Genomic DNA, 138286 nt, shown 5'->3' with positions numbered 1-138286 from the left:
TGTGTCTCAGACATGGGTGTAGGAAGCATCCTCAATGTGGGTGGGACAATTTAACGGGGGGGTGTGGGCGGGTGAGGGACCTAACCTCCTCTAGGGGCATCAATCTGGTGCACTTTGAGAGCAACATTAGGGACTAAATCTATGGATACATCTCAACAACACCCATGTGAAACAGAACTGCAAATTAAAACATGACTGTCCTGCTTGGAGCATCAAGCTAACTGAAGGTGGACTCAGACGTGCAACAGCGAAATACACCCGCGGGTACAAAATAAGGAACCAATTTACATATGAAAAGAAATATAATTTTGGTGAAGCTCACAATAACAGAAAATATAGATTTTAAAGTATACAAATAACCAAAATAAAGAAGTCATAGAATAGCAATTTTATTTAAATAAAAAAATAAAAACTTTTTTTTTTTACTATTTATTGGGGAGGACATTTTGAGTGTATCTGAATGGATTGGGGGGGGTGTCCCCCAATCAGGGCCGTATTCACCATATACATTGGGGGGTCCCCCCCCCCCCCAATGTATATGGTGAATACGGCCCTGATTGGGTCCCCTATTAACATTTGCTCCCGTTTAGCATTATGGGCGTCATAGCCATAGACTATAAAAGTCTTACCCAAGGCTGAATCATAAACTAAAATGTATATGTATGCATAAAGGGTTATGTCCTTAGCTGGCTAATAAGTAACAAGCTAAGCTACCAAGCACACAAACACCTGCGAACGGGGTTAACATGTATAATATTATCATTTTAGACTTCTTGGAGTTAGTACATTCAAGCGCACAGCACGACATTTTAATTGTCTGGTATTTGTAACAATATTCCGTAAAAGGCACAATCACCACGAACACGGCTAAAGCTAAAGGGTCAAGTACAGTACTATGACTAACTAACGTTGTAGCCTCTATGGTTGTAGCCTAGCAGAGTGGACAAGTTGCTGTTAGCTGACAGTGAGGCATGTAGTGTCCATCAACGTGACCACGCCCTAATTTATGCAAACACTTTAAGACCTAATATAAATAAAAGGGTTGTGTTAGAAAACAATTCACTCATAGATTCATAATAATGAAGGTGGAATCTAACTATATCGATAATAATATTTATTGCATCCATGGGTAGAAACATGTTTTTTTCTGCTGTAAAGTTGGGCATTTTAACATGGGGGTCTATGGAAATTGCTCCTTTCTGCAGCCAGTCCCTAGCGGCCCATGTATGAACTGCAGTGTGTGGCACTTCCGTATTGGCTTCCCGGCTGTTCCCCAGAGTTTGCCGCTTGGTTCCTCCCCAGGTTAACACTGTTAGCACTGATACCTTTTGAATTTGTCATTCAAACCCTACACTTAACTAATCACTTGACTATAGCCAACTCAAGTGATAGAGACATTTACTAGCACAATTAAACAAACAAAAACAATTGAATATATTTGTTAAAACAAATGCATAATGGTAAAAATAAAACTTGGTCATGTTTTACCAGGCATACAAAAGAGAAAAAATAAATAAGTGGATTAAATACATGTGTAGAATCTGTAATAATGTTACATTTAGACCAGTGAACTCATATACAATAAACATGAATGGAAAATTCTTTACATTATACAATCCATTAGATACACTAAATGTGGTAAATGGTTAAAATGACTATTTAGAACCACCTCACTGGCACACATTTCACAACCTTCACATTAATATTTGTATTGGGTTGTTTGTATTGTACTGCAATAACCAAATATACATAAATATATAATACTCATACTTTTCAACGATTAATAAGAGCACAACTTCTAATAAATAACCAATTTTTTTCTTCTAAAATGAACATTTATAAAAACTATTATTAGTATACTAAAGATGCACTTGAAAATACTAGTCCTGTATTAAATACCAATGATCATCCACTTTGGGGTGATGAATATTTAGGGAAGTAATTGTTTACAACGCTCAAGCATTGAGCTGATCTGGTAATCAGGCTATGAAATACAATATTTATTCATTAGAGCAGATTTAATGAGGCCTTGCGGCGCTAATTATGAAACCCAGTGTAGCAGTAAATGAGTAGCGCACGGTGGTGGGCGGCGGGGTACCTGTGAGGAGGGACTGGGGGCTAAAGGGCTCTGAGAGCCATGGCACACCGAGCAGCAACACACAGCCCTGACTGTCCGATCCACAGCTATACATCACCGGACATGCAGACAGGTCGCAGATGGGCCCCGCATCCCAGCATGCCCTGCTCCCCTCCTACCTCCAGGAATAAAGCCTGGATTTCCCCCAAAGCATCGTAATGTCCATTTAATCTGTTTTATTGCAGGACAACAAAGTAAATGTCAGTACAGTAGAGCTTCAGGTTGACGTGTTCACAGCAGCACAGATTTTAAATACCGTGCCACTCGTTCTGCAGTTTTCTATTTGTATGCAGGTCTGGAGATTTGGGGTAGGGGTTCACAGTATAATATGGAGTTTGATTGACTGATATTTTCATTATGGCTGCAGGGTAGCGTGAAGACTGTTAATTTGCCAGGGAGTCCTGCAGGTCTGCGGTGATTGTAGCAGAGCCAGAAGAAAAGCTGAATAAATGAAACTCAGGGCACAATCACAATCTGTGGGTCAAAATCAACTGATTAATTATAATTTAGACTCAATCTGTCAGGCCTCTGTAATAAACACCATTTCAGGCTTGCTGCTTAATAATCAGCTTTACACGGTACAAATTGAACAGTGTACACCATGTAAAGCGGAGTTATTGCAGGGAACACATACAAGATAATTGGATAAATGCTGATCCTGATGGTAAAATGGTATCTCGACTGTTCCTATACTTTCTTGTTGCAGCTCAGCAAGACAACTTTCCGAACAAGAATGTCTCTTGTGGCTCTGACCTCTACATCCTGGAGAGTGTAGTAAGGAGAGTGCTGTTAAATGCACAGTGAGTGACTCTGGGTGGCAGGAGGCTTATGACATGTTCCTTTCCTCCTGTTCCTGCCTGCAAAGTGATGGAAACAGCAGTTTGGTCCAGGTGTCAGGGACATTATCAAAGAAAAGGGCTGCCTGCAGTTGCTCCATCTCACAGGAAATTGCCAACTCACCCTAACAAAGAAAGGCATAAGTGCACTTGATGCTGCCTTCAAGGGGAGCGTGATAAGATGACATTATAAATACAGAATTGTTCATGGAGGTGGAGGGGTAGACACATCAGGTAGCTGAACTTGACAATTCTGTTTTGTATGTGCATGCCTAAAGCCTGTGTTGGTTTATCTAAAAACAAAATCTGATTCTTATTTACTTGGGATTCCTACATTTTGTGTAAATGTTAAGCTGGTATTGTGGATGTCTGCATTTGAAGATGCTAGAAAATCAAATAGTTTATCACTTCAGCTTCAAGAGAAGTAAGACAAGTCACTGAAAACACGATATGAATTACACAAAGCATATGGGAATTGTGCAAAAATCTCATGTACACCTAACATACAGTGATTGTGTACGGTAAGTTAACGGTAAGCAGTAAATCATTTGGAGGGTTTTCATGATTTTGCACATTTTGTACGATATACATCACAGTAAGAATAATAAGTATGGGATTTACTCATGGATTTTATCTGCACATTTCATTAGAAGAGGTTTGTCTTTTCAAAACAACTGAGGAATCTTTGTCGAAAATATATAAATACACACTTTCATAGAAATGAAGCCTGCAAAATACACACTCATGATCTCTCAGTGCAGACGCTAAATGGACACCCTGTAACGCTGCTGCCTCTCATCGTTCAGTCTCATTATACCTCCTGGTTCCTGAGGGGGGAGCTCTAATACAGGCAACTTGCTGCACTTTATCTCCCTACAACTTTCAACAAGTCTTCAGGAAGTACTGAAGGAGAAAGTAAAAGGGCTATCAGCAATTCTTTACCTCACACATCTCATACATTTGATCCAATAAAAAGGACCCTCTGCAAACTAGTAAACGCTCAAAGAGTCTTGTAACATGTGGCAGAGATTCAGTGCAGCTCGGTACAGCTAGTGTCTTAAAGAAGAGCTTGGGATGGACCTGGAGCATCGGAGCTGAACAGTCAGTGATGTGACAGGAGGACAATGACATTGTCTGTGCACAGTGTTGTGAAACTTCACATTAAATCCTCTTAAGGAGTCCAGCAGCACACTTTGACTGTAGCAGGGGGAGGTGGGTGTAATTATGACCAGGGGAACACAGGGCTGTAATCTGTAAATCTATTCTTACCCTAAGTGAGAACTGGTACATTGGATTGATTTTATTGAGATCATACATTATAAATGGGGCATGGAGGAGCTTACAGCCTTGAGATGGTGGTGCTCACGTGCTTCATTAATTTTTACTTCATTAACTCTCTCCTTCAGACCCTTCAACACACAATTCATTGCCGGCCATGAATCCAAGCTACAGGCAAATGGACAAGCCCGGGACGACTTTCAGTGGAGTGGATACACCGAAGTAACGCTGTCAAAACAAATCAGTAACACATGAAATATACATAACCCCGGATCAATCCCTATTCATGCGAGAGGTCACATCTCTTTGGAACTTGTGGCTTTTACATAGAATAAAATAAAAGGTTCATAAAGAATAAAAGTATTCAATCCAATCACAATAAGATGACATGCCGTATCAATTTAGCTGTCAAAAAAGTCATTACAGCCAGAGAAACAAAAAGCCTGCGAACAAGAGAAAGAGAACACCATACATGCAGCGATTCTTATTAATTCTGCTATTGACAACTGGGCATTTTGGAACAATTATGAGTGTCACTATTGTTGATTAGAAAATGCATCAGTGACCGGTTTAGAATCCAGCATGATAATTACAGACCCTTATCATTACATAGCTACTGTATTCCTGCAGCGTGCTCACTTCGCTCTGTGTATACCACTTTACAAACAAACAGGTGCAGCAGTGGTCCTACTTTGTTTCACAGCAAGGTATTTCTAATGTTTCCAGCAGGCCCTTTAGAATGGATCATTTGTTTAATATTATAGCCTTAAACCCAACAATATCAATCAGTCATGAAAGCACCTGTGCATGCTGCTCTGCCCAGCGTCACCATTACCTCCAGACAAGTGATGGCCTTCGCTGGTTTGCAAGGCGAGAGAAGGGAGGTAAAGGGGGATTAATGGATGGTGTTGGTTTGCTTTTGACTTTTTTTTTCTCCAAGTGATTGACCTTTTCAACTACAATGTGTGTGTGTGTGTGTGTGTGTGTGTGTGTGTGTGTGTGTGTGTGTGTGTGTGTGTGTGTGTGTGTGTGTGTGTGTGTGTGTGTGTGTGTGTGTGTGTTGTGAGGAATAAACAGTGGGTGCAGAACTCTTGAGAAGTTGGAAACCTGGTGAGCGTGGATTTGGTTTAACTCATGATAGCTGCAGGAATGATACAGCTGGATAGTTTCAGTCTGAAATGAAATGTGCATCATTTGAACTACTATACTATAAATACCCCGAACTGATATATGTTTTAAGAAATAAAAACCATCTTATTGGAATATATATTCTTATGTCTGACAACAAAAGTAAAATGGCTTTCTTGACACTCTTTGAAAAATCACGAATATTTGTAAAATGTGGACACAAAATGCATCCCACTGAATACATTTTTTGTGTATGTGTGCTGTAGGGCTTTTAGTTTTGAACCATGATTACTTGCCTAACTCAAGGTTCAAGGTGCAAGGCTTTTATTTGTCATACGTACATAGCTACAGTGTACCTATGTCGATGAAAATCTTAGGTCACAGGCTCCACCAACAGTGCAACACAGTAAAACAGAAAAAATAGTGCAAGTAGTAGTGATGTCTCAACATCCTGGTCATACAATCAAGTGCTAAACTTGTTCCTTTAGCAGATTAATGTAAAAGCAGCATTCTTGTGTCAAACTCTGCACAGGGAAGTTTGAACAAATCAGCAAACATTTCTCAGTGGAAGGGGAGTTTAGATACATATTAAAGATTCAATGCCCATACATGCTGAATCTGAGGCTACATGCATGCAGCATCCATAGCTGGAGAGCATCTGTGTTGAGTCTCACACTGAAGCTGTGAAGTCGCTCATGCTTCAGACCTGTTGTCAGAGCCTCCCCTCACTGAGCATGAGAACAACACACATCAGTGAGTAGGCGCTAAGTGCTTTTCCTCTGAAGCAGCAGAAACTTCTGAACATTTCAAATCTGTTACGACAGCTGTCCCGCAGAACATTTGTGAGATCTGTTTCACCACACATGTTGAAATGACGAATCCCTCATTACAGTTGCCATCAAACATAGCTCCAAAGCTAATAGTTGACCAAATCCAGTTAAAAAAATGGAGGCGAAAGCTCTTAAAGGAAGAATGACTGGGAGCAAAAGAAAACAGCTCTTAGACAATTAGCACCAGAGACCACTCTATAATCTTAAGATTATTTTCACCACTTAAAAGCAGCACACATGGTTTTTATTGTGGCGGGGCAGAATGAACCACACTTGAGTGGATTTGATTTGGTCTCTCTAATCTGCATTTCCTTTAACATGCCTTTCCTCTCTTCCAAAATGTCAGAGTTGATCAGATCCAGCTGGAATAAGCCATGTATGTGTCATCCCAGTTTTAAAATCTTTCACAACATTTTTCCCATGACAGAGAATTAAGCGTCTGGTCGGAGGCGTGTTTCTGTTGCCTGTGACTCAATGTTTACTTTCTTTTCTTTTGTGTGTTTTTGTGCGTAAATCCTGAAGGAATGAAGATGCATTTTATTGGAATAAAGTATGTATGTGTAGTAAAGCCCATAATGAAAACATTATTATTCAGATTACATATCGTTAAAGTAATATGGATTCTCTTTTAATTTCCCCAAAAATGTAAATATATTTAAACCTCCAAGATACATAGAGACGTCTCGTTGATGACCCAAAAACAGACGATCTACTCTCCTTGTTTGAAATGATGAGTTAGAAAATAGAGTGAAATTAATCTACAATTCATTTTTCTGGAGAACCCCCTGAGGCACTCCAAAGGGCCCTCGGGGGTCCCCAGGCCTCACTTTGAGAACCACTTTATTGGATCTGGTTAACAGAAACATCCCAAAGCTATGTTCATTTAAATAACACATTGTATCTTTGTGGGTAAAAAAAAACTGTAATTGCAAAAATCTGAAATTTAACCCTGGGGCTGGTTGCTTAACCAAACATGCTTTGGCTGGTTAGGCTTAGTCACAGAGGAAATGTCTGGCACACAGATTGAATTTGTTCTCTCTGAAGTCAAAGGCAGGAAAACAATTAAGTGTCTGCCGCACATTTCACTGTGTACCACTTGACACAGTTTTTCACATCACTGGGGCAATTGTCTGCAGAGAGCGACGAGACAAAGCCATTACTTCCAATGTCTCAAAAAGATGGCATTGTTATTCTCTGATTCTGAAACATTTCAATTAAGCCACTGATGGAGATAATAAACATAATGGTAGGAGACTTGCAGTGCTTTTTTCTTTTTTTGTGCTGTCATGTCCATTTTCAGGATGTTAGACGTGGTGCATCAGAGGGAGCTTTGGTCCCAGAGGTACATAGGTGTGTGTGTGTGTGTGTGTCGCTATCCTCCAGAGCCCCTTCCCCTTCTCAACCTTCGTCTTTCATTCAGCGACGAGTCCTTTCAAAACAAGGTGAAGTTCAGCAAAGTTTCTCTGCAGAGATGATCAAACAGTCACATCACTAATGGCGATGGGTGACAGGGCCAGTGAATACAGATCAGCTTTAATTGTGGTGGGTCTTACTGCCACTGTCTGTCAATCTGAGCCTTTGAATTGGTGAACATTTGCTCTGTTCATTCTGTTAAATGACGTATCCAATTAAATGCTTTAGAATTCATGATCTTCAGTCAAGGTTAAATGAAAGCAGTTACTCCTGTCAGTAAGGTGATTAAAAGCTGACTACATCAGGCACATTTTGAGCTAAAATTTAAATTTGGAACTAAAGCATGAATCTTTATTCATTATGTGCAATCCTGCTACATAAATGTCCACCACAGACGCTCTTAATCACCTTGTTCATTTTAAATCTCACTTTAGTCCTTTTAATGAAAAGGCATCCTGGTATTTAAATGACAGTGTTTTACATATTTAAGATGAAACTGTGGACAATTCAAAGAAGTTTCTCAAAAGCCAACATGCCTTTTAAGTGCACGTTTGTTATGTTATATGCCGCAAATCCATATGTTTGCAGCAAAACCTCGATAGCCAGCCAGTTTAATATAATGCAAAATATAGTTTGTCCCATTACCCTTTTTAACTATGATTGAAGGGATGGAGCAACTCCTGCTCGGCAAAACAAAGAAAAAAGGTTTTTGACAATTGGTTCAAATGAACAAGTGCACCACAGCAAGGAAATTAATTCCCTTCCAACAAGATGAATGTCGTACCAGGTTATTAATGAGCATATAATGTGCTTTTGCCGGTAAGTTTTCAGTGTCGTGATGAATGTGACGATGGAGAAGAAGAGCACGTTGACTAATGAGTGTTGTCCAGGGATCTGATCCTGGAGCCCACCGGGGAGAAAACCAGCGTCTGGATTTCACACTCCACATGATGCTCACACCCAGAGGTCCGCCAGTCAAGCTCCTTTTTAAAGAATCACCGCTGTCATTTCTGTAATCCCTCGACCCATCCGGATCCAGGTTTCATTTATTCTGTATGCAATTGTATTTTACAGCTTCTGATAGGATCTTATGTGCTTTGAAGCCGCATCAACTGATTATATAAAGTCAAAATATAGGTCCTCATTACCGCCATATGAGAATGTAACCTTCTACTGAGATATCTCTTTAAAAATATTTCAAATAAAATTGTATTGTGTGTGAATTTGTCAGCACCATACGGTCTTAACATGTCAGTGAGCTGTTAGTCTTTACAGATGTCTAAAGAAACAGGCAAATTAAAAGGAGTTTTAAACAAAGGACTCCAATGTATTATATACTTTTAAAGAAGAAGAGCTTGGTTACAAATGTAATTTCAACCTATAGATTGCTCTCTTCACATAACAAGCACATGTTGTTGAGATATAGAAAAATAGTAACAAGAGGCACAAAAACTCTTCTAAAAAAGTCTGAGAATGAGCGAAGATTGGGAAATATCTACATATGTATAAAGTTTGATTGTGCACGAGACATCGACATCAAAACTGATCATAAGAATCATGTCAACTTGTGTTATCAAATAGTGTTCTTCTGTACGGAAAGTGACAAAGGAGAAGGATTGCAGCAGCAGACACACATTACAGGGGACACAATGGAACTCCATAGGTTCCTCTGCATTGACTTTAGATACATAATGGGATACAGGCCTGGGGGCCAAGATGCACATTTGAATGCCTGCCAAAAACATAAACTACACTCACTCAGGGGCTCATGGTGAATAAATAAGGCTGTGGATTACATCAAATCTCTTCTCAAACCACTACTCCTGCACACCACTCCCAGTGTAGAGACCATTTCAACTCTAGAAGGGGCCAAACATCAGCAGTCAGTCTCCTTTAAACAAGTCTGACTAAAGTAGAAAAATAAATAAAGCCTCCGGCGCTCTACTTTAATGTATTCAATTAACTGGGGCCCCTCTAGAGAACTCCAGCGCACACTTGGATAAAGAGAGAGCATATCGCCTGGAGATGAATACGCTGAATGCACTCATTCTGAAGACCATGATTGGAAATCTTCCTCAACAGGTTCTTACTTAATTAAACTTCCCTTCATCTGACTTTCTGTCGCTTTCGAGTGAAAATTGGGAGAGGCATATTGAAAGCCAGAGAAACTTTCTACACTATTGCATGTTGTTTACAGGCCAATTGGGGGGACTTGTAGGGCCCGTGATAACCTCCATCGCCACTGCGGAAAGTCAACTCAGCCTGAAAGAACAGAGAAGTATATAAAATCTCCAATTCAATCATAGACAATTATGTGGTGAAATGAGAGAAATTCAGCAGCCGTCTCAGTGGGAGGGATAATTATCTTGCAGTCATTACGGCTCCCATAATAGCATTTAAAGACATTCATATACTGTATGAACATATTGCGCTTGCTGGAAACATGTAAGTTGAAAATAATCAGACCAAGCTTGGAAATATATGAAGTCGTCTGTATGCTGGGAAATGTAACATGTTCATGATGTCCTTGAGTGAATGATGTGTGTTAGTGTGACATTTTATCTAATTATCTCAAATATGTCTCGTGAGAATCCTTTCAGCATCCCTTTGTACCTTATTTTCCCTCTGCAGCCCCATTGTGCCGCCAAGCCCCAACAGAGTTTCCTATTAAAATCCACCCTTCATCACATCGCCTACATCCACCATTTGCTGCACTTTTTCCCTAACAAATCAACTTAATCAAGCTCATTAAGTGTCATTATTAGCTATTTATTGTTATCTCCCTCAGTGTAGCCCTGACAGGTCCCCCCCCCCCGCCCACGCATGTCCCCCCTGATACCGGGACCTTTGCCTGTCACAACGGCTCCGCACTCAGTTCTAATTGGCCTTTATTGTGTTGTTCTCGCAGGGAAAGAGGAGAGATGTGGCATCATCTGCATCGCACAGCGCACCAGAGAAGTTGCTTGAAAACAAATCCTGTGAGGGAATAATGCACTTAAATAAAGTGGAGCAAGGGCGTGAAAAATAGGCATGAAGTAGGTTCCTTTTGTGTTTGAGTGTGGTGTTAAGCACGGCGGACGCGCCTTAATGCAGCATGGCGAATGTATTTCCACAGCTGTCGGGATGATGGACAGAGGGGCGGGTCTCTCCTCTGCAGCAGCATGCTTCTACCTGCACACAATAGACCTGCAGGATGGCAGCGTGATGACAGAGTGGAGGGGGGGGGTATATGTGTTTCTGTGGAGGAGAGGGGGGTTGAAGGGTGCAGGGAAGTTTGTCCCATGGCAGGAGTTATTAAGTTTGTCTCTGGGACACACTTGGTTTCACCAGAGTGCACGTCCCTCATTCAGAGGAGATGCTAATCTGTTCAGGGCTGACTGATGACAGAGCTTCCTGCCCTTCATAGAATTAGTCCTCGGCTTTATCAAAGGACCCAAACTGCCTGCTAATTAGACTCATTTCCTCCAGCATGAATTATTTATTTCCATTGTAACTGATCAGAGGCGATTGTGACGCATCATGCTGCTGCCAGTTTTCACACAGATGCGCATGCCGCCACCACAAGTTCTCCAACGCTCAGGAATACAATTAGAGCAGAGACTGATTCAGCTTCTTCCTCAATTGATGACTTTTAAGAAATGACTCAATACCAATGAGCAGTTTTATGATACACACTTATATTTCAGATATTATATATTCCTCACTTTATTGTCAAAACCATTTCATACAACGTGTTGCACTTCAAGGTTACCTTCTCAATTGTTGTTATTTTTACTCCAGTATATTTATCCAATGAGTAAAGTTTGATAACAACATCAGGAAGATACGTCCCCAGCTGACCCAGAAAGCGACGCAGCTTCTGGTCCAGACTCTCGTCACCTCACGCCTAGACTACTGCAACTCCCTCCTGGCTGGTCTACCTGCATGTGCCATCCGACCTCTGCAGCTCATCCAGAATGCAGCGGCTCGTCTGGTCTTCAACCTTCCTACATTTTCCCACACCACGCCGCTCCTCCGCTCCCTTCATTGGCTTCTGGTAAGAAGAATTCACTTCAAGACACTGGTACTTGCGTACCATGCTGCGAATGGATCTGGCCCTTCCTACATCCAGGACATGGTTAAACCGTACACCCCAGCGCGTGCACTCCGCTCTACATCAACCAAACGGCTCGCTGCACCCTCGCTGCGAGGGGGACCCAAGTTCCCATCAGCAAAAACACGTGGGTTTGCTATCCTGGCTCCAAAATGGTGGAATGAGCTCCCCATTGACATCAGGACGGCAGAAAGCTTACACACCTTCCGGCGCAGACTGAAAACTCATCTCTTTCGACTCCACCTCGAGCGATAGAATTACTAACAAAGAACTGCTAACAGAGCACTTATATACTAATAAAGGACTGGCTTATCTATAGCCAGTTGAGTAGCACTTGAAATACTTGGCTCTATGAAACCTGATGTACTTTATGATTCTGTTTTCTTCAAGGTTGTGTCTTCCTGGTCGAATGTACTTATTGTAAGTCGCTTTGGAGAAAAGCGTCAGCTAAATGCAATGTAATGTAATGTAATTACTCAAAATGTAATCAACATATAATTGTGAGAAGTTATTTTAGATTAAGAAACAAATAAGATAATACTTTGATGCGTTGGGGGAAATGTACAAGCTAGCAGAGTATATATAAGCTGGTAAGTACCTTTACCTTTGGTACGTATCTACACAAAGGTGGTATGGCTTTTTCCTCTAGATTAAAATATAATGTCGTCTGTTGCACTTTTTCCATCACTTTATATGCCAATAGTAATGGTAAAACATTTGTGCTCAGATCAGAGATTACCTCCCAATGTTGTTTGAATGTAACAGATGAGGAACAAAAGTGCAAAAATGCACCTCAAAGTATATCCAAAGTATGAGGCTTCAGCAGTTACATGTTGTGAAATCACAAGGACCTTTTGGAAGACAATATTAAACAGAAAGAGAAATGGCCAAAACGCAGTGATTTACGGCTTTATAGTATTCATTTTTTTATTACAGAGAATAAGGACTCTGTAACTTACATTTTAATGTGGGGGAACAACTACATAGTGCTTTAAATCCTTATAAGAGGAAGTGAGTATTGTATACAAATAATATTTAAAAATATAAGCCAATCCTTTAAATGAGACACATTATTAAAGTTACACTCTTCCTATAGCCGCTGTGTGTCGTTGCAGAGAAACTCTATGGATATATTCAATAAGTTCTGTTTGCCTCATCAAAACATTCACTCCCTAATTACATCTACTTAAGCAATTTTGTCGAGGAAAAAAAAAAATGTTGTGCTTAATTGCATTACTATCTGGAAGGCAGAAATATGCAGAGCGAAAAAACGTATAGCAACGTGAGGGAACTGCTAATAAGCCCGATATTTGGTTTTGCATTACCAAATAGCACGGCGCAGATAGGAGGCTAAGAGAGTGAGGCTTCTGTTCTTCAAACTGTAATCAAACAAAGACAGATGTACGGATAAACACTAGAGGGAAAGTTTGGAATAATTGTTCATCTGCTCGCTCTGTTCACACGATTCTCCTTCTTCTTCTGGAGGAAATCAGCGCTGTATACGTCTCCCTCTCTGTGATTTCACATCTATAGGTGCCAGGTAGCAGATAAAGAGCGTCCATATCTCCAATACAATACCTTCTGATAAGGTTAATAACAACAGTTCAAGTATTACAATAGCACGAAATGTGCAACAGCTGAAATATTCATGATGGAGTATTGTGCTGAATTACAAAAGCTTATATTTACAAATCAGGCCAATACAAAGAGCTCCAGACGCCCTCAGAGGGCTGTGTACAATAAGGCTCACTTTCATCTCACAATTTGAAAGTTTATTCAGACTTTCAAGCGGTCTTTAGAAAAAAAGAGATGCCCTCTCCACAATAATGCCTGCCATTTTCACACGGACAATAGGAAATTATGTCGAGGCAATTTTTCTTCCTTTAAATAATGAATAGCACATTTAGTGATTGCAAATAATTGCGGTAAGTGGCTTATTTGCCTAAGGTCGGGGAGGGTGACTCCTGTATAACTAACATAAGGATCTGAACCCTCACCCTCACTGATGAGGCCTATTCACTGCTCGGCTGCCACTGTGCCCCCTCCCTGCTCCTTATGCTCCCACCTGATGAGGAGTGTGTTGTTAAAGTTTTAAAGCAATGATTTCACACAACGATATTCACCTCTCTGTTATGGAAGAAACGGACCGATGCTGCTTCTGTTTCAGCCCGGAGGAGGACAGTGGGAGCGACAGAGACACAGAAGCTGTAGGACAACATGTGATCTGTGATTAAAATATATTACTGGCTAGAAAAAGAAAATGTGGACTCAAAATGTGTCTCAAAAACACACTTACCCCTTGTGTCTAATTGTGGAAAAGTACATTTTTCAAACAGTTGTGTGCCTTATTTTTGAATTACACAATGTTTAGTAGATATTACTGAATTAGATTTTTGCCAACACTGAGTACGCTTGTATTTTACTTAAGGATTTTTCATTTCATGTTACTACATTTTAAACTCCAAATGTACTACATTTTAGGGGGAAATATCATAATTTTGACTTGCAGACATTTATTTCTCATCTGTAGTTACATTGCAGATTATGATTTGATATACCTAACACATGACCAGCCTCTAAAATATGATTATTTGTTAATCTGTAGATTGGGTAACCTTACAGTTTGTAAAGGAGTTAAATGATTGGATTGAGCAGCTCCATCATTAAGACACGTGAATGCATCTGCAGTTTTATTGCAGTAAGAAATGTTGCATTGTATTTATAATAATGCAATACCTTTCATTCTGCATCAAGAAGCTTTTTCTATCGTCACTTTACTGCTAATTAAACTGTAACTTAAGTAACATTCTGGTCTCAGAGCAGGAGTTTTACTGGAAAGAAAAGTATTGCTCCATTCTTTGTAGAACAAACTTAAAAAGAACGTAAAAACCGAATAACATCCCAAACTTACGGGAAAAACGTTCCTGTTTTTTCCTGCAATTCATTTATTCTACCTAATAAATCCCTGTTTTCCAGTTTGTTGTACCCTTTATATATACAGTCTATGGTTGTACCTCACACTGAGCTGTGCACATCTTTTTGGGAGTGAAACAAAAACGGTGTAACATAAACTTCATTATAAAAAACAAGGGTTTCCACGTGAACTCGACATCTGTTTATCTCCATTGAACACTTTGGCATGGTCTTGAAGCAATCTTTGGAATGAAATAGTGCTGTCTGTTGTTCATGGACAGACGCCATGCAACATAAGCCTACAATAAACACAGTTTAAAAACAAAAAAACTTGATCTGCTTTGTTTTCGAGCTGACCCTTTCCATTTGGCTGTGCTCGGTTACAGTTTACCTTCCAGAGAAAAAGGTCTTCACGGATTATTAGCAGTATTCTGTCTGAATGTGGAAAACAAAAATATAGAAATGATTGTGCACATTGTCCTCCATTTGAAAAGAGATACCCAGGGAAATCATCAACAGAACAAAAAAACACAAAAATGGAAGACGCTGCAATAATTACTTTAGGGTATCCAGTACTCTCTCATGGAATATATCAGTGGGCACCATGTCTGGGCTTTGACCCTCAGTCGCTGCAGACATCTCCAACAGACAAGGGACAACATAGAACCTCCCACTATGGACAGCTAACACTGTCAATGGAGGAAAAGAAAACTGCACAAACTGACCACCTGGACAATGACGAGACTGTCAACAAAACTCATAGTTTACTGTATTCAGGAAATAATACAATTATTTAGAGCTGCTTGTAATGTATATAGAAAGTAACTAACTCAAAAGCAAACACCAAATGTTTGCAGGTTTAAATGTTGCAGCATTAAGGAGGACCGATTTGCAGATTCTACAGGGCCAATGTCTTTGAACAATAGATGTTATGGTTATGGTATATGTTATATGTTGTTCACAAAGCTGTACTATATATATATATATATATAGAGTAAAACCATATGAACCTGGAACATTTACAATTGTATCACATTTACGTTAGATTTGACATAAACTCAATGTTTATCATGTCTATTATCTTTAATTTAAAATGTATTCTGTAAATAATTTTTTTTTTGTGTATGTGTGTTTTTTAAATGTTCCTATTTTGCCTCCCAACAACTGTACACAATTGTGTCTTTTAATGAGCAATGCTCTGCAGTCGAGACTAATACATAGCATAATTAAAGCAATTAAAAAAGGTGTTTTAGGCTTATTTACACGCCACCAGTTGTTCTGTTTGATTTTAGGCCAACATGCAGGGGGTTGCTGCTAAAAGATTGGAAACCTACCAGTTTTTTCCCAATTAGCAAAAGTGCTAATTGAAACCAACAATATTTTGTCATTTTAACAATGTTTTCATTACACATTTTTGATTATGTAAGCATAATGAAAACAAATCAAGACCTCTATATCTCAGTTGGCGAGTGTACAACAGGCTGTTGATTGTTTGCTAACGAACTACTGAGCTGCTTTACTAACCCGCTAACCCGACTAAAGTCGACACGCTGCATGCAGGGATACTTAGTCCTTGTGTGGCTCTCTGTTGACTGTGTTGGATTTCCTGATGTTAACATTCAATCCTAATCCAAAACTCAACCCATTACCAAACATTTGAACACAAAAGCCCTCTGAAGCAACAAGGGCTCTCATTTGAGCAATGCTTCGTTATACTGAGCTCGATCGTAGTATACAGCAGACTAGTATCTCCTGGCAGTCCTGACATTAGAGCTCATTTCCCAAACGATTATAACTCTCAGTAATTTTACTTTTGCACAAAGATTCTTCAATTTCAGATTTAACTGAGATTAAATAGTAGATATTTTTTGATATTCAACAACTCCTAAAATGGAAATATTAGTGAAGTGATATTAGTGGCTTTTATTTGTAATTTATGCAAAAAATCTAACAGATGAAAAGTGTGATTTCTAAGATGATTAAAATAATGTGCGGTATGGGGGGTGCAGTAAGGAGGAAAGTTTTGCAGTTCATGCAGTCGCTGTAGGAGCCCGCACTTAGCCTATTAGGACTAGTGCCACAGAAACACGCAATTAAATGTCTCCATGCAAAATGAGCACTCAGGTCATGCTTAATGGGCAGAGAGCTAATAAATGTTGGGCTGAGCGGGAGGAGAGGTGACTCACCCTACAGTCGCTGCCCAAAGGTGTCGCAAACACAAGAGCTGATCGCCGTGCCGACTCCGACAGGCACCCTATCATCTTCCTGCAGAGAGACACTTCACATCAGCAGACACACACACACACACACACATTAATATCTCATCACTGGGCAGAAATCACATAACCAAGTTGAGAGGTCATATCCACACATGTAAATATCATCTCTATAAGCGCACTCACATGATGGTTTCCTTTGATTTCAAGCTGTTCTGATGTTATGAATGTGATATTTGCTCTCGCTGACACACACAGTATTTCTGTTGGTGTTGAGCCTCATGTTGGACGTTCATCCGCTGCACCCTTATGGATGTGTAGCTGCGTGTCTCATAGGTTCCCATAATCGTGTAGACAAAGAGACAACATGACACATAACATAAACCTTTGAGTCGATACTCTGCTTTTAATGGAGAAAGATGAACATATCAATACCAGCTCATTTACAAATGCGTTTTGTGGCCCAGTTACTTATAGTTAATTGATTTTAACAACCACATGGGAGACGTAGCGAGAAATCAATTGAAGGGCCACGTTAAGTGACTGCATGACAGCTCATATTGTGGCCAATTCCAAATAGTCTAATCTGAAAAGACAATAATCCAAAGAGGACAGGCAGGAAGAGTGAAAGCTACAGCTGAGTTTGACACCCCCCCCTCGCTACGCAACCGCACCACTGAGCTGTCTGGAGAGAAAACATGAGACGAAGTGGAATAAATTCTTCTGGTAAATGTTATTACAAACAATATGCCTTCATGAAACAGAAAGAGGGGAGAGCAATCTGCGCGGACTGACCATTCTGCGGACCGTTTATCAGCTTGAAATGCTATTTCATGCATTAATACTCCACAAACTGCATCCCCCCCAACACCCTCAGTACGAGAGCCCTCCGATTTATGATTACCAGTCGACTGAGCAATAGCCTGTGGCCCCCGCCGACACACCACTTCCTCTCACTTCCCTCCACGGCAGCTCATCTCAGGGCCCCTGCAGGTTCAGAGACAAGGCTGTCAGGGTAATGTGATCAAGGTGGAGGCCGGCGGAGAAAAGCTAAATCGTGGCTGGGGGATGACATTCTTTGATTTTTAACCATTACAGAGTTTTCATAGAGCTGCAGTCAATTTATTTTATTTATTCTAATGAAGAGCATTAGGAGTGCCATACTGTGCTGCACTGCACATTGATCGCCTCGTTAATCACACTTTGCAGACACTCGCAAATCAAGTTCTAACAGCAAGTACTGAATCAAGTGCAATGAAGCATAAGCTCCTTCACAATTTATGATCTTTCAAATTGCATCTTTTCAACCATTAAATTGCAAGATACCATAAATTTTTATCCTCTCTTCGTCAGTCCTGGTATTGATTCTGTCGTGTGAAAAATAGAAGAGTAGTAAATTCAGGCAGTTAGACAGAATGTAAGCCTTGTCTTCGGAAGGGAAACTGAACGGCACAAGGAAGGCTGTTAATTTGCCATCGAGAACAAATATCAGGTGTGATAAAAATGTAAAAGTCCAACGGGGGCTTCAAAGACGTGGCTCAGATGGGTTTCAGTCCTCGACAACCTTGAGTTCTTTCACTACCTCTGAAATGCCAGTGCACCTTCAGGGTCTTTTACCTACCATTTTTTAAGATTAGGTACCTGATGTGCTGCAGAATTAGAATTAAGTCCTCACCATGTATGAAAATGACAATCAGGCAGTCACAGATCCAGCAGCTGGTCTGTTTTATCGGATGATAATTTTTAAAAAATGAGTGTCATGAGCATACCATTCCTTTAAAGAAAGACAAACTGCAGAAGGTCTTGAAGACAAAAGGCAGTAGTTCATATATAATGCTATATCTGAAAATGCATTTATAAAACACCAAAAGTTCACTTTTCTTTCTTCTTGTTAAAGCATTGAGTTTAAAATATACAAAAGTACACACACTCAGTGGCCGTTGCGTTCAACCTGTGAAAATCTAAAATGGTTCTTACCTGCCCCATACTGTTCCCACAAAATGGCATAATTGTTCTCAGATTGCATTTCACTCAGACCGAGCTGTAAGGAACACTTGTCAAACAATACAGTCAAATTAGTTCTCTGTGATTGAGCATGTTGAGGATCTATCCAGTACATTATATATCTAGGAAAAGCAACAGAAGTGCCGTGAAAGAGTTTCAATTACTGTGTTAAAGTAAAGGAGAGGAAAGAAAAGCAGTCAATGGCGTCTAAAAGTGGGTTAACCTCTTCACATCAAGTTATGATTGGAAAGAGGGCCTGCTGTTTCATGGGGCATGAGAATAACAATGCCTGCGATATATAAGACCCTCAGAGGTGAGACACGTCTGCATGTGTTTTATAAAAAATATGATTCAAGTTAAAGGAGTACAGCGGCTTGATGATTCAGGTACATGGATATCTTTAGTGAGAAAAAAGCTTGTTCCCTGCAAGATTTTAAAGTGCCAAGAGAAAATGGTCTAGCAGATGCAACATGACATTTCCAAATGTCTAAATTAATTTTTGTGCCTTAGAAAAGAAAGCCTTCACTAACCTCTTCTCGGAGGAAAAGAGGGCAGCTTTAATCATATAGCGCTGTGCCAGACAACTGCTCTGAAAAGGTGAACAGTAAAACTGCAGCGGCATGGCCGACAGGCGGGGAGATAATGCTGCTCCACTCACTTTCATGGGAGGTGCTGCCCAACTCAGACAGCACACAATGTGACTCCACATCTGAGAGAAGTAACGCTGGTGAGGCAGCAAGAGTGTTTTTGACACAGACCCTCCCCAAGGGAAGGCAAATCAGCAGAGGAAATAGCACGTAAGGAAAACAAGCCATAATAAAAGGCATAAAAGCTCACAAACATTGGATTGATCAGACAATTACAACCCATCTGGCTTGTTAAACTCAATCTGCTATCACACACAAGCTGGCGCCTGCTTTCTGCAGTTGGACTGTTCCCAGATCTGCTAGCAGCTGAAACTTAAAGGACAAGTCTGCTGATAATCTATGTCTGTCTTATTCCGCACAAAGAGACCAAAACAAATAATGGGTATCTTCTACTAACCAAGAAAGGGAAACAAAGACTGTGTTTTCTGAGACGTGATGTTATTTTACAGAGCTGGCAGTAACCCTGTTGTTAATGTTTTTATTTGCTTTGATCCAATTAAGCTTTTACCATATTCTATAATGCACAAAGAGCTTTCACTTGCATTGTAGGAATTCTCTTATTGTGTTCCTATTCTGTTTATGTTATTGTGCTGCCTTACTGCAAACAGATTTCCTCCTGTAGGAAATAAAGATCTAAATTGAGTTGAACTGAAGTACCATGAAGTCGTGTCTGATATATGCATCTTCCTATTCTATACCATAGATTGAATTGATATACAAAACATTTAATCAGTGAGTGACACAGGGGGAACGTGGGCAATGTAGTTCACTTTGAGTTGATTTAACATGCTCTGTGATTCGTGATCCGTGTAAATACTCACTAAAGCACAAATTCTATTAATCCAAAACTGTTTCCTGCAAATGTGATGTTTGAATAACATTTGCTATCAATTATGTTATACGGAAATATTTAGCCTCATTTAAAAGGTTAGACTTAGGGGTGTAACGGTTCACATAAGTCACGGTTCGGTTCGTACCTCGGTTTGGGGGTCACGGTTCGGTACGGGTTCGGTACAACAACAAACAGCAAAAAAAAGTCCCAAATGCATAATTCCAGGTTTGTTGTTATTTATTTTTTAACAGTAGTGCAAGTTTCAGTTTAAAAATAAGGAACTCTGACATTTTGAATAATTAACTGTATTAAACAGTTAAAAACAAACAGTACCACACACTCAGATGGCCATATTAATGGCTGATGTCAAACAAAAAGGTTTCATCAAGCTGTAAAACTAAAAAGAATGTCTTGAAAATATTACATCATAAATAATAAGAAAGTGTTTCAAGAGCGCATAGCCGTTGAAAAACATAGGCCAAAAGCTTCCGTTATTTATTTTGGTCTCACTGCTTTCATGTCTATTGGCTTCATAAAAACAGCGGGGATCAGCTGTTGAACTGCTGTTGTCTTTTGCCGGGCTCCGGTGAGTGGCAAATCTGGGTGATGCCTTCTGATATGATTTAGCATGTTTGGCGTGTGTTCCCATTAGTTCCGCACCGCTATCGAAAAAACGCCAACATACCGTCTTCGTCCGATCCACCACTCGCACACTTCATCGTTATTATAGTCCACAGGGAACCCGAAATGTTCCCACACAGCTGATTTAAAAGAAGCAGGTGGGTTCTAGCTCCTGTGTGTTATTTGAAATCGCCATACTAACTTTTCTTCTTCTTGTATTTTGTTCGTTTTGTCCAGAGCCTTATTAGTATCTCTAGGACTCAGGTTTTGTTGTTGTGTTTCTTCTTGTTCTTCATTTGTTGTTTAAGGGCGGCTGGCAAACAGCTTTTAGGCGCAATACCGCCCCCTGGATTATAAATAGTGTAATGGATACTGCACTGAATGACAGACTTTTTTCCCACTCATAAAAAAATGCGTATTCGTCGTGTGACTGCATGTGCCGAACCGTGACGTCCGAACCGTGACGTCCGAACCGTGACGGTACGGGACGAATACGGATACCGTTATACCTCTAGTTAGACTTGTGATGTATTAATTTATATCTACGCCGTCTCCAGTACTGGAAAATTAGCTTTGGTTAGTCACACAGTCTCCAGAAATAATGAAGAAGGATTCTTATTAGGTCTAAAGAATTGTTGGTTTGAGTATTTGCATTCGATTTGTTGACAATAACTACAATATAGAAGTTCTCCAGCTGTATTTCTTAAGATGTAAGAATCCAGAGTGAAGGTGTACATCTTAGCAGGAGAGCAATGCGTGCTTAACATGGCAGCTAAAACACCAAAAACAATCACCACCTTTGGATCTTCATTTTACGATCCCTGACTAAGCGATCTTCTGACGCCGTGCGCTGATCTATAGTCGCAGATGAACTCTACACAATATACCCCGTTCCTCTTGTGATGACTCCAATAGATAACTGGACCAAAACAGTCTGACTCTATAGGCAAGCACACATCAACAAGCACACAATAGTGCACTCAAAAAGACACTTTCACCAGGCCAACAAAGGGAGATGCTTCGGGGTATGACAACTTCTTGTGAACGACAAAATGCCGCCTGACAAGCTTTCAAGGGATGGTTGAGCTCTGGCAGATTACAGAGATCTTTATCTTTTCATAAAACGAGTGCAGCATTTAAGTGCCAATGACTGAGAATACAATCTGAATTGTAAAGTGTGTCACAGCCATTACATGGAGATGTAGGACCAGTAATGGTGAGAGTAATTGTGTGATGACAGTTTCACTGCACAGTGACATTCTCCAGGGCATTGTCATCATCCCTGACAGGTAATACGGGTCCACTGGGAATTGGGTATGTCTTACAGTTGGAGTTTCTTCTTCATAAACACACACCAACCCCCCAACCCATCTTTACTTACAGCTTTGTCAAACCCCAGAACTCACGGCGGCTTTTCAATATAGCTGCAGGTCTGAGTGAGGTAATTAGATGTTAATGTGAAATAATGGAATCATGGCGGGTTGTTATATAGGGAGAAATGCAGACCTTGGCGTGATCTCCGAGTGAAAAGCACAATTGCTTAAAAATCAAAACATGCTGTCAGCCGCTCACCTAAGCAGCAGAAAATGCCCTGACTTTGGAATACATTACAATGGTAATTGCTCTGACAAAATTACCTTGTCTAAGATGAGCTCGACCAGACATCTGAGACATGCATGTCGATTGGCTCAATTTCATGATCATTGGGAGGCAGAAATCAAGGCCTTTATGTGAGAGAAAATCAACAGGGAAATTGACATAAACATCTCATCGGGGACATTACGCTGAATGAAGAAGGGAGCTTCAGTTTAACACTGCATTGTTGCGAATCAATTGAAACCGAAGCAATACTTTGAGAGAAATCATTCTTTCGATTGAAACTGTGAGTGTTTGAAACCGCAGTATGTGGTAAGTAGAAATGAAATACTGTTCATAAGTTATTATTCTCATATCTTAATTAGAAATTAGAGCATGTTAGTCCATCTAGTGGTTAATTCACCTTTAAAATGTGTCTAATTTAATGCTTACTTTGTACAGATGGATGCAGAAACGAATACTGCCTTTATTTCCACTGCTGCATTAGATACCAAACATGTGCTTTTGTATCTCTAAGAGTAACAAAGGAGGTTGAACAACAGCCAAGACTGAGTGAATCGACTTAATAATCAAAAACATAGCATCATACACGGACTCCACCTTTGATTGTTAGTTGTGGCTCTTTCTGTCTGGGCTTTTCTTCACACGCATCAGCACGGGAGAGTTAAAATGCCTCTTGTCTCTGTGATCTGATGAGGATCACCTTCATCCATTTGAAAGGTGATTTCCGAGCAAAATTGTTTCTCCGAACACATGCTGCTTGAGCCGAGAGCACATTTTCCCAGCATGTTAACAAACATGTAATTTCCATAAACACGTCCAGTAATTGACAGCTTGATTTGGGCTCTGCCAGGGAGCTGACAGACAGTCCTGGCTGCTCTAACGCAGGCAGCTCAGGCTTAAGGCCTCACCAGGCTGTAATGAGCTTCTCAAGGCTTTGTCTGGATTAGATCACAAAACAAACAACACAAATCCAGTTCAACATTCTTTATCTTGTTAGATTTAGCTATGTGCTGTAATTCAGGATTACAGTTTTATTAAACAATAATTGTGAACAGGAAGAGGTGAGTCATGCCTGACACAAGGTGCATGCAGATATCTGAGACACTAAATGTAAAGTGTAAATGTAAGTACACTGTAAATCAAATCAAATCTGTGTAAAGTGTTTCGTTTTGTAAAGTGTTACATCTTAAAATAACTGCCATGTGTAGAATACATAAAGAAAAAAAAAAGAAAAGAAAGAAAGAAATTCAATACATTCAACAATGTTTCATTTGATTTTTTTTCTGCAGGAACAATAAAATGATTAAGAATAAAGAACGTTAATCTGAAAATGTTACAGAATTACATAGTAGTATAAAAGGTTTGTGTATAAGGATCCATGTTTATTGACTTGATTAAACTCAAATATTTTGTGATTTAATGTGAAAATATTAAAAAAAGATTCCAACAAAATAGAAAAAAATCTAAAATCAGCAAAACATATTTATGTTTGAATAAATACCTAATATTTTCAAATACTAAACAATGCAATGATTCTTAATGTCTGCAATTTGAACTTCTGATTTAAGTTCATTTTAAGACTTTTTAAGATTTGTATGCACATTTTTTTATTATTTCCTTCCCATTAAGACAGTACATTTCATTATGTCTGTTAATGTTAACACTATGTCATACTACTAAAATGTTTCAATATTAAAGTAGCTGGAAAAAATATTTACAAAATGTTCCCAGTTGAATTAGATGAATAAGATAAGGAGGATTGTTGTGTGCTGCTGTTGCAGACTATCAATGGACTCCATATTGAACCCTGTCTATCTACAGGCCAAGGTTCTGCTGCTTGAACATCAGCAGCACATTCAGGTCTATTCACCTCATAAAAAGCTGTGGTTCAAGAGCAGCAGAGAGATGACGGCGAGCACAAGAGGAAAAATGCAGTCTGATAAATCTGTATTGAACAGTGTGTGTGAAGGATGTTAATACATATTAATGGTGACAGGAATATTTGCAAGTGAATACACTGGCAAAGGGGATTAAACATAACTCTCCATAGAAGGGGAGGTATCATCACTCCCATTCTGGCGTGGGACTCGGCCGTATCAGATTCATCCCCATGCACATTGCCAGCAAACACTAAGCCCTTATCTCTCCACTGGGCCTCTCCGGAGAGTTTACAATTTCTCGCTTCGTTGGAGCCTGAGCTCAGCTTGTTACTGGCACAAAGGCTGAGAGGTGGCCTGGTTGAGAGCACAAAGCCGCCCTCACCTCTGGACGGACACATTTCCCTCAGATAACGGACGACTTGTTGGACAGCGGCACTAGAGTGTCCCCATACATTAGTATGACAGCCACACATCCTCCACAGCCCGGGACTAACAACAAAGTTAAAGTTCAATACATGACACCGTGACATGGCTTCAGTCAAAGATCCTTATTAATGAGTTGTGTTAGAGGCGGCCGAGGGACATCAGCAGATGTGGTCCGGTCCCTCGGAGACACTTTACCGTCCCGCCATGGGTGCTATTCTCGGAGGGCACAAGCTTCAGAGACAACGTCCCATTTGCTACTCGGCTAATAGCGTTAACTCCCATGGGGATTTATGATGGGAACATACACATGAAATTCAGGGGAAATGTGCCTTTTTACCACACCAAAATGTATGTTCGGCCATATCCTGTAACCTTGTTATCTTGGTAATGTCCATATACATTTTCCAGTCCTCTAAAACCTGTTCTTACTCAGGTGCAGTGGCGAACCGTCAGGGCCTTCAAGGTATTCAGAGAATACCCTGAAACACACAGATAAAACAAACAAAAAATCGATTTAATTATATAAATAAAATGTATATAAAATGAATAAATGAGAATCGTATCTGTGTTGTTGATCTGTAACATTACAGTGTTATGTTGATTTGTTTGTCCTTCTCGGACCATGCACTACGCATTTCAGTGGTTTTGTGTTAGAAAAGAAAGCAACCAATCAGATCTTGTCTTTCAACCAAGGTATTCTACATCCTTGATAGAATGCCCTGGCCGTTGCACTGAATGAGAGCGCACGTTTGGACTGACAGTTTGATCAACCAATCATATATTGATTTGTAGCCAATGGGCGTGTTCTTCCAGTTTCCTTCGGTTCCAGGGTATTCTAGAAGGCCCGCTAGTTAACTGGCTCGAGACAGAGGAAAAGATTAATGCGACGAAGCAATTCATGCCGTTTTATTGTTTTTACCGTTGAAATGACAAGTGTGACAGGTGAAGATGAAGTTGTTGCGGAATTGTTGTGAGTACCCTTTTCAAGACGACGATTCAGTGAAAAGACGGACATTATAATGCCGCGGAGGGGGGGGCGGCGGCGGGGGGTGTGTGTCTACAGAAGGTCCAGTTGTGATAGACACGGTTCGCCACTGCTCAGGTGTAATATAAAAAGCACACAAACTATTTTGATAAATATCTATTAGTTGTGAATTTTAATGACAGAAACTAGAAAAACAAGGTCATTTTCTGTGTCGACCGACCACCCACTCCATGGAAAGGCCTGTTACAAACAGCTAATTAATCAACAAAACACTCTGACTTTGGATTTAAACATTAAGTAGTAAATTACATCTTTATTTCATCAGACGCCAGGTAGCCTGATTTTAGTAATACAAATTAGAGTGGTTTGAATTAAATAAGGCTTTTGAGATTAATCAGGAGATGATTTAACAGGAACAAGCACATATTGCTTGTTGTATTACAATATGCCTGTTTGCATGAGTGTTGTTCAAATAAACTTCTATGGTAAATTAATAAGATCTGAAAATAGTGAATTGTTGATGTGACCCACAGAACATTGGCATCTTCTTAACATAAATGCACATGTTCAAGTTGATGAACAATTACAAATATATGTTTTTTTTACTGAAGCATTGATTGTGAACAATTCTCTCTTGAGAAATCTGATGTACTAATGTATCTGTAGATTGAATGTTTCTCATCATTTTGTCATGCTGCTGTCACATCCTTGTCTCAGTACTGTACGATACCAGTCACCTCTGTGGAAACATTAGTATACCTGCCTTTTTAAAATGTATATTTGAGTGTTGCATGTCTTTTAAAATGGACCTTGAGTCTCTTCAATAAAGCTGATGATGATGTCCTCAACCTAAAGCTACATGTGAAATGCTGACTATTTTTTTTTTAACGTTGCATTGTCCCGAACACAGAAAGAGATATCTTCTAAAACTGAGTGATAGCAAACAAATGTGTTTTCATTCAGTCAGGGTACAAAGAGTCCCATAACAACAGGTTAGGTCACAGCACAACAGAAACAGTGCAGATAAAGCTCTAAGTGCTTTCATAAATAAAGGTTTGAATGTGGCTTTTTGCTGCACAGAGCACAATGACAACATGAAAATGCAAGTTATTTGATAAAAAAAGAAAAAAAATGCCAATATGGTTTCAGTAGATTTTAAGTTGACAAGTAATATTGGATTGCTGCTTGTCTTACAGTAGGTCTCCCAGTCACAGCAATTTCAACAGACATGCTGCTGAGACAGCTCTGGCATTGTTTTCTGGGACACAGTGAAATTCTATTTTCAGTTTTACTTGGTGCAGTAATTATCTGCATTGTTGGTGAGAATAAAGAAAATAAAGTGCATGAATATGTGCCGGTCAATTGGATTCTGTCAGTTCAAGCAGAATTGGGTACACAAGCGAGCAGCTTGCCAGCTTGTAATAACGATGGTGTTTGCGTGGAACAATTTCCTCTCTAAAACAGCTCATCAACAGCAGAGAGAGTCTGTCACCCCGGGTACGGAGTGACAAGTCTTCTGCATCTCTGTCTGTTATTAACATGTCTCTTACGACAAGCTCAATTATCTGACACTGCCCGTAATTTCCATTCCTTTTTCTGGCACAATGTAAAGTTCCTCTCCTTCATTTTCAAAGCTGGTCGTTTTGGATCCGGCAAATACTGATATAAGACGTGTGGGAGGAGGAAGTGAAGACTGAGGGAAACACATCTGCAAGTCAGAGCGAAGTTATAGTCGAGCCGAGGCCTTGATCTTTTCTGATGTCTGTTGTTTTAAAAAGCAACAATGCTGTTTTTTTTACAATAAGGCTGTTTGTTGGCTTTCATTTGAGGAAAATATAATGTGTAATAAATATCACTATTACAGTCAGTAAACAGTTGTATTCAAATACATTAGATGATGTTAAACCCTATCAGGTACTCTCTATCTGCTGTTGGAAACCATGCTATCATGGAAAGCTTCTAACTAAATTGCATTTCAGTGGGATTATAATAGCAGCAAAACAACAAGGTTTAAGTAAGATGATGATTCTGGCGTGTTTTATATTGTAACCACTGCAAACTAAAGCACAAAGGATTGTTGGGAATGTTTTTTATACCAGATTTCAGACGGCTGTAATCAGAAAACTGTATTTGACAGTTGTGACCTCCACAGTTTTTATCCCTGACCTGAATGTAGCTGTACTCAAAAAATAAAATCTAAAAAGGATTGTACTAATGCAAAGGAAAGAAATACAAATTATGTTGAAGGTGCTTCGTAGCAGCAAGTCTTGATTAACTAAATAATGTAGAAGTGTTTCCTTCATTTTAATGAGCCATTCAGGCTTTTTTTTTTTTTACAGAACTGCCTACTGATTATTTTCAGACAGTACAATTTTGCAATCATTTTGAATAACTAAACTAAAATAGAGGATACATGCCATTCAAATGACTGACCTCATATTCTTCATATTTTGACATGGAGACAATTTGCCTAGACACCTTTTATCTTCGAGATTTCTTCTCTTTGGCAAGCATGGTTCTCAATCTGAAAAAGTTTAAGTCAGAATTATAGCCGTGTGACGGGGAGCTATTTTGGAAACGTTATGTTTTAGTACCCCAAAGGCCTGTTAGAGGTTACCTTACTGCTTCAAATCTAACAGCTCGACTGCCTCCGCTCGTGTACGGAGGGATGCATGATAAAAAGTGAAAATGTTCCACCAAAGTGAAATATCGCTCTAAGTGGGAGTGTCTGGGTTGCTGTGGGGGAACGTTAGAGGAAGTGGTAATGATGACAGCTCTAACTCAGTGCAGGTGCAGTAAAGCATGGCAGGTTGGTCAATTGCCCAGAACCCATTACTTTTCCCCCGAGACCAACCTTGTAATGTGCTAGGTAACTTCTGTAAAGGATTGACCTACTGTCAACAGAGAAACCTCTTACATTTTACATAAAGACACAAGTGTACCTCACAAGCTTACACAGGCAGGTTAAGAGTGTGTTGAATATCTGTTTGGAAAATAAATACTAGTTTGTTTTATGTGGCGCACTTTTTTTTTACAGAGAACAATAGAGTATTATAGCAATCGGTTCTCTGTCTTCACATCATGGTTGGTCTTGTTGGACAGGTTTGTCCTGGCATGGGAGACACTTATTTTGAGAGCGCAGAGCACAACGGCGCTGAATGTAAAATGCATGATATTGTTTCTCTCTTTGTTTCTTCACAGGAGCTCTAAACATTTGCGGCAGTGCTGAGATTGGAATAGGATGACCTTGGGTGTCGGATACATCTCTGCTCCGGTGTCATCTTCAGACAGCCACAGTTTGACCACTATCTACCAGATGCATTCCGTCCGACACTTGTAGCAATAGTGTAAATGGGACGAAAATTGAGCTCACCTTAAAGGCGGACTTCAGTCCTCTTGAAGGCTGAAAGCCCTGGATGAGTCCAGTGCCCAGTGGCAGCTCAGAGTCCTTGTTTTGCTCCCTGAGACGTGTGTAATCAGAGAGAAAGTCCAGCACAGATTACAGTCTTCAATCAGTCAGGGAGGAAAATGATATGTACATCATTGTCTCTGCCGCACATCCCAGCCACTGTCAGCCAGCATGCATATTACCTGTGTCAAAGCTGCCAGGGACATGACGAGAGAAACTGAGAGCCATCACGGAGCCGCCACTCAGGGGGGTGTCGAGCCTCCGAGCGCAGCAGCCAGATTCAGTCTCCATGGGGACTCTTCTCTGACCTCCACCATGTTGTTGACACCATTTAATGTACATTTTCAGATACAAAACGTCTCTTTTCACATCTGAAATCGTTTTCAATGGGCTGAGTAACACTGAAGGCCAGCTCTTGTCACCCAGAGAGAATATTGAGCAAACGCTTGCAGTTTATCCTCGACTCCAGTCTGAGGAAGTTGAAGCCGTTGTCACATCTGACCTTGAGGTACACAATAAAGACAGAGTTATTTCATACAATGGGAAAACTATACGACTGCTGTGACGAGTTGCTAAATATGATCCCTCCTAATCTTCTCATATATCTCAACATCATCTCATGAAATTATCTACCCACTAAAAAACAGACACATGCTGTGTTTGAGTACAAAGAACACAATGTGGGACATTTGATGGAGGTGTCTCTTTGTTTTCGATTCAATTTTCACAGTTGGATCAGGGGAAAAAACGTACATACAGTAAATGCAAACCACCAGGAGAGACATTTTACAATAAAGAATCTGAATTCCACCCTCCTGAAATAGATCCGAATCAGACCGTTATTTTCCTGACACAAGAGTGTTTAATTTGAAGCCTTGAATGGCACCTCTGCATAGAAAAGGATGATTGAGGATGATTTGCAGGCACACCGACGCAGGGACACCATACTTTTATACCCAGTGGACATCTTTAAATTTAAACATACACCCAGGCACCGTCAATAATTGCCAAAAATATATGAAAAACTAAATCCACAAGCCTGTGACTTCTTGCCGTGGCTCAGGCTTGCATAAAAGCCTCCCTGTCCCTCACCAGGTATCTGTTCACCTTGAGAAGTCCACAGCGAAACGCAATGTCAACACAAGCACTTTCTACCTCGACGATTCTGTTTGTCCTGCTGGGGCTCCAGAGGGAGGTCACCAAATTGTCTCTGGAATAAAAAGAAAAAGGCGCTGACCTTCTGTTAAATTGGCCACACTCAGTAGAAAGGGAATATCAGGTTATTGAGTTGATCCATGCTGAGTTTCCCTGCCTGAGGAAAATGATCTGCGCTATTGTCTGCCTTTTCCAGTTGATCAAGGGCAAGAATGTGCCATGAATGTAGAAACGTGGCACACTTCTTTATGTCGTTTCAAACATCCTAATGGTTTAAGAGATAAACACCATTAGTACCCCGCTGTAAACAAAATATTAAGCAGGATGGTGAGTGCTTTCTATTTATGAAGAGACATTCAGTTCATATGAAATTGGAATAAAGGCTCAATGCTCTAAATGTTGTGTTTTGCAGAAGAGACATTGTGAATGAATGCAGCTTAACATTTCCCAACAATTCAATGCACTGTACTTTCAAGTTGTTGATTCCTTGAGAAAAAGCAAATAATAGTCAGAGACAAATTGCAGGCCTCTCCTTCCCTGTGGAAAACAGTTCAAATTGGGCAGAAGGAGAGGGAAGAAGCAGCTCTCTCGCTGAAGTATTTTGGATATTTTGGATAGTATAATGAAAGAAGTCATTTCTGCCGACGGTTCGCATTACCTCCCAATGCTTAAGAACCATAATCCCAATAGCATTTTGAATTCTATCACACATACAGTTGGAAATGCTATTGCATGATTACAGTGTTTCTCTCCCTCTGCATAGTTATTGCATTTATACATTTGGCACATGAATTGGAAGAGAAGTTGAGCACCATGAACAATTTCCCTGCTATTCAAGCTCGAAGAACCAAAATCTGTTTGCTGCAATAAAAACACACAAATAACTTGTAGTGTTTTTCTATCACAAAAACACAATGCGGAAGGTGCTTTACTGAAAGAGCTTTCCTTTTATTCTCAAAAATAAGACTCATGTTGAATTGTGTCTCAATCCTAACTAAGTGTGCAGTAAACATACACTTACCCCAAGAAGCTTTACTCCTGCATCTGCGTGTTTTCTTTGTAAATGTAGCCTACAAGTATATAAAGTGAATAACTCTCTATGTTCATTTACTGGGCTGAAAACTGTTGAAATCGCTGCTCATTATTTTACAAATGAACGCTGACATCCGAATCTAAGTTTGTAGAAGAGCTACAATAGTTTGTTGACAGAGTATTTCACGACGGTGTGTGACGCTCAGCAGCCGCCCGATTTCTCTTCCTTTAACCTGCCGAGGAGGATTGCCCACTGATGGCAGCTTTTATCTACAGCCGCCAGAAGAGCCAAGCCTCTTCCTGTTACAATGCAATGATACCTTGTCAAGAAAGACAACGTTATCCTGGCTCTTGCACCGGACAACCGCCCTCCGTTTCTCAAAACATTTCCAACTGTCGGTGTGATTTGCATCATAAAAGCTGAAGGCAGGCCATACACAACCTCTGGTAAACAATATTCAAGCGCAGAGTATACATCCCCCAGAAAGTATTGCAGACACATTCCTGAATCTCAAAGTAAGAAATCTTTTCACTCACGTTTTTTCATATCTGCCGCACATTTCAACCGGGAAATCCAGGATTCTCCATGCAGGTTGTCCCAGAGGTCTGCGTCTCACAGATCCATTCCTGCATGGGAGCAAAGATTATTACAATATTCAGATTACCGAGCAAGGGAAATTAATTGGACTAATTAACATACAAGTAAATGATGATACCGTTAACACATTTCATTAACTCAAACTGTCATTCTATGTTCCTGCTGCACTAGGTATTGCATTACAATGAATTGGATTCATTACATTATGCAAATGGAAGGAACGACACAACGGATGAGTCCTGTTAAATGTTATAGACCACATTTTCTGACTCGTTTTTAGCAAATTGACTAAGACTCAAAAAGCATGGGCCTCTCTCTCTCTGATTTACCAGATAAAGCTTTTCATAGAATACCATCTTAATTATGTTCACAGACACTAAAACCAGGTGGCTATTATACATGTTTAACTCCCTTAAGCCAATGTCTTTCAAATTAAAGAAAAAATAGCAACAGTACCTAATTAGTTAATGCCCCATTTCTGTGAGAGGCACAGATAGATATGCAGAATGTCTGCTGATGTAGGGAGTTACTATTAGATTCATATATCAGCATATTAAGAACAAATCTCCACGTTTGGCTAATTATATTGACAGAAAACTGTGTCTTTAAATTCAGAATTAAAAAAAGCATGTTATTTAAATGTCTCTCCAGATAATTCACTCAGATATACATGAATCCAGGTCATAGAAAAGCCATTACCTCTCATACGACTGTAGCGTTTGTTCAAAGTCATGAGCCGTACTTTGTTTTCTAACAGCAGAATATGATCCTGACATTTCGGTGTGACATTAACACGTGGTTAATTGAGGGTCAACACCTCCTGTTGGCCTCAGTGACTTCTGTCTTTATCCTAGCAGCGCTACATGGGGAAGGTCAAGGGGTCAAACATACCTCTCCTCCTGCTCCCTTGGCTGCAGTGACATCTACTGGACTACTAACCCTGAGTGTGAGCCGTGGGGCAGAACAACCTCCTGCCTGGACGACAAGTCTTCCCAGACAAAACAAAAAGGTTTCAAGTATAAGAGAAATTCAAACTTACATTTTGTTTGAAATATCAAGCTGCTTTCGGGACATTTTAGAAAGTAATAAAAAAAGAAAATAACTCAAAAGAAATGCAAGTGTAACAGAAAGGTTTATATTGATGTTATATTGACATATTTATACAGAAGATTTTTGACTGAGAACAAACCTTCAGTTTTTAGTACAATATAAAGATGCTGTTCGATCTCCTGAACAGGCCACGAGAGCAACAATGATCACGTGCATTATGTTTGACAAAAAGAAAAGAGAAATCGATAAAATATGCCACCAGAATTCACTGTTCCTTGTGTATTCAATTGAACATATAAAGGTCAAAATAAAAACATATAACATGTGAATGCAACATACAGTTAAAGAATAAGTATTAACACCAAGACAGTTGTACATTTACTGACAGTGGATATAAAGGAGTTTCTTGGGAAGTATACAAAACATTTTTTTTTTTATACAAAAGGATTAACAACAAGATGAACGTGATGAGAATAGTGCTGTTAAAAAGAGTACCGCTTTCAGGAATACACTACATGTATCCAACTGCAGGATGGAGCAAGATACCGACGAGAAATCTGCGAAGCTGTTTCTATAACGTGAACCGGGGGTTGTCCTTATCGTAAAAACTGACATGGTAGAATTCAACGAGAACTGGTAACATGGTGACAGCTTAATTCACCTCAGCTTTTGGTCCATCATCAAATAACATTTCCTATCAACGTCACCAGCGTGGCATTGGAAGCTGCGGGGGTGATTTACTCTTATTATTTCACACAGTCACAAGTCACCCTGAGTTTGTGGTCAAATTTGGCAATTACCACCAAAAGAAATGGCTTTTCTTCTTCATATTACAAGAAAAAAGTTTTACAAAAACACATTTAAATGACATATAGTAGAGCCATTTGAAATATTTTGGACTGTAAGAATAATAAATGCATCGTCCTTATAAAGACCAAATATAAAATAACGGTTCAGTCAAAATATTTAATAAGCAAAATAACTTGTTCATAACAACAGTAAATGCTAAAAGGAATTTCAGTACAAAATGTTGATTGTTTTGATTTTCACCTGCAAAATGTAGCAAATGTGAGCAAAAGTTTCTCAAAAAACTGGAGGAAGGAGGACTCGCTAATTTGCGAACAGACTGTAAGCAAGAGGACGCTGAAATATATATGCATAATATAAAAAAAAACAACAACGACATGAATACATTTGCATGGACGTAAGCAATAACATTACTTCAGCTGGATAAAATTAGCTCTGTTGTGAGATTTAGTCTTTGCTCAAAGGATGGAACAAACCTTTACCAAGGACATCATAATAATATACCATAAAAAAAAAAAAGAAAGGCGAAGAGAAAATTGCTCAACTTACCAATAATCTCTTCGTGAAAAACACAAAAAAAAATGTTGATTCAAAACAAAATGGCATCCTACATTTTCCAACGACACAGTATAGTACAAAATAAGGCATTTCCTTGTGTGTTTACCGCAAAGTCTTTTTTCACCTCTACCTTCTTTTAGCCTCCACTCCTCAGTAAAGACCGGGTCTGGACATGGGCTGACTATTTCTGTGGTAAAATATATATATATATATATATATATTTATAATTTTTCTTCAAAACTTGAATAGAAATGCAGGTAGGAGTATACAGTAGGGGAGATGTTTCAGAAGTTCATCAGCCGAGTGTAAGTCACTCCATGACTTCGCTGGCGGCTACCGTGGTGACGAGCTGCAGCGGGATCTCTGCGTTGGCCAGGATGTCCTGGGCGGCGCTGGAGCCATGCTGGATGTTGGTGAGGATGAGGGTGGTCCCGCCTGCCGTGGTGATGATACTGTCTGAGGACCCCGCGGACTCCATCGAGGCCATCACAGCGCTGCCAGAGTTCATGGGTTTTTTGTTCTGATGAGTTTTAATGTGCTTCGCCAGGTGGTCGCTCCGCATGAAACGCTTGGAACATTCTGGGCAGACAAACTTCTTCTCTCCTGCCAGAGAGAAAACACAGTTTGGAGGATGAAGAGATGCGGAATACATTTGGAGCAGGTGAAACTCCTATCTGGAGAAAATGTCTTATAGGTGAGGAGATAAGTTTAAGTATCAGGCAAGTTCAATTTGCTTTTTTGATGTGAATTGAAGTGCCTCACGGAAATGTCATTTCTTATTAAATAGTTTTTGTGTTGCTTAATAAAAACCTGTCACTGAGAACAAATTGATAATGTATAACGGACTGCAATTAGAAACCCAGAACTATTGAATATTAACTTGCAAAGTTAAGTGTGAACACTAACTCTTGATATCTGATCTTGAAGCTGACAGCGTAATGAAAAGTTGCTTCAGTCTGTTCCGTCAGCCAATGATAGGTTTATAAATCAGTCGTATCTCTTTCAAAAGTCTGTCCTAGCAGTAAATATCATCAGATACTTTATATTATTATGTTGTGCTGGTATATCTGACGGGATTTCATTTAGGCTACTAGTTCCTTTGTTTCCCAAAATAACAACACGTGGAAATGGGGTGGGAAATATTCAATCAAATTAAAAACAGTGGAAAAACAGCTCAGAAATAGCTTCACTGTGCTGTTAACTGACACTGCTGATTGAACTCCAGAACAGAGCATTCTGCACCACCCAGTCTGTGAAATCGGCATATGCTTTTTTTTTTTAACAAAATGGCCTTCGATCTTAACATTCTAAGTGTAAATCTAGAGGGGGACACACATGTTGTAATTGTCCCCATGACTCACACTCTGAAGGGCAGAAACACATTGTTACTGATTTGACTGATGTGCAAACACTGAAGGGCACCTGTGTGAGTCCTCCTGTGTCTCTGCAGCTCGTCGCTGCGTGTGAACCTCTTCCCACAGAACATCCAGCTGCAGACGAAAGGTCGCTCCCCTGAATGCCAGCGCAGGTGGGCTCGCAGGTGCGATGTCTTCCCGTAAACTTTCCCACAGCCAGCGATGTGGCAGATGTGCTGCTTCTTCTTCCCCGTGCTGGATCCTCTGAGAAACACAAGTACGGCCGTTAAGGTCCTGATTTGATTTCTGAGTTACATTTTATTACATATAAGTAGGGTTGGGAGGGTTACTTTAAAAATGTGATCCGTAACAATTACTAGTTACCGAATGAAATCAGTAACCTCACAATATTGTAACCTGATTACTTGCAAATTATCTCAATATCAAGTGCAATGCAAATAAATAAAAGGGAAGAGAAAGTACGATAAGATGTTTTTTTTTTTTACTTCAGTGTATTATAAAAGACAAGAGAACAATGGAACCCTAGAAAAGAAGAAACCAACATATTAAGTATAAAAAATGTGATTTTATGAAACACATGAGCACATACCACAGCTTGAAAAAGCAGAAATAAAATCTGTGCTTACACAAAAACACACACACACACACACACACACACACACACACACACACACACACACACACACACACACACACACACACACACACACACACACACACACACACACACACACACACACACACACACACACACACACACACACACACACACACACAGGAAACCCATAAAGCTATTTCGGGCAGTAGCAAATAACACTTAAAGCATCAGCCTACAGAACAGTACAGCCTACAGAGTAAGACATGTGATCCTTTCATAACAAGCACAATATGACCTTTTATATTTTTTACTAACATGTAATCCTTGGTAATACCCAATTTCTAGAAATGTAACAGTAATTGGATTAATGTATCTGTAAGGGAATACAGTTACCTTTTCTTGTTTTCTTGATTACATAATTCCGTTACATGTAATCTGTTACTCCCCTACTAGCCTGCCAATAGGTGGACTTCACTCACCTCCCCCCGGCCTCCTTACAGTTGGGGCAGGTGCAGGCCACTCTGCGCAGCCTCTTGCCCTCCTGCCCCAGCTGGTCGTCGTCGTCCACCACCCGCACGTGGAGGTGGGACAGGTCGCTGGTGTTCAGGGTGGAGTCGCTGCTCAGCTGCCACTCTCCAGAGTCGGGCTCTTCTTTTATCTGAATGTCTGGAGTTAATGTGTACGTTAATATCAAGCATTGATAAACTTGTCAAATAGCCTTCCCACTGAGAGCTGCTTTATTATATTCCCTGACTGACAGCATGGCGGCACATTTCAGAAGTAAAGCTCCATATTTAAGCACAGTGATAGCATTCACAGAAAACGTATCAATGACATTTTTTGATAATTAATTAAACGTACCCTGTGGACCCACATGAATGGCAGAAAATGGTTTGAACGACTTAGCTATAATTTCATCACAATGTTTTGAAAGCTATAATTACATAACAAATTCAGCTTTAAGGATAAACACGAAGTAATTTGGTAAGAATTCAAACTAACTATGTTATAATGAGAATTTCGTATACATTATTAACCAAAAAATGCCTTTGCTGACCAAATATGAGATCTTTGGTTGTTTTCCTTCATTAAATATAATAGTATGATTGTATAGAACCTTTCTACAGCAGGTATTTTGACAAGTCATAGTAGGAAAAGCACAGGTGTTACAGTTGCATTCAAGCGTCAGAGAGCCAGCATACCAGGACCCTGAATCTGGATCAGCTAAATGCAATTCAACTAACTAATTTAGTGATTTACACCTGCTGTGACATCATGTCGAGAGTCTGATTGACTGATTTAGTGAAGAAAAAGGGTTAGATTAATTAACACTGTAAATGATTGTCAGTTACATCCCTATAACGTTACATATCATTTTACACAGCACTTTGAACTGTCTAATTATCACCACAAAATGGCCTCTATTCACCTATATACGCCTTATTTAACCGTATTTAATTTTGTCTAAATGTACATTATTTAAATTTCATATCCTGTTCTCGTACATATCATATTCTATTTACATGTATTAGACTTTAGACACCATTTTTGTATTTTATTATATATGTTACAATGTTGGAGAAGCTCAGGTCAGAAGAATGAGCTATGTGCATATGACAATAAAACCTTTGAATCTTGATCTTACCAAGCAAAAAAATTAAAGGAATCTTTTTTCAGGGAGCTTGGAAAATGTAAAAGGAAAATTATTTTTGCACCAGTTAGTAAAATATGCAGTTGCAACTAAATAAAAACGAGGTACATCAAAAATAACTACTATACCTCCAACGTTTATCGTGTCTCCTTCTTGTTGGGCCATTGTGTTGACCGTCACTGTCTGCAGGTTGGGAATATGACCCTGTCCGATGCTGACTTGATTGGATCCCAGGGACAGAGTCTGGATCGGAGCCAGGGTGATCTGCTGGGGCGGTGTGGTGGGCAGCTGGAGGTTCTGCAGGTTCTGCACACCCTGCACCTGAAACGTCTGCCACTGAATCTGACCCGACGGCGTGACGGTCTGGGCCTGGATGATGAAGGTTCCTGGGTTGATCAGCTGCACGTTTTGCATGTTCTGCCCACCTGTGGCCATGGACTGGACCATCTGACCGTTGGAGGTCTGAATAGGAACCTGCTGCAGCTGGATGATGGACTGAGCTGCAGACACCTGGATGCTCTGCTCCTGTTGGATGTAGCCCTCCTGGAGACCAGAACTCGAATTGGTTTGCTGTGTAACCCCCGATGACAATGAAGCGTCTTGTGTCAGCAGACCTGATTCGCTCCCTGGAATGTGTAGCTGAGAGGAAGACGTTGGCACATAGATCTCGTGATTTGCATTTGAGTCATTAACTTGTAGTGTCTGTGAGAGGTGATTATCTGTCTTCTCCAGACCCTCTGAGCCGTCCATAGGCTGACTCGTCATGATGAGCTGGCCGTCGGCAGTGACCCCTGTTGCTATAGTCTGAGCACCAGAGAGGCCGAGGGAGTCCAAGTCCACACTGTTAATAGGAACAAAAGTAATGTTCCCAGGCAAACTCATAGGCACATTTGTAACAACCTGACCGTGGTTGTTGAAGGTGGAGCTGCTAAGAGAAACCCCCTGGAGCTGCTGGACATGACCAGTCTGTGATATGAGGTTCTGGTTGTTATTAAGGATGTTTGCAGTGAGACTGCCATCAGACATGATCTGAATCTGCCCCGTGGCATCCTGAGTCAGAGTCGCTCCTTCCACTCCAGAAGTGGAGAAGCTCAGCTGTCCATCGGCTGTCTGAATCTGAGGAATTACTTGGTACTGAATGTTAGGCACTGAATTGGCGGAGCCGTCCGTTCCCGAAGTCACAAAGATTGGCTGACTTTGTAAGTTCTGAAAAGGAAGAACATACTGTCCGTTCGATGTTAATATTCCTTGACTTTGGATCTGTAGCATTCCAGATTCATCCTTTGCTGCTGTCGTGGGGGTTAAGACCTCCCATCTATCAGTCACAGTGAGATCTGATGTCTGAGAAAAAAGAAACGTTTGACATTTAAAAATAAGGATGAGGCTCTTGTTGTTAATAAAGCATTGATATATTATGAATTGTGAACAAATTAACAGTCGTATACAGTACACAAGCCTTATTTCATTTCCTGATATAATTGTGGTTTATGCTGCAGTTTTATTAGAGCACAATAGAGATTAAGCTTGATGTACAATAATTAATTGCTAGTTGCTATATGGAAAGTCGAGAGCACTTTACTTTGAGTGACAACTGTTTTCGCATGTAATGTCATGTGCAGTATAGGAACCCCAGTGTAATCACATGACCACAAGGATATTGGTGCCCCTACCGAGTTTGTCTCAATATTTAAACCAAAAACATTAGAGCAATTAGATATCCTTCTGTTTGATGCCAAAATACAGAGGCTATACATTTATTAAAAGCACATCCAAACTCAAATTTGGCTTAGCTGTGACTTCCCTTCTGCTGTGTCCAGCAGAGGTGCTGACTTACCACTTCAGCTGCAGCACCTCTGTCCACCTTTGAAGACGGTGACCCAACCTTAGTGCAGGTGGTTGCTAGCAGGTCGAGGGGTGAAGATGGCTGAGTGTCCTTCCAACAATAGGCCCATTTAAAAGGAAGATAGTGTATGATCATTAGTCTAGGCCATAACTTAACTATGACTTATTGCCAAAGAGCAAAGTCTGAAGTGAGGAGGTACAATTACTGTTTAGCCCCCTAGGCAGCACCGTATGATAGCACACAGGTAATGTTTTCATGTCTGACTGGAGTTTACAGCCTGTCTCTTACTTCCTGGCTAAGGAGGCGGGATCTGTAAACTGCCTTAGAGGAAGTGTAGCCTGAGAGGTTTAAATGAGGGTGCAATACCCCCCTCCAAGTTTGAAATGTGTGAACTTCGGTTAGCACCACAGCAACGCAGTATAACGAGAATCATAATCCCGTGAGGGAAACCTTACCTGGTGCCCCCTGCCTTGTACCTGCTGCAGAAAGTCCATTTGACTGCTGTCCACGTCAGCCATATCTTCTGATTTAATCGGCTTTTCTGGGGCTGTGTAATAAAAAGCAAAAAGCTCAGAGTGGAAACAGCCGTAGCAAACATTAGCTTAACAAGCCTGATACTCTCACATAACTAAACGGCTAACGTAAGCTTACATCCGTTACGTTATAGTAGCGCAAGTAAACAATACACTCACAACCACCGTTAAAACAAGCATCAACCCTGTGGAGAAAACAGCGATGTAGCAGTAATTCGTTTAAGGAGAGCTCACTACTGATTTGTCCTAAAGTAGCTAACAAGGTTAGCTAAGCTAAGCAGCGTTAGCCACCAATGCTAAGTTAGCCGGCGGTGATTAGCAATATCACCATCAAGCATCCCTGTTAGCCTGCTAGCAAGCTAATTTAGCCATAGGATGCCTGTGGTAGCTTGTTAGCTTACGTGGTGAAGAATAAGATAAATATAACATACCAGTCATTGCGTGACTTGTCGTGAAACGAAGAATCTTGATAGTCACAAGCCACCGGACATTATCAGCACATTCAAAAGATTGTATACGCGTAAAAATAGGTGATAACTGTCAATTTTTTTATATTTTGATTGACGGGCGGTAGGTAACACAAAGGGTGGGGCCTCCAGTGTTGACTGGGAGTCTTTGCGTCACAGACCGGAAATCCCGCCCTCCTTCTTAAAGGTGATTGGTTATTTGATTTGCACACCGTGTTGTTATTTGTCAGTCGCCATGCCAATCATCCTTTGTTGGATTCTGTTCCTGTTTATTATGCATGTTCAGCTTTACAGTAGTATGATGGTAGTGAGAATTGTAGTTACATGGTTTACTTTCGTTGTTGTTAAAAATGAATACAATTTAAAGTGAGACAGCTACTTTCATAAACTAGTCTGTAAAAAAGTGCAAAATATCACATTTGCAGTACAAATAAGTTATATACATATTGATCCAAATAGTGCCGAATACGTTGGATACATACACTGCATTAAAAGTGCCAAAATATGTGTTTTTCTTAAACTTGTTGTAAAGTAATTTTAATTCACAATATAATGGCAATTGAAAAATACCATTATCAGCATTTACCATGGCTCCCTATAAGCCCCGCTTTCACTATGCAATTCTGTCTGCCAAGTGTTTGATCCCCTGGGGAAATGTAAGCTTGATTTTTGACACAAAGTGCTTCGAACATCAGAAAACCAAATTATCAGTAATGTCATCCCTAGTTTCCGAGTATCAATTAACGTCAATGGAGTTACGACGGACAGTGGAACAACTAAAGTAACTGGTGCCTGTAGGCCATGAAGAAAACTAAAGTGATCCAGTGTTTGACTCAGATAGCGTCTCTAACAATTACACTACTCATAAACACTATAGGGGGATTTTATGAAGTAGTGTTTTAACTCTAACTTTAACTCTAATTAAAAGCCAAGGATCAATAGCAAGTATATTAAATTGCCTGCCAGCTTGTTACATCACAACTTTTGTCAGGAAACAGCAATCTGACGGTTACTAGGTCAACCCACCTCTGGCATCATCATTCAAACTCAGAATATAAGCCCACTACTTTATGCGCTACAGAACATATTGTAATTCAAAATGCACTTTTGAAAGGATTGCGGTATTGATTTATTAAAGGTTCCACAGATTAAAATGGTCTCTTCTAACTGATTTCAATACATAGAGATCCAATACAAGTACTCTCTTTTCACAACTTAAAAAAATCTACAAAATGTACTGCATGGTGGAGAATTAGTGTACTAACAATTACAATATGTAGGGTAACATAAGGCAAGGCATTGGACTGCTGTTGCTTTAATACAATGAGCTGATGGCCTGCTGTAACTTAATGCATGTAACTGATGAAGGAAATATATGAAGGAAACATAATTGTACAATGACACTGACAAAGAAACAGTGTATGATATAGATAGATATTGTAACTACGCAAGGAACAAAACTTGAAGTTGTTGCCTGTTACAAATACCTTGGTATCTGGCTTGATGATTGTCTCTCTTTTAAACTTCATGTCAATAACCTGCTAAAAAAACTGAGGGTTAGGCTAGGTTTCTTTTTCAGAAACAAGTCCTGTTTCTCGCTTGAGGCCAGGAAAAGGCTAGTCACTGTGACCTTTTTACCTGTGCTGGACTATGGGGATTTGTTGTATATGAATGCACCTGCCAATTACCTGAGCAAATTGGATGCTGCGTATCACAGTGCTCTGAGATTTGTCACAAATTGTAAAGCGCTTACTCATCACTGTACACTGTATACCAAGGCAGGTTTACCATCACTCTCCGTACGGAGGCTCAGTCACTGGTACACTTTTATCTATAAAGCTTTGTTGGGTAAACTCCCGTATTATATCTGCTCGCTGATAACACAGAGAGTTGCAAGCAGCTATTGTCTGAGGTCACATGATGTGGTCTTGTTGGATGTGCCAAGAGCAAGGACTGTCTTCGGTAAGACAGCTTTTATGTGCGCAGCTCCACTTGCTTGGAACAATCTTCAGCAAGAATTGAAACTGAGCAATCTCATTCCTCTGCATGTTTTTACAGCTAGGCTAAATGAAATGCTTGCCGATACAATGGGCACTTGTAAATGTCTATAACTATGTATCCTGTAAATATAATGTATAATGTCCTTTATTGTTTTATGTTTCATGTGGAACCTATATGCTGCAGGTCTCCCTTGAAAAAGAGATCTATGATCTCAATGGGACCAATCTGGTTAAATAAAGGTTTGAAATGAAATGAAATGATAGCTTGTCAAGTTATGGCATATTAGACCAGTGTATTTGTATTTTTAACAAAACAGATTTATTTGTTCTAAGGCACATTCTGACTCAATACATTATGACATTTTCCAAGGCAGGTTTGCTTTTGTGTCTCTGCAATCTAACAGTGGCACTTTCTTACCTGTGAATAAGAAATTGATCAGCAGTTGAGTTTGAAGAGCTTGTTGATTGCTTTGGACAAAAAGGAACACAATCGAGACACAATCTGAGTTTGTATTTGATCGGATTTCTTCCCCTTCATCTGATTGTACACAGTGCAACATTGTGAAAGTGCATTGAAATGAGAGGCTGCATGCTATTGTACCTGCTCCGTGCCTGTGATGCTATCAGTACCCCACTTCTGAGTATTATTTGTGGTGTGTCAGTTCCTCACAGTGCGCGACCGCAGTGAGGCTATTTCTCTCAACCTTCAATTCAAACTTGGCCCATTACAGCCCGACTACAAAAGCACTTTCCTTGCACTCAGGAGCTCACTGCAGTGAATGGTGGATATTTCCAATCACTCTGCTGTCAATCCAAGTGTCAGGTAAACACAGGCCAATGGAAACAGCTTTAGAAAAACCTTGCAGCTGTGTCTGTCTTACTCCTGAAGTCCTTGGAAACGTATCAACAATTTCTACAAAGACCTCCAAGTTAAAGGAAAAAGTCAAACATCCTAAAGGCAGCTCAAATGCAACACCCTGGTGGATGCAGCGTCCTAGACGAGACATATAACTGCCATGATGTTTGTCTTCAGACCTGTGAGTGTTGTCCCCAGCTCGGGCTGCAAACAAAGGTAATTTTATTGAACACCTCGACTTCACTTCATGCAAGGAATCTGTCAAGTATGTGGAGCAATTACTCAGTGGGAGTTTCAGCACATCAGGATTCAGTGTAATACCTATAACTGTAAATATAGGCATTAAAGACCTTCTTGCTGCAGAGACTAAGCTTTCCTTTAGTATTGTTGTGGATAAAACGCATTAATATTTCTTTCTTTTTTCAAATTCAACAGAAGAAATTGATTGTTAATGTTATACAACACTTATCACTTTCTTCTGAGAGTGGACATTGTTATTGTGACAAAGGTCAGAAATGTGAAAGGAGTAACAGAGAGAGTCCACAATGGCCCTGAGTGTTTCATATTAACATATTGACAGTTGTTTTCATGGAGGCCAGTCCAAGAAGTGACCCCACGGAGAGAAACTGCCCTGCTGGAGGCACCTTCTGGTACACTGTAAATAGACCTGAGAGGGAGAATTGAAACTGGTGCGGCACGGAGAAATGTGGATGGAATATCAAATGTGTGTTATCGACTATAACTCTGAGGCAGCTGAGACAGAAACCATCACTGTTCTTTGTCTGGGGGATTGAGAATTTGACTCTAAAGGGTTGCAAGAAAAAAGTTTATAATTCATTTGGGAGCTCAACATGCTTTTTCCATATGGATGCATTTCCCATATGCATTTAGTATCAGAATTTCATGTCAACTTTTTTGCCACATACAAGAAATTTTATTCCAGTTTTCAGTAGCTCTTTCGACACAAAACTAAACAAAGACAACAATGTTTAACAAATATAGTTAGAAAAACAAATACCTTTTACTTTACTGTTACGAGATGTGAAAGTATATCAATATGGATCTATATAATCCACTACTTTTATAATGCCTTTTTAGTATGTTTGCCACATAGCTGCATTGTGGTACTGGACTAGATTATATTGAGAGGTGTTACAAAATATTGTGCTCCCTTCATGTATATAAACATGCAACATGAAAACCCTAACATTATTATGTAGTGCATTATACCTTTAACCCAGTGACAAAGGTAACATTTTTGATATACTATATTTCTGACATCAATTAAAACTGAAACAATTTGTAGAACTTATGACAGAGCTGTCGTATTTATTTGGATACGATTGTACAGTACAGTATACAGTATTCATAAGTGGCCAATGTGTATGTTGGGGATAGAAAGATGAGTACTTCTGTGTGCAAAATTACAAATTAAAACATTAATTGTAACATAGGTATCCATTAATGAGATCTGATATGCCGTTTCAGTTCCAAACTTGTTTCTGTATTTAAGAGTCATACTAGGCTGCCAACTTCACACCATACAAGGAATATGGATGAAAACGAGACTGGCTAATGCTGGGATATTTCATCTTTATAATATACACTGTCCCTGAGAAATAAAAAAGTATAACTTATAGTTGTGTCATGTGTCAACACAAGTGAGCGGAAATTGTTACACAAACTGAACATGAAGTGTTATTTTAGTCAAATGCTGATTCTATATTGATTTAATGTCTGTTCTTTGTACAATACAGTGCATGTGTCAGACATTGGAGTCACACAATAGCAATAATTACTACATGGCATCACTTTTATTGTCATCCAAAATAGAGATAATTTCCTCACTGTAATGATATGATACAATGCGTTTACAATGACCATTGAATTTCTCCACAAAATCCCTTGTGCCTTGCTCTATAAAATGGCGTAGTTATTTATATGTTTATTTGTTATAACTCACACATTACTTATTTAAAAAGTCTTCAAAGGTCTTTGGTGAGCATGTGATTTACAGCAGCAGGCCGTGGTCTGTTCTGCATGGGTGTGTGTTTAATAGCGAGCTTGGCACTCTGTGGCCTTCTCGGTTTGATGCCACTGTGGTTTGCCTTCGGGCAGAGTGGCACCGCCTGATTGATGGCGCTGACAGAACATTTGTGCCAACAGAGAATCGTTCACATTTCTGGACTTGTTTTCATTATTAGAGGTTATACTTGTTTTGGTTCTTTAACGATCCACCTATGTCATTTTGTAAGGTTTGTGTACACATATTGGCTCACATGTTTGCGTGAATACTTTGAGATGTGCTTCATGGTGTCTGGACAGAAAGGACACCCAATGAGTTCATAATTCATTCATCAAACACAAAGCTTTGATATGGTGTTTTGTGCCTATACAACATCTGTTTGATCCTAAATAACTTTATTACTTCCTCTGAGAAGATTTATTGTCACTTTATGAAAAACAAAATACTCAAGGACCCAGACCACTAAGAACAACTCGTCAATCCCCGCGCCTCAAAACTGCAGCAGATGAATAATCTTCTGTGTGGGGTTTAGGTTGGCCAACACCACCACCACCACCACCACCACTCCAAGAAGAATGTAAAAACTGTTTTGTCTAAGGCTCTCATTGTGCTCTCCAGAGGATATGTATGGTTTCACTTAGAAAACAGTGAGCTGAAAACAGCCTGTTGTTGTGCAGAGGAGAGTATGTGAGAACTGTAAAGGTTGGTGTGCATCATGAAATATATTTGTGTGATTAAAATCAGTGGTTAATGCTAAATCTACCAAGCAAAGAAGACCTAATGTTATTTTATACACATGTTTTCATCTGCCTTTCATTCAATCTAACCACAATAAACACTATCCTATATTTTGCCACTGATCTCAGACCTTAAAGACTATAATCCACCTTATTTCCATGACAAACGCTTTGCTTTGTAGCACAGGCTTGTCTCCTTTCCAAAACTTGGATATGCAATACTATCTCTGTAAAAGGACAATTTTTATTCAATCTTTTTGTTCCCATCAAAAGACCATTTTGTTCTCTGCAGTCTTAATGGTCACACGATATTCACCAAAGCACTGCTGATCTAGAGCTCTTTGTTCGGACTCCCACGGAGAATACAATCTTACTTTGGAGCACTGCGGCTGCAGCCATACAATTCCATCAGCATAAACGCTCCACAAACACTTACACAGAAAGTATAGGGGCGAGAAAAACACTACTTCAGACAACAGGAATCGTTTTCTGGTTGTGGATTGTGTCAACCTCTATTTTCATACTATATTATAAAAATGTAGAAGTTTTTGTGAAAATTCGGTTTGAATGAATATTTCTTTTATTTATTTGTTGGTGTGTATTTACCTTGATTGTTCAGGACAGGAGAAAGAAACTATAAACATAACAAAGAAGCTCTTTTAAAGATTGTAACAGAGTACTGCAGGGACAGTGAATAGAGGACACATCTATTCATCAATGATAAATGAAAGGTTAACTTAATCACTCTGCAAATAATCATTTATACTGACCGGTTCTTTTGGCCGAAACACCTGCATCCTGCATGTGCCCTTCTCAAATCAGCATCACTTAACAGATTTAATTATAATTGTCCCTTCTCTGCTACAGTCAATGTCAGCTGTGTCTTTTAATTCTCTAATCAGTGGTCGGCAGGACCGCTATCACCATCCCCATGCAGCTTCCCACTCAATACAGACATCCCAAAACACACACAGACTGGTTTTGTCAAATGTTTTATTGAGTGTAGACATCTGGGCTACTGTAAAACATGCATTATCTGCAGCAGGGGGAGAAGAGCAGGTGGCATTGTCCCCGCTGTCAGCTGTGTCAGTGTTGGCACCCGTGATGGAGATTAATGAGGTATCTGGAGAGTAATATGCTCCTTCAAATTCTGCTACAATTTGGAGTGGGGGCCGATCCTGATCTTAAATAGCAAAGCTGTCAGAGTTTACTGAACCTGTGCTTTGGATCAGAGGGGATTTGATCCTACAGAACGTGAGTGTGTGGCAGTGGGTATCAGGCCAAGGGAAGAAAAAAAGGGGTAACAAGCACTGTCAGTTATGTAAACAAATATATTCTTTTCGTGTCACTTTTTCTTTTGTGCATTCGGTGTGTTAAACTTGAAAAAGATGATGTCTCCATCTTCATAGTTTCTTCCCCGTTGTCTGTATTTCCCTGCCGCCTGTAAAATAACAAATAAAAATAAAATTAACAATAAAGCGCATAATAACAGTTTACATTGTAATAGTTACGAATTAGTATCCAATCTAATGTATCACATTAAATGACTTTACTCCAATTAATTCGCAAATCTCATCCCCCCTTTTCTGTTAAAGACACACGCACGCACGCACGCACGCACGCACGCACGCACGCACGCACGCACGCACGCACGCACGCACGCACGCACGCACGCACACACGCACACACACACACACACACACACACACACACACACACACACACACACACACACACACACACACACACACACACACACACACACACACACACACACACACACACACACACACACACACACACACACACACACACACACACACACACACACGCCACCATGTTTTGTTCAAGGGGGGCCTGAATTCCCACTGAGTGAATAATCGTCTCTTCTGCCCATTTCAGTTTCATGTGCACAAGCACAAAATGTTAATAAGTCTTTGATTACAGCACTATCAAACTTCTCAAGGAAACAGACTAAGTTCTAACATTTCTTTTGTATACAGTAAGTGTTTGTTCTCCTTCCCGGCAAACTCAAAAATAATTGACTTGAAGTGCTAATACAGACAGGTTTATGCATTCTGGTTCTGCACGGCGCACAATTAATTAGAAGAATCAATGTCCCTTTAAAGGCTCAGGAGACCATTTAATCCAAGCTCAATACCACCAGAAACACTGCATGCGAGGGAGACAGGAAAAAAAATCAATGGCTATTTGTGATTCCTGAGTATGTATTAAACCAGACACGTCTAACTGGTTCATTTGCACTTGAAAGCAGCCATCTGGAGCAGCAAGCTTGGCTTAAGCAGATATGATTACTAATAATGTGATATCCCCGTACACTGGCCCTATTCAGACAGCCTATTCCCACAACTGGCATTAAATAGCACAGACTTTAATGCCACAGTAAGAAACGCTCCATGTTCTTATGAGGCCCAGAAAGGGATTAGTAAGAGAGCATGCAGTAAGGGCCTGACACTCAGATCTGAACCTCGGATAACAATGGTGGAAGTCCCCAGAGACCCACTCGCTTCGCCCTCTGTTTGCGGCTTATGATGGGTGTGGACAATACACTGCCGCTGCATTAAATTCTAAATACTTATTAAAAAGGGCTTGAATAGCAAGGAGATTTAAATGTTTTCATAGTGCCCCGTTTCCACACTGGTCCGCGCCGCACTTCCCTGTGTGTCACTATAATTACATTAGTTGAGTCTGTAAGTGGGCACATGGAGTCGATGGTGGTGATAGTGGGATTTTAACAGCATGGCTCACTGCTGTCGCTCACAAAAGTCACTTCTGCTTTCAATGAATCAACTGAGAATTCATTTTCTTAATGTGTTATTACAGAAATAAAACGTAAAAAAGAGCATCTTTGATATGAAGGGCTTCCAACAGCGATGATTAACGGATTATTAACTCTGTACCTTCAATTACCAAATTACAGTTTTCCAAAATGAAACTAAATGAATGCCAAGCCTCAAAACAACACTTATTAAAGGAGGGAGACGCATTTTGAGGCATTTTGCAAAGTACCTGCTGCCCAGTTATTGTCTTTACAAATTCACCACGAAATCCCTTGTTACATTTGACAGGAGCGTGCACATGAACAACCCACAGCCCAGTTAAAAGGTCAAAAACAAACACAGGCCATCATAAAATAAGATATGCGAGGCACATTTCGGCACCACCCACCCATGAAACAGTCCTTATTTGAGGAATTTCACACTTTATTTAACTTGCCGCTTTCTATCACTGTCACATGCCTACTACAGTGGCTTGGGGATTTGGCAACAGAGAGCTCTAAGCCAACAGCGCACTCTATAGATCTGATAAATGCCTGGTGAGGTAACGAAGTGCCACCTCCAAGAGACGGTGCTGAGCCACGAGCAAGAGCTGCCATCAGCCAGTTAAGACACATTGTGATAAAGATATGCACAGCTGGAGCAGAATGGCAGTGTTTAGAGCCAGAATCAGTTGGCTTGTCAGGAGTGGTGCTGGAGTGTGTGCAGTAATTTCTTCCCCTGAGTAAAGGTGAAGAGCAGTTTGCAGTTGGAGCTGTGTGCTGACTGTCAGCTCCACTGATCACAGGAGACTTCCCCTCATCTCCTCTGGCACCCTGACTGCTCACCTTGACAGCGTTCTCACTGCCTTCCTCTTTAAAATCCTGGAATTTCATTACTTCCGCCATAATGAAGCCCTTCTCAAAGTCTGTGTGGATCTTCTCCGCAGCCTGTGGAGCCTTAGTTCCTTTCTGTCACGAGGAAGGAAAAGAGAGGACAAATGAATTGTTTTGGAGAAGATGGATTACAGCATGCGAGCGACATTGTGTTTGATAGGGTGATAGCGCTGTGAGCATCACTCGGGGGTGTTTTCAGTCGGGGGTATTCTTGCCTCAGTCCTGATTTCTGGATAGCTTTCCACTCTGCTGTGCCTTGCTAGGGCAGCATGGACACTGATAAGGACCCAGCACTGCTATCAATGCCTTCTGATTCCCATTCCATGTTGGTATTGATTTCTGTCCAAGCAATCTCGCCTCATTGTGGGTCTCTGCTCGACTCTCCGGTCATGACAGCAAGAAGACCCAGTGTTGCAGTGAGAGGCCAGGGTGGTACAGGCCTCACTGCATTAGGCCTTACTATTTTGGTTTGAGTTAGGTAATTGGGTACCACTTTACAATAAGACTACCCTTATAAAGGGTTTACGAATATTTTGTAATTCATTTATTAATTAGGTTGTGAACACTTTATAAGTCATTAATAAACTTTTATAAGACATGAGATAAACAGGGCAACTGTGACCGGTTGCTTGCCAAATAGTGAGCCCACATTTATCTGTACTGCTAAGCCTTATATTGAGCTTACTTAATCTTCTTCATCAGCGAGCATCCTTGGTATCTGTTGTTCACTGAGTTGATTCTAGCTAAGTAGTCAATATAAGGCTTAGTCATCTTGATAGTTCATAGTGAGCCTGTGTTGATTTATAGAACTGGTTTATAAATGGTTCTTAATGATTAATAAAGTGTTTACAATCTAATTCATAACCTAATTATAAACCCTTTATAGTCTTATTGTAAAGTGGTACCGGTAATTCAAACTCATTTCGTACATTCAATTAAATGTAAATACTGTAGATTCAGGGCTGCTGTTAAGCTGTTTTAAGTTATTTAAATTGTATTCTTAATACATTTGGAGCTGCCCTTAAAGTTATTTTAGATGACAATTTACAAACACAATTAACAGTTTTATAAATTGTTTGTACCTTAAATCAATCAAAAGAATTTAAGACACAACTAGTGACTGATAAAATCTGCAATTTATATGCACTGGAATAATGCAGGGCAGAAATGACAAATGACCCGTATAAGTGACGTGGCTGCTGTGTATCATTATGACTCCTGCCTGTCGACCTGCTCGCTCCGCAGCTCCGTGCTCAGGAACTGTTGAGCAGTTTTAATTATGTATATAATCAGGTTGGGGTCAACATATTTCATGCCAAAAGAATGATGCGTATTTAATGACTCTAATACATTACCATCTCTTTGCAATCTCATTGACGGAGTGCTTGTGAGTTTAACTTCCATTAATCAGTATCAAGGTTTGTCTATCTGGAGAAAAATAGATTAAAGGAGGAATTTTTTCATATGGAGCACTACAAGAGATCCACATTGTCCTAGTTAAGAGCTATGCAGAGCAGGCTGATAGATAATGGTCACCTCGAGGCTGCCTAATAAAGCATGGTAAAGGATTTAGGAACACAACATTACTAAGTGTAGTTTTTACAATGCAAGATGTATTGGCTTAATATAGTTACTCACTGATGCTTACCTGACTAAATGCCCCTCACACACAATCAAGGCTGGCAAGCGACAAGCGTGTTTTTGAGGATGCCTTTAAAGTGTTTCAAGATTTGTTTGTATATAGTGAGGACATCAGTCATGCTGAGACGAGTGTGCGTCGTCTAAACCCAGTGATGTCATCGCACTAAAATGTAATGTGTCCTGTGTAAAAAAAAAAGGAAGTGAGCTCACCTTTCCCTCTGGCATGTACAGACAGACTGTTTACAGACTTGTGTGGACATGTCTCATGATTAGCAACAATACATTTACTATCAAAATAAATAATGATTATATTTGTCTAGTTCAAGGTGTCATTTAGTTACATTATTTGATTTAGTCAATTGCAAAACATATAGGTAATTATTGTGGTCGTTCATTTTCTGCAAAGTAATAACATTTGCATTTCCCGGATAAATGTAGTATCAGCATGTGGCATCCTATTGGCAGCAGGGTGGGATTTTCACGGCGGCCATGACGGCCATGGCAAACGTAGCCCCTCTGGCCGTTATGCCCCACAAATAATTGTACGCCCTACGGCCACCATGGCCTTTGGGCCCCTCACACTTTTAAAAGTTGCTTTAAAAGCGTCAGAACAGTGGTTTCTGAACTGCATTATGCTGCGTTCACAACGGACGCGATGCGAATACTCGCATTGCTCTAACCGCTGGAGTTTCACCGCGGCTGTCAGCTGTGTTTACTCGTGTCATTCAAACATGACGCGCTGGAGCGGGGGCGGGGCTTATATCCATGTAAATACTGTGGTGGAAACCAACTACGACCAAATTAACCTATTTTACCGTGATTTCATTGTAATACACGTTTCAAAATGATGCCGAAGTAACTAAATACTGATAATGATTAGTAAAAACCATGCTTTAATGCTTTGACAAGTGTGCAGACAAGACGGCATGCGAAAAACTTTTTAAAATGCGTGTTTTGTGAATGGAGATTGGATCGATCAGGCTAAACTAACGTTGTAGCTGCTCCGTCCACACTCACAACAACGTCATAAAGACAGAATTAAAGCAGCGACTGTATTCGTCATGACACAGACAGTCTGTGGTTTGTACATCGTTAACTTTTGTCCAGTTTCTGAACAGATATGAGGAGCTGTGAGGAGTTGATTAAAGAGACACACACACACACACACACACACACACACACACACACACACACACACACACACACACACACACACACACACACACACACACACACACACACACACACACACACACACACACACACACACACACACACACACACACACACACACACACACACACACACACACACACACACACACACACACACACACACACACACACACACACACACACACACACACACACACACACACACACACACGCATGCACACACACTTTTGCATTTCAAAGTATTGCTTGTTCATACAGTTGGATGTTGGAGCTTCACTGTGCACTGCTGAATGATGTATGTGCAGAGTTTGACCCTTGAAGGCTGTTTCTTCTGCTCTGAAATTGAATATATTTGTTACATATTAATAGAATTTTTGATTTTTAGATTTCATTTTGGATTTGTGAATGGGAGTAGTAGTAGATGGAAAACAGACAAAACACTAATTATTCAAAGTAAAGTATTTCATTTTAGATACGTTAATACTAAGGAGGCATAGGCCTATATGATGATACGATTATTGATATTAAAAAAGTGATTTGTTTTTTGTCATTAGAAAGTGAAGTTATTTATTTTTAAGCTCCAAATCCTAATTTTTCCCTCAAGGGCCTTTGTGCCCTGGCATGTGGCCTTTCCGCCCTGAACAAATGTGTGACACCAAAGGCCAAATGGCCTTGCCCCTAAAATGACGAAAATCCAAGCCTGGTTGGCAGGCGATCCAAAGCTTATATTTTACTACGATTTCCTGTGTTCCTTACTGACAGGGAGGGGCTTTTTGCATTTTATCCCCAGGTCACCTTTTCTCATTTTCTAATAAGAAAAATTAAATAATACACAGTATGCGTCACAGAGTCTGTATTTTTTTTTTGTAAGCATAACAATATGATAGCAAGATGTTAGGATGGATTTCTGTGTCATTAGTTCATATTGTGAATCTAAACCTGGACTTGGGGCACATTTGGCTTCTTTATTTATTTATTACAACATAAGACTGGAAATGTCCTCCTATGAGATAACTGGTCGAGCTGTACATCCCACATGGAAAAAGGATTTATAGGGAAACAATAAAATGTTTGCCTTGAGCTTTTTTTTGTGACAAACACAAATAATGTAGGTGTTCAGACTCACAGATCATTTTGCAGCTAGTCTTTAAAGTTCCTTTAAACACAATTGTTGATCACACACAAGATCAGTGCCTGGACACTATTTCAATCCTAATCTTATTTATTTCTTAATTAACAGCTAAACTAAAAATGCCATGGTCATGAAATATTTTTAGAAGCGAGATAATTACATATTTCACTGATTTTGTTTTGATGAAATTGTGGATTTTCTTCATTGAGCAAGATTTTTTACAATGAATATAAACTGAAATATCATGTTATCTAGTGTCATAACAGATTTGTAGCAGCCTATTCAACAAAAACACAAAAACTGAAAATCAAGGAGAATATTTAGATGATTTGCCATGAACTTGGAACCACAGTCAAATACCTTTTTATATCTGCACTCAATGCTTATATTTACCAAGATGCTCTCTTTTTTTGTTTACACAATACCAGCACGCAAAGCCAACATCTGTATTGATGTAAATCCTGCGATCCCATTGCACAAAGATCTTGGCGGGCCGGGCTCAGTAAACTGAGACACACAGGGAGGAGGAGCCCCCTGCAAGGCCCACAAACAGTCGGATGAAAAGCGACATCAATTTTGGCACAGACAACCTCCGTCACACAGATTAGGCAGGCACAATGCACAGGCTCCTTATCTCCAGCGGCAGGAGGAGGGCAGGCAGATCTGCACAGGATGGAAACATTCTCATGGACGTAATGGGCAAAATCAATTGTTGCCCTCCTCAATCAATGTAGCCCCCACTTTCACTGTTCAGCAGCTCACCAGTAATTGAAGTTATCCTTGGCCTGTAATGACTAGCTAAAGCACAACCATGACAAAGTTGAAAGTGTGTGATATCAGTGAGGGTGCCAGCAGGGTGGAACGTGGGACACAGTGTGTATTCGTTTGTGTGTATGTGCGCGTGTATCTGGTACACACACTCATATGTGTGCACAGCAGGCAGCCTGCTCTTACCCGAACGGTCCATGCACGGACCTCATCTGGTCCAGTGGTGAAGAAGTACTCCAGCAGCAGGGCTGCGTAGCCTGCCTTGATGATCCTGCTCAGGGCACTGGTGGAGAGAAATGTCAGTTTAAATCGAGGGGTCTGAACTGTGTAAGTATTATTTATTGCCACTGATGCCTAGACAAAGTTCACTTCAGTGGCAAGGCCCCATTCATTCCAGTATAAACTCATTAAGTGAATAAGATGGGTCACTTCGTCTCTCATAAGACATTCAACTCTCCAATGGTTTCTTTGATTAATTAGAAAGCTTGTAGACTCATTTAGCATTTTTAAGAATTCAACCCGGCGCCTTGCTCTGCACCAAGAGAAAAAAAAACATCTGCTGTCACAATTTTTCTCTCCATAGAGGTTTTCACACGAGAACAATAAACCTAAAATGGCCAAGTTATAATTATACCTACAGATGACAGATGACAGTTAAAAACTTAATTTAGAGGAAAACCCTTTGACTGAGTTGTTCAGTAAGAAGAGGGATCCTTTGCTTTATAATGGTAATTACTCTGCCATTTATTATTCTATCAGCACATGCAATTAAAGGAGTGCATGGAGGACACAGCTGATAATAAAGTGTGGGGAGACTGAATGCTAATTAACCTCTGCATCTTGTGCTCGGTGCAGTGCTTCTGCTGCTTCTCTCAGGTCCTGAAGCTGGCTGCTGCTGAAGGGGATGACCAAGGCTCCGGGGTCATGACTGTCCACCCACTCCTTGATTTTCACCAACCTGGGTAAAAATCAGCAGCCACAAAAGGACTTGATTCACAACAAAGTGTGTGTTATCTGCTGGTGTATGCATATTCATGAGAGCAGCTGAACATATGAGTGTTTTCTGGCGACTGCACTTCAAAGGTGGTATTATTTTCAGAGATTGACTTCTTTCCAAGTAAACATCTTGACTTGGCATGTGCTCACACTAAAAAGCATAGATCCACAGATTTAAAGAGCAACAATGGCAACTCCCATACAAGTCCTGCATTCAAACTCCTAAAGGTAAAGGCAAAATATACTAAATTAATCACAAGTAATGGTACTCATAGATAGACCCTTTTAGTGCAGTAAATACATAAAACAAATCAATGTTTTATATTCAAATCAACCTTTTAGAAAAAAACATTTACATCTCGATACAAGAGACAGTTAGGCCAATTGCTGCACTGGAAATATTAAGAAAAATGTGCAAAGTTGATTTGTTTTGAAAACGGGTTAGAATATTCTTAATGCACTGGCGTTTCATGGATATGATGTAAAGCACTTTATTATAAATTCAAAGTACTTATAAAAGGACATTGCATCATGTTTTAGAGGCTGATCAAATATGGAAAATAACAATAGAGTAACTGTAAATAGTAAATACATGTAGTGGCCAACATTTCCCTATGAAACGTATAAAGTAGACATAAACTAGCAACAAATTGAAATTCTCAAGTAGAAGTACCGACAAGGACTGTGTGGGAGAGTATTTACTTCAAAACACCACAAAGCGTTTACTACATTTGACAAATAGACCCCAACTGACCTTGTACCGTAGGGCAAAGAAGGAGTAGACAAACTAACCGCAAAGTGTCTCCTTACTCATACATGTCTTTGTCGTTCTCTTTACCACCTGACGTTTTTCTCTCTTTTTGTCTCCCAGTCCAGCGGGACACCTGACATTGCATGACAAAGATATCCTCACACTTAATGGTAACTCTCAGTCAGAACAATACAAGGGGGTTAGGGCAATTATGAGATTAGCCCCACCAGCTCTCGGGCTGGGATTGTACAGGTCTCAAAGAACAGCATCACACAAATCCATTTTCACACGGCGGCCCCGACACAGCTCCTAGGCTGGATTGATTCGAAAGGGGTCCCTGTCATTATCTGTAATCCTAGTTTCCTGTTTAAAGCCCATAAGAATCAAAGACTGGGAGGAACCCGACCACCTCAATACCACATCTATTCCAATAACAATGTCACCGCTTTATCACCTACACCATATCACTGCTGCCACATAATGATTATCAATATACAATATATGACAGGGTAACGGGCGCAGGGAGAGCACAGTTTTGTTTTGATTGGATGTTTTTCCCAACAAGATAAGATAACACTACAGGGTACATTTTGAAATGCCTCATATGCCACTTTGTCTGTTCGGATGCACATCTATTAAGAGCCGTAACCTAATATTTCCCTTTCTGTTCGGTGTGGAGCTGACGTTTGACTGCCACCGCAATGAGGTAGTCGACCAATGTCTCCCCAATAAAGGACAGAAAAATAAAACACAGTCAAAGCCCAAAAAAGCTGAAGACCGGAGATGGCGGGCGCTCCAAGAGGGGAAAAATCCAATCTGAGATAATAACAGCAGTAGTTTGTCACTTTTAGGCGCACAGCTGTCTATTTGGTGGCACGTTATTTGCATTCCTCAGGTATTGCGTACTCTACAGGCGGCTGAATAATGATTCACAAATCACTCTCTCCACACCAGTCAAGGGCTGTGATCCTTTGAATAGACTATTGTACCTGAGACTGTAATTGGTGAAGACTTGACAGAGCTGAGCCAAGCCAGCCAAGTAACAAAGAGGCTCTCGGTAGAAGGCTGAGGGATGATTTTAATAATGTGATGCCGAGACGGAGAACGTGAGCTGCAAATGAGCATGGGGGCCTCTGGGTCCTTGCACTGAGTGACACAGGACCAGACAAACACCTTGCCACAGGAACACGAAACTCCCCCTTCCCTCAACTCCAGAAACAAAGCACTGTCAATTAAGAGCTTTGATGCTCCGTCAACACGGCTCCCAAAACAGATTCTGTCAACTTCCCCGCTGTCTGCCCATGCCACTTTGCAATTTGTATTTATGTCCTTTCCAATTATTTGTGTGAAATTGTACGAGGAATTGTAAATTGGGGAAATGTTTATGTAAAACATGCTGCAGATTTTTTTTCATCTTTCAGTCTCCATGAAGTTCTGAGTCATAAAGGTCTCCATGCAAATCTGTATCTCAGAGAAATCAAGGTGTTGAGGAGAAGCATATTTTCAATACATCAAGGACTCTTTGCTCTTGCTCAGCGGCGTCGTTTCAGTATCTCCTCAAGAACATGTTTGAAATGCTGGCATTATTTATTTTTGTTGTTGTACAAGTTTATTCATGAGGATAAACTCTTTGAGATAAACCATGTGACTTTAGAGGGGTCCTAACAAACAATACAAACATACAAACACAAACAAGGAAACAAACATAATAAGTAATACGAAAAAGACCAAAACATAATCAACCATTCAAATTACATACGACAACTACAAAAGAGAATCAACACACCTCAGAAAGAAGACTATATTGATGAACACAACCTTGATAGAGGTAGGCCGTGAACAAATGTTTGCTTATCAATAATATAGCCGTAATATACAGTGCAGGCTATGTAAAGTATAGCATAATCTAAAATATGTACAACTTAGGTTTCTACTTAAGAAAGATCAAAAATAATTTAAGGGAAAATGTAAAATATCCTATAGAAATAGAAAAAGATAGATACAATATTTGTTCTTGTAAAATATTTGTTGTAAAAGTCTGAGCTACACACAAAAATCCAGTGACCGAGATTGTGTCTGTCCTAGTGTCTGTCCGTGTGTCTTTGTGTGTGTGTGTGTGTGTGTGTGTGTGTGTGTGTGTGTGTGTGTGTGTGTGTGTGTGTGTCTTGTCAGTCTCCATTATGTCCCAGCACTGAGTGCCATCTCTCACTGCTCAGTTAATAGAAAGATTCAGCACTTTCTGGTCCTGATATCCCTCTCTGAACAAATGATGCCTGAAATTTTTATTCTTTTTATAATGGAATTCCAATGGCCTTTGCTGCAAATCAAGTGGAAATTCTTGCATATCAAGTGGGAAAAATTAAATGTTAACCACGTTTTAATGTGATTAAGGGTGACAGGGACATTATTTCTGCTAATCATTCACCAGCTTGAAGGCTCAAACAAAGCTAAGGAACAAGCCATGTTTGTGCTTCTCCCGCTGCTCTCGATTCAAGGAGGAAATTTTTTTCCATTATCAAACTCTTACAAATCTAAAACATGATATACAATTATTATAATGTTTTGGTTTATGTTGTTAACTGATAAAACAAGCAGTATGAGTGAATACCTGTTTATCTATACCAAAAAACATGTGTTATTTTGTTTAGATTTGATGCCTGCTGTATTTACAATGCATCCAATTTAAAGCACAATATATCGTGAAATGAGAGAAGAAAAAAACAACAATTGGTTCTTCCACAACAGGCTGCCTGTGAATGGAGACGTCCCACAGGGGGCCACCCTCTGGGGCTAGTATATTTGTCTTTTTGTGTGGGAATCCTGAGGGGGGGATAATTCCTGTGTTTCCGCACGCCCGGGGCTTCCCTGGGCTTTGTCAGAGCTTTGATCTGCTTAAATGGCTCAGGAGGAGAAAACAATGGGAGTTTCTAAAGTACAGGGGCAGCTACCTGAGACAATAACCTGGGCCTGCGTCTGACATGCATTCATACAAGTTGGCTTTATTAGGAGTTAAGCCTGTGAAAGGTGGACCATCATCTCCAGTTTGAGTGCTCCTTTCAGATGCAATTGAATGCTGACACACCTGAAGAGTAATCCACTACCTGCATCCATTACAGCTTCATCAGTGACACACCCGGGGAAGGGGATCGGGCAGGCGGTCCTAAATAGCTTGGGAATACTGGCCAGGTTACAAAAGACCCCCATCACCCCAGCAACAAACTGTTCTGTCTGCCGCCGTCTCGCACCACCACACTCAGGGACATTCCAGGCCATAAGACTGTTAAACACCTGCACTTTTGAAAGAACATCTATAACATTCATCTGTTTGAACTTACAAATTATTTATCTAATATATCATATTCCAATTTCTTGTATATAGACTCTCCTTGCGCTATTTCACTTGTATTTACTTGCACTATTTTATCAGTTGTATTGTGTTGCACTGTTTGAGGAGCCTGGGACCTAAGATCCATTGACATATCTACACTGTAGCTATGTACAAATGACAATAAAAGCCTTGAATCCAGGTGTTACCGTAATGGCACCTCAGCACACAGGTCAAATACCAACATATTACTGAACACCTTCCCAAATCTTGCCAGCTGCCGGCTTACACGCCAGGTTCAGACTCATCCAGTAAGAAACGTGGGGACTGTGTTATGCTGGTCCCAGTTTGCAGGGAACAGCATCCCAGAGGGTTAGGATGCTGCGGCACACGGGGCATACAACCCCCCTCCTCTTCCCTTCCTCTGTGAAGGGAGACAGATATGAGAGGTATGAGCTCATGGTGGCTTTTGAGGCTGGGAAGTCGGGGACTCTGTGGGAAGCTTTTCATCCTCCCAGTGGTGGGCTTCTGAGCGACAAGAGTGCAGACGCTCTCTGCTCCCTGTGGCCATGGCCGGATGGAAAAAGGCATTGCACATCAGTCTCTGAGAAGGAAGGAGATCTGACACACACACACACACACACACACACACACACACACACACACACACACACACACACACACACACACACACACACACACACACACACACACACACACACACACACACACACACACACACACACACACACACACACACACACACACACACACACACACACACACACACACACACACACACACACACACACACACACACACAAGTAGGGTTGGGCGGGTTACTTTAAAAATGTGATCCGTAACAATTACTAGTTACCGAATGAAATCAGTAACCTCACAATATTGTAACCTGATTACTTGCAAATTATCTCAATATCAAGTGCAATGCAAATAAATAAAATGGAAGAGAAAGTACGATAAGATGTTGTTTTTTTTACTTCAGTGTATTATAAAAGACAAGAGAACAATGGAACCCTAGAAAAGAAGAAACCAACATATTAAGTATAAAAAATGTGATTTTATGAAACACATGAGCACATACTACAGCTTGAAAAAGCAGAAATAAAATCTGTGCTTACACAAAAGTGCACACACACACACACACACACACACACACACACACACACACACACACACACACACACACACACACACACACACACACACACACACACACACACACACACACACACACACACACACACACACACACACACACACACACACACACACACACACACACACACACACACACACACACACACACACACACACACACACACACACACACACACACACACACACACACACACACACACACACACAAGTAGGGTTGGGCGGGTTACTTTAAAAATGTGATCCGTAACAATTACTAGTTACCGAATGAAATCAGTAACCTCACAATATTGTAACCTGATTACTTGCAAATTATCTCAATATCAAGTGCAATGCAAATAAATAAAATGGAAGAGAAAGTACGATAAGATGTTGTTTTTTTTACTTCAGTGTATTATAAAAGACAAGAGAACAATGGAACCCTAGAAAAGAAGAAACCAACATATTAAGTATAAAAAATGTGATTTTATGAAACACATGAGCACATACTACAGCTTGAAAAAGCAGAAATAAAATCTGTGCTTACACAAAAGTGCACACACACACACACACACACACACACACACACGCACGCACGCACACACACACACACACACGCACGCACGCACACACACACACACACACACACACACACACACACACACACACACACACACACACACACACACACACACACACACACACACACACACACACACACACACACACACACACACACACACACACACACACACACACACACACACACACACACACACACACACACACACACACACACACACACACACACACACACACACACACACACACACACACACACACACACTATCTCCAATATTGTGAACTTCTTTCAGCCTTCAAAGCAATCACAGGCTGGAGGAAACAGAACCCAGCGCAGGCACAATGGGAGCAGCTTTAATTAAGAGCATCATCGCACATCATATCTGAAACAAACCTTGAGGGTATGCTGGTAACAAGCTTTTTTGAACAACTTTTTTCTTTGATAACCGCACCCATTAAATGGTTTAAAGACGCATCTTGGTACTTTAAATGTTTGCACGTGATAGATAAAACCCCTAAAAACATGTTTCCCAATGTTGTCTTTACGATGGTTGTTGAGGAGACATTATCAAAGCTAGGGTACATTGTACATCACCCAAAAATAATTCTCTATATGGGGTATCCATGCTGTCATTCAAGGCAGTTGACTGGGCGAGAGAAAATAAGGGGGCTGGGGTAGAGTGGGGGAGTCATCAAGATGTGACAATTGTGACAAGAGCAGGCAAAGTGTAGCGCCGAAGAACACCACACGGATTTCTCCATCTCTTCTTTTTTTTTCCTCCAGGATGACAGCTTAATGTCTACCACATGCAATATTTATTCTCATCGTGTGTCAGACTGTCTAGCTGTCCTAGGGAGTACAAAGAATGCCACTTATTAGAATAAAAGCAGACGGAAGGTAATCAAGGACATATGTAACATCAGCCAATCATGTCCCCTTCCAATCCTGCATCTTCTTTTTCCCTCTCTTATTCATAACAGTTCAACAATAATCCTGATAATAAGCATTTAGGAGCTGTATGTGGCAACACTAAATTCATTTATGTGTCTCATTAGAGCTGCCAAAGCTGCAGGCAACTCACTGCGGCATGTGTGTTCGGGCTTAACCTTATCGCTAAGATAATAAAAAGCACAGCTCGAAAAGCCAAAGCTATCATTAGACAGACTTGAAAACTAGCAGACATTTCTTTTTATGTTTGCAATGCCAAAGTTTGGCTTTGCAGGGGAACTATTCCCCGGGCGCCTTCAGAAGAAAGCAAAGCAAACATGTTGTGCTTCGACAGAGGTGCCTACATATATTATGAACTGTGAGAAACAGCAATAGCTTCCCTGGTCTCTTTTGTTCTCAAGTTTAGGGTCTGTCTCATTAGGTACAACCACAGCACTGTGTGTTCACCACCAAGACACAACAAAGACAACGGGGTGACATGTGACATGACAGCAGTGTCCTTTCATTACCTGGACTAGGGACAGTCAATAACCAGGCTAACTGGACCGACAGGACTCTATTAGTACCATCTGTTTCAGTTGTGCAACACAGCCTCTCCTGCTGGTTTCTCTCATTGAAAGCTAGCTAAAGGCATCCATTAGGACTGACTGTGGGCAGGGGACACATCTCACCATGGGAAAGCGTTTCCCACACTGAATGAGGAGAGAGTTGACGGCTGTGTACAAAATAAAAGGAGCAAGGGATCGTATATCTCCCTTGTGGCTTTGAAAAGGGACTAACTCCTCAGATAGTAGCTCCTAAAAACTTGGATGGAGCCAGTGGTTTTGCACTCAATAAAGTTTCAGTTGTGTTTATGGGAATTATGGTTTGGAGGAGCTGAAGTGGGCTGTCGTGACTGCTTTCATGGAGTGGCTTTCAGTGAATCATAGTCTCCCCTCATCTCAGTTTTTCTTCAGTCTCTGAATTTTGACTGGTACTCAGAACTTAACTTATTGCTCAGTTTCTTTAATACCAAAAATGGCATATAACCAAATACAAGACAAATCTTAAGCTGAGCCAATGAAGAATGCATTTACCACATGATCTGTTAGGATAAGACTTGTGAGGAAATATGAGCTCGAACATGCTGTCACTGTCCTGAGTCAGAGCTTCCTTTACTTTAATTGTCAAAGCTCCTCCTACAGGCCAACTATCAGACTCAGGAAAAAACTATTTATTTTCTTTCTTTAACTGTGGTTGGATACTAAGATCAATTATTAAGATAAGTTAGACCTTTATTTGTATTCATTACATTTGTTGACAGTAACAAAAATAATAGAATATCTCCAACCATATCCTTTGACTTATAATAGGTAGACAGGTGTCGACAGGGTCTTTTTTTTATATCGGAAAGAGGCCTTTGCTTTGATCAAACCAGACAAGTGCTTTTTGAACATAAGTCAACTGAGCTGTCTTTTCAACATTATAGTTGGAAATGGCATATATGCAATTCATTTTTCCAGACATATATCATGTGGGGATTTAATGTTACAGGTAAAAAAGAAACGTGATTAAAAAGGCTGCTTGGAAGAGCAGCTGTGGTATGTGGCTAGTTCACTTGTGGTTTCCCAAACATAAAGACAGAGGTACCTAATGTAACACACATTTAGAAGCAAATCACGTGTGCATACCGCATACCCTTACTACCCTCACACACGCATGAAAGCACACACACACACACACACGCACACGCACACGCACGCACACACACACACGCACACACACACACACACACACACACACACACACACACACACACACACACACACACACACACACACACACACACACACACACACACACACACACACACACACACACACACACACACACACACACACACACACACAGTTAATAAAAGCAGAGCAATGGTACCCTGCAGTTCTTACACTCACCAGGAAACACAGGCAGAGGCACTCACAGACAGGTCACACTTGCTGGTTTCCTTAAAGGTCAACTCATCTACTTAAGAGGCATCAATTTACTTTAATGCACATTGTCCCAAAGAAGAAGGAAAAAAGAAAGAAAAACATCGAAGCTTTTCTGGAGTATTTTCCATTGTGCTTTTTTACCATTGCAAAATAAGACTGCGTTTAGTTCTCTGAGGAGGATTGAATACATATCTGATATCAAAGCTATTTAAATGAATAAAGACTGATAAAGATGGTGAGGCCACAAGCTTGTAAAACAAACAATAAGTTAACTGACAAGTGAAAACACAGTAACACTGGGCAGACCACCACATCATCAACAGTGCTCTAATGACCCTCTCTAACACACCAACTACGGCATGTGGCACAGAGAAAAGTCTTCCACGCAGCTCACTGACGCCGAGGAAAGAGGAGAAAGCTCTTGATAGACTCTTGTAGATGCCATTCCCTATCACGCAATGCCTCTCAGTCATAAACACATGACAAATGCGGCCTTAATCATTTTTTACGAGCGGGGATGTGCAGGGGGCAGTGCATGGTTAGAGGGGAGAGGGGAACGGTGAGCAGCAGGCGGCCCCCTCTGCACAGAGGAGAGGGCTGTGTGGTAAAGTCTCCTCGGGAACATCACTCGGCCAGCGAGCCTTTGATCTCCACACCGCAATTACGCCAGCATCCAAATGAGCATGGAGTCGCCTCTGAAACAGACTTCAAACATGCACATGAACGCATTCTCATACACATACACATACACTGTATAGGATTGGAGCCATGTGCTCCTCTCAACAGTAAATGATGTACTGTCTCCAGCAGAGAACCTGGGGATGAAAGGAGGCCTTGCTCCTCGTCTGATCCCTCCATTAATGATGGCTCGCTGAAGCTAATACTGTGTATTCTTGTCTAAACAAGGGCAGCTTGGTATGTGGTTCCCATACTCCAAACAGGATGATCTTGGCTAACAATGGACTGTTTTTGGAGCCTCAAACCGTTTGATAAAACTGCTGTAATCTCCCACGAGACAAAAGCTACCGCAATAATCACTTGTGTATCTACAACCTGCAATTGCAACCCAGTCTCATGGCATTTCGTGTTCACCAACACGATTTTTAATCTATTGATTCGTGTTGACCAACACGATTTCCCCCTTTTTTTCGTGTTGCACAGCACGATTTTAAAAGCAATCTATTTCTACTGATTTCTACTGGTAATGTGTTTCGTGCCTGCAGCACGTCTTTTTCTCCGGTCGGGTCGTGGAAGACCGGAAGCTGTGTGGTTCATAAAAACATGTTCTTACCTGGTTCTTACTCAATATCAAGCCACAATTATTGCTTTTATTTTAAATCGTATAATTTCGGACTTTTGTTGCCATCTGTGAGGAAAATAAATGGGGCTCAGAGCCTCAGAATACTGAAATCTGTATTTTTTAAATCTTTTTTTCCTTCTAATTTGTTATTCTTTTCAAAATAACACACTGTTATTTACTCACCAATAACACACAATTATCCTTGTTTTTATTTATTGGTTTAATTTCATAATCGCGGGCTTTTTCGGCGTCCGTCAGGAACTGAATTTCAAAATAAAAATAACCGGAAACAGACGTAGGCATTTCGGGCGATTATCCAAGATGCTCAGCTATGGTTTAAGCTCGCTGATTGGATGTTTTAGCCGCAATGCATGCTGGGATTGGGTGTTTATATGATATGAAATCCGGAAAACATTTTAAAAGAATAAAAGAATACTTAATTCCGAGTGTTCTTGCTTTTCTCTTTGAAAGTCATCACATAACGGCATTGTAATACACGGTTCGGCTGCATTACATATTACAGATCTGCCGTAGTTCTTTATTTATAGAGCCCTGATGAGAAGACCTTTGGAAAAACTGGAAGAAATGCCGCCGAAACTGAATACTTGACGTGGATCATAAATATATCAACAATTAAACAACATCTTCAATTTCTCTTCACACAATACGTCTCCTTGCAGTATCAACACTAATTCGGCTGACTTTTACATTTGATCTAATTCGTAGATAGGTTATATTTACACCATAACGGTGCACAGCTGATATAAAAGGACTTGTAGTTTTTAAAGATATTACTGATTTTCTTTGAATATAAGAATGTAAATACTGAGTCTGAAATAGCATAGCAATATGCTGTAAAATTATGTGAAAGCATGAATAAAACTACACATCTTCAGATGTTGTACATACATAAGTGTACTACACTAATAATACAAAGTTATTATGGCTGTATGTACCTTGTGTGCACCGCCTAGTGGTTAAAGCACGTTATTGAATTATTGTTTTTATGTGTTATATTTGATTAAAAGAATATTAAGAGTACATACTTTCATAGGAGGAAAGTAGAAGGTCTGCGATAGAAATATAGAATATAAAAAATCAAGAAGATACTATAAGTGATCTCTACAATAAATCAGTTTAGTGCAGGATGTACAAATATATTAATAGGAGGATGTGCAAAACAGACAAACTAATTAACCTTTATTTAAACATTAAATAATACTTTAGATTAAGGTCTTCTTTTAAAAAAACAAAACACTTTGGGGTATCTATCTACAGATAAATATTAAGCCTGACAAAGTACTTAACGTCTAATATATTGCTTTCCTGCAATGTTGACTATGTTGAAGCACTTATTTTAACTGATATTATACATATGAATTATACTCTTATGTATGTAGTTAGTATACGAAATGTGCAGAATATGACAGTTTAATGGTGGAGGTATACACACATATTGATAGATGTCTTGTAATGCGCTGTTGAGGAACCTGTGACCCAAGATTTTCATTCATTGCATACACCGTGTATATGATATATGATATGTCAATAAACCTTTAAAATCTTAAAAGGGATGTGCAAAATAACCATAATATACAGTCTTTAATGAACTATTAGTAGAGAATAACGAGTAATGAATATACTTTATTACTCGTTTCCATTCATGTCAATTGCAGATAAATGTTTAGTCTTCTCAAGCACCAACTATCAAATATCTCTCCTGATTGTTGGCACTTGACAATCACCTTACCTGAAAAATACCAGGTTAACCTCTGAATTGTAGTAGAATTACAAAGTAACAATGAGCTGTCATGTGGGTATATATTAATGCTGCGCATTATGGACACAAGCGATTTTCACCCATTTATTAATTATATGTTTTACATTTGATAACACCAATGTGTTTAATACTGGCAACTTCTAATTGTGGGAAAAACGAAAACGTTCAGTAGAGACGTCCCATAGAACATTTTGCGAAACACAATAGCCAGCATGTGTAGTTCTGGGGGGGGCGTTCGATTCCAGTTTTGGATAGTCTGGCGTGGTTTCGTTCCATTTCAAACAGCTGTTTGACGCTCGGCATAACCTTGGCGCACTGCCACTCCAACATCCAATCCCAGAGCTTGAAGATTAATCAGGGGACTGTAGTCCTAAACGATAGCTGGGGATTATGGGTAGTGTAGTGTCTTCGGCCATCCTAAACTCCGAGAGGCCTATGTCTGTTTCCGGTTATTTTTATTTTGAAATTCAGTTCCTGACGGACGCCAAAAAAGCCCGAGATTATGGAATTAAACCAATAAATAAAAGCAAGGATAATTGTGTGTTATTGGTGAGTAAATAACAGTGTGTTATTTTCAAAAGAATAACAAATTAGAAGGAAAAAAATATTAAAAAAATACAGATTTCAGTATTCTGACGGCAACAAAAGTCCGAAATTATACGATTTAAAATAAAAGCAATAACTGTGGCTTGATATTGAGTAAGAACATGTTTTTATGAACCACACAGCTTCCGGTCTTCCACGACCCGACCGGAGAAAAAGACGTGCTGCAGGCACGAAACACATTACCAGTAGAAATACATTGCTTTTAAAATCGTGCTGTGCAACACGAAAAAAAAGGAGAAAATCGTGTTGGTGAACACGAATCAATAGATTAAAAATCGTGTTGGTGAACATGAAATGCCATGAGACTGGGTTGGCAATTGAGTGTCTGTTATATAAAATAAATGAATATACATGCATTAAATTCAGGAAATAAAGTGTGTTGTATTGAAATAAATAACATAAGCCAAGAGCCTGAGTGCAGCATTCACTGAACAACAAACCTAGAATATAAAACAGTACTTAAAAAAACGGAACCTGTGAAATGGCTTGAATGGATGTCCTGAGAGACACAGATGAGATTGGCTTATTTGCCTCATTCTAGGATTCACCCTCTTTTCCTCCTCACATTAAAGCTGAGATTGCAATTTGTCTTGCTGTTTGCTTTGAATAGTCCTTAACCGTATCATCATCTCAACTATGCTGGTGGAAAAACACGGGAGCATGGCGACAGCCAAATGGCAGTCTGGCGTCTCTGCTGCAGACTAGCTGCCATTAGGGCTGAGAGCAGCATTTATTGTACAATTAGGGCCAGCTAGATCTACCTGTAATCATCTCCATACAGGTGTGAGCTCCTCTCTGGACAAGGGAAGTGACTCATCACTTGTCAAACATCAACACTTTGAAGTCGGCATTGTTCATCGTGGCGCCCTGAGGACACCTGAGCACTAGTGTTTGGCTGTTTAAAACGCTCTAAGATTTATTGCGTTTCACACAGTTAAAACACACACACGCAACATGAAAAAAAGCCCTCTTCCGACCGATGACGGGTGTTCCACATGCCATGAATCATTTGATTTACGACTTCTCTTCCCCCTCCTTCTGTCTGACACTCATACTTTTCGTGTCGACACATTCTCACAAAAAGTCATAGGTAAACAACTTCCCTTGTAATACAACGCTGCCAAGCAAAACACTAGAAATAATTTTTGTAAGAACTGACACCACAAGCCTAGAGGGCAATTGGAAAAGTGCGATAACAATCCACAAGTTGGTGCTATTGACAAATGGGCCAGAGTGTTGAAAAGTAGCCCTTTCAGATATAATGGATGTCTAACACCAGCCTTCAAGATCCGCTCTCACTGTGGCCAATAGACAACATCACTATAAAAAGTATTGTTGAGAGGACAGAGCTTAAAACACAGAAAATAAGTTTAGTATTAAAAGTGTGTTGATTCTGAAGAGAAAAAGGAGGAAATCCCTGTTAGCATTCAAAACATTTTTGTAATCAGCTTGTTGTGCTTTCATTGTAATCCAGACGAGTTTCGTGGCTGAAAAGTAATACTTTTTAAAACAACATGTGAATATTGTGAACATATTTGTGCCAAAGCAGTTATAGATAGATAAATGTTCAAAGAGTATAACCCTTGTGATTTATTGGCTCTCTCCACACAACATTAATTACATGTCGGGGTTTGAATGTACACATGTTTGTTTTTTGTCATTTAAAGCCTTCCATATCATATGTCAAATTTTGCAAGACAATGGAGACCATATGCTAGTTTGCGCTTAATGAAGTGCAGTGTCTGATTGGGGTTAGCAGAGTTGGATTTTGTGTTAGGGCACACTTAGTGCCACCTCTAGGCAGATCCTCTCACACAGATATGACCCTTTCTGTCAGCAGGAGACCGCAGTCAGTAGATCAGGGAGGTTAACTCACACACACACTTCTCACACTCCAGTTCATGAATATGCAGACGCATGCGCACACACTTCTTGTAGCTGAAATGCAGATTCAATCAAAGTTATTCGAAATCAATCCGTACATAAGTCGCAGAAAAGCTCTTAGGTGATGATTAATAAGTGGAATGAGTCGGCTCCCGCCTTTCTTCCAAGCACTTACCATTTGTTCTTTCGCCTGATGTAGTCTTTCTCAAAGAGGTTAATGAGGTAAATCATTGGTTTGGATGTCAAAAACAAGTATTTCGATCTGTGCAGAGACAGACAGGACAAGTAGTGAGAATTCAAACTTCCCAAAGCAGCCTTTGAGGACAGAACAGACAGAGATAAGTGATGCCAAATCAAATCAGGGCTGGTGTATAGGCACGGTGGGGAGTGACTTTAAAGCCACCAGATTATGATCAGCACGGCCAGATGTCCTTAGATTGTACAAAAGTAATGTCAAAATAAAATTAACAAAAGACTGTGCATAATATTACCTTTGATTTTGAGGGAAAAGAGGAGGAAACAGCAGTTTTATTGTTTTAGATCAGATGAAAAGATGATCAAGATAAATCACAAAAATACATTTGCAACACAAAGGCTTACCTCCTTGTCGTTCCAATCTTGATAGTATAGCGGACGTGTTTCTTTTCATTTGTAACCCAGCTCTTGATTTTGCACATAATGTCCTGTTTGGGGTTAAAAGAGAATGAACAAGAAGCCATTAAAGGAGATGAAAAAGAATATAAACCCAGCAGGGTATGGGGTAATTATTTCCTAAATGCATGGCATCCTGATGCCAAAATGAACAATGGCTGTGCTCGCATTCAAGCAGCAGTGGCCTGGCTCTGACAGGGATGGCATGCACCAGACCCCCTTCCCTCCTTTAAATCATGACAAAATGCCTTCTGGGGTGTCTCGCTTAGAGTCACAGTTTTGAACATCAAAATTCCTTCGGGACTGTTTAATGAAAAGGATAGAGAGAGAAGACTAAATTGGAAAGAGCGGGAACTAATTGGAACTTGGTTAGTTAGGTGTGAATTATTAGTCCTTCCTCAGGCACTTAGCAGAACGCAGTCATACTGAATAAGCACTAGTGAGATACAGAACTAATTATTCACTGTTTCTTCTGGAGAAAATATTGAGCATTTCCAGCTATGTATGCCACATTCATTACTCAAGTACTTGTGGGCTGAGACCACAGGCAAGTCTGGGTCTTGACAGGATCTGGAAGCGGAAAAGGGTGGGAAAATGGGAGGGAGGTAGTTATAAAATTTGTAATAAAGAAATTGAGCCTATTATTGTTGATCCAGCCCCAAAGAAATTAGCGGAACACATTCTTTTTGTTCCTGTCAACTTGACCTCCCCCTTCACATAAAAACTCCCCCACCCCCTGCAACACTCCCCCTACCTCCTTTTCCCTCCCCAAACCCTTGCAGCACTTCACAATCATACTCCCTTTTGAAAGAACTGAGAAAAAAATCCTGCCAGAGCCTCAATTACACAATGGCAGAAAAAGCTCCACACACTGACCCCCAGCCAGCTGCATTCACTCTCTGCACATCTCTCTCCACAGGAATTCTAAAGGCCTTTTAGTCAGGCAGCCAGAGTGCAGCCAGCGGGAGAGAGCGCAGGAAGAGCTGCATACACTCCGCCCGCGCCGTCCCAAGTCTTCACAGAGAGATTAATCATCTGTGAAATGGAAACAGCAAACGGCCAGTGACACAGGCTGAACCCGCTCCAGGTTTCCCTCATCAGCTCGCAGCCGCCGTGCAGCGCTGCTCTAACAGGCAGGTGTTAATAAAAGGCATATAGGTCCCACAGGGGTCAAACACATATGTCTGCCACCATGAAACGCCGCTGGTGGGCCGGCTTCTTATTATTGTTTTGTAAGGTGGGGGATTTTGAGGATTCACACGGACAAAAGCAATGAAACAATGTTCTTATAAACACAGCACAGGCAGAATGCATTTAAATCTTCATAACAATGTGAGCCCCGTGCTGCTACATGCACACACATTCACCTGAAACTCACCTTGACATATTCTGTCACTTTTTTATCCAGACAACATATTTTAACCAGAATATACTATTTTACAATACATTCAAAATGTCTGACTTGGTTGTTTTTTTTTCTTACAAAATCCCTTTTTATAAACAGAAAATCTTCAAGTGAGTGTGGCAGCAATACGTTATGAATAGTCAAACCTATAACATCTTCACAGAGATTTTTTTAATTAATTTTGCCAATTGATTTAACAGCATTCTATCGCTGGCTGGTATCCTTTTAAGTTTTAGTATTAAACATTGTTACTTATCCCCTAATGTGTATTGTCTTTTTTCTCACATGCTCTTTATGCAGGAATTAAATACAAATTCCCCAAAAATGTGTACAAAGTATTATACTGTACTGCAAAGTTAGATACTAAAATATATAGTAGTTCTCTCTCAGAGAAATATGGTAAGTTAAATTGTTACTATTAAGTAGTTAAAATATAAAGGGAATTAATTAAACTGCCTACATTTCTCTGAATAAAGCTCTTTTACTGTAAATACCTTCATTTTTATGATTTGCAACATGGACATTTTTGTGGTTTTAATATAATTACATAACAATTGTATATTATTTGAATTGTTTTTAATTCATAGTAAGGACTACTTACTTCGCTTCCTCTTAAATAAATGTGAACATGGTATTCATGTAAACTACATGTCCACTGATCCAGCTTTATAAATGTGAATGTACGTTTTGCTTGCATTACATCCTGACAATACGCAGATATCGAAATGGTAACATAATATTGTAAATTCCGTATAATTGGAATAAAAGCAGTTCTTGCTCATGAAAATCCCGGCCACAAAAATACCTGTAGATTATGGGAAACTGAAATTAGATCTTATTTCAAAGGTCTTGCAGATTACTTGGTAAATAGAAAAAATCGAAGGAGTCTTAAAGTAATCACCATCTTCTTAGAATTTCCCATTTATTTCTTAGCATGCTGTGGCTCTACAGAAGACAGTACAAACACTATTGTTTCATTTATACTGTACATTTTCTTCATCCACATGTTCTGCATATAGATGCTTACATAAACATGTATGTCTGTGCACAGCTGAGCGTGTCAAACGCCAGACGCAGCCTGTGAGACAATCACACAATCCCTCCCATCTAAGAGCTCGCTGCAGCCTTTGATAAGCACCATTCTTTGCCGTCTAAAGAGGTTTTCTATAGATTTCACTTGCCGACGTGTGCACAACCTTTGACAAGTAATGTATCATTTTTATTCATTGCCTAAAATTGTTAGCAATTATGTGCGTAAGCGGCCACCTGCCTAGCCTGAATGGCTCCTGTCTGTGTGGCTACAGGGGTGTGGGGAAGTGCTGTTGGCTGCAAGGGGGGGTTTAGTCTGAGGGGAACCAACCAGACACGGGGCCTCTGCAGCAGGTGAAAAAGCCCCTCTCGTTAGTGTAATGAGTGGTCAGAGCCTCGGTGTGCCGGGGCCTGAAATTGGGCATGCCGCTCCGAGTGAAAGGCCAGATCCCCTCTCGTGTTTAGCCCATCCTATCCTGCTCCGAGGATAGAAGTGCATCATGAGACATTTACAACCAAATCATTGCTAACACTGTCAGCTCAGCCTCATTACCTTAACAATACCACCATCTGAATGCGTGCGCTTCCACATACATTTTGATCCAGGATGTGATCTTTTTTCTGATCTTACCTTGCAGTTGGCCCTGCACCTCTCTGCATATGACCGAGGAATCTGCTGTCAAAGAATATTCTAAACATTTACGGTATTCATAGCCAGGTATTGGTATATATGTCACCCACTGTATGGCTTTGTACCATTTTCTGAGCTGCTGTAGGTGTATAAGCATGAGCGAGAGCGCTGCCATGATTTGAGTATTACTTAAGATGAAAAGAGCTGTGTGGAAACACTTTCATTAGCCCAGTGCTGTGACCCAGGGTCAGCAGCTGAATAAGTAACTCTCTATTAATGATTTCTACAGCAGAAAACCCCTGACCCCTGATCACTTTCAATCGCAGAAAGGGAAAAATGGGGCAGGGGGAGGGTTGAGACCTATTGCAAGAGATTAAAAAAAAACATACTTTTTGTTCTTTGCCATGTGTGTGGGAGGGTTATTATTTGTGCCTTGCTGTGAGGGGGAGCAAAGGGCCTACTGGGACATTGACTCACATATTCTGGTTTGAGTTTCTTGTCACCGCCTCTAATGGCCATCTTCTCCAGCTTGTCAATAATAGGGCCGATCATCTCCTCATCCTTCAGCCTCAGCTCTTCGCGGATGATCTCCATATTCCTCACTGGGTCCACTGTTCCCTCAACATGGATGATATCCTCATCCTCAAAAGCACCTGCAGAGAAAGGACACAAACACAGAGAGAGCATCAGTATATCATTTTTTTTTTGTGGCAGCACCAACACCGCTTTACATGAACACATATAGAAGCAGTCAGAGCCACAGGATCAATGACATTGACTTCTTCAGTTGGAATGTGAAACAGCGGTTTGATTTTGCCACAAAAAATCATTAGCTATTTGCAGAGAATATGGGAAAGAAATAAACATCTACATGAACAAGCACAGTGGGAGTCACACGAAAGTCATAACAAATACAATAAAATACTTAGGAATATATTAAAAAATGTTGTCGTGTGAAAGTGTCAGAGCTGAAAGAAACCAGCTTACAGTGTCAAAGTAAGTTCCTTTAAAGGGGCTTTAAGTGCAGCAAAACAGGCTTGTGTGTCAATCTGCATGAAGTGCTGAGTGTCTGGTCATGCATATTTTACCCTTCTGTCTTAAAACTATTAGCCATTAAGTTAAAAAAATATATATAAAAAATAAACAAAAGTGAGAATGATTTAGGAGAAATACGTCAACATTTACAGACGGCAGATGACAGTCTTCCCTAATCATTTGCGTCTTAGCCGTCTTGGCGGTGCTGGTGATTAGGTAATGAGGCTCTGAAGCAGACCATTTAGCAGCTCTCAGGACCCCTGATTCTCCAGCAGAGGGAGGGGGTAAGAGAGGGGGGGGGGCGGTACATCTGTCACATGAGAGTGACAGCCTTTAACATCACCAATGGCAACTGTAGTGGACTGCAATATGTGTATTTACAACCCAACCTGTTGTTGTACAGTTTGTTTTACGACATCATATTGTATGCAAATAAAAGGGAGATCAGTTGTGGAGTATCTCGATCCTTTAGTGTAGTAAAAGTAGCAATACTAGGTACAATTATCAGTAAAGGTACTGCATAAAAATGTAATTTAAACACATGTGCAATGTTTTAATCACAACAATAAGAAAAGATAGAGTTTAATGGTGATCATCAGCTTCTCTAGGATTAGGATTCATTTTTTTGTGTCATTTATGGAGGTTTTCCAAATTATCTTCAGAGGTTTCACTTTAAATTTCAGCGTAACTCAAAAGCTGTTTCTCCTAACATATATAGTCAGGTTTTTTCTTTGATCCAGATGGGTAAAATATATGGTGTAAAACAACCATTATCTAAAAAGTGTAGTATGAAAATGTAGCAGATAACAACGTTGACAATGCACATAGTGTTTGTGTTGCCCAAATGAAAATAAAATTACAGATTTTTCTAGGTTTGAAAATGGTTGCAAATGGTATAATAAACATATCTCAACCAACATAAGTCTAGGTGGTTGGCAGATGGGGAAATGTTACTTTACGTTGTTAGGTATACAATCACAACAGTTTATCATATTGCTGAAGCTCATCATGTGTTGAGTGTTAATCCTCAATTTGTGAAACAACTGTGAAATAAATGTGGTGGAGAAAAAGTATACACCCTCTGAACTATATTGTAGTAGAAGTACAAGGTTGTATGGAAGTCAAATATTCTAGTAAAGTACAATACCTCAAACTTGTAGATTTGCTCCACTACTCAAGAAACGTCATATTATATTTACATACTACTTATATAAATCAAGTATATTTGGACTTGGAATTTGGCTTCGCCCGCTTTGTAAATCAGTCAACAGTGACTTGTGAAGTTTAGCATAATGGGAATGCCACCTCATTCAACAGGTATGTGGAAGTCAGGTGAATGATGACTTGGCTTTAAGTATTGCCGCGCCGAAGGACGCTATGTTTGGAATGTGCACGGTGAAGTCTCTTAACAGAATAAACAATCCATATTCACGTTTTGACATGTGAACAGTGGAGGTCTGTTGACAGGTGAAGCCCTGTGAGATAATAACGTCACCGAAGTGATCTGCACAATTCATCAGGCGGCTGTCCCCTCGTCTCTCAACAAGTTCTAGCAGTGATACATGCTGAACATATTGATGATTCACAGCTGTGTGTAGTTGTCATGTGAGTCAACAGCATATGAAGGAAATCTTTGCAGAGCTCTATTATGCATAACGTTATCAGACACGTCAGTCAAGTATAAATGAAAGTTATCCTATGCCTCTTCACTAACAAAATAAATGTCCTAGTTGTCATCAGAGGAAGCCAAATCTTTCACTAACAAGATTGAGTGTTTGTTATCTCTATGGCTCAAAGGGTGTGAATATCAGTCCGTCAGACTTTAGTACGGACTGACATACTACTGTATAGGCTAGCTGTTTAATGGATTGCCATGAAATTTAGTGCAGACATTCATGGTCCCCAGAGGATGAATTGTAATAAATTAGTTTAGGATGTTCAATTATGAGTGAACCACTATTGAATGGTTGCCGTAACTAGCTAGCTAATACGATACAATTAGACGGTAAACATGATCTGCTAAACATCAGCATGTTAGCATTGTCACTGTTAGCATGTTAGCTTGATGATGTTAGCATTTGGCTTTTGGATGTTAGCAAGTGCAGCTTCACAGACTTGCTAGAAATGGTTGTGTCTAGTTGGTAAACCGTTGGGCAAAACTCACGAAATATGGATCCTGTTTGGCATGGACCTCAAATGTTTACGGTAAGGATAGTTACAGGATAGCGAGTCAATCGTTTTTAGACAGTTTTCCAATCCAAAATTACCATTGAAACGCAAATCTGCAGACTCTCAGTCTTTTTCACTAAAGGAACCATTGCCTCTGAAACAATCTCTGAGTGTTTTCTGAGACATTAAGTTGTAAACTGAATCAATATGAAGCCCTTTGTGATCTTCCACAGACAGACCCTAATGTATTTTGTTCTTCTACTGTCTTACGAAGGGAAACATACTTGATCAAACTAAACTACAGGGCTTTTAGAATCTATCATCACTCATCAGTCACATCCAAACAACAAAAGTGACAGAAATCAAGAAATCGTCTGCCAGTGTCCCTATTACTCATGCGAGTCGACAGAAGCTATAGACTTTTGTGCAAGCTGTCATCCTGTGCGTTGTCCTCATGGTGAAATGAACTTATCCAATTACTCTTTGCCTAATCAGGCTGTTTTGGTTCCTTTCCTCTTGCAGGGGTACTCCACAGTATAAACAGTTCACTTACGCCACACAGAAAGGGGCTAATCAGTGGAATTATTGTTTTGCTGCTCCAATTTACCAGCTCCCTGTTCATCACTGATTGGAAGGAACATTTGCTATTGTCTGCATGAACTCAGAAGATATAATGCAATGTAATCATTTTGTTAGCTGCAAGAATATACTATAAAAAATTATGATGTACAGTTCTGTGTTTCAAATGTAAAGATTCATAAGAGTCTGTTGTTTAATTTAGTGCATATTAATGAGGAGCGAAGAACAGGTTTTCATGGTTTATAAAACACTCATGATCCGAATAAATCACTGTTAATGGAATCAGGATGTATGACTGTATGTCAGTAAATGTGACAAAAACACCTAAAGCTAGCACAATCATTTCGAAACACATTTATTACTTTTTTTAAATAATGATCACCGGTTTCTAACTATTGTTATGCATCGCCAATAAAAAGCAGATAAATCAACATTTGAAGGAGGCTTTCACAGAGCAGGAGCAGCTGATCACTCACTATTTAGTCATCAGCTGACACGATCCTCTGACTGCCACATATTCCAAAGTAATTTGCTTTAATTAATTTCGCCTAATTTAACATTCACATCTACTTTACCGCCGTCCCATTCAAGGCTTAGAGCCAGAGAACAAATGCCTGAGGTGAAAGAGAGGAGAGAAATCTGAGGGGGCAATCTCCACAATTAGTCCTTTAACAACTGGGTCTGGGTAGGACTCTGTGAAGACAGCTCTTATGAGTCTGCGGCGCCACACAAAAGCCACATGCAAGACAGTTAAAACACAAAAAAAAAAGAAGAAAGAGGTTGGAAAGGCCCGGTTACAGGAGTCATATCTGTCTCACAATTTGAATTGTACTGCCTCATTTTATATTGTGTATGTTTTGAAGACACTATTAACAGGTGCTCCTTTATTGACAGAACAAAGGGATTAGTCACCAGAGGGTGAGTGGTGTTCAATGGCCTGATTAGGGATCAGGCTAAGCTCTGCAAAATTATGGACTTACAGCGGCACTGCAGGCAGGGGAGCATGAGAAGATAAAACTCAATGACAGGCATTTAAAGGGAAAAAAACGGACAAAACTAATTGATTTCAGTGACATTGTTTTTTACATTAACCTCACTGTAATATGTAACACTGTAAAATAAGGACATACTACTGAATCTTATACAAATATAAGCAATCAGTTCTAGTTTGTACAAGCTTCACACCTAAAACCGCCAAGCGAGCTGGAGCCAGTTTATATCATTACTTTTCTGTCAGCAACACAGACAAGGCAGTCATCTCAGTCAAGTCACGATCAATACTGATTGAGCTGCTTCCTCTGATGCTGCTACCTGGGAGGATATGTGGTCAACATAATTCAGCTAAATTACAGTATTCATTGACTTCTAACTTCCTGTGCATGTTTTCACATGCAAGATGGGTAAGAGCACATCTAAAGAACTTGCATTCCTCACACTGCTTTTAAAATGGCCATGCAAACTCAGTGCCGCAATTCTCCTGGTATTCAGAGCAGTAAAAGCTATTTTATGAGTCTCAGGAAAAGCGCATTATGGATGTCTTTCCAACTTAGACACACCAGCAATGTACATAAGGGTATTTATGTTCATTCAGGAAATATCATCTTGATATTCATTTTAGGATACATGAAATTGAAAGCAATTTGTAGTGTGCTGCTTCTGTAACAGAGTTTGTGGCACATTCAGCTGTTTCTTTGGGTATGTCAATTATGGCAAATGCATTGGCTGCTAAAAGGCAGTTCGACACCAGAAAATGGAGGGTTTGAGCCCTAGAGGGAAACACTCATGTTTTCAACATGATCCCATCTTTGAAAAAGAAATCACAGTGCTCAATATTATGAATATCTGTCCCTCACAACGTGTCTCCAATTCCTATGTAATCTACTGTCTACTGCAGTCTGTATAGCAAACTGAGCGTTAAAATGTGCATCTTTCCAAAAATGTTTGATATCACTGACTGAAAATAAATCTACATTTAGGGGAAAGCCGTTGACACAAGCCTGATCCGTGTGCAGTTGAATAGTGAAGGCTCCAGTGTTTATGAAATGTAAAAAAAACAATACAGATAATTCCCCCTTTCATTAGCTTAACCTCTGCCATTCAGTTTATTTTGTTTAACCGTGGAGCATGAGAGTGCCTTGATTGAAAGGAACCGTCATATGCACACCACTGTTGTCCCACATCATTCAGAGAACAAACCTTTTTAGATCCTTAACTACTATAGTGCTGCTGATTGCACAGGCACCAGCAATTTCCTAACCAACCGCCACCTGAACAATGATGTGTTCAGCTTTCAGGCCCTCCAGCCTTTCAAAGGTGAATCATTTCACAGTTTGGAGCGAGATCTCCATAGCAACTCCTCTTTGAAGGGTTTAGAATCACCATCCAATAATTCTATGATCATCGGGCCTTGCCATTCCCAGTGGTTCTTTTCACAGCGGACAGGCAAGGGGGGCACGAGGAGGAAGCAGGAAGAGTCTACAGTCTATTTCAGGCAATTCATCTTGCAGCCCCATTAGAATTCAAAATATTGCGACCTTCAATCACCGGGCATGTTATCTGGAGCCGTGGCGATCTCCAGTCAAGATGGGGAGACATTTTGCTCTAATCATCCACGATGAGTGGAGGCTGACAAAAACTCTTCATTCACGCTGAAGCAAAATGCTCATTTAAATGCTGTGACAGCACCTCAACACAGTGGCGGAAACACACAAAGGGAGGAAGATCCCCACGGCTAAATGATCTTTATTTGGAATTGCAGTATTGGTTAAAACAACAACTGACATAAACAAAACAAAAACAACAGATATGGCAGGGGAAGGCTTATTTTTACGACTGATTTGCAAAGTAACATTACAATTTCTCCTTAAGCATAAAAAGACACAACAGTAAGGCAGGTGCTAGGACCCAGCGGAGACTGTTGTACAACACACTGTATTATTGTCGAAGTGTGGCGTGGGAAGTGAGTCACTTGCGTCCTATAAACCAGCTAAAGTTGCTACAACAGTACCAATGACTGAAAAAAATAAACAGGTACAGAAATAATATAATGAAATCTGACACTAACAAGCAACAGTATATTTAGTATTGGTAAGAGGGTAAGTGAACTATGTAGACACATTTTAAATAGAAGGAAATAATAAAAGCAAAAGCCTCTACAACAGCAACACATGAACACAGTCCTCACGTCTAAATATTTATCCAGAGATTGTTCCCTCTATTTTCATCAGAAGCATTAATTTGACAAACGTATGACCTTGGCAGAAAACATATTTCATACAGGCTTTGTAGGGTTTCATAGCCCATTGTTTTGTACTGATGAGCAATTACTGTATACACCAGAATTACTATTCAGAGATACAGCATGTAAGATGGATTAATGAGGAAATGTGTTCCTAATATAATAAAAACATGATTGTATGTATGTGAGCTAAACGTGCAAGGTGTTGCTAAATTAATAATAACTTGTACTTAAAGGTGGGGTAGGTACGTTTGAGAAACCGGCTCGAGATACACTTTTTGTTATATTCCATGGAATGCTCTTAACATCCCGATAGCAATGAATATCTTAAGTGCTTTGACCAAAAATCCATAAATAAACGTCATCAGTGGAAGCCGTAGTACTGTAAAAAGCACGACCAATCATTTGAGCCGGCCCGGCTAAAATAACTGGATGGCCTACCTGCCTGTCAGCCTTCCATCTGTGCACAAACTTTATCTCGTGCCCTCATTGGTCATGTGCGCGTTCGTGTGTGTTGGAGGAGGGACTCTGTAAGGAAGTGGCAGATTTTTTCCGGCTGTATATTTTCTAATTCTAGCGCACTCGAGCTGGTTTCTCCAAAATGACCTACCCCACCTTTAAACTATAGTAAGTGAAAATGTATTGATACCTTCTTTAAAAGATAAGCTACTTCATAGAGCTCCATGCACTGAGCTATGCTCTTCCCACTGTTGTATTAACATCTGCTCATAACAACAAAGAATTGAGACAAAAACAACAATGAATCAATTTGTCTAATAACTGATGCCTTTGTACCAAAAGCCAGACATACAATTAAAAATGTCTCTGTCACATATTGTCCAAAAATGATGAAACACTCAGCAATGAACCACACTGTTATTCTGAGTGACATGCTCCTTCATGGTCACTGTCATCAATTGTGAGTCATTCCCACATAAAGCTCCTAAATCATGGTGGTGGAAACATTAATGAGTGACAGTAAGAGAAGACTTCATACCAAATGTGTAATAGTCGGCAGCTTAAAACATTCAAAAGCACTATTTCAGCACTGTTTCTGAAATGTCTTATAGAACTACAGAGTCAGGCTGTTAGGTGTTACTCCGCTAATATTGCATTTGAATAATTTATGTCCCCATTGACAACCTAATACTTTCACTACTACTTTCATACCTCTCAAATCTTACCATTACAGATAGAAAGCTTTAAAATTGCACAAAAATACAGTTTCCTTTAAATGAAAAATGTCTTTCTTCAAGTTAAAAGTTTCAGTCATACTGCAATACACTAAATTAATCAGGTATAGGTCTACTGTGATTTGAATCATTTGAGAGACATTCTAGATAAACTCACAATGATGAGGGGATCGAAAACATGTCATTGTCAAACTTTTGTAAAAATTGTTGTGTACATGTTTTCACTACTTGTTTTTTATCGCTCAGCTGTAGCAGTATATTCCTCCTGTAAAACAATCTCTCCGTAAAATATTTTCAGCAACATAAACTGACATTTCTGCCAGTTACAATTGATTGTAAAAAGTATTACATCAACAGCAACTCCTGAATTGCTGAGAGATTCACTCATTACCTGATTTGTTTAGATAGTCACACACTTGGAAGCCACCGGGCTGCGTGAGGTGTTTTGGATGATTGTCGAGTTGAGAATGTGTGAGTTGGTGTGTGAAAAGGCAGAATTCCTGGAGACCAGCCATTACTGGCGTGGCGTCAGTGCGGACGATGGCTGGCCATAAATCAGCTCTGTCTGAATAGTCAATCTGGTTTGTTCATAACGCCTGTAGCTAAACAATCAGTTTGATTTGTTCACTATAAGCGATTAGTGTATTGTGGCCTGATGTCTGCATGATGCAATAACCAAACACAAATACAATGTGTAACCAGATTCAGCAAAGTGAAGCCAACTCATTTAATCACTCACTCTATCATCATATTCAGATATTCATCAGGTCATGGTGATTCATGTGGAAGTCACTGAGGAAATTAAATACCAAACTCTTTTTGGGAGATGAATCAGATCAATTTCTTCAGAGGTACCAATGTTGTTACTTTGTATTTGACTGACTTAACCCCATCAAACAACAAACTGTAATAGACAGTTAGCACCTGGCACACATCCAAAGTGTCTGACAGATTTGATACACAAACTAACACACAGCAACTAAATCAAACTAAATACAGTTGCAGTGAACAATGAATACTTATGTATAACCTGCATAATAATGCACAGGAGTGAAACAGACCAATGTCTTCATTTATAATTAGCTGGAAAACACAAATATGTAATATTTCCATAAGGCTGCCAACCGCTTTATGAGGATGTTTCCCAGGTAACCAAGACTGCAAAACAACTAAAGAGCTAAACAGGTAGCCCATTAGCTTTTGGATTTTAGATGTTGTTCTTGTTGCTGTAACCACAGCTACAGTTGCTGTAAGCACAAGTCTGGGTTTACATTGCAGTGACGGAGAAAGTATTCCCTGTTTGTAAAAGAGACATTTGCAGATTTATCTAGAGTTATCCATCTAAGGTTCTATAAGCTTTAGTAGGCTACTCACAGAGGTACTATTGTACCATACTATTGTGTGGTACTGTACTACCAACACTGAATAACAATAAAACCCTTATCCCATCAAATCCTCGCATGAGAAGTTTTGGGCTTTTTATAAAATGCCTTAATCAAGGAGCTAATTCATGATTACGTTCTCATGGACTAATTAATAAGTTAATGAATGAATAAAGCAATGTACCATATTAACTGCTCTGGAGCAAATATCTGTCACAGGAAATGTATATAAAATGTAAGTTTTATTGGCTTATTTTATCGATGTAATTTAATAATTCCTTCAGATATTATTGCAGATTTGTTGAAAGCTAGCGAGCTAACGTAGCTAACCTAGTAATTTCAAATATACTGACAAAACACGTACAACTATGCGAGGGTGACAGTTGGCCAACTTTACAATCCCTAAATGTCAAGAAACGCTCCGGTGCATCGATCATCACTTTTTAGTTTTCCCGTTTCCGTTGAGTTTTGAGCTTCTTGCAGCGTCTTTTGATTTTGCAGTGATTTATGCTTGTAGCATTTTGCTAATGCAGCGCTTAATTTCACGTTTTGTCAAGTTGGCCACCATAGAAATATACCATGTAATAGATCAGGTTTTATATCCTGAAACTTTTTCCACTGTTTTATAACATTGAATAACTTTCTAGTGACTGCTTCAGGCTGCTTCAGGCAGTAAAGAGGAGGAGAGAGAAGAGCCTTTACTTAACCAGGAGTTCAGGTGCTAAACGCATGAATATCACAGTGAGTCTACGCCAAAAATAACAGCTCATTTCCAGTACGCTGCCCACAACCACAGCCAGTCCCTAAAGATTAAACGTGCTTCACCACAGTATCTTAAGGCTAGATTCTTACTGAGTGTCATGCAACCGTAAATAAGTCGTCATTAGAAGTGAACCAGAGCATTCCTGCAGCGATGAGGGGGACACTGGGTGAGCATTCAAACATCTAATTGCTGGAAACCAAACATCTGGGAATAAGGCCAGGTGAGCTGGCAGAGTTGCTAGCGGGGAACAGAAGAACAGATGAAGTAGAACATGTCTGCGTCTTGTGTCAGACCACGAGGATCCCGCCGGGTTCCAGTCACTGCAGAAGCACTGGGAACACTTAGCCTGCAAACCATTTGTTATGAGACCAGGGAACACCAGCCGTTCAGCAGAATCAGCTTTCAGGATGTCATCAAGGACCTTCATAGTACTGGGTAGGTATTGTTGAAAGCCAATCCACTGTTTACACAGGCTTTTCAAAAATCATTAGGGGTTGAAAAATATTCATAATGTGCACAATGCTGGTGGAATTTAAAAACACCAAGACGCAAATTAAATAAGACTCCTCCCTGGAAACAGTTTAATCTTTTCAATAGATGTATACTCACTCTCTGGTAACTATTCTGCCTTCATGTCTTTGTAAAACCTGTTTCCCTCAAATTGTACAACCTCATCACAAAGGAATGTAACGGTGAAAAAACACTATAAAATAATGGTAGAAAATAAATGCTGATCTCTAAAATAAAACTTGACTTCCCCTCTTCATCAGGCTCAGGTCAATTGTTTTTGTCTACATTGTGCAAAGACAATCGATGTTTAATGACACTAAAGCTGAGCATCTCTCTGTGGTGACTTTAAAAGCCCTTCTGTTAATTCCATGACAAAAAACATACCACTCCAGAAACAAAAAGTGTGATCCCCCACAACAAGCTATATAAAAGCAATGGCTTCAACATTGCAGTCTGCCGTCAGCAGATATAATTACCAAACAAAACCAGCTATGTTTAATGGTTAACTTGTGAAACATACCACATTGTTTCCAAGGACCTCACAAGAGTGGAAACAATAGCACGCCAAAGCAGATAGATGTAAATACTCACAAAGAAGAAGCTTTCGATCTTCCTATTTATGATTGTTGAGGATGTTTGTCTTCTTTGTGGCAGTAGAAACAAAAGACTTGGTTTCGGGAGAGGATCTTGCATACACATATTGAAGGAACTGTGGGTGTTTTTAAGGACATAAGGATATTTAAAATATAACCCACATACAAGTAACAATTATGTATAGCACATGTAGTGAATTAGTATTTCAAAAACGTGGGCACACAGGAAAACAAAGAGATTATATTCTGTCATTTGAAATATGAAAAACGTCACGGTTGAGAATATTTAATGTACTGTATATTTCTTAATTGTCAAATCTGAAAAGACCAAACTGATCCAACTAATTGCACAAGTGTACAAAATAAGTTTATTCCCGTGTGCTATCTACCACTTTTGTTGCCCAGAGACTATTAAAATCATATAATTGAGCTGCACTGTTGCTCTGGTGGACATTGTCCTTCAATACCATGCACAAAGGCACTCTTTAATTTGAGTAAATCTGTAATATTCTGCCCTGTGGCTGTAAATACTGTAGTACAGCACATGTGTATTAATCCGCAGCTGAAAATAGTCCCCCACAATTACAGTACTTAATCTACGTAATCTGTATTTAAGACAAGTTTGTTTTAGTTTAAACTACATTGCTAAGCAGTTGTGGGAAACTCTCCCTTACATTTTTAAATACAACAAACCCTATATATTTATGACCTATTTTAGCTACCACAAACAGGCTAAGGAAAACTACCGTATTAATATAATGACTAAAGAATTGTTGGTTTTGAGGTAAAATAATACCGGCTTTGTAATATTACTTAAGTAAGCCATTAAAAACTGAACTGACATCAGACCTTTTTATCTCAATTCACTTGTCTTGTCCCCTCTGTAAATCATTACTAAGTCTTACAGTGGGTGGTCTTCCAGTTCCACTTCTCACAAACTGCGGAGTCAGAGGCGATTGGAAATCTGCTGGAACAAAAGTAATATACTTGTCTGAGACACACAGGAACAATTTAGGAACAATGTAGCAAAATGGTCTTAATCTTAACCCTTTCTATGTGGAGGCTTCATGTCTGCTGCCACCGTCTCTCTAATCAGCGCTCCTTTCACACAGTGGGAAAGTCAATAACAGCATACAATCAGTACTTTCTTTAAAAGGTATTTTTAAAAGGGGACTTTGCATTCATTTCAGTTGCTGTAATTTTAATGATTCTACTTTGCAACACTTTTATTATTGGAAATGTAATTGTATTAGACAAAGACCATGTCAGAGACACAGAGGAAGTTGAGGGAGACCTGGGAAGGGATTTTAAATATGTCTCTCTGAGGGACAGACTAGGAATAACATGCTGAGTGAATCAGATCTGTACATGCAGGTATCACAGAAGGTCTTTTGAATCATTACAAATTTGTTTTATTATTCCAACTGTTATTGTTGTCAACAGTATTATAAGGAGTGGCAATAGTATTTGTCAAGTTATTATATTTAAAGCTACTTGTTATTAGAAATGTAAACCGTGTGTATTAAACTGAAAGGAAAAGAAAAGGAAACCTTCATCCTCACAGTATGTTCATGAATAACTTACTTACCTCAACAGTACCTAACCTTAGTCAAAAGTGTCATTAGGAATGATGTTATATCATGTGGTACTCTTTGTTCTGTTTTTAAAACTACAAATATGCTACTGATTTTGTGAAGCCTAAGCTACAGTCCCTTTAACTGTTATGATTCTCATTCCTTACATATGAGTTTTGATCTGGCTTTATTAATTTTGAGATGTATGTTGATCTGAATGCACCAGAAAAGTTGTCCTGGGACATTGTCTTGGTATTATATAGCACAACTAAGGCCTATGCTTACCCGTAGACGGTACTGGTGCTATAAATTGTGACTAAATGTTGCCAACTGCTACAGTAGAAACAAGAGTGCTCCACTGATGAGCTAAGCCCTCAACCTGGGACTCACGTGTCAGGTGGAAGATGCCGTCGCAGGAGCAGAAGTGGGACAGGAGGGCATTTCCCAGGCCTTGACCAGCATGAGCGCCTTTCACCAGGCCAGCAATGTCCACGACATTAAGGAAAGCTGGAACTTTGCTGCAAACCAGGAAGTAAAAACAAAAAGGTCAGACTTTAAACATTATTAATATCACTTTAAATAAAAGAGAAACCTCCCTCATTGTGCTTTAATCCAATAAGGTCATGTAAAACGTTATATTATTGTAACACTTAAAATATTACACTATCATCTTCTTATATCAGATTATAGTCACAAAACATGGCATAGTCAACACTAACTTAAGAAGCCTTAACATAGTGTAAACATCATAAAAGAGAAGGCTCATTTTGGATTTTTCTTTATTGCAATCAAATCCTATAAGAAAACAATAATGTCATTATCCGTCTCTAAATACTTTACAACTGAGAGGTATTTAATGTCATTGTTCTTGGGCTATACTGTAGCAGTGGAATCTGTTCTGCGGGTATTAAAGTTGCAGCGTAAGTCAAGAGGAAGTGAGTTTAAGCCTGCCACTGAGATACATACCGCTCTTTGAAAGGCAGTAGTGACTCAAAGTCATGCAGTCAAATGCTCTGTGCTATTCAACATACCTATGCTTGTCAGTCAAAACGGGATATCTCACTAGTACTTTGTCAGAATAGCCTGACAAATCTGAATTCCGCCTGCTTTAACAGCCTCTATAAATGTGTATGATAACCAGGTGTTGGAGGTTCAGATGATTCTGCTTTTCCCTTAACAGAAAACCTTGAAGTAGAGCAGCAATCATACATCATACAGAACTGGCAGCTATGTCAACAACATTGTTATGTTTTCTCATACCTATTGAAAGAAGACAGTCAGCGACTACAGATCTGAAGTGTGAATAATAGGTGAATGATGAGACCCCATACCTGGGAGGTTTGTGGAATTGGCAGAGGAAATCATAGCGTTCATCTGGAATGGGCACTCTGCTTTCATTTGGGTCAATGGTGCAGAAGGGGAAATGTTCTGCTGCCGCCTGACTCTTTGTCAACACGTTGAAAAAGGTTGACTTCCTGAAAATAAAACCAGCAGTGAGGTCAATCCATCTAAAAGTGCTGGTGTGCAGAACCTCATGGTTCGACTGCACGAACCTGGAAGAGTTCAGTAAATTATTTAAGGCTTTTTTTATTTTTCGGAGAATGGAACAAAAAAAAACAAAAGGTTAATGGAGATAGAGTATTTGAGCTTTTGATTCAGAAATACTATATGAAATACTTCGCCCAATTACAAGGTCAGATAATCCCATAATAGATCAATTGTAGGTGGAATCGAGGGGCAAATTACATTTCTGATAGATCTCAGCTGTTGAACGGGATCAGCCAAACGCCGCCCCGCATGTTGTGATCACACAGAGATTTATTTTCTCTGGCACAAGCAGATCAAGTGTACTTCAAAATCTACAGACAATGGCAAGTGTCTACGAGTCATAATGGCATGGCAGTTAACTATAATCCATGACTGTCCATTTGCATCCTCTCATTGGAGGAAATGATTGTTTGTTAAGTCCTATAGGCATAAGATTGCTCAAGATTGCTAAAGTGATGCATTCGTTTCGTATGTAAACCTAAATTGTTTTTAAACATACTTGAAGGCTATTCTCGGGTCACCTTGGATAACAAAAAGAATGACAATCCACAGTTACATTGCCCCATTATCATCAGGTTTGAAAATGTTTCTAATTAATTACAATTTAGAGTGTAAAATGCGGGTCCATGGGGATGGGGATCCAGACTGTTTTTCCACTAGTGGGAGTGGTATATACTTAACTCTTATATGTTTTTTTTTAATCTTTCCAAGAAAAGGAAGATGCTAAATAGAATGTTAAACTGAAAGTGGAGAACAATTAGGAACAAGAGAACAGTCATGGCACATAATTAAAATGTGTGATTTGCAAATAACGCATATATTTTCTTACATCATTTCTTTATAGGGGTCAAAGTGCCACAACATATGTGATATATCTGGGATATCTCTATGTTCTAATAAAAGACAAGACCGTTATAGATGATATTTGTATTCACAACAGTTCTTCTCAGAAGATTGCATTGTTTTTCTGGTTGAATTGCTTGTTTAACTTCAATCAAATCAATTATATTAGCGCAAGTTGTCTAATGCAGTGTAAAAAAGGCAGGGAGACCAATGAGCTAAATGTATGAAATAGAAAATAATTTTTGTTTGTCTATTGCAAAAATAAATTAATAGTGCATGCACACAGTATGCTCATGAGCAAATGTTAGCATATCCACTTTTTAAGCATATTAAATGGGGCAATTAGGAACTTCAAGAAATGACTTAGAGATTCAGTATTTCTTAATTTTCTGTCTGGTACATAAACATAAAAACATGACGAGCGCATAAGAAGTCACACAGAGCAGACTGGGGTGAGGCACTATAGTCAAAAGGCAGGGACCCTTTCAATTAAGTTCAGCAGCTGACCAGAGGAAGTGTTTTAAGAATGACTCACAATGAGTCAGTTAAGCCATAAACTGTGCATACTTGTCAGTGTGTCACAATAGTATGTTAAATGGACAAGAAAGACTCAACCTTTTGGAGCTTTTGAGCAAAAAGACCAAATGTGCTGGTCTCTGTGATGGAATAGCTGCGAGATTGGCTGAATCACACTCTCAAGTTTCCCATGTGTGTGAAGAACGGTCAGTTACGCCCAACTAACAGCAGGCTGGCATTCAAACATGGTTCATTCATGAAGAAACCACAGGAGGGTTGACGAGTTGCACTTTGACTTAGATGAGGTATGGCCGGCCACAACCTCAATGAGTTCTTCTTCTTATACCAGGAAGAAATTGTGGGTTTAGAAAAGAAAACACTGGACTCAAGGGGGTTGGATCCTTGTGCTCTAACATCCAACAAACAGCTGTGTGAAGAGACTGCATGTGCAGGAGCAGAAACCTCTACAAAAAGGGATTCTATACAGAGTGTTTATTCTCCGTTATAAATATCCAGTACCTGGAAATATAATGAAAAGTCCTGTAAAAAATACCCTCACGCTTTATACAGTTTATTTGGAATAACACGCTTTTTTCCCTTCATAACCTGCAGTTTTCAGTCCTTATAAAAGTTTTAAGGCCACTTGAAAACAACCGTTCTGACTCAAAAAACGTTTCAGGAAGCTGCAGAAAGATGAGAACCTGACAGCTGAGCGGAAGATGACCTATCGCTGCGGCCCAGTCTGTAGCTCAAAGGGTAACATGTAGGGTCTGCCCTGTCATTACACTCTGTCACTGGGCTGCTGAAGGTCCTGGTAGATGCTGACAAGGTGGATTTGTCTGACCAGGTCTGACATGCAGACACTGTGTCAGCCTCCTCACAAACACTCTGCGCGTGCAGTACAGATTCATGTCAAGTTGACCACCTTACGTATACAAATCACAGGAAGAGTAACTCGCTTTCCGGGTTCATATAAATGGAAATATTCCAAAACTACCTCACATTCTTGTCATCCTTTAAATCAAGTTACTGTGTTTGATTACATTGATGCATTGACAGACAGAAACACCTACAATATTTGCTGCATCTATGCGTTATATATAAATAAATAAAACCACATCAGTAAATAAGAAGAAAGAGAAAAGATCCGGGACTCTGATTAACATCCTTCTACATATTTGTACCTGCAACCTTTAGTTGAAATGATTATATCACAATTGAAGACACTAAAGCATAGTTTGCACAGGAGAAAAAAACATTTGGAAAGACCACAGCAGAAAATGTGTATGTCCATAAATAATGTCCAATTTCATGCAGGTGTAATAGCTGAGTGATTAAAGCAAAGGGTTTGGTCACTTGAACTTACAAGTGAATATCATACAGTTTTCTGTGACCTGCAAGGTGTCCTATTTGACTGAGAATCCTGTGTATGTGTTCACTTTAAACACCTTAACACATGTAATGTTTAAAGCATTACGTGAACGTTTATTAAGAAACACTGAAAATGTGTCCATGTGAAGTTGCTTAGTAACAGGGTGTTTTGCCTCTCTGGCTATTGTGTACATTTCAAGTTATAAACATCAAGCCAAATGCTGTTTAGTTTGTTTTGATAAAAACAAGGTGTGAAAGCTCTTTGTGAAGAAACGTGAACAACTCAAAGTTGTCTGTATATCTGAAATTCTATTTTTTCTTTATTTAATATATGCTCTTAAGTCTTGAAATCTACTGTACTCAGCTTACATGCTGCCTTTCATGCATTTATATTTATGGCATCATGGGAGGCAGACATAGTTCCGATGTGGACAGAGCACATGCTGGTGCAGGCAGTGTGAATGGGGAGAAGGCAACACTATCTATGTAAATAAAAACGTTACTTACCCAATATTAGGCAGGCCAACAATTCCTATTTTCAATGAAGTGCCAAACCTTCCAATCAGTGGCAGTGGCTTCGCTTCATTCTCTCCCTTTCCCTGATAAAGACAACGAGGAGAAGTCTGAAGTCAGAACCAAACTCTATTACATAATCCACAATGCATTCTCGTTTTGTATGGAGCTATTCCTCATAACCTGCAACTTCTTTTGAGTCACTTCCCACTGTTAGGTTTCTGCTGAGTTCCACAACAGCTCACCAACTCAGAGAAGAAAACAGCACATTTACACAAAATGTGCCAAGCTTAGTCCTCAAATGTTACCAGCCGACTGCACCTCGGATGGCTCGCTCCCCCGCATTAAAAATAGAACATGCAGCTTCTGGAAATGGAAGTTGACACTGAACGCTGGCAGGATGACCTGTACCTCCACATTTAGCTGATGGTTTTTATCAATGTAGGTTGATGAGCTGCTGTGAGATCAATCTTACATAGAACTGTTGGCTGAAATGTGTCTGCATTGAAAGTGTAGTTAATCTTCAACAGAGGCTTGACTGGGTTGTCAACAGCTGCCTGCTTTGAATTAACATTTGAATCGTCTTGACAGCCGTGTTACTGAAGACATCCACCAGCTCCATCCCTTTGCTGGCAGGTCTAAGCAATTTGGCCATTTCCCTTTCTTTTATACCTTATTGACTTCCTACAGCAATAAATCCTCTATCAAGCAATTTATTTCACAATGCACTTTAATGTATATCAATTATTTCCAGTGCTTTTGTCTCTATTCGCCTGCCAACAAACGAAACAATGACCTAAACAAACTCATGGTAGGTCAGACATTGTCATTTAAAGCAAACAAAAACAATGGTTTTATCTTTATCTTTACATTTAAGAAGGAAGAGACCTTAATAACATATTGACAAAATACTCATACTTGTGCTATTCAATGAGCTTCATCTGATCATAAAAAGTGTAATTTTCAGACAGCACTGTACAGCTTTAGCGCCACAGAAACAAAGTAAAACATCCTTGCTGTTTCCACCAACCCCCCTTTGAGAGAAACAGGTGTAGCCACATGAGCACACCAAATTACCACAATTAGTTAAATGTCCTCAAATAAACTTCCCCCAGCAGAAATACAAATTAAAGCTCACAGGGGCACAACCAAAAACCATTGCCCAATCCAGAACCCTGTCTGGTTTAACATGCTGAAAATGAGGCACTAATAATCTGGATTTGAGGCAAGTGAGGCTGGCTTTGTAGGAAGAATTCAAATGAATAGGTCTGAATTAATCATTTATCTTTTGTTGATGGATGCACCCCCACTTAGACTCATCACAATAGATGCAGAGCGTTTTGTTCAACCAAATAAATCATTCCCATTGTTTAAGGTACATTGATCAATCTAATGGCTTGTAATAGGCTCCTAATTGCCACAGAGAAGTGCTCACGAAAATCCAGGATTACAGATGCAACTCAAAAATCTTACTTGAATGACAAGGCAAGATCATGTTCTCCCCTTTTGTCTCAAGAAGACATCGCCAGAAAAATCACTACTCTTTTATTATTATAGGTTAATGGGACACCTTTTCCTGCAAATACATTTAAGGCAATGCTTGTAAAATACATTTATTAATGCATTAATAATCTGAGATTTCTTTGTTAGGAACATTATTACAATCTCTTATTATGATATAATAGGACACAATCATGAACACGTGAATTAACATGTCAACAAACGGACAGAATACCCGTGTTACCATTGAGACTAAAATCTGTGACATTTTATAATTTTAATAATTGTTATAATAATGTTGTGCGATGTTGTAATGTAAATTAAGTATAATGAAAACAATGCCCCTAAATGCTGCGTGTAATTTAATTTACCGCTCCAATTAATTTCACTTCTTCAGCAACAATTCACTTTATGTATAATAGACATTTAATGTTAACAGCATATTGTCAAGATTGCAAACAAATATTTAATTGTCGTTACAGCTCTCGGGATTTGATGAGGCTGATTTTTATTCACCCGTTTAAAGGGTGGTGGTTTGAAAGCAAAAAGAGTATTTGAACAAATTGCGCCTGTGTTGAATGGCAGCATTCATACTAATGGAGCATTATTTGCCCGTTTTGAATACTATAATGCACATCGTTCAGTCAAGCCTTTCTCTGGAAAATTGCTTTAACTTTTAGAGGGATGATGGTTCACGTCAGAGGAGGTCAGTTTTACATTATGTCATTATCCCTGGGCGTTTTTACAAGCTATGTGGTATGCGGGCTTATGGAATTGTGATATTTAAAAGGGAAAAAAATAGTCGCTAGTTTAGACAAATTGTTGGAAAACGGCAACCTCTTAATCTTCTAAAATGTATGATGTGAGTGATTAGAGTGGAATTATTTTATTTCTCGGATGAGACTCGGACAGAGTGCAAAAGCAGTTTAATGGAGATGAGTGGCGGCCTCAGGCATCACCTGCTAACTGAAACTTTTCTCTCTTTTAAAATAATTGTCGTTGAGTTAAAAACACATGATCAAGCAAGCTGTCATTTGTAATTAACCCCTCACCTGAACTGCCCAACAAGGAAGCAGGGAGGGGGGTGCGCGCACGGCACGGACACACGCACGAGCACAGACGCGCAAATAATTGTGTCTGGAAGTAAACACATGGTTGTTGATCCATTACGAGTGATTAGGTTATTTTCCTTCGTGTGCTCAGACAATACGTTTCATTCAGTCGGTTCATAAATGATCCCCAGGTGTTTGGAGGAAAGATCCCTGCTGTTTCCGGCCTGTTTCTGGACATCTTCACTAAACTTCTGCTGTGATTTTGCAATACGAACACGAGCACCTGTGGTTTAAGCTATATAACAGTAGGCTATTTGTTTACACCCGAGCATTGACTGTGCCGTGCCCAACACACTGCAGCATGTCTACACACTGTTCAGATAAAGTCATCAGCAACGCCAGCGTCTCTCACATTGTTCAGGATACTATGTGCTTAAATAGCAGCACTTTCTCAATGACGTGTTGCGCATGATCTGAATATTGAAAATCAGACGGGAAACCTGGAAGAATACAGTGTCACCACAACCTACACATGCTTTAAAATAAGTGAAACGCTTACCTTTTGGAGAACTGACGTGTGAACTCAATTCTGCAATGAAAGGAGACATTGAGCCTTCGTGAGAATACATAAAAATAACTGTATGCATAACAAACAAAAAAACCAAATCGTGTCTTGTATGACAGTCTGAGCAGAGGCTGCACAACAGATGATTGACGGCGGGGTTTTTGGTGTTTCTGTCCGCGGTCGAGTCTCTGATTGGCTGCCTTCATCCCCAGCCATGAATGCTGTGCTACGATTGGCTGCGAGTCTTTGCCAGCTGTACTTCAAAGAACACGCTCTCTACAACTAGGTAGTGTTGGGAGCTGCGAGCCAAGAGAGAAACCGTGTGACCTGAGTCAAACACGGTGAGTCTGAATCAAATTGGAGCCTTACAGCATTGAAATCGCGAACACTCTCATCACAGCACAGACCCTGGATATGGCAACGTCTATACTTGGGGTGAGTTTGACTTTGTATTTGTGCACAAAGGTTGTGCATACAGTTATTGTAGACTACTCTTCTGCAACTGAAAGTGCTTGCTGCTTACATAAACATGCTTGCTTTCAAGTTTGCACTAATGATCTCCAACTGTGTTACTAACTCGTTAATTATTATTAAAAAATAGTTACATGCCGATAAAGACGTGTAGGATTGTGTTTTATTATGTTATTTGTGTGTATATTCACAGCAGATATCTGAGAGAGTTAGTATACTGAGAAAGTTTAAAAAAAATGTAAATAATTATTTTTGAACGTTAGCCTGTGTTTTATGTATGGATTTTTTAAAATACGATTCTCCTCTCGCTCCAAAACATTTAAATTAGTTCCAACTATTCTCTTTAGATGTTGTTATTATTTATTTGTTTGTAATAAGTCATCTGCTAAAGATATTCGGGTTGAATAGAAAAACAATTATATATTTCAATGTTGTTGCCCGTTTTAAGTCCAACTTGTGTGTGTGTTTTCAGGAAGAGCCACGGTTTGGAACTACGCCTCTAGCAATGCTGGCTGCAACTTGCAACAAAATTGGTAACACCAGTCCTCTTACAACTTTACCTGACTCGAGCGCTTTCTCAAAAGGTGGATTTCATCCGTGGAAGAGATCCTCCTCCAGCTGCAACTTGGGATCCAGTCTGCCCGGTTTCACAGTAGCAACAAGCCGCGCGCCGTCAGGACTAACAGCGAGCAGTGGCGCAGGCAACAGCGCCTTCTGCTTTGCCTCCACCTCCCCAACCTCCTCTGCCTTTTCCACAGAGTACAGCGGTCTGTTCTCCAACTCTGCGAGCGTCTCATCCCAAGATTCTGGACAGTCAGCTTTTATCTCCAAAGTCCACACATCAGCAGAGTCTCTTTACCCTCGGGTGGGGATGGCGCACCCGTATGAGTCTTGGTACAAGTCCGGTTTCCACTCGACCATCTCTGGCGAAGTTGCCAACGGTGCGTCCTCGTGGTGGGACGTCCACACTAACCCTGGGTCGTGGCTTGATGTCCAGAATCCTGCCGGCACCCTCCAGACCTCACTGCACACCGGGGCACCTCAAAGCATCCACTCCCAGCTGAGTGGCTACAACCCGGACTTCTCCTCGCTGACGCACTCAGCGTTCAGCTCCACAGGAATCAGCCCCACCGCGTCCCACCTCCTGTCCACCGGGCAGCACCTGTTAACTCAGGACGGGTTCAAAACTGTCATCCCCACTTACACAGACGCTTCTGCTGCCAACGCCATGATTTCTGGGGGCAGTTCAGGAATAAGTAGCTCCTCAAGGTCGTCCCGGCGGTACTCCGGCAGAGCAACATGTGACTGTCCGAACTGCCAGGAGGCTGAGCGGCTGGGACCCGCCGGGGCCAGCCTGCGCAGAAAGGGACTCCACAGCTGCCACATTCCCGGCTGCGGTAAAGTGTACGGTAAGACGTCTCACCTCAAAGCGCATTTGAGATGGCACACCGGTGAGCGGCCTTTTGTCTGCAACTGGCTTTTCTGTGGCAAAAGGTTCACTCGGTCCGATGAGCTCCAAAGACACCTCCGCACACACACCGGAGAGAAAAGGTTTTCTTGCCCGGTGTGCAACAAGCGCTTTATGCGGAGTGACCATTTGAGCAAGCACATCAAAACGCACACGGCCGGTGGTGGAAGCAAAAAGGGAAGCGACAGTGACACCGACACCAGTAACCTGGAGACCCCGAGGTCCGAGTCCCCAGAACTTATTATGGAGGGGGTGAATCCCAGAATCAATGTTAAGGACCATGAGTCTCCTCACGACGAGCCCTAATGAGGCTTCATCCAACAACAACAAAAAACAGATTAAAAAATGCACAGCATAGAAAAACGGGTCTTATTTGAAAGACAATAAAAAGGAGAAAATATTCCAAGAGGAGATTGCAAAGTCAAAAACATATATTCTCCACAGACGTTTCATTCGTAAACCCATCAAAAGAAAACAGTGCTTTACTGTAGGCCTTTGGGGATTTTTAGGGGCAACTTGAAAACGAAATGGATGTTTGGGTAAGGGTGAGCGAAACCTGTTGAATTTTGGTTGGACAATGTGAGTTACACCTTGTATATTGACGACTAAACTATTTGTTATTTTCATGTAAATGTTAGGCTATGATTGTTTTATTCGTGTTGGTATCCTGGAAATCAGGGAGTTTACTTTCGACGCACTTTGTGGATATGTATGTACACAGCTTTTTCAACTTTGGTTAACCATTTTATTTCTTTGCTAAAAAAATATCTATATATAAATGTTTACCTGTATAAAGTCACACGTATATGACTTTCATTTTATCGTAATTAAAACATCTTTAAAAAAGGCTGAAATTGTGTGATGTACATTTTATATATTTTTGTTTAATTATTCTTGTGAGGATTTTAGTTAAAAAAAATGTTTATTCAATTTTGAATTTTATTTTTAAACGTGAGTGTTGCTCGTTTACTATTACTCTAAATATCACCTATAACACCTTGACTTTCACTATTTCCCCCTATGGAATAAATCAATGTTTAATGCCCCGGAAAAAAACATTTCATGCCCAAATGAAAACCTTGTTAAATGGTATTAATTATGACTTGGAGCACATCGCAGCCCCATGCGTCTTGTATTTGCGATTAGGGATTCGTGTCTTATCAAATATCTAATTAATCTCCGAGACATCTTTTGTTCACTTTCACTTTATCGGGGGGTTTCCGAGGGGGTTTGACGACAAAGGGCCCTGAATATTTATTCTAATTGTCCAAATTAACTGCTTTCATTTGCATACCAATCGGTGGACCGATAATACGGATACGGCGTTTCTCTTTGCCAGGAGCCACATAGATGTTATGGGAACAGTTTTTAAACTTTAGAAAAAGAAGGGGCAAAGAGTCACATGCAAATGTTTGAATTTAAAATGCTCTTAGCTCAGAACAGTCAAATGGTGCCTGCACGGTATTTGAATATCAGTGGCCCCGTGTTGAAAGGGTTCAAGGATGCTCTCTGACTTCTTTGTGCTTACCCAGTGCAGCGTCCGACTCTCAAAGAAAACCCGGGGAATAATTAAAGCGTGGGTCCAGGACAGGGAATACGTCAGGGAGCAGCATCTCATCCAGACACCCTCTTTTTTTTTTAAAGAGGATGTTAAATTGACCAGAAGGCAAAGAGGGAAATTATTTCAATTTCCCCTTTGTGCCACAGCGGCGCTAAGGAAACGGCCACATCGTGAAAACTAGCAAATTAAATGCACAATCTACATTTCATCAACAAAAAAAGCTAAACGCAACACTTGAGAAAAATGTTGAAATTAAAGCTTCTTGCATCACATGCAAAAAAAGTAAATCTGAGATAAAGAATGTAATTGTTGCCATGTTTTATTTTACAAAATGTATTTTGTCTCAAATTAAATTTTAGGACATCAAATAACAGGTTAAACATTTTTTGTCACATTTAATTAAAATAATAATTGTTAAAAATAAATGTTCAGTTTAAGACATGTATTTAAATGCTAAATACAGATGTGCATTAATAAAACAAATATAGGCTAGTGCAGTTGCTGTTTCGTTTGCTGAATTTACGCTTGACATTTAGATATAAATAATATTTGTTGTTGAAGCCTGCAAAAAACCAACAGGAAATATATATCTTTATGAAAAACACAAATAGTGTTATATCATTCAGGGAAACCGGCCAAAACAAACAAACAATAAAAATAAATAAACATTGTAATTAGTTTCTGATTATAAGTAGCCTAATAGTAATATTTTATCGTCAGGTGCCCGGACCGAAAGGCATGTTAGTATTTAGTGGGAATACACTAACAGTACTAAATTATGGACCTTCTTTCATCCATCGCAAAACAAACCCATTTTGGAGAGAATTAAAAATTTAATCAGAAAATAAAATATGGAGACTTTTTTTTCGGAATCAACAGCCGTCCAAGCATTACATCTTACAATGACGATATTTCCCCAAACGACACAATAATGAATGCAATATATAAAAAAGCTGCATCGCAGAAAATGGTCTTCCGGTGGCCAACTGACCATTAAAATTAGTCTGACATTTTTCCATCAATGGATCATAGCTGCAAATTGCTTGCAATGGTTATCAATTAATCTAGACTCTTCCAAACAACAAGAGGGCGCAACGAGCTGCATCTGGATATTATCTGTCCACTGCTTCCCTCTACTGGAGAAAAAAGGAAAACCTACTGAACAATATCTGCAATTGAAATAGAGAGACAGTTATAGCGTTCTCAGTAATCACAGAGTCATCACCAAAGGGGATTCAACATATTTTGTCCAATATTGTAAGCTAAACAGTCAGTGCCTTGTTTTGGCTCCGTCTTGGCTTCTCTCCCTACTCCTGCTTTTCCCCATGCCATCCCTTTCCTTCCTCTTCTCCCTGCTTCTGCTCCTCCCATCTGCTGTTCTGCCTCTCCTTCCATCTGGGCTGCTTCTGTTCCTATCAACATCTCTGCTGTGACGCCCGTCTCTCCCTCTCTCCTCCCTGCCTCTCTCGCCGCTCCTGCTTCTGACCACGGCAGAGCTGCTCGGTCTCTCTCTGTCCCTGCTGTTGTGTCTCTTTCTCTCTTGACCTCCCTCCTGCTTGATCTTGTTCTCTGGGATAAGACTACAACTCCCGCTCCTTCCCCTCTCTGTCCTTGTTTGTCTATAATCTCCCGACTTCTCTTCAGGCCGCTTGTGTTCGGCGCGAGGGCTCGGTGACCTGCTTCTGTGAGAGGAGGCCTTTTTCTGACTCTTGACTCGCCGCTCGCTCTTAGAGCTGTTATCCCGACAGGAATCTTTTTTCTTTTTCTTTTGGCTCTTGAACTTGCCGTGGCTGTCTGAATCTGAGTCACTATCACTACTGCTGCTGCTATCGGAGGAGTCACTCGAGCTGTCACTATTTTCAGCCTTTTTTTTGTGTTTTCTCTTGCTCTTCTTCTTCTGTTTCTTGCTCTTCTTTTTCTTCGCCTTCTCCTTGTCCAGGCGATCAAGTTTTCTGTAAAACAAGATCACAAATGTTCAATTAAGATTTCTACAAGGCAGCAGGTAATCGAATATTATTAACAAAAATACATTCTAATAAACACATTTGAGTTGGAAGGAATGTAAAACACTTCATCTAAATAGGAAACCATGCAATAATGCAAAAAAAGATGCCTTTCACTTTTGACAGTTGATAATATACTAAGATTCAAAAGTTATATTTCTATCGCTCCATATAAAACAGTGACCTAGTAATTCATCAGATGGTTTTGAAACATTATTTTCCTTCAGTTTGTTCTATAAATTAGGCAAAAAATATTCAAATAGTGTTACAAATATTTTTTTTTTTTAAAACGTGCTTTAAATGTTTTTACCTGAGGAGCTTTTGTTTTTCCTTTTTCGTCAATGATTTAAGAAATGCCACTTCGGGATCTTCCTCATCCTCACTGGCAACGTATTCCTATAAAAGTACACAGCACATTTACATCAAAGCATATAGATAAATATAACTATCAAAGGCACATTTTGTAAATCTCTAAGTGAGTACATCAGCTGAAAACCTTTTGAAAATCAAACAATACATTTGATCCATATAATTTAGTCTACTTGACTTGAGCTACCTCAATAACTGGCCTCTCAGCAGCATTCATATATTCTAAGGACATAAAAGAGACGTAGTCGGCCTTTTCCCCCTGAAGGGTAAAGTATATATGTGTGTGTGTGAATAGATCATCCTATGTGTGCAAAGAAGGGAGTGTGAGACAGACAATTACCTGCGATATATCACAAACAGTAGAATTTCTACCAAGGACACATTTTTTCAGGGCAAACCCACTGTTTCGCATCTCCGCTATTAACTCCGAGGGGTGCATCGACGGACCTGTTAGCACAAATCACAGCGTCAGATTCCCATTGATGCCTGACCCACGCCAGCCACTATCTCCACAGTGGGAATTTCAGGGGCGGCTTTGTTAACAGAATGGGACATCAAATCAACTCACTCTACTTCCGGCTGAGCAAATCATACAATATCATGCTCTGCCAAAGCAGCAGTTAGGGGAATCAGAATACACAATAATTACTTTTTTCCCTCCCGGCACAGGAGGGGGACCATTACAGCACTCCACCATCAACACCATGCACTGACTGGACTCTCCCAGGGAAACATGATTTCTTTACTGCGCTATCCGCTGATTGCAGAAGTCTGGGAGCTCCAGCTGAACCCCGAGGGGAATGATTCAGTGTACCTGCTGCAAAATATGCGACAGACTGAAGCTCACTTATAATATTGTACGACATACCATAATCCTACTGGTTTTTCCCATTGCATAATCAAGAACACCCATGTTTTAGAAATATATATCACAGCAGGTCAAGTATCAACATATTGATAAACTGTTAATGATTACTTCCTTTATTTTATCATATATTTAAATGTGCTGTATTTATAATGTTGACATATGCTTGTATGCAAATGCTTGTATAGATGAATGAATGACTGTTTTAATTCAATAGCAACACACTATCTGTATATAAAATGGTTGTTGTGTGTTTACAGAGATATCAAAATAACATTTTATTATTTTGATAAACAAAGACACTGCTGGAGAAGGCGTTTCAGATTTGAGATAATGACTGCACTTTACCTGGTGCCTCCTCGGGGGCCACAGCGCTGGCATTGATACCCGACAGACCATAGAGGGGACACTCTCGGTCGGTGTTCACGTGGCCCCATTTGTGACATTTGATGCACCGCACGTTGCGCACCTGGGGGGTTCACAACAACACACATTATGGAAAATAGTGCAGATGTACCATTCATTTCTTGGACAAACCAATAGTCTTCAAATCCTTTCTAAACATGATGGCATCACATACTTTAAGGCTAAATCGATTAGTTTAATGTCCAATTTTTTTACTTTGTTCACTAATGTACGCACAGTTTCTTTAATAATACAGTGGGTCCCAATCGTATACGTTTACTGCTACATCTTAGACAGATACGGGTGTCATTTCTTCTGTTTAGATTTGTATCAACCTGTGCACACTAGATCTAAATCACAGGTGCAGCCTAAATGCTTCAAATAATAAAAATTCATCACATACCTGGATTCCAAACGGCTGATCTCTAATATTCATGTCATCCTTCGCATATCTACAGGAGAAAATGAAGGATTAAATAGAATGCAAATGTTGCAGCGCACTTGAGAATATTTCAATAAAATGTAGGTTTGTTTCAAAGAAAAATACTTACTTCTCTCTCGGAGCCGTTTTCTGCCACTCAAATTTGTACTCTTCTTCCCCATCCTGAAAAGAAGACACATGTTCATTACACATTTTAGTATGCAAGCCTTTCTATTTATAAATGAGTGGAAAAGCGTTGTAAGGAAAGGTCCACATGCAGAAAAAGAGTGGAACCGTATGGATACATAATTTGCTTTAATTACCTCTTTTGTTTCCTCTTCAGGAGAGAAGACGATTATGAAAAAAAGTAAACGAGTATTAATGAAGTTTATCATTTCTTTCTTAAGAATCAGGTGTTTGGAATAAGTAACCACTGACCTTTGGATGCTCCCGGTGGAGCCTCGTACATGAAATTGAGGCCATTTTTAACACGATCATCCCCCATCAACACCCTAAAGGTAATAAGATTCAAGGCCTTATTGTCATGTGCACAGTAGCTACAGTGTAGATATGGCAATGAACAACTTAAGTCACAGGCTCCTCCAACAGCGCAACATGAATATATATAGGACATAGAACAAATGAAACTGATAAATAAAATAAAATAGTGCAAGAAAATGTTTTGAGTTGTGTAATGTACAAAATAAAATAGAAATAATGCAAGAAGAGTCTATATACAATAAATGGAATGTATATATAAATAATTTGCAGAATGGAAAACACAACAAAAACATGTTATTTGAGTTACTTTCTATTAATGGTGATTTTCAACATTTACCATAACATTAGAGGAAGTATTTATTTTAAAATGATTGTATAAGTTAATGTAAAGTAAATAAAAACCTTTCCATTTACACGTTACGCTTTAATCAATAAACCCAAATTAAATGCAATTCAAAATAAATCAGTAGGTCATGAGGTGGTTTAAGGTTACAATTATATATTTATCAAACCTGTTGTTGTAACAATCCTGTTCCTTCATGTACGCCTGCATGAGATCTTCTTGCTTCTTCTTGTCGAAGGTTATTTTCTGTTCTGCTATCCATACCTGTAAGAATATTTTTATTTTACAGATTACATTATTCATCATCATTACAGTCACATTCATCAACAGAGAGAAATCCTTATGGGTTACAGCTAAAACTAAAGCACATGAATGAGTAGAACATGCAATCATTGAATGTATCTTCAAATGAATTTATTTGAGAGGTTGTCATGTGTATAAACATTGTTAGTCTCGAGAACTGATTTATACTACAGGGAGCGGAGAGACGACTCTCATTATAAGTTAGCATTAGACTACATCTAGACACAATGATAGTAGAGTACTACATATCATGTATATTGAATCACATTTACAATCAGCAAAGTAAACAAATACAGTATTAGTTTGGGTGGTACATTGTTGCTAATAGTATCTTTATCTTTTAAAGACGACGATAGTAAAGTGGACTAAAGTAACTTTAAGTTACCGATGTCTTTCTGTACTGTAACGTTAGCTTTACGTTACCGACCAACACACAACAATGCGAGCACACAATGTAGACTAACCATCGTATATGGTTTGTATATAGTTGACACATAAACACTACTGAGTGGGAGTCATTTGTATCAAACTATTTTGAAAGTGGATTGTGTTAGCTTAAGCTTAGTAGCAAATTGGGCTAGCATATCAACGGGTAGCATTGCTTGCTAGTTGGCTAACGTCTTCTACCCTCAAACTGTAATACTAACTGTCGCAACCACTCACCTTTTTGATATTTGATTTCGACGCAGGATGAAAATCCTTCTTGCACATGAAATTGGCAAACGACTTCCCCATGGCTGACAACCGTTAATGTCACCTGAATGGAAATCGTAGCGTTAGTGTTGGCTAAGAGAGTTGATAACGTAGCAGGTAGCAGCCTCCGAGTGCGCATGTAAACAAATCCTTCTGCAGGAAGTCAGTTCTGTGTTGGTGCTACAGGGAGCCGTTGAAAACATAAACGCGTAACGCTTTAAACTACATGTATTTGTTCATTCTTTATGCATCAAGTATTTACATTGAAATATAGTAACATCATTTGTAATATATAAACTTAAAAAGCTACATCTTTTTAATTGGGTTTGTCCATGGGATTATGATACTGGAATCATAAATGAAATGACACAATAATGACTTCCTGCCAACACATCGTCAAACAATTACTAAATAAAATGTATATGTTTTAGGAACACCAACAACCAAAAACTATAATGTAAAAAAACAACACTACTTCGATTACAAATATAAAACGGACTTCAGCTTGGTCACGTGACTGTGTGACTGTTTCCGTGTGAGACAACAATGTGAACTGTGACGTTGAGCTCAAATGGAAACCTAAAAGAAAATAGAAACTTATAGTGACAGACAGAGCTCAGTAAGACCTAAGACTGGCAGACACAGGTAAGCGTACGTTGTTGAATGATGAATATAGTTACAAACAACTCAATTACTCTGCATATTTGTCTTGATCTCTCAGGTAACTTTAGGTCTAAATCTGATTTAATACCAATGTCGTATTATTGGCTAATAAATATGGTGCAAAGTGTACTATTGGCTGCTAATGTTAAGGCCTTTTTCAAAACCTGTTAAACTGCAAATGTAACCCACTCAATGTATTGATCCTTATGTTTATGACTTTCAGAACGTTTTTGATTCAAAATGCACCCATCTTCCTGTGACACCTTCGTGGCTCTGCCCCCCTCCACTGAGAGACAATGCATCATCTTTGGGAAAAACTCTGACAGGCCTTGTGATGAAGTTCAGGAGGTGGTCTATTTTCCTGCCAGAGATTTCGATGCAGGGGAGAAGGTTGAGGTAGGCGACACATACAGCTTGTTATTGCCCTCCAACCTTCAATTTCACAATTGCCCACAATGACTGCTCTTTGGTGAAAGTGCCATAGGGTAACCATTAACAGTTTTTCTCTTCTTTATCTTGTGAACAGTGTACATACATAGAGATCGAGCAGGTTGCCCACACTTATGCAGTGATGTTGAGCAAACCAGCATGGCTGTGGGGCGCAGAAATGGGCGCAAATGAACATCAAGTGTGTATTGGAAATGAAGCAGTGTGGGGCAGAGAGAGTGCAGATGGCGACGAAGCTCTTCTCGGTATGGATCTTGTCAGGTAAAGCCCCTGTAAAAGAGATTGTTGGAAATGTAATAACATCCAGAAAACCATTTTTGAGAAACACTCAATGACGAAGCAAAACATACATTTCTGACTCTACAATTTTCAAGGCTTGGACTTGAGAGAGCGGATACAGCTGAGAAAGCTGTGGATGTTATCACTGAGCTGCTGAAAAAATATGGCCAAGGAGGATCGTGCATGGAGGATCAGGGAAGCTTCACCTACCACAACAGCTTCCTCATCTCTGACAGGAAGGAGGCATGGCTGCTGGAAACATCAGGGAAGCACTGGGCTGCAGAGAGAAGACAAGGTAATTAGAAAACAAAGAATAACGTTCACATTTATCGTTTTTATCTGTATATATGCTGTCAGAGAAATGCCAAATATACTGTATGTTTGTAGGAGTCTATTTTAGTTGCAGCCCAATAAGCCAAAAAGATCCCAGCTGTCAACAAGCACCATCATCCTATATATCCATCATCATCATCCATATACATGATTTTAACCTTTTTTCTTTAGCAAACCTATAACTTACTAACAAAATATGTTTTTAATTTAATTTGATATTTAAATATGTACACCCAAACCCATGGGCCTACCAAAACAACAAGAATGTTTACTTAGTGTTGTTTATGTGGCGCACCAGGACCAACAGCTCTGTCAGCACTCCAGCTGGCCCTGCCTGCTTTGTAAACAAAGGGCTGGTTGATATCACTGACAGAAATGCCATGATTAACTGTCACACTTTGGTAACAATAATTACAAGAATCCTACCTTGCTAAATAAACCTGGGCACAAGATTATCCTTCTTCAAAGTGGAGCTATTATTATTATTATTATTATTATTATTATTATTATTCTATAAAAGTAAAATAGAAGACTTTCTGATGTTCTAATGTTTATTCTTTTTGTCATCTACCATATTGTCCCTGTCAGGTTATTCTCTGAGTAGCTGCCAATAAAAATGTTTATTAAGACCATCACGCGTTGACATTTTTCTGCATTAAAGGCCTGAGTTTTTTTACAACACATTACACTGCCTAGGTTGCTATCAAATATTGTTAAATTCAAGTATAATTGCTAATCTTCTCGTTTTTACTTCTAGCTGGATATCGCAACATCTCAAACGAGTATAGCATAAAAACTAAGATCGACAAGGAACACCCAGAATTGAGGAAATATGCACAGAGCAAGGGCTGGTGGGATGGAAAGACTCAGTTCAACTTTTCCACGGTCTACTCCTTTACCACTACGGCCAGAATAGAAGCTGCTGGGAGCCGGTACTGTGAGGGGAAGAAGTTGCTGAAAAAGAGCAATGGTAAGTAACACACTTCACTATGGAGAATTGAATCAGAAGTAACAACTGTACCGCTGTTTATGCAAGTGTTTATTTTGTCTACTGAAGGTCACATTACTGCTGAGACGATGATGGATATCCTGAGAGATAAAGAGAGTGGCATCAACATGGAGGGCATGTTCATGACAACAGGAAGTATGGTGTCTGTGATACCCACTGATCCCTCTCTGCCCGGGGTTCACTACTTTACAGCAACTCCAGACCCTGAAAGGTAAAGTGCTGGATCACAGTTCAGCTGATAAAGCATGCTTTGAAGTCATTTAAAAAAGCTAATGACCAGATAATGTCGTTATTTTTGCACAACAGGTCCGTATTCAAACCTTTCATCTTTGTGAAGAACATTAACACGATTAATTTGCCGAAGGAGACTACTTCTCCCAGCTATGGCGCGGATGACCCTGTCAAGAAGAAACCTCGCTTCCAGAGCAAACCTGACCGCAAACACAAGTTGTTTGTCAAACATGAACTGGTGGCGGCCATCATGGAGACCTTCAAGGTTTAACAACTTAATTTCAGCCTGCAATTTCAACTTGGTATGATCAATTCCTTCTTAAATATGTATTAACCAATTGTTTTTTGTCTATAGGACAGAGGAAAGAAGATCACAGAAAATATGAGGAGACTGGAGAAGGAGAAGATGACCGAGATGGAGGAGATTCTTTCACATGGCATTAAGGAACCAGACCTTTTGGTGAATCTGTTCCCGAGCTGTGTTCAGGAGGAGATGGCCGTGTACGGCAAGAGCTGAAACCACAAAACAGAACTGCAGAGTGACACAGCCAGCATATGCTTCTGCGTTTACCGTTGAATCAGGTGTAAAAAAACATGGTTGTATAATTAAATAGAACAGAACTTGAGAAATTAACATTGCTGTACAAAAAGTAAAACAGACTTGGATAGCCATGTTGTACGTATCACATCATTGACCAGAAATACTAGGAACAACAAATTACATTAGACAGGACTTGATGGTTTGGGCATAACATTTATTTTTTAAAACACATCATTAATACACACCTAGTATATTAAAGTCGTTTTCTTATCAAAAATACATTTTACACCTCCAGTGCATCATAAATGTAAAACGTTTTTGCTTTTTAAAAAGCAACAAAACTGTATATTTTAGCAGTGTTTTAAATGATGTATACCTGAGAGAAAAAAATGATTTCCAGCAGCTTATAACATCCCAAGTCTCAAAGTCAATTTGCACACTTGCGAGTAAACACATTAACATTGTCTGGATTATGACACTCATTTCACATAGTTCTAAAATCATAACTTTTTTAATGTAAAGAGGAAGGTTGCTTATTTTGTCATTTTCAGAAAAACAATTCTTAATTTCAACATTGTCATTCAAACTTGGAACATGCAGGAACGGGCAGGTTGTTTGTTGAAATGCTAGGATACCAGCTCTGCTAAACTGTTTTACAGCAGCAAGTCCTATTAAACTACAGGTTATCAAAGATACAATACTCTCAAGCTTCATAACCAGGTAATTATCTGGTAAAACTCACTTAGCCATACATTAAAAAACATACTATTAAAAAAAAGGAGACAGCTTTAACCATCTTCCCTTTTTTCTTTTGGCAAGTGGCGTTCTCTGAAGTGCCCTAGTGAAGACAATAATACATTTAGCAGAATAATGGGATTTCTTGCTTGCCTGCATTGTCAATCCCAAAAAGGACATAAAAACAATCCAACGGAAAGTCCAAGTATTTGCATTGCATTTTAAATGATAACAAATTCTATAAAAAGCAGCAACGTCTAGTTTTATCCTTTAAAATTGGTAATACTTGTTTTAACTGGCATGACATGCTTATGATTTTGTATATGAAGTTATGGCCTTTAATCATTTTCAATGTAATCATTTTAATCACCAGTTTCATTGCAGTTAAAATGATGCAGAGTCTGTCCTGACTGACCGTTGAAGCAATGTTGCTGCCTCTCAATATCTCTAAATGTATACTGGTGATTGAAATGTTAAATATTTAACTACATAAATAAGACATTTATGGTTAGGACCTTTAAGACCAACTCTGCACAGTACGATGACCTGGCCTTACTTAGTTTTAAAGTTTCAAGTCTGTTGCCCTTCTGAACACACCCATCATCACGTTCAGGCGTGGTCTGTGCCAACACCCGACAGGGATGTTGTGCTGAACAAAACAGCATTGGGAAGGGCTGAAGAAGACATTTTCTTCCTCAATGAAAATGCAATTTTCCTTTAATAAAAACAGAACGGAAAGGTTGACCTTGTTTCTTATGTCATGAAGCGGTAATAAAGGTGACTGTCTTGGAAGCCGTGTTCCTGCCCGATGTGCTGGAGCACCCCGCCCTCCTGTAAGCGCTTCCCGTAGAGCTCCGCCTCCCCCTGATCCTGAGCCAAGCCCACCTGCTGCAGCCACTCCACCAGGTCACAGCCAAGGAAACTCTCCACCATAGTCCGATTCCCACACCTTAGAGTTTGAAGAAACACCCACCCAAAAGGTTGAATTATAGATAGAAGAAGCAAACAGACAGCACTAAAAGCAATAACTGTTGAAAGTCTTTTTTAAATAATTGTCATATGTGTTGGACTACCAGGATTGTTTCTCCGCACACCATGTTTATTCAAGACAGTTGTCGTCAACCTCTGACTAGATTAGCGGTGAGTATGATGATGATGATGATGATGATGTGCTCTCACCTTCTCTTTTTGACGATGTCATGACAACACTGGTCCTTGTGGTATTGGGTGAACTGGGAGCAGGTCATCCTGATTTCCTCTGGTAAATTAGTCTGTGGTTGCTCTTCTTGCTTCTTTCCATAAAACAGACGATGTAACCTAAAAAAATATTCACAAAAACAAGCATAGAGTATAGTGTAGTTAACACATAGTATGTATACACGGTTAATACAGTGTGGCTTGTGTGTAAAACACTAGAGAGTGTGTCAAAGCTTAATAACAGATTATCTTTACCTCTTTTTAAATGGCAGTATTATCAAATGCTTGTCCATCCCAAAGAGAGCAAAAGAGAGCAAACCCTAGGGACAGAGAACAGGTCATGACACTGGTGCTTTGTGACAATAAAAAGCTCACAATCTTGGTATTAGTGTATCTGGAAACCAACCTGTCCATAGTTGGCCACAGCACAGAAGAACAGCAGCTCCAAGTAGAGTCTACCAGGAACCGGATTCAAGAGCAACCACAAGCAGCTGGACAGGTTCTGTTATGACAGGAAGTGAGAGGAGCTTTTTGGTTGAGGTGTACACCAGCAAACATGCCGACAGAATACAACATGTAATAATACATTAATAAATTAAATGTATATAGCGCTTCTCATCTGCCAAGACAAATCTCGAAGCGCTTGTGGAACCAGTTGAGTGAAATTACTGCATTAGGACAACTAAATAAGTGACAGAAAATAAGACTGACTTGACTCCCATTAAGGGAATAGTTTGGATTATTTGAATAAGGGCTGTATGTAGTACTTGTATGTGTGTTGTATGAGCAGAAAGCAGTACTGGCACAGTAGCAAAGTAAAGTACAAAATATATTTTTGTATATTCAAGATCAGCTTTATATTTAGAGTATTTGTTTCATTTACATGGCTGCCGGATTGCCCTTTACAACGTTGAACTGAGGCATTATCCATGCTCTCTTTAAAGCCTCATGACTCTATTGACTGTTGAGAAAGAACTGTAATTTTACCTCAACCTCCAGTCAGCTGCTTCCTGCACTGGTTAGATTGTTCGCGTGACTTTGATGCTTTGACCAAAGTTACACATGAACACAAACAAATTCACTAATGTAGGCAGCCATAAACCAGCAACTCTTGTGATAAGATAAAATTACTAATTTTGTCAATGTAGTCTAGTTGGAAAGGGCAATGTAAAGCAGTGACTATGGAGGAGAATGTTTTCCAACCCCACTACATATCATTTGTACTATACCTTTAAATAGTGAATTTACAGGTTTTAAAAATATTTGTTGAGATACACAAAGAAACCACATATCACAAGTTTGATTGGTATCTACTAGTCTTATTAGAACCAGTCAGCTTTCATGTCGAGTCTTAACATACTTTAAAATGTTCTTTAAAATGAAATATAAATAAGGCCTAAAACAGGGACAAAAAAAGCTAAATTCTAGATGTACTAGTCTTATTTAATATTTTTCTTATCAAATATTTAGAGCAATACATACCAATCCTAACATAATAATCTAATGGGTTTCCTTGGAGAAGGCTACAACCAAAACTGAATGAGTTGGAAATGACATGGCTCAGCCATTTGTGTCTGATTTGGTTTGTGATGCACTAAATATAATGATGCAGGCAGTAAGGCTGGCTTCATGTCACTGTAGAAGTGAAAGGTGGTGGTTTACTCACAGCCAACAAGCCAACAGTCAGAAGCAGACAGAGGAGCACATGACGGGCCACTTGTCTTTCTTCTACCTGCTGGAGCTCCTCCACTTGGACAAGCAGGCAGTCTGTGGACTCACAACGGCTCTCACACTGACCTGAGGGGGGCAGCACAACAGGAAATGAACATACACTCAATACTGAATCTTATTCATTGTACAGAAATGCTCGTTGTTGTGTGTGTTTAACAAATTGGGGTTAATGTATTTTTAATTCTTGCTGAATAAATGTACTGTTGTTTATTAGTAAAACACCTGTGAGTGTGGTTGCTGTGTTGTTGATGGGGGTGCTGGTCATGTCAGGCATGGGCTGGGGTGGGGCGCAGTCACACTGGAGGCACGCTGATAACAAAGTGTTAAGAGTGAGGTCAAACTCGAGGAAAAACGCACACACAGTACGAGTAATACAGAACAAGATTAACCCTCTAATGAAGATGAGAGTAATACTTATAACATATTACTATCTTTAATTAAATGTTTTCATGCTACTCTTTATGTGAATGGTACCTACTGTATTCTCTTAACCACATGTTTAAATTGTCGTTGTTTTTATGTTAGAATCATGATTGTCTGCAACACACTAGTATCTTTCAAATCATATTCATATAAAAGAAAGAGTATGTTTCTCCAACAGTGGCAGAACTGGGTTATTTATTCAGAATCTTAAAGGTGACATTCAAACAAATGTTGAAATGTTGAATAAAAGTCTCAGTTGAATGGCCTCTTTAAAATAAATTACCTCCGTTGGGATCTCCTGATGGGGCGGTTGGCTCAAACAGAGACTGGTTCTCCGGATCATCCTCAGTTACAAGATCCTCTGCAGAGCTTTCCTCAGTGTGGGCCCAGCTTCCTCTGCTGAGACATATAAGAGAGCTCCCTCCCAGCAGTATACTGAGAGCTAGCACAACCGTGGTGCATATTATCTGTAAAATAATGCACATACAGACATGTAGGCTTTTAAGTATTTCTCTGCAGGTTAAAAAATGGCAGAAAACATGAAAGATTTAGATGTTGTTGTTGTTACCTGTGGTTTGCCATAAAAGAAAGCTGAGTCAATAGTGTCAGGCACTTTTGTCCCAGAAATGAGCAACACAGCTGTTATTGAGGCTGGGATACTGTCAATATAGAGACAACATTTCAAATCAATTACAGTATCAAGATGTCAAATGTAAATCCTCTCAATGACACTCCGTTTCTGATTACATTTTTAAATGAATGTACTTTAATCTAAAATCCCCAACATGGCGGACCTTTTAGTAGACCAGACCATCTGGGTTAGTTTCATTTCTGTTTTTAGTCTTCTTTAAAAGAGACTCACCCCCAGCCAGCAATGAGGAACGTGCCGGGTAAGACTTTCACATCCTCATGCCTCTTCATGAGCACAAGAGAGAGTGCTATCAATCCTATAATGATAAACAACACATTACAGAATTAGCAAAAAAACTTCAGTCTTCAGAGATCACCAAATTAAATGTATGCATTTTAATGTGAGGTTAAAGTGGATGGAGAGTTGTTTGCATACCTGGCCAAACAAAGCTACTGTAGAGGGAGGTACATATTAATGTGAACGTCAGGACCTGCCCGGTGAAGTTGTCTTCTTTCACCATAAAGTTCCACAGAATCATCCCAACACAAGTTAGGAGCTACCGACCAAACAATAAAAAAGAACTGCATTTACTTATGAGGTTACACCTGCAGGTAGATGTTTGGTCAATTTGAATAATGGATCATAAAATCAATTCAGAGAAAATGTGCAAGTTTGCTCACCTGTGCAAAAAAAAGGTTGATTGTAAACATGTGAGGTAGCCTCTTGAATTTTTTACTTAAAAATATGACAGCAATTGTCCAAACCTGTGAGGGAAAACACACATTTTAAATTATACATGTCGTCCAACACGAAGACATGTCAATAACTATCATTATTCAACATTATTTGCTGGTATTTCATTTGAAAAGCAAAGGACAGGTGAAATAAGAGAATGAAAGAATGGAGACTAACAAGGTAGTAAAAGATACTGCAGAATACACAACTGTATACATATTTCATCACAACAAAGATTATTCCGATTGTGGATGTCATGCGAGCATAACATGGTGAAAACAATCAGTCTAAATTAACAATCGGGACGGAAATGTTCGGATTTCCAAAGGGAGGTTCTGTGAATAAATTAAAAATCAAGAACCAAAATAATTGAACTATTCATATCTTAGACTGCACTGTAACTTTTAATGTTTATTTTATTAGCTTTTCTTTTTAATAACTGATTTTAAATGCCATTTTCTTAATGTCTTTTTTTTTTTTTTTTTAAATGTTTCTTCTATTATCTTTTACTGTTTTTAAATGCCTTAATGTCTTTCATTTTTGTAAAGCACCTTGAATTGCCTGGTGCTGAAAGGTGCTATAATTGCCTTGCCTTGCCTTGCCTTGCCTTGCCTTGCCTTGCCTTGCCTTGCCTTGCCTTGCCTTGCCTTGCCTTGCCTTGCCTTGCCTTGCCTTGCCTTGCCTTGCCTTGCCTTGCCTTGCCTTGCCTTGCCTTGCCTTGCCTTGCCTTGCCTTGCCTTGCCTTGCCTTGCCTTGCCTTGCCTTGCCTTGCCTTGCCTTGCCTTGCCTTGCCTTGCCTTGCCTTGCCTTGCCTTGCCTTGCCTTGCCTTGCCTAGTCATTGTTTTTTGCAACAGGTTGCAGGTTCCTGAAAGTGGAATTGAATGAGGAAGTAAGTTCTCAAGCCAGTAAAGCATCTGTTCGGTCACACATCCTCTAAATGACGAAGCCTTTTTATGTCTATCTGCCACAGTGGTTCGAACATCTCACAAGAAGCCACATGTTTGTGTTTTCTTTTCATTCCACAGCAGATGTGTAGTAGCAGTAGTGAATTGTGCAGTTTTATGGAAATAACTTACTAAAGTAATTGCAGGCCCAAATGCTTTAAGTTCAGAGGTAGAGAATGCTTTAGCAAAGGGTTTATGAGTCAGGACTTCCCTTTGAACCCAGATTCCACATACTGAGATAAAACAAAAATAACCAGCCAATACAATCACAGTTATAAAACATTAACCAACAACAAGTTAACACATATCAGACTTACCAGTGCAACCAAGGTCACTATGCTTATATTAAAGCTGACACTCAGCAGTGAATTCATCAAAAGCTGAGGATCCATCCCGCGCATCGTAAGTAACCAGGCAGAAACATACATTATTGGAGCTGAGAGAAAAGTGCTGATCACCATCCCAGAGGTTACCTGTCAGGAAGAAGAATACTATTTATGTTAAGTAAAAAATAAAATGAATTGTTAGCATCTGAATGGCAGATAGGATGTTGACTCGTAAACAACTTACAACTTCTAGCTCTGCGTTGTAATAAACAGCATAGATGGCCACACTTGGTGCAGTGGGAAACACGCCATAAAGAAAGGCATAATTGGATAGGCTTGAGTGGTTCAATGAGCTGGTGTTGGTATTGTCCAATAAATCCACCATGTCCTTACAAATCAGCGGCATCAGCAACCTGAAGGTGAAATCAAAAGGCCGGTGTCATAAATCATTACCTGAGAGTTAGTTAACTGAAAAATGTTAGGAATATACACTGAACAAAAATAGAAACGCAACACTTTTGTTTTTGCTCCCATTCTGAGCAAAAACAAAAGTGTTGCATTTATATTTTTGTTCAGTGTATAAACAACATACACTAGTTATTATCATGCTACGCCTTCCTAACAGCTATGACAAGTCATGCTTTAATACAAGTCTTGTGTTCTGTGAAAGGCATGACTCACACAAACCATAAGCACAAAACAACATGTTGGGAGCACTCTCCAAAGCTCTAACCTGACGACTATCTACACTCCCAGAACACATTAAGAGTTCATCTGATAACACTGAATCCTCCCTTGTTCAAAATGCACATTAAGCAAAGGTCTTAGTTTTTTCCACTCACAGTTTCGCTGTTGTGAGTAAAATCAGTGTCACGACTGAGGATCTGGTTAATTTCCCCAACTGTCCCACCATGGACAGACCCAAGTAGAACAGAGCTGCTCCCCCGAAAGAGTTGGCCAAGCCATCAAGAAATGAAGCCATGAAGGGAGGAATTGTCTGATGGAGGGCAAAATGGCCGATGATGCCGATGACAACCATGAACACGATAGGGTTCTTCAGGACCTGCAACACTACAAGCCCCACGATCAGGATTTTTCTCTGTTGGTGGTTTCCCTCATTCTTCCACTTCTGGATCTCGCAGAAAGCAAAGCCAATGGGGTTTAGAAGAATCAGGGACACCGGTGCCACCAGGTAGATGTACTGCAGGTACTCTGGGTATGTGCTCTTGTAAAGGGCCTCCACTGTGGATAAAGATGAAAACAAATAGCTCAATATTGACGTACTCTGCGAATCTGACTTGTTGGAACATGTAGTGCCAAAGTATGACATATTGGCTTAATACACACAAAGCTGCAAAAGTCCAGGCTTACATAAATATCTGATTTACATCATTTTTCTAGTGTAAGGACTGTTTACATATAAAGTACCTGGGCCATACTGTTACCTGTGCTGTTGTTACTACTGTATTTAGAAATATCTATAACGGTCAGTTAATCAATCATGCTTAAAGGGTTTGTTTATTCTATAATAATATGATCAGAAGCATCAGCATGCTTATAGAGCATGAGTATGCTTGTATAACATTTAAATTCCCTTACTGGAAGATAAGGATGATCAGAGATAAGATAAGATAAGATAAGATAAGACTTTATTCATCCCGAAGGAAATTGTTGTGCCAGAGTAACAGTAACAGTAACGAAATACAACAAACACAGCAGAAAAAGAGCAATCAAACATCCACCGACAACATGAAACATAGAAACATAGATGGTCACACAATCAATGCAATCATTATTAGCAGTATTCAGTAGTTTTCAGTAGTTAGTAGTGCAAAAATTAAAACGTAGTGGCAGTTACGTAATTGCACATTATCATAGCATTATTAATAATAATACTAATACTAATAATAATAATAATATAATATTGCACATAGTTATATATAGCTGTGAGTGTAATTGCAAGGATGTTAATTATATAGATATATAGATGTTATTCCATTTGTCCAAATGTTTGCGAGTATAAAATAATGAATCTAAATGTTCTCAGGAATAACAATCTAAAAAGGGAAAGTTGTGAGCACAATGATATCAACTTCAGCTGAGGTAGTTTACAGTTACACATGGATAATTACACTTTTGATTTGATGAGTGGACAAACATAAGGACAGCATGATTACAGTTGCAGCAGTGAATGAAAAGCAATGTGTGTGGTAGGCTTAAAAGGCATTATACTCACCAATGGGATATCCCAGGGCAAAGTCATTGCTTTGGGTGGCAAATATTGAGAAAAGCCCAGCTTTACTATAGCGGCTCTCAGGACTGGCAACTATCAGCGTGAGAACGCAGACAAGGAAAAACACAGACACTTTGGCAATGAGGATGCTCCATAGAAATGGCCAAATGACATTCCCGAAGTCCAACAGCACCATGTTCTTGAACAGCAGAGCTGGGAGGGCAAACTTAGACACAAAATTCCCCAATCCTTTGGCCTGTGTGGAGGTGATGATGTTTGCCCTCCCTGCGATGTATCCACACAGTATTATCCCAAAGCACTGCAGGAGAGCCGGTAGCAGCTTGTCAATGGACATGCTGGGTGAGGGGACTTCCTGCTCATATGAAAAGTTGGTGTTTCTGCCCGGTGCCTCCATCATGTTGATCATCCTTCCACTGTCACTTGTCATGTCTGGTTTGAGGGCATGTTATTTCCTGTCGGCCCTGTCAGATATAACACAAGAGGGAGGGAGTTCAAAGGAGGAGTTTGTAGTAAGACGTTAAACTGGCAAATATAACGAGTTAACGGCGTTTATTAACCAAATCAACGTCATATAACCGACTCCGTTACGAGTGACTATCAAGCTTTTACCAAATAGAAAACAGGTATATCAAGGTCATTGCGGTTATAAATGACTAACCTCTGCTCTGAGTGCAGTTCAGCCCCAACGTGTAACGTTAACGTTTCCATGTGTCAGTGAAATGTCAGTTGGAGTAGCCATTAGCCAGCTAGCTATCGTTGAATTGGTGAAACACAACTGAGAGTATCCTCTTAAATCGTAAGTGGAGTTACACAACTCCAAAATCCACACGTTAACCCCACCCGGGGCTAAATAGTTGTTGAAATGTCGCGTTACGTAGGGGTTAATAGCTCACTTTAGTCACCACCCAGCAACTTTCCTATTCCCTGATTTGTCAACAACGATTCAACCAATCAAAATATACCGAGGGAAAAAGAGGCGGGGCTTACTCCACCTACACTACACACCACATGCAAAGCTTGGAAAGGTAATCAAAGTTTGGCAATTCATGAGTTAGGTGTACATATTTCTAAATGAACAACCAAGTCTGGTATATGTACAATTGATAATCAAACTTTCAGAAAGCATAATTTTCCTACAAAAGTAATTTATTATTGTTAATAAGACTTGTTTTATATGTATTTGAGTCATCAATCCACACCAGCCCTCAGTTTTTCCTTTTTCATAATTCAATAACTCTACGTACATCCTTTATGAACAATGAATCATATGACTGTATAAGGTGACAGGGGTTATTTGAAGGGACACACCCACAGAGAACTACAGTATGACTCAACTCTTCAATGTGCCTCAGCTTTTCTTATAACTCAATGTTTTGTTTTACAGCCTGAGATAATCACGCTTGTCAGCATCATTGCCTCACTTCAGCTTAATAATGCAAAATAACTACTTTTATATTTTCCACCTTTACATATATGAAATAATATGAGGCAAAAGGATTCCGGACACAGAGCAAGACTTGATCAGCTTGAAAAACGTATTTCATTTTTAATTCAGTTGTTCCCTAAACAATCATGTGAAAGAATATATGAAATGTTTTTAAATGAATTCAATATCTCAATTGCACACATATACCTTACTTTAAAATGAAAAGCAACACAGCTCTGGCAAAACATATCCTGAAGCTACTGCATTATCTTTTACATATACACATGTAGGAACACAACATCAAAGAGCAAACAAAGACTTATACTGTGAATGCAGCTATTGTTCAAAGTTCGACAGGTAAAACATGATGCAGTTATGCCCAGCTGGTGCACTCCACTCCAGGACTTTAAATCGTGCTCAACTCAATGAGACGGCCTGCAAACACACCTAATGTGCCGATGAGACACACTGCCATGAACACACAGAGCAGGATGTGATCCAACACCATGGCTACAAACTTCCATTCTTCAGCAGCCTGGAAAGAAAAGAGGGACAATGTGTTACACAAAGCATGACTAAAGAACAGTATTAGTGACACTTTCTGTGCAAGAGAGATTACATTGTTGGACTCCTCGTCCGATTTCATGGTTTCTGCGATGTATTTGACTCCTTCAATGGCACTGCGGATGTCAGGGTTCTTAGTCATGGGCGACTGATAGGGAACAGAAGAGGCCTGGTTGCCTGAGATGTCTGAGATGTCAAAATCAGCACCATATAGGTTGGGTTTAACCTGCATTTCCTTTCCTGGGCGTTTCATTGTTGAGAAGAACATGATGTTGGGAATGGTTTCAATGAAAACCTGTTCATAGAAAGACAACAGATATGCATCATGTCATACAGCATCAGAGAAGTTGGATTATGTCAAATGAACATGTTAGGCCTGCTACCACTAGATGGCAATATCATACAAAGAAAAATAAATAAAGGATTGTTCTCTAAAGCTTGCCAAGTTTGAGTGGTAAAGCTCTTCAGTCAAAACAATATTAGGTTAAGGTGTATGTTCCCCTCTGTTTATGTGCTCACCTTGCGGACCCAGTCTGGCATTGTGTGAGTGCTGGGGGAGCGGTGGTGGGTGTTGATGACGATGACAGTGATAATGATGGAGGCAATGACGAAGACCATAGTGAAGAGCATGTACTTCCCAATGAGTGGTACAGCACTGGAGGTAGAAGGAATCAGCTCCACAATGACCAGCAGGAACACAGTCAGAGACAACAGGACGGAGATGCTGAGGGTCATCTTCTCACCTGGGAGACACAGAAGACATCTTTTGTGATCATCAAGGGTATCATCATGAACTCTACAGGACTTTAGAAATCATCGATAATCATCAAACTTGTTTCAGTTCAACTGGTCACAACCGGTAAACATATGAAACAAATGTCTGTGGTTCACAAATGGGGTCAAAAAGGATTTCTAATTTTGTAGGTGGAGAGAACATTGTGTTTACAGCAGCAGAAAAAGTCGACCTACAACACATTCTATGTTATTTGAACACGTCTTTACTTTTAAAGACACACTGAAATAACCCTTAAACTGAATTAAAAATGGGGAGCTGCCGTATTGAAAGAATGTTTGTTCAAAACACTAAAAACATGCAATCTTAATACATCGCCACAAGGGAGAGCTGTTGCTGTGGGTAGTAAATACTTCCATTACCCTGCCATCCAATCAGGATGCTACCCCCACTATTAACACAGCACACAATAACTGCACTGTTCACACTCGAGAATAGGAGGTATTTTTGCTGTTGTTTCTAAACTCAACAATAGAACAAGTAAACTAATTCTGACACCATCTCACAAGTAAAATGCTAGACGTGTTGTTGTGTTGCTCAGATCGAGCAGTTATCCCGGAGAGAGCATCTTTTGGCACCAGCTTCTCCTCCACACCTTCCTGTCAGCTGCCATATCAGACACTGGAATCAAGTGATGTATTATACATTAAAGCAAAGGCCCGCTTTCAGACATGACAGCACAGAGGGACCCTGGGTAATGAGGCAGACTTACACACTGGGAACACGGCCAGATGTGCACACAAGCAGTGCAACTACTGCATCAGCTGATGTAGGGACACCTCAGAATTAGGGACGAGGATTAGTCCAACATGATGTCAGTTATCATATCGTATCTGTGTTTTTATGTCACATCATGATACCACAGATAATGAAGATAATGTCGCATTCAGTAGATGTTTTTGTTTGGACAACTTCAAAATACTAAATCAGAGGTTTTTTTTGTATTTGCCTATCTCCATATTATACATACAGTTAATATGTATGAATCATTATCTCAGCTGAGAGTGTCAGAGAACTTTGGGCCTGCCGTCATCCATGTTCAAGAAATAGGTTGACATTTAGAGAAATAAGCGTATGTACCTCTTTCATAGCTGTGGGCTAAATATGATACTTTATAGAAAATACACCTTTAGCTTAGTTTAGCACAAGGATTTGAAACCGGGGACAGCAGCTAGTCTGGCTCTGTCCAATGTGCCTACCAGCACCTCGAAAGCTCACTAATTAACTGAAATGACTATGTCTTATGTCTTGTTGTCACGGTGAGAGTGCCAGACAGAGAGCCAATTAGTGAGTTTTAGAGGTGCTGGTGGCAGCTAGAGGGAACAAGCTAGTCTGGCTCGAGTCAGAGGTAAACAATCGGTTTACCAGCACCTCACATAAACCCTGCTCACTGTATTTGCATGCGGCACAATAAATTGGGCAAATGTAAATGTATATCATGTATATATATATATATAGTGTTGTTAGTGTTGAATATGTATAGATTGTATGGACTGTAGATTACCATACTGTATGTGGTAAATGTCATCTTTAATTGCTTTTTGTCATCTCTTTTTCCTCGTTAAGAGTAATTTAGTTTTGTATACCACTGTAGTTGAGCTTTGGTTTGAATAAACCTTTTTTTTATTAAAACCTGTGTGAGTCGTGCATTTGAGTTCAAACCCGTTTATCCAGTCGTAACACTTTTTGAAAATCAGAAAAAAGCACTGATGTCATAATGTCCCCGTGCTATTGATTAATACTTTATGTTATATCCAAATTGTGGTCTCAGTATCAACCATGGTATCAACATACCAGAGTCTGTAGGAAGATAGAAGACGAGGCCGGTCAGGAAGGAGAAGAGCATGCAGGGGATGATGACGTTGACGATGAAGTACAGTGGGAGGCGCAGCATGAGGAAGTGGTAGGTGATGTCCAGGTAAGGGGTCTCCGGGCAGCAAGCATAGTACACCCAGTGCTTCCAGCCGCGGAAATCCTTCATCTCCCACTCTCCACTTTCCATAAAGTTACTCAGGTCAGGGCGGTCACTTTCCTGGTGAGGAGAAGCAATACTCAAGGTTAATAAAGGATGGTTTTTGAATCAAATTCCTTAATTATTTCTGTTCCTGTTTGCTAAAAAAGGCATTCAACTGTGTTTTGGCTGCGGTACGTTTGAACTTTGCATACACAATATCTTCTCTAAGATGTTATGGTTTTATAGTGTTTTTGATGTTGCAAAATGTTTAAGTTGTTGCATATATTAGTTAATTGTAAACAGAAATTACCTCCTTTGAAAGACTGCTTGTATTCTAATATTTTACAAGAGGCTACTACTCCAATTTTGCCCCAAAAAACACAGCATGAAAAAAGAGATTATAAATTGAAGCCATAGTGTATATTTTTTCATTTTGTACCAATTTCTTAAGCAATAAAGGGACCTCAGAGTTATTAGTGATGCTGTTCAAGGGGACGTCTGGTGTTTGATCTGATATATTTTTACATTGACTTTGTATTGTTAGAGGCATAGTTCGATATTTTGGGAAACACATTTGTTCTCTCTCCTGGGGAGAGCAAGATTAAAAACAAATTGATACCACCATCAATCTTCTGGGGAACAAAGCTAATAAGTGCAGTTCCCTAAAGAAATGGGGTTGAATGAGTTAAATTACTGGATTGACGACAACCAGGGTTCCATCATAGGTCCAGGTCCCCAGCTTCATAGTGCAGTTCTGCAGGTCAAAGGGGAAATGCAGCACAATGATTTCACAGTAGCTCTTGAAGATGGCAGGCGGGTTCCATGTGATCTTTCCTGTGTGCTCCAGCAGCACTTTGGTCTCATGAACGATGGCAAAGTCTCCATCAGCACTGCGGGCACAGACACAAACAGGCAGCATCAACATGGGAGATAATAAGTTAAATGTTAACACAGAGGGACATCAGTGCCTGAGGATGGGTTAGTGCTGCGGTCGCACCACAGCCAACCAGAGCTCAGCTTGGCACAAGTTGTTGTGGCAGCGGAGCTGGTTGTCAGGGAAAAGAAGCAGCCTGTCAGACGCACGCAGCATATGGTGGGAGGAGGGGGGAGGGGGCTGATATAGAGTCCAGATCACACGCTGAATACTGGACTATAGGAACGTGGGATTAAAAGCACCTCTCCAAGGTGTGTTAATTGTTTCTAGAGGTGTGGATGCTTTAGGGCACATCAACATTTTACAAAAAAGGTTTCAAGAAAAACTGAAAGAGGGACATGGCATGTATCAAATATAGCCTGAGAACATACTTGTTGTAGAGCACCAGATCAGGCCGCCAAATGTCTTTGGAGGGAACTCTGATCTTTTTGATGCCGCCGTAATCCTGCGGGTTCCACTTCAAGTTTACATCTTCCCATTGCTGGAAAAAATAAATGACAACAAAAAATTATGTTTTTTTGTTTTGAGGAAAAAGTCAGAATTTGTTTTTCAAATCCTCCCAATTTTTTTTTTTATGTGGCCCTAATCCTCTTCCGTAGACAGGCCATCCATTTTGACAAAAAAATAAGAGAATTTTTTTAATAGAATAAGAAAATTCAATTATCGTTATAAATAATTTTTACATATTAATACATTTTTGTTGAAGGGATTTCACATTTTGGACAGTTATCATTTTTTATTTGATGATTTATTTGTTCCCAATCCTTTTCAAACTCATATTAATTGGTACATTATTGAGGCTTTCTGTGATGTGGTGAATCCAAAGCCTTCCTTTAATCACAACAACACCAATAAACCAATAAACCAAGTATCAAACCTGCTTCAGTCGCACGTTGCTGCTGACAATCTGGTTGACCTCATCCTGTAAATCCAGATAAATGTGTTTAGACAGTTGGTGACGGTAAATTAATACAGATGGGTTGATATGTTGTGTGACAAGAGCTCTCACCACACTGATGAGCTGGATGAGCTGAAGGCCCACAGTCACAATCACCGGGTCCTTGAAGTGATTGACAGGCCGGACGACCTTATTGTAGCCAATAAAGAGTTTTTGGACTAGAATTGTCTCATTAGCGGAGCCCAAGGCAGTGCCTAGAATAAGAAACACACCATACAGGCACGTTGTTTTTCACAGTTTTGTACATTTAAGGCATGTAGAAGGCGATATTAGTCTTTCTTTACGCCTCAGGCTGCCTCTTCACTGTGCTTGAAAACTAAGTAGTAACCAAAGTAGAATATCTCTTTAAGAACATCTGATACATGTTGGGTTAATTTAATATGAGTTTAAAATAGATGTGACCAGGGTAATTCTATAGGTGTAAGGTGTTTGTGAACATACTGTATGTGCATGTTGTTATTATAATGGACCTACTTTTTAACATGCTGGGCATTAAAACATAAATGTTGGTGATTTAAAAAAGTCCATATGTACTATTATTAATTTATTTTCAATGTTTTTCAAGGCTTTGAAAAAAACATTTGGGAATTGTATTCAGGAACATGATCGCAATCCTGTTGGCCTCTTGTGTAAATGCATGTATTTGTGCATGCATATATATTTAAGGACTACATTAGAAAAGTCTGCATTCAAACATGCAATCACCCCTGCACGTGTGTTAATAGAGATGTTCTTTTACTCTCACTGCTGCATATCTGTGACAAGCCGGAGTAGGATCCCCTTACATTTTCCCACTGACCTTGAAAAGAAGGTCATTTTACTGCAACATGTTTGCATTGGTTGAATGATTCTACTGAGCTTCGACTCGGTAAACTCAAGAACATGAACATAATTATGCAGGTGACTTCATGTGTTGACAGAAAAATGGTTGGAACGCAAAAATGAGAACAGCACACATGCCCTTGTCAATCAAAAGCTGGTTTGCACTGACTGAACATTTGCTTTCACTGACATGAGACTGGTTTTAATAACATAATGAAAGCAACCAGGGCTTAGTAATTGTTTTATAGACTCCAACCTTATCATGCTTTAACACTACAAGTCATTCAAGCAAAGGAGACAGGCACTTATTTCCACAACATACATTCTCTTCAGTTTGTAAGTTCTTACCTGCTAGAATGACTAGAGGAATAATGCACAACACAGAGTTCATTGTTGCCAATAAAACCAGGCAACCAATAACCAAGATCCAAGTTCAGCACGCAGCCCGCAGACTACTTGAGTATTAAAACAGCTAAAACATCTTTCAGCACTGGCATATAGCTCACAGCATACGCTCCGAGCTCTTCACTGGCAGCCGTGTTGTTATTGTCCGACAGCGGATGTGAGTGACTAGCTGCCAGTGCTTGTCATTTGAGAGGGCCACATTCTTTGTGATCGGCGAGATCAACATGCCGGAGTAATCCACCACTGAAATATCCCATTCTAAACTTGGCCACACTCATCCCGAGGTGAGCAGAGACACAGCAAATGATGGCTGCTTTGAACCCCCATGATAAACTCTCATTACAGACTTTAAATCCGTACGCCGGTGATGCATAATGTTTAGCAACTAGAATGTTCATATGTAACCTGTGTGTATGTGTTTGCCTTCTATTTGGTAATCGAAGTTTGGGTGACGTGTGACATTTTTTGCATTTTGAAGGATGGGATCTTAAAATAAAGCTTTGTCAATTTCCTGCTTGACCTTGGAAACAGTATTTTACACAATGGTCTTTTGACTAGGGCCTTTTCAAACTATCATTTTGCATTACATTGAATTACATGATCAATATCAATGTGCTGAGAAAGATCATGTAACGCAATAAAAGGCTCAAGGAACAGCTGAAAGACGCTTGTCGTGAAATTATCTAATCAATGCTTATGTCCACCTCAATGTTTCCTCATATGTTTTTATTTATTTATTTGTTCAGCTTGTATCTATGTTATTGTTTTTTAACACGTATGTCTTATTTGTATAAGTTGTATTGTTCTTTTACCACTGTGCAACGCTTCTGTCAAATTCTGTTGTTTTGAGACATGCTCTATAAATACACTAAACTTGAAGCGTGAAGCTTGGAGCGTGAACCTTTGAGCAAAGCTCGGTCAGGCAACATTTACATGGGGTTACAGTGTCTCCGATTTGGGATCTTTCAGCATGTAAGAACTTGTTTCTTAAGGGTAATGGTTAATTAAATAAGCTATCTTTTGGTAGGTTACATTTAACAAACCCTCTTAATATTGCTTGTCGGGTAGAGAAAAAAACAGAATCTCTTGAAATTGTATGCATTCTGAAAATATACTGAATGAAAGATATGTGTATGAATACATGTTTGCATGTTTGTGATAATGTTAAGGTTTCTTTGAACCTTTATCCACCTTGACAGTCTAAGTTGACAGGCAAATAGATACACATAATTGCATAAGAGCTTTATTTAAGGTGAATGATAATGTGAGATAAGAATAAGGTAAGAAATGTTTCTTCGGGTCTATCTGTATATATATATATTTTAGTGATGATATCTAATATGGTTGGTTTGACTTTTCTGCTTACAACAACATTAAAAGGTCTTTCACTCATTGTTGATGCACTTCTAGTTGTGTTGTGGTGTATTGAAGAGGTGCATGATGAAGCTTTGTTTTAGAAAGTATTCTCTTAATGTCCAGCTGCCCCTAACAATCAATAACATTTAATCTAAGATCATTCAGATGCTCAAACAGCCTTTGTTTGTGTCCTGGGGGCCAGGTGTTACCCCCGTATTCTCCTCTTTTGCTCTACCCCATCCTGTCGGTCCGTGATGGGTCAGGCAACTCAATTTCCTCCCATCCCGAGTCCGTTCAATCAGCCAGTCACTCAACCGGCCGCCTCATTCATCTCACTTAAGGACAAATGACCATTTTGGCACTGCTTGAATTAAGAGAGATTTGTCTCGACCCACCCCCTCTCTATCTCCAATCACTCAGGCCAGCTGAATGTACAGCATGTAAGTATCGCCTCGCCTTTCTTCAGGTATGTAACACGGGACAGGCCAGCATTGTGTCTGCTCGCTGGACCTGCAGTCAGGCGCTCTGGAGCTCTGTCCAGTGGTAATTAAAACACTTCAAAGGCTAACAAGGCGTTTACAGTCTCCAGAGGACTGTGAGCTGTGTGTTTATATCTGCTCTATAGGTGATTAAATGTTCATTGAATCCGAATGAAAGCACCCATTTAATATCTGCAGGGGGTGGACGAAACTGGACCACATACTGGATGTTTATGCCTCGATGAAGATTAAGAGGATTAGAGTTTTTATAGAAGAGATTATTATGTGTGCTATATTTTACATGATGTTCCAACATAAATATAACAATTGGACTGCATTGATCATATTTCTTCACAATCAATGGACAATCTTGTATAATAAACAGTATGTTGTAACACTGTTTTATAGTATTTCAGTTGTTTTGTCCAAAAGTAAAACAAATATTAATGTACATTGAATATAAAACTCAAGGAAATAGCATTCAAGATTACATTGTTAATATGATTACATATAAAATACTCTGTGAAATATATGTATATACGATATAAAAACAGAATACATTTTTCCATTTCCAACAATTCACATGGATAAACTGAATATTTCTTTAGAATTCAACACTTGAAAATGTATTCAGGTCATCAGTTTGCAGGGAGGTAAGCGTCATGATCCAGTCAACAAAGAAAGGTCAGTTATCTCATGGATCGCAGCCTTTCAAATGTAGTCTCATTACTGGGAATGAGGCACAATGCATTTGGCAGACATTACTCCAGCCCGGTGTTATCACAGCATCTGACTGAGGGGTAGGAAGCTCGGTGTACCCCCTTTCACAGTCAATGCCTGATGTTGATGAAAGTATGATATGTTTTAAAATGGCTGATAATGGCGGGGGAGGCTAATCGGTTGGATGAAAATCCAATTTTGCCACACTATCACCGGAGACAAGTCGGATTTCGGCTCACATTAACTCAATGGGATGTGATCACAACACCTGAGTGATTAAATGTCAACCAGTGATTGCTTCTCTGATGCTTTGTGGGGAAATATAAAGCGCAAAAACCTGAACGAAGGCAACAACTGAACTTGAAGACAAAATGGAGTTAAAAACGCTGTGGTTTCATCAGATTCTATATCCGTCAATAATGATCAGCCTAAAGGTTAATATGCCCACGGAGGATATATATAATTTAACAGGAAATGTGGCATGAAGACACAATCCTATTAGAGCCTAAACTGTTTGAAACAGTGCTCATGTATGAACCATTGATGGCTGTGCATGCCTGGTTTATATAAATTGCTTGGAACTACATAACCTGTGGGTATTTAAACACAAAATGCATATATTTAATGTGACATTGTTTGCACATATATCCAGTAATTAACAGTCTCTCGAGTGCACGACTGGTGTTGCCTTAGGTGTTGCGTGTTTGGTTTTAATCTCAAAGTGAATCAGTGTGACTGATGTGTTGTTAGGGGGCTTTTTCAAAAGTCACATGACATGTGGCTTTTAGGCAGAACCTGTCATCCTGAACGTGCAGAATGAAGAACTGTCAGTCCTTCCTGTCACGGTCATCTTGCAGCCACAAAGTAAGTTCCTCACTATTTATGTATAATATTTGAAGCAACATTATATGTAAAGTCTTTTTAAGGATGCTGTTGCTGTAATTATGTTTTTTATATATATTGCCAACATAAAAATCAACAAAATGTGTTTGTCCTTCCCTTTAATTGTTGCTTTCCCTTTTATTATCTGCTGCACTCAGATAGGAAGACAAGGCGCCTTACTGCTTTTGTAGGTCAGAGTATTTTTGTTATGTTGCTCTGTGTATTGAGGTGTTTTGGAAAACAGGCCAATTGAGATGCAGTTGGCAACTAGCTGGTGAGTATGGTGGATCATTTACAGGTTAAAGATAGAGATATTATGCCAGAAAGAAAAACTTTAAGTGAACAGAAAAATAGAAAAAAGCAGTTTGCTAATAAGTTAGCCATATCAACGTAGGTATACGTTTTTTTCCCTTTCAGATCTTTATTATGGCAAGTCAGACTCATTAAGCTCTTAACTTCTCAGAGTAAGGTTTAATAAATTAAAGTGATCATGCACAATTTGTGTACAAAAACATTACAATACAAAATTAAATTCACAAATAATGCTGTTTTTAACACAATAGAAATGTTTAGGTCAGGCTAATGCACCAGTGTGTACACATCAACGGGAAAGGCTCATTCAACTACTCATTAAAACAGTTGAGGAGATACAAAAATACAGCATCATAGAAATTAACCCGGAAATATCAGTAGCTTATTTTTAAATCCAGCTATACAATGTTTAACAAAAGGGAGCTGAGAATGTGGGCTATAACTACTACAGACCAGACAAAAGCAAAATCACAGCGCTACACGATCTTAACACATGCTGGGTTACGACTACAAAGCAACAAAGACCTTGCACCATGCACGCCGGCCTGTCAGCTTCTGAAAATCCCCCGACAAAAATGGGGAGACATAGAGTACGTGCAAGTGTTAAGTTCATCTTCCAACCCCGAAACAGGGAAGGACAGATGTTAGGTCAACACTAGTCCATACGCAGGGCATTTAAAGAAAATGTATCAATCAATGTAATACAAACATTCAAGTCTTTACACAGAAGAATGTTTAGATAGCTGTTCTATAAAAGTCCTGATCCATTTTCAGAAGAGCACGTCTTCCTTTTTAATGAGCAGCTCCACCACCTGTCTCTGGTAGCGGATGTCATTGAGTGCTGTCATGGCGTCAAGGTTAGGTACACGCATGAGGGTGGGTCCGAAAATGATGGCGAGGTTCTCTGCGTTCATTAGGTTGAATTTCTCATTCTGGGCCACCCTAAAAACATTAAAGTTTCAAAGTTAGAAACACAAACTGATACTGGAAATACAAATGTGTCAGGACTGTATGAAAATGACTTTGGTGGGGAGGTGGAATGAACATTATGTTTTTTTGTTGATAAAACAAGGCCCACAATATCTGAAAGTAATGACTTAGCCAACTTTTGACTAGTTCAGTTTATTAGCTATCAACCACTAAAAAGGGTGCAAAGAATTTGAGATAGTGTATTCCAATTAAAACAATAATAAACGATACCACTATACTATAATGAAATATAATATACAAGAACCAGTCTTCTATCATCCAAATGAAAATAATGCATCGTCCCCCTTCCATGAAACCCCTCCCGCATATTAATTTCCACACAGCCCCTTTGCTCTTGCTGAGCCGCATTGCTAACCTTTTTAAGTGCACCATTAGGTACTTCAGAGTGTCACTGTGTGATGGTGGCAGCAAAGCGATGGCTTCACGGAAAGATTCCAGCTTCTTCTCTGGGTCTGTGAGCTCTGAGTAGAAACAGAAAGCAGGGTGTTGTCAGAGAGGCCAGAATACACTCTCTGACCACAGAGGACACAAACAGGAATCAATGTAGTTATTTCCTGTTGGGTAATAACAGCCATTAGTCTCTGAGAGGAAGTCTGAGGCTGCATGATGGCTAATGCATTTTAATATTGCAAATGTGTTCTCGACTGTTGAGGAAATGACGGGCACAACTGGAGTTGAATTACGTATTCAGGACTTGAATTCAGTGTTGAGTTTGGAAAGTCATTGGCTGATTCTGGGAAGTCAACCAGCTCTGTACTAGCTGCAACTGAGGAAAATGACCGATGCATGTGCTTGGCCAACGCAGTATAACACAACAACCCTACAACTGCAGCCAGAATAATGCTCAGTTGTAACATAAATCTAATTGTATTGAAGGTTATTACATTTGATTTCAGTGTTTCTGTTGTTTTACCCACCTTATTAAGGCCAATATATTGCATTTTCTGCTAAATAAAAGATGATTAATGACTTTGATTCCATGTTACTAGCACACAACATCCAACTGAATACTGACTCTTTGTCCCCTTTATTGCAGCACTCAGGTGTGTTTCTGACTCATTTGTCTTGTGACTTACTTGCAGCATCGATGAACCTGGGGTAAGCGTCGTATGAGATGATGGGATCGGGCAAATCCCTGAGGTAAAGTTTGAGTGCACCCGTGATGATATTGATGTCTTCATAGGCATTCACTGAGATGTCTGTCTTCTCGCCATCTGTGAGGATATGTGATGGAATAAGGGAGACAAGACACAAATAGTTTTCACACTGCAAGAATAGCTGACAATCGACACCTTCACATCACCGTGTGAATTGAGGAATAAAGAGATTGTGGTACTGTGGGTGGATAACACACTTCCTCTCGCTCTGTATTTTGTGAAGTCGCTGCTATCATCCGCCTGGCCTGTTTTATTCTGACTTTCCCTCAGTTATGCATGCTTTCCAGAGCAGGCCATGGCCTACTTGTGCTGGCAGACTGAACATCACAGCGCTGTGAGCTGGAATGACACTCTGTCATGGATGATTTCCCACATGCGGATCTGGAGGAGACTTTAGCCCAGTGCTGGAGGGTTTTTCTTACAGTTAAAATTCACACTGCACTGGGCAAAGACAGGCTCATTCTCACTAAGTCGACTACTGAATCCCAACACAGCGCAGGAGTTCTCTTTTTTTAAGAGCTATTTTTAAAGCAGTGAGAGAACATCCATGGTTTGTATCCCCTGAGGTCCCCCCCCCTGTCTGTCCACACTGTGAAAAGCTGCGTGAGATGGTCAGGATAGGATTTGCACTCCCAGATGGACAGTAATCCTCCACAAATGTGTCACTTTCTCGTGAATCTGAAATGCTATGCGTGTCATATGTACACAAATGAAGGCATGCAATGTCAATCATCATGTATGAGCTGACAGGAATCTATAAAGCAACACGTACCTTTGTCAAAAGCCATCTTGACCTCTTCTAATGAATCACTGAATCCAGATATTCTGTAAAGGCCTTCAGACTTCAATCCTTGAGAGAAATATACAATGATGATTAAAAACAAAACAACAACCTTTCACAGACATTGTCATGGCTGTCATGAGTAATGTAGAAAAATTCGCCAGCACATTATTGCCTTGGGTAATTTAGGAAATGCCATTTAACACCCTTAAATATGCATAGGAAATTAAGGATAAAATGTCCACAATGTCACAGAATAGAACAACACGGGCAGATGCAAATTGTTTTCTGCATCAGTGGGCAAAATAATAAAGACATAAATCAAACTTAGATACAGACATATATTAGTGGGAAGACAATGAGGGAGCAATGAGTTTCCTACATAGTTGAATGATTTAACTGAAACCCAATCAAATAAGGCAGCAGGAAACAAAGTAATGTATTCCTCATTACATGTTCTCAATTACCAGCACACTCATCACTCAGTCATCCCCCCGCACAAAAACATTAACTCTGTTAGAAATGTAAGCAGACTTAAAGTAATGTAAATCACTTAGTATAAAAGTAGAGGAAAGCATCCACAGTAAAGAGGAAGAGTTTAAAATCCCTTAAGATTTACTGGATATTAGCTGAATAGGTTCGATTCTGAATAGTTCATCAAAAACATGCTGAAGTTTAAAATCTTATTTAATTGATTACCTACTGAATATTAAATATTGTCATTTAAATGCTTTAGCTGATCATTATGTATAGCTTTGAAACAGTAACAGCACTGACAAAACCATCTATCTGAAAATCAACATTTCCACATAAAGACTGATCAAATTGTTCCATTTTTTATTTGTTTAAGTTTTTACATATATAGTAAATCTCCAAAATCAAAGTCCCTGAGATGAAACTGATAATTGCTCGATCTAAAATGATAATAATATATATAACTCTTAATACATTTGTGAATCTGACGTTTTTTTTATGATTTTTGTAAAGTAAATCTTTAATTGAACGATATTTCAGAGGATAAATTCCACATGAATTATGAATGTAATGTGATGTATATAAATTCAGCTGCTTTTGAATGTAATAATTAAGTATGCAGTAGTGACTTAAATGAGTAAAGTCTCTCTGTGTTTGTTAGCAGCATGCCTGCTATCATCCTTCATTAGAAAGCGTCCACTCGGACAATTATTGCTTATTTATCATTTCTACGTCTTGTGAGAAATAGCCTTAGAGTATATTCTGATGTGGTGAACGCACACAAAGACGGATGTACTGAACTAACCTCTTGACTCGATCTCTCGTATGCACATGTCCACCACCATGGGTCGCGCTGTGTTGTGAGCTTGCACCAGGGTCGTGAGGTCACAGCTGTAAACTTTACGGATGTGTCTGAGGTCCGGCTTGCAGTCGTTGGGCACCAGAGGAGAACATTGTTTGTGGACGTTCAAACCACAATCTGCAGAGAGAGACATCAGCATGTTTAGTTCATGTTCATTTGTGCATCTTAAAAATAGTCATAATGAGAGTGTAATAATGTTGAGGTTTAAAGGTACATTAATTCTTATAGGTCAGTTTATTTGATCTGTAAACCGAGAATAATTATGCAAATGTACCTTAAACATCAGCTTCATTTGGATATGGTTGGCCGGTTTTATGTGTGTGTTGGCTTGCAGAAGGGAGTTCATTCCCTCGATCAATGTTTGCCCCTTAAATGTCACAATACCACTGGAGAGCTCTTTTCTCTCCGCCACACACGGCATTGAAGTCACCTTGAGCACTGGACGATCCAAAGTCACCTCTAAAGGGTTCATTAAAAAAAATGTAAAATAAAACTATGATTAACCACGAGACAGGGCATTAATCTATGAAATATTTCTGTGCACATTTTTTTCCTATTTATATAAAAGCATTTAGTAATTTGAACAGCAGGCAAATTGATTTGATGATATTAAATGTGTGGAAATGTTTTTTTCCTCCTTTCGTCCTCCTATATCTTTTCCTACATTGGTTGCACCACACTGGGTTTTTAAATGGCATATTAGTCATTATGTCAGTAAGTATCCCACATTGCATTTTGTCTTCCCAGCAGATAGGGCCTGGGGCTCAGCTGTTTGAGGGCAGGATTCACCTTGTCGGGTACAGAGGCTCCCGTAGAGAGCAGGAGCAGAGAGAGTCTGCTGCTCTGCTTTGTAACAGAGATGCATGGTGGGAATTAGAGGAACACTGAGAACGCTGTGGCCTGGAGGAGGGATAGCCAGCGCTGCTGCTGTGTGCTCTATTCTTCTCCAAATCCAAGCTCACACACAATGGCTTCGGAAGCAGCAATTGAGGCGCTGCGGGCTACTCTAGACCTAGTTTCCCAGACTAAAATGGGGCAGCTCTTCAAGCTCTCAGATCTTTTGAGCCGGCTCCAAGTTCCGAAAGGTTTTTTTTGACAAATGCCGTCTGCTTTTTGATTCCAAAAGATTAAAAAAACACATTTTGATCCCTCAGAAGAATCGCTACTTTTTACATTTTTAAATAAAAGACAAGAATCTATGCTACTGGAGTACCGCAGCCAATATTGAGATTAATATGGGTCCCTGGAGAAATTCAAGCAGCCTGCATTTATATGCATTGATGCAGAAATGTAATTACTTTAAGAGATGATTCTCTTAAGGATATGAGACAGGCAGTATAATAGAGGACGGCCTGTCATCAGACACAAGTCTGCTGGGCTCTTGTTGTCCATGTGAGCACATTGACGGCCCTGGGTCCCAGGTGGGGAGGGTCAGAGTGAGGAAGGGACCCGAGGGAGCCAGGAGACAGAGGTTTCTGCTTTACTGCACCGTCAGCTCTGTCTCTGTTGCTATGGAGGAGGCTGCAGCTCTGTTTTGTCTAAAGCGCTCTGAAGATGTTTAACGGTGGCTGGATGCACATTTCTAATCATCACATTATCAACATGTCGACCAGCAGAGACAAATAACGGTCTTTTTCTGAGACACAAAAAGCACCACTTGTATTTGTTAGATGGTTTGGATTTCTTTTGAACCAAGTATTCAAGTGAAATGGAGGTGGAGCTGCTTGACCTAGCTCTTTGGTTGAAGCCTCTGCATTTTAATGTGTGCGATCTTTCCCCACGCTCCGAGCCCTGCTCCTCATTAAAGAGACATGCCAGCTTTGTTTTCCTTCATGGGCATGATGGGAGGAGGCTGGGGGGCGCACTCTGATGGGGAAATGTGGCACAACAAGCACAAGCAGAGGCTGGCTTTCTGGCACACGGCCAAAACCGGTTCACACATTGAAAAAGAAAAGGGGGTGGGAGAATTTTTTTGGTATGCAAATGTGAGCCTCATGTGAGACTTCGCTGCCCTAGATTCTGGTAGCTGTGGCGGAGACTGAAGGAATGGCAACATGAGAGTTTTTAAAGGTTGGCTGAAAACACAAGTGCCTTTTTTTTATTGTGTTCACAATCAAGACATCAATAATTAAAGCCAGAGCTCCCACAGATTTGTATGACATACTTTGTATCGTCAATAAAACATCAAAGGCACACATCAGGCTATATGTTTGCACTATTCTAGGATGTGAAGCAAATTCCAACAACACAGAAGTGAAACTGAAATCACATTAGAGTGTTTGACAAGCAAAACGGAAAATATAAGCGCTCCATTTACCTCTCAGAAATACTGTTTGAATGTAACATCTATGTCTAATATGCTCATACTGTGGAGCACATAATGACAACATGCAACAAACTGAGCTTTATTATTTCTGTCAGCTGCTGCATTGAGCCTATTGTTGCGTGTTTAGGTTGTAATGCAGCAAATGTTCTGCAAAATCATGGAAGTGGAAACACAGATCGCCTTTGTTATGGCAATAATGAGCACACAATGTCAACGCAACCCTAACCCTCAGCTTGAAAAAGTAATCATTATTTCCAAAAAGAATAAAGCTTCTTTTAGATTTTCTAAATAGTCCTAAAACTGCTCGTTTGATCTGGTTGTTCCATTCACAAAGCCAGTGTGGAAAAGTAGGTCAAAATAAGGTTTTAACACGGTGCATGTTGCATCATTATGAACAACAGAGCTCTCATTTCACTCTATTATACAATCCCCTATACATTAACTACTGTTGGGATTTACTATTAAGACTCGATAATCCAGATCTGTATGCACTAAAAGCCAAGTAACCTATATACAGAAGTGCTTTGTACACCATGTACAGTTGGCTTGAAAGCAGTTTATATAATACAGTATTGATGTAGGCGGAGAACAACATGTACCTGCACATTTGACCCCCTGAGCCACCAGTCCCCACATGAAACTGGCGCAGTGTTCACACCAGTGAGGCCCTCGGAAGGTATGGACCTACAACAGAGAGGAGGACAGTGACAGGTATTAGTGATGAAGTGAAATGAGAAGACGGCGGGGAGCTGCGTTTCCAATTTGCTCCATTGACACGACATCCTGTTCCTTAGTTGGCCCAGAAGACCTGTAGGTGCTGCCACCGTCAATGAGGCAGAGGAGCATTGTTGTTCAAACAAACCCTCAAACTGACAACACTGGCTAGGTGGGTGACACCGAGGAGGGGAGGACTAGCCATCACGGCACAGTAGGATTTGACACTTCTCCAGAGTGAAGGTGCGAGATGTCGGGGAAACTTGCTATGGAAACAGTAGGAGGCCACCCTGCCTGTGACAACCAATCAGGGAGGCCTCTGGGAGCGAAAACAAACCACAGCTCCCAGTTCTCCTCGCATTACGTCAACAGCAGACACCGCACACAAACAAGCCCTGTTGGTAAAGAAATGCTCGCTTCTGACTCGCTTATCAAAGTGCAGTTAGATCGTTGTGTTGAAATATAAACCGATGGTCACCTAAGAAAGTCGTTTCTTTTCATGTTTACAGAACAATGATGACAATTTGACATCTATCTCATCAATATGTGCTGTTTATATATTGTTCTAGTTAGCTTAACTTGGTCTCTGATACATACATTATCATGTCTTTCTTTAAACACATCCATAATGTAAATGAATGTAATGTCTGATAAAGGCAGGAGTAAAGCTCTTTCATTTGATAATTTGCTTTTAAAATTGAAAACTTGTTTAAGCGTCCAGATGTTGTTTACACTCTCTTTATTATAAAGTCAATCAAATTGCACACCATCCTTTAGTTGGGGGCTTTGAACACAGGAACTATCTGCTCAGCGAAGATGCTGAAACGCAACATTCAGCAATCCTAGCAAACAAAGCAGCAGAAATAGATCGGTGAGCATCAGCAGTTTGAACGCCTTGAAGCTAATGTTTCACCTGCTGCTCTCCATCCCATTAACCAGCCAAAGCAAGAGCCTGAGCCAAATGGGGAAACACTCCTCCTCTGTTTCCCCTCTCCATCGGCCTAATCTCTCCATCTGGTGCTCAAATATAACAGCAGCGGTCCACAGACCACCCAACAGATTTCCTTTTGATAAAGGCTCACTGGACAGACCCAAACAGCCCTGTTTATCATCCCCTCTCTCCCACTCCGAAGCACTCCCCTCTCCTCCTCCCATCTCCCACCAGGGAAGCATGAGAAGCCCTCTGGCCACACATGATGACATTAAACCAATGTTTTGGAGTAGCGACAGCTGACAAGAGGTCTCTAAGTCTCACCTTGAAGTTGTGGACTTTCTCAGATTTGGGCGTCCTCTCGTTCTCCTTCAGTGTTGCTCTGCGAACCAGTGAGGTGAGCTGTGAATAGGCGAATAGTTTAAGTGGCTGCCAGAAAGTGGCTGGAGGTTTCTGTGGCCCCATCCTCATTCCCAGAGCTGCGGCTAGAATATCCTCCTGATTGGCTTCTCGCTTGGCCTTTTGCACCAGGGACTTCTCTTCCTGGTGAACCTCGTACGACTCTCTGGATGGCATTTCGCTGCTGCCGTCTCCCAAACCAGATGAAGGAACAACCCCAATGGAAAAGTCCCAAAAAAGGTGGGGAAAACTGTGTGACGCTCAGAGCAACTCAAATTGATGATAGTTGCATTTTCCCAATTAGAAAGACAACAAACAACAAAATGCACATTTGAATTGTGAGAAAACACTGAAGAAAAATCAAAAAAGAGTCCAGAAGGATGAATACTGTGGTCCTTAATAAATCCTCTCACAGCAGTGACAGTGGGTGAAGTGGAGCCTCTGTGGTGGGAGTGCCAGGTTTTATACAAAAGAAGTGCAGCTCTGGGTGCTCATGTGTTCTCTACATGTATGCAGATGAGCTGAGGAGTTTGCGCTAATCCTCTCCTCCCTGTGCAGAGCTGATATTCTCCCTGGAACAGAGACAGCACACTATTGTGTAGGGATGCCGTTAGGGCTGGCAGAGCGAGGGGGAGGAGTGCAGGGGGCGGACCCTGTAGTAGTCACAGCAGATTAAATGGATCCCACCAGCCAATCACAGCATACACCAGCTTTATAGTAGCCACTACCCCGCCCCCACACAACCGTCTCCATCAGATATCCAAGCAGGGGACCCTGGATGAAATGAGAGTGGGATGATAATGAGCAATGCATGAGTAATGCATCAAGAGAGGGCTGCTGCCGGCACAACTTGCGACAGCAGAGGGCCGTTGGAGAGGAGCTATTTTCAAAATCATGTTGCCACAGAAACGGGTCATGATGGCAACATATAAGCACCATGCAGTCAAGAGAAATATGAATATAAATGTACACTTTGACAAAAGTGATGCTCCAGCTTCCAAGCAAATACAATCCTTTTCATGTGGACTACACAATTAGAGGAAATGAAAATATAAACACAAGCTGATGAAGAATAAATAAAAATATAAAGAATCTCCTGAAAAAGTGCATTGTTTATAATACACACATTGATGAAACAGCTTTTCAATGTCTATTATGACATATGTAAGCAGCAAAAACAGATAAAAAAATAACATACCAGTGCTCTGTTTGAGAAGACATTCCCATTTTGTATTTTGTAATATATTTTTAACCAAGCTGAATTTCCTTTGGTCCTGAAAGTG

General features: G+C 39.8%; 8 protein-coding genes across 9 annotated transcripts; 2 read left to right on the top strand and 6 right to left on the bottom strand.

Moving 5' to 3' along the window:
- Nucleotides 1–33145: 33145 nt before the first annotated feature.
- On the bottom strand, nucleotides 33146–41046 carry sp3a (sp3a transcription factor). Of its 2 annotated transcripts, XM_034110154.1 has the most exons (7): nucleotides 40880–41046; nucleotides 40371–40462; nucleotides 39907–40005; nucleotides 38201–39413; nucleotides 36901–37087; nucleotides 35870–36066; nucleotides 33146–35050 (listed from the first exon to the last, which is right to left on the bottom strand). In XM_034110154.1, exons 1-7 carry the CDS (start codon nucleotides 40884–40886, stop codon nucleotides 34758–34760), a joined length of 2088 nt encoding a protein of 695 aa, XP_033966045.1. In that variant the 5' UTR covers nucleotides 40887–41046; the 3' UTR covers nucleotides 33146–34757. The 2 variants fall into 2 exon arrangements, with proteins under 2 accessions (XP_033966045.1, XP_033966046.1); XM_034110155.1 differs by lacking the exon at nucleotides 39907–40005.
- A 6542-nt stretch (nucleotides 41047–47588) lies between these two features.
- Nucleotides 47589–92419, bottom strand: LOC117466374 (obg-like ATPase 1). The gene is given in 13 exon segments (XM_034109581.1): nucleotides 47589–47975; nucleotides 50160–50282; nucleotides 55110–55206; nucleotides 55755–55796; nucleotides 55798–55881; nucleotides 70397–70483; nucleotides 70793–70848; nucleotides 70851–70904; nucleotides 74415–74590; nucleotides 87364–87491; nucleotides 88305–88448; nucleotides 91759–91850; nucleotides 92354–92419. Coding segments are annotated over 13 exon segments (1245 nt in total). The 3' UTR covers nucleotides 47589–47879.
- Nucleotides 92420–95218: 2799 nt separating this feature from the next.
- sp9 (sp9 transcription factor) lies at nucleotides 95219–97618 on the top strand. Its single transcript, XM_034110251.1, has 2 exons — nucleotides 95219–95316; nucleotides 95825–97618. The coding sequence occupies exons 1-2, from the start codon at nucleotides 95296–95298 to the stop codon at nucleotides 97124–97126; spliced, it is 1323 nt and encodes a 440-aa protein (XP_033966142.1). The 5' UTR covers nucleotides 95219–95295; the 3' UTR covers nucleotides 97127–97618.
- Nucleotides 97619–98682: 1064 nt separating this feature from the next.
- Nucleotides 98683–104444, bottom strand: cir1 (corepressor interacting with RBPJ, CIR1). The gene is made up of 10 exons (XM_034110347.2): nucleotides 104255–104444; nucleotides 103458–103552; nucleotides 102883–102956; nucleotides 102768–102781; nucleotides 102575–102627; nucleotides 102427–102475; nucleotides 101967–102087; nucleotides 101094–101200; nucleotides 100695–100780; nucleotides 98683–100333 (listed from the first exon to the last, which is right to left on the bottom strand). Exons 1-10 carry the CDS (start codon nucleotides 104324–104326, stop codon nucleotides 99652–99654), a joined length of 1353 nt encoding a protein of 450 aa, XP_033966238.1. The 5' UTR covers nucleotides 104327–104444; the 3' UTR covers nucleotides 98683–99651.
- A 376-nt stretch (nucleotides 104445–104820) lies between these two features.
- On the top strand, nucleotides 104821–107914 carry scrn3 (secernin 3). Its single transcript, XM_034109540.2, has 8 exons — nucleotides 104821–104929; nucleotides 105171–105343; nucleotides 105474–105655; nucleotides 105769–105968; nucleotides 106764–106976; nucleotides 107064–107226; nucleotides 107322–107511; nucleotides 107602–107914. The coding sequence occupies exons 2-8, from the start codon at nucleotides 105188–105190 to the stop codon at nucleotides 107761–107763; spliced, it is 1266 nt and encodes a 421-aa protein (XP_033965431.1). The 5' UTR covers nucleotides 104821–104929; nucleotides 105171–105187; the 3' UTR covers nucleotides 107764–107914.
- Nucleotides 107915–107980: 66 nt separating this feature from the next.
- gpr155a (G protein-coupled receptor 155a) lies at nucleotides 107981–117657 on the bottom strand. Its single transcript, XM_034109539.2, has 16 exons — nucleotides 117423–117657; nucleotides 116747–117225; nucleotides 115353–115752; nucleotides 114755–114923; nucleotides 114502–114657; nucleotides 113185–113268; nucleotides 112940–113060; nucleotides 112736–112820; nucleotides 112442–112532; nucleotides 112157–112340; nucleotides 111673–111759; nucleotides 111386–111516; nucleotides 110126–110221; nucleotides 109975–110039; nucleotides 109702–109839; nucleotides 107981–109471 (listed from the first exon to the last, which is right to left on the bottom strand). The coding sequence occupies exons 2-16, from the start codon at nucleotides 117189–117191 to the stop codon at nucleotides 109276–109278; spliced, it is 2448 nt and encodes an 815-aa protein (XP_033965430.1). The 5' UTR covers nucleotides 117192–117225; nucleotides 117423–117657; the 3' UTR covers nucleotides 107981–109275.
- A 628-nt stretch (nucleotides 117658–118285) lies between these two features.
- Nucleotides 118286–124768, bottom strand: LOC117466204 (acetylcholine receptor subunit alpha). Its single transcript, XM_034109337.2, has 9 exons — nucleotides 124564–124768; nucleotides 123445–123587; nucleotides 123313–123357; nucleotides 122807–122916; nucleotides 122196–122391; nucleotides 121342–121579; nucleotides 119274–119497; nucleotides 118810–119049; nucleotides 118286–118725 (listed from the first exon to the last, which is right to left on the bottom strand). The coding sequence occupies exons 1-9, from the start codon at nucleotides 124604–124606 to the stop codon at nucleotides 118597–118599; spliced, it is 1368 nt and encodes a 455-aa protein (XP_033965228.1). The 5' UTR covers nucleotides 124607–124768; the 3' UTR covers nucleotides 118286–118596.
- Nucleotides 124769–128447: 3679 nt separating this feature from the next.
- On the bottom strand, nucleotides 128448–137602 carry chn1 (chimerin 1). The gene is made up of 7 exons (XM_034109414.1): nucleotides 136929–137602; nucleotides 135559–135643; nucleotides 132577–132750; nucleotides 131289–131366; nucleotides 130436–130573; nucleotides 129715–129820; nucleotides 128448–129311 (listed from the first exon to the last, which is right to left on the bottom strand). The coding sequence occupies exons 1-7, from the start codon at nucleotides 137178–137180 to the stop codon at nucleotides 129140–129142; spliced, it is 1005 nt and encodes a 334-aa protein (XP_033965305.1). The 5' UTR covers nucleotides 137181–137602; the 3' UTR covers nucleotides 128448–129139.
- Between the last annotated feature and the right edge of the window lie 684 nt (nucleotides 137603–138286).

The sequence above is a fragment of the Pseudochaenichthys georgianus genome, chromosome 21, assembly GCF_902827115.2.
Source record: "Pseudochaenichthys georgianus chromosome 21, fPseGeo1.2, whole genome shotgun sequence".
NCBI classification, from domain to species: Eukaryota; Metazoa; Chordata; class Actinopteri; order Perciformes; family Channichthyidae; genus Pseudochaenichthys; species Pseudochaenichthys georgianus.
Note: the sequence above shows the minus strand (reverse complement) of the source record. Positions and strands in the feature narration are given on the sequence as shown.

Bases quoted from the DNA above. Each gene is read 5' to 3' on its own strand.
- sp3a (XM_034110154.1), bottom strand. The intron at 39,414-39,906 runs GTAAGTCAGCAC...CTTTTTTCTCAG, and splicing joins GAGGTGCTGCAGCTGAAGTG to ACATCAGATCTCACTGTGAC. The intron at 36,067-36,900 runs GTGAGTGAAGTC...TGTGTTTCTCAG, and splicing joins TGTAAGGAGGCCGGGGGGAG to AGGATCCAGCACGGGGAAGA.
- sp9 (XM_034110251.1), top strand. From the start codon at position 95,296: ATGGCAACGTCTATACTTGGG. The intron at 95,317-95,824 runs GTGAGTTTGACT...GTGTGTTTTCAG, and splicing joins TGGCAACGTCTATACTTGGG to GAAGAGCCACGGTTTGGAAC.
- cir1 (XM_034110347.2), bottom strand. From the start codon at position 104,326: ATGGGGAAGTCGTTTGCCAATTTCATGTGCAAGAAGGATTTTCATCCT. The intron at 102,476-102,574 runs GTAAGTATTTTT...TTTCTCCTGTAG, and splicing joins AAAACGGCTCCGAGAGAGAA to ATATGCGAAGGATGACATGA. The intron at 100,334-100,694 runs GTAAAAACATTT...CTTGTTTTACAG, and splicing joins GAAAAACAAAAGCTCCTCAG to AAAACTTGATCGCCTGGACA.
- scrn3 (XM_034109540.2), top strand. From the start codon at position 105,188: ATGCACCCATCTTCCTGTGACACCTTCGTGGCTCTGCCCCCCTCCACT. The intron at 105,656-105,768 runs GTAAAGCCCCTG...ACAATTTTCAAG, and splicing joins CTCGGTATGGATCTTGTCAG to GCTTGGACTTGAGAGAGCGG. The intron at 107,512-107,601 runs GTTTAACAACTT...TTTTGTCTATAG, and splicing joins CCATCATGGAGACCTTCAAG to GACAGAGGAAAGAAGATCAC.
- gpr155a (XM_034109539.2), bottom strand. From the start codon at position 117,191: ATGACAAGTGACAGTGGAAGGATGATCAACATGATGGAGGCACCGGGC. The intron at 113,269-114,501 runs GTAAGTCTGATA...TTTCCCTCACAG, and splicing joins TAGTGACCTTGGTTGCACTG to GTTTGGACAATTGCTGTCAT. The intron at 113,061-113,184 runs GTGAGCAAACTT...TTTGGTCGGTAG, and splicing joins TCAACCTTTTTTTTGCACAG to CTCCTAACTTGTGTTGGGAT.
- LOC117466204 (XM_034109337.2), bottom strand. From the start codon at position 124,606: ATGAACTCTGTGTTGTGCATTATTCCTCTAGTCATTCTAGCAG. The intron at 123,358-123,444 runs GTGAGAGCTCTT...CTGGATTTACAG, and splicing joins TCATCCAGCTCATCAGTGTG to GATGAGGTCAACCAGATTGT. The intron at 122,917-123,312 runs GTTTGATACTTG...TATTTTTTCCAG, and splicing joins GCAACGTGCGACTGAAGCAG to CAATGGGAAGATGTAAACTT.
- chn1 (XM_034109414.1), bottom strand. From the start codon at position 137,180: ATGCCATCCAGAGAGTCGTACGAGGTTCACCAGGAAGAGAAGTCCCTG. The intron at 132,751-135,558 runs GTACATGTTGTT...CTCTCTCTGCAG, and splicing joins TCAGGGGGTCAAATGTGCAG to ATTGTGGTTTGAACGTCCAC. The intron at 130,574-131,288 runs GTACGTGTTGCT...ATATCCTCACAG, and splicing joins CAAGATGGCTTTTGACAAAG to ATGGCGAGAAGACAGACATC.